This window comes from Suncus etruscus, chromosome 13 (assembly GCF_024139225.1).
Source record: "Suncus etruscus isolate mSunEtr1 chromosome 13, mSunEtr1.pri.cur, whole genome shotgun sequence".
In the NCBI taxonomy this organism is placed as follows: Eukaryota; Metazoa; Chordata; class Mammalia; order Eulipotyphla; family Soricidae; genus Suncus; species Suncus etruscus.
Genome location: NC_064860.1, coordinates 80,319,242 through 80,460,325, shown reverse-complemented (window position 1 = coordinate 80,460,325; position 141,084 = coordinate 80,319,242). Strand labels below are relative to the sequence as shown.

Genomic DNA, 141,084 nt, shown 5'->3' with positions numbered 1-141,084 from the left:
ATTTTGTTTATCTTAAATTATTAAATGTTGACTAGAACTCATAGGGAAAAGTTTTATTTGCCTTGTGCTAAGATGAGACATTTTCATACTGTATTATATGTGAAGTATCTCAGACTGGATTTGGATTTCAACCTGATTTTATATTTTGTTTTGTTTTTGTTTTGGGAGCACACCTAGTGGTGTTCAGGGACTATTTCTAGTTCTGTGTTAGGAATAACTCCAAGCAGTGTGCAGGGGACCATATATAATACTTGGGGATTTTTGCCTATGTTGGCTATGTGAACAGCTCTACCACTATAGTATTTCTAAGGGCCTTAAACTTTATTTCTTTTACAAATCCAACTGTAACTCATTAACTTTTCCCAACTTCTTGCTGTCCTTTGATTTTATATGTTCTCCCATACCTTTCTTATTCTATTTTGGACATAACAGACAGAAAAGACACCAAGTTTTCAAATAAGTATTTGTTAAATGCCTCATAGAGCTCATTTCCGTAAAGTCAGAAAAATATCAGCCCTTGATTCAAAGCCATCCTTCAATTACTTCACAATTACTCACTGGGAAGAAAGAGTTTCATTCTACTTAAAGTTTTTGATGGCTTCAAAGAAGAGAGTTTGTTAGCCTTTTTTTTTTCTTTTTTCTTTTTTTATCAATCACAAATCTTTTTTAAAAATTGTCTTTCCTGCTTTGATGTTTCAGTCTGATTCAGTAAATGAAAATACTTGACATGTGGCTTTTAAGCAAAAAACACAATAGTTTTCTACCTTCATTGTAGTCATAACTCTCTTTGAAAATCTTTTAGTTTTCTTAATCTTATTCGCAGACAGTCATCTTCTCTGCATTCCACTCGGGGGAGTGGAAGTTGACAGAAACAATCTTTCTCTAATGTTGTGATTATGAAGGAAGACAGAACTCTCCTTTCAAAGCTGTTTGCTTAAAGTAGCCATAATTACACTGTAGTTCTGTGATGTTGATAACAAAATCAAATATCTTCCTCTTCTTGCATCAGAAAAATCTCTTACTATGCGTAATGTGCATGTTTATAATATCTAAAATATTAACTGTGGCATACATGCATTTAGGGACCAAATGGAAATATATAATTTGGATTACCTTATAGTCTTAAACTAGACTTTGATAAGGACAAAATAGAAAAAAATGAGGACATTGAACACAGGGAATGGGTTAGAATAATTTCAAAACTGGGTTTGCATAGACCCTTGTCATAGAAAGATCCAGTGTCTGAATGATTTCAGCAATGTCAAAAATTACTAGTTTATTATTACATTATTATTATTATTTTTTATTAGGAAGGACTAGACGACCTATAGTTGTTTTTTCATTGAATATCATTTTCACTTAATAGTACCTCTCAGTGTTTTTAATATTTCTTCATATTTCACTTTCTTTTTTTATTTATTTATTTTTTTAACACCACCCATCACCAGTGCAACATTCCCATCACCAATGTCCCAAGTCTCCCTCCTCCCCACCCGACCCCCACCTGTACTCTAAACAGGTTCTCAATTTCCCTCATACATTCTCATTATTAGGACAGTTCAAAATGTAGTTATTTATCCAACTAAACTCATCACTCTTTGTGATGAGCTTCCTGAGGTGAGCTGGAACTTCCAGCTCTTTTCTCTTTTGTGTCTGAAAGTTATTATTGCAAGAATGTCTTTCATTTTTCTTAAAACCCATAAATGTGTGAGACCATTCTGCGTTTTTCTCTCTCTCTCTGACTTATTTCACTCAGCATAATAGATTCCGTGTACATCCATGTATAGGAAAATTTCATGACTTCATCTCTCCTGACAGCTGCATAATATTCCATTGTGTATATGTACCACAGTTTCTTTAGCCATTCGTCTGTTGAAGGGCATCTTGGTTGTTTCCAGAGTCTTGCTATGGTAAATAGAGCTGCAATGAATATAGGTGTAAGGAAGGGATTTTTGTATTGTATTTTTGTGTTCCTAGGGTATATTCCTAGGAGTGGTATAGCTGGATCGTATGGGAGCTCGATTTCCAGTTTTTGGAGGAATCTCCATATCGCTTTCCATAAAGGTTGAACTAGATGGCATTCCCACCAGCAGTGGATAAGAGTTCCTTTCTCCCCACATCCCCGCCAACACTGTTTATTCTCATTCTTTGTGATGTGTGCCATTCTCTGTGGTGTGAGGTGGTATCTCATCGTTGTTTTGATTTGCATCTCCCTGATGATTAGTGATGTGGAGCACTTTTTCATGTGTCTTTTGGCCATCTGTATTTCTTCTTTGTCAAAGTGTCTGTTCATTTCTTCTCCCCATTTTTTGATGGAATTAGATGTTTTTTTCTTGTAAAGTTCTGTCAGTGCCTTGTATATTTTGGAGATTATCCCCTTATCTGATGGGTATTGGGTAAATAGTTTCTCCCACTCAGTGGGTGGCTCTTGTATCTTGGGCACTATTTCCTTTGAGGTGCAGAAGCTTCTCAGCTTAATATATTCCCATCTGTTAATTTCTGCTTTCACTTGCTTGGAGAGTGCAGTTTCTTCCTTGAAGATGCCTTTAGCCTCAATGTCCTGGAGTGTTTTACCTACGTATTGTTCTATATATCTTATGGTTTTGGGGCTGATATCGAGGTCTTTAATCCATTTGGATTTTACCTTCATACATGATGTTAGCTGGGGGTCTAAGTTCAATTTTTTGCAAGTGGCTACCCAGTAGTGCCAACACCACTTGTTGAAGAGGCTTTCTTTGTTCCATTTAGGATTTTTTGCTCCTTTATCAAAAATTAGGTGATTGTATGTCTGGGGAACATTCTCTGAGTATTCAAGCTTATTCCACTGATCTGAGGGCCTGTCCTTATTCCAATACCATGCTGTTTTGATAACTATTGCTTTGTAGTAAAGTTTAAAGTTGGGTTAAAGTTGACTAAAAATGTGAAGGACCTATACAAGGAAAACTATAAAACTCTGCTCCAAGAAATAAGAGAGGACACGCAGAAATGGAAGCACATACCCTGCTCATGGATTGGCAGGATTAACATCATTAAAATGGCAATACTCCCCAAAGCACTGTACAGATTTAATGTGATCCCCCTAAAGATACCCATGACATTCTTCAAAGAAGTGGACCAGGCACTTTTGAAATTTATTTGGAACAATAAACACCCTCGAATAGCTAAAGCAATCATTGGGAAAAAGAATATGGGAGGAATTACTTTCCCCAACTTATTATTATTATTTTAAGCCTCATGGGTTTTTTTGTTTTTTTTTGTTTTCCAAAAATATGGAATGCTTCACGAATTTGCGTATCATCCTTGCACAGGGGCCATGCTAATCTTCTCTGTATCGTTCCAATTTTAGTATATGTGCTGCCGAAGCAAGCACAAGCATCATGTTTTATAATAACTGTTGATAGTAGGATTTTATGCATAATACATTCCAGCATCACACTCTCCACCAGAATGTCTGCTCCCTTCCATCATTTATTCCAGTGTTCCTCCTCCCACAGTCATCTTCCTCACTGGCTCCATTGTGGTTGGCCTCCTGCTAAAGACTAGTTCTCAGTTCTGTTGTCTTTGAGCATTTGTCATTATCCTACTATGTTTCTTTATACCCAGATATTCAACAGGTCATTCTGTGTCTGTGTCTCTCCTTCTGACTAACTGTACTCAACATGACAGAATGTTATCAGTGTAGGTACCAAAGATGAGGAAGCTCTGGAGAACCGAGGGAGAAATGTGTTGGTGAGCTTACATTCTAAGGTATTAAGATACTTGCAATAGAATGAGAAAATCCCAAACATAGTTCTTCCCTTAAACATTGGAACTATTGCAGTTCTACTTAAAGAAACTATATTTTATATTTCCTATAAAGGCAGGAAATCAAACATCTTAGCATGCTCTATAAAGCCCCAGTTGTACCTATTATTTTAGCATCATTATCAATAGTTCCTTCTTAAAAATTATGTTTAATGATTTTTGTATCCTAGTATTGGATACAAATAACTATATATCATAGATTTTCTCTTCATGGTTTATATATGGGAGAGTCATCTAATAATAGGCCACCAATTTAAAGTATAAGTTTTTTCTTGAGGTATCACATTTTACAATAGTATTAGTATTTATTTTATTTTTTAGGCTTGCAATATTATTGCACTACTAAGGTTCTCTTTGAATTGAAAATCAGAGACAGAAGACCTGGACACCTGGAAGAAGAAAAAATGGCAACAATGAGAAAACATCCCTACTAATTGTTCAATAAAAACATTGAGGATGTGGGGGCCAGAGAGAGCATGAGGCCAATCCAGGACAGGCCTGAGTTCAATTCCTAGCATCCTATATGGTCTTCTGATCCTGCAGGAGCGATTTCTCAGTGCAGAGCCAGGAGTAGCCCCTGGGTGAGGCCCCAAACAGAAAACAAACAAACAAACAAGCAAGCTCCTTTGAAGATGTGAATGTTAGTTTGCCAGTTAATCTAAGGAGTCATGGGTACAGTTAAAGGCAGCCCAGGACAATAGATCTTCCACTCATCCTGTTGCCAAAGCTCTCAAAATGAAACTGGAGAAAAGGAAGAATACACAAGGAAACTTGGCAAGGAAACTCTTTTGGCAATAGGCAAAACAAAAGTCAAGCCACAGAGGGGCTCTGGCCACCTTGGATAGCCATGATGATTGTGTTCCATCCAACGAGAGTGACATTCCAGAGACGGTGCTGTGAAAGATCTCTCTCTCTCTGTCTCTCTGTCTCTCTGTCTGTCTCTCTGTCTCTGTCTCTCTCTCTCTTTATAGTTGAGCAGTTCTTAGATCACACTGGAAGCCTTATCCCAGCTTCTGTATTCACAGGTAGAAATAGTTTTACACATTACATTTTTTTTCTGAAATATCTAGGTCATAGAATCATTTGAATTATCTGTTCAGGATGGATGAGAGAAGTATGTATAAACAATTCCACATTTATTCTTTGGCAACCTTGAAAAATATTAATCTCTCCATCCTACCACAAAGAAACAAAATATCATATACTGTACTAGAGAAAAAGTGATGAGCAAGAATTTTCAGTATTTTACTGCATTATCAGACAATTCACAAGCATATTTTATGTGTTCATAGCCTCCTTTACTTTCTTGTATATTCCTTTTTGTTTGTTTGTTTTTGGGTCACACTACTGGCTCTTTGCTCAGAAGTCTTTTCAGGCAGTCTCGAAGGATCATATGAGATTCCGGGATTCAGAACGAGGTCCTTCTTGTGTTGGCCACATGCAAGGCAAATGCCTTACCACTGTACCATCACACTGGCCCACTTTCTTGTATATCTTTTGCAATTAAGATCATCATACCTTTTAAGTGTGAACGATTAATTATGGAGATAACATTTATTAGAGACTTTGATGTTGCTAAAATAAGCACGTTTAAAATCCCCAGGAAAATCGATTTGTGCTAACCTATTTCAAATTCATTTACAGAAAACAGGTACAAACAAAAAATTCATCTCAGCTAATATACCCAAAGTCTTCAAGGCCCTCATTTTGTTGCTAGATCTAAATGAAGAAATAAATTTTTTTTCTCTGGCAAAGGGTCAAAGGAGCGTAATTAAAACGTAAGTGAAGAATCTCAATGTCCAAAATAATATTTTGATAGTTTTCTAGAACAAGAAAGTTCAATAACATTAATAAGGTTATAAGTTTATAACCCATCTGATCATACTTTAGAGTTCTGGCTTCATGTTCTTGTCTATGACATGCTCTTCTTTCAGCCTGCTAAAATTCTGTCCATTCTTCAAGGTACCCTATTTCAAGTTTCCCAGAAACTCCCCCGAAATGTAATATGTTCTTCCTTTTCATTTGTACCTTATTGACTTATGCACTAAAATCCATTTGCATTGTCTTTGTGTGTTCCCGAGTCATGTCTTATTCATATGTATATCAAACCTTATTTAATCAGATTAGAAAACAGATACTAGTAAACTACCTACAATTTTGCACACTACATTCATGAGAGGCACTAGTATAGCAATTTATAACAGTCATTTCAATACAAAATTTTCTTAGATTGTGTTCAGTTTATGCTCTACATCTTTTTCAATATGATTGTGGTGTCTCCCTCTGTCTATGCACACATATCAGTTGGGATTGCATTTGGATGAAAATAACAAAAATCTGAACATATAGATTTAACCGTACATGGCTATTTTATCCTCTTTTCCCTGTAACATAGATCTTAGAACAGAAGCTTGTGGCAACTCTGGAAGTCAAGATCATTATGTAATCTATCCAAAAAGAAATTTTTTTCTGAATTTACAGATTCACAATTCTTTCATCAAAGTATTATTCTTGCACTAAACCTAGTAAGATTTTTTTTTTTTTTGGTTTTTGATTTTTGGGTCACACTCAATAGTGCTGAGGGGTTACTCCTGGCTCTACACTCAGAAATCGCTCCTGGCAGGCACAGGGGACCATATGGGATGCCAGGATTTGAATCAACATCCTTCTGCATGCAAGGCAAACATGCTATCTCTCCAGCCTCTAGTAAGATTTTTTTACTAGCAAAACACATTAAAACTAATATATATATATATATATATAAGGATTAAAGAGTATAGTGAGTAGAAAGTTTGCTTTGCATGCAGCTCACCCAGGTTTGATTCCCTATAACTTATATAGTTCCTAAAGCCCTACCAGGAGTGATTACTGAGCAGAACCAGGAATGATCTTTGAGCATCACTGGGTATGATAAAAAATTTTAATAGATATCTAAAACTCTGTTTTTCTATATCAATAAATAATGTTGTCTTTCCATATTATTTCATATGCATTCCCATATATTTAATATATATACATAACATATTCCCATATGTGAACATCATATGTACAAAATAATTTTATGTCTTCCATATATATGTACACATATATGGGAATTGTACTTATATAGTCAAAATAGACCTGGTAGGCTTTGTTTGTTTTTTTTATATGAAGATGTTATTTACTTGTTTTCTTCTATGGAACCCTTTGTCAAACATTTCCCAAAGCGTCTTGGTGAAGTTCAGGAAATGTAACATACAGGACAGAAAAGACACAGGAGATAAAATTATGGGAAGTGGAGAGAGCACCTTCACCAGATAAAGAGGAAAAAGACTAACTTCAGGCAAAAGAGATCCAGAGGCTCATAGAGTACAAAGTCTAGAATAGTGTAGAAGAGTTGTTGCTTCGGAAAATAGTTCCTGACATAACCACTGATGACGGTTTCAAATAGTCCCATATCTATCACCAAGTCAGCTATTCCTATTGTGACAGCTTCAGTCCTAAAGAACATGGCTGCTTTGATGATGTCCCTAGAAAGGCCACTGAGGTCTATCTTCTATTGTCTGGTCATTTCATCACATCAGCAGATAGAAATCTACTTGACAGCTGGAAGATACTGGGTGTTGCCTGGGTCACTATATGCCAGGGCTCACTGGAGATAAATTTGGTGTAGGCACACATGTTCAGGGGATAAGGGACTATGGCAAAATCATTTTACAATAGCAACAAAACATCCTGGAAACGATTTTCTTAAGCTCATGCTAAATGAATCTAATTTAGAGCTGAATTTGTAATATCAGTAACTCCTCATTGTTTATTCCTTGCAGCTCATTCACTCTACTAAGAAATAAAGAATTTCATGCATTTGAATGTAGCAAACCTTACTGAAAGGATACAGGAGGAATAGCAATGGGCAAAGTAGACATATGCCTGACTTGAACAGAAAAAGAGACACTTTCAGAGTTAGGTAGTGAGAAAGTATTCTGAGATCTGCTGGTAGATGAGAAAACGTCAATCAAGAATATACTTATTTTGTGACTAAATTCTTGTATGTTTTATTAGAAAGTTTTTATATATTTTATTTAAACACCTCGATTACATTCATGATTGTGTTTGGGTTTCAGTCATGGAAAGAACACCACCCATCACCAGTGCAACATTCCCATCACCAATGCCCCAAATCTCTCTCCTCCCCACTTAACCCTCACCTGTACTCTAGACAGGCTTTCTATTTCCCTCGTACATTCTTCTTATGAGGATAGTTCAAAACGTAGTAATTTCTCTAACTAAACTCATCCCTGTTTGTGGTGAGCTTCATGAGGTGAGCTGAAACTTCCAGCTCTTTTCTCTTTTGTGTCTGAAAGTTATTATTGCAAGAATGTCTTTCATTTTTCTTAAAACCCATAAATGAGTGAGACCATTCTCCATTTTTCTCTCTCTCTGACTTATTATTTTTTCAAAGTTCAGAAAATTTAATCTCAGAAATCATAGGCCACCAGAATACAGAGACCTGCATTTCTATACTCCACATAATTGGATTTTCTTTATGTATAAGTTTAATATGCTTTTATCATGAACATATTAAAAATGAACCTCCCAGATACATTCCAAACTTGTTGAATTCATAGTAAAAGCAAAAATATACATTATCAACTTTGCAATGGCTCTTTTTATATATTTTTTTTATTTAAGTAACATGATCATAGTTGGGTTACAGTCATAACCAGAACACCCCCCTTCACCAGTGTAACATTACACCCTACCCCCTTCCCATCCCCTGACTGTATTCTAGACAGGCATTCTACTACAGTTATTTGTTCTCTCTCTGACTTATTTCACACAGCATAATAGATTCCATGTACATCCATGTATAGGAAAATTTCATGACTTCATCTCTCCTGACAGCTGCATAATATTCCATTGTGTATATGTACCACAGTTTCTTTAGCCATTCGTCTGTTGAAGGGCATCTTGGTTGTTTCCAGAGTCTTGCTATGGTAAATAGTGCTGCAATGAATATAGGTGTAAGGAAGGGGTTTTTGTATTGTATTTTTGTGTTCCTAGGGTATATTCCTAGGAGTGGTATAGCTGGATCGTATGGGAGCTCGATTTCCAGTTTTTGGAGGAATCTCCATATCGCTTTCCATAAAGGTTGAACTAGATGGCATTCCCACCAGCAGTGGATAAGAGTTCCTTTCTCTCCACATCCCCGCCAACACTGTTTGTTCTCATTCTTTGTGATGTGTGCCAATCTCTGTGGTGTGAGGTGGTACCTCTTATGCTGTCAAACTGGACAATTTTGTCAGCTTTTAGATTAGCTTGACAGCATGTTCATTCTTCATGTTCTTCCCCACCTAGTTAGTAGCTGTAAAAATAAGAACAGTGCTTGAGTAGCCACTGACCAAGACTGAAATTCTGTGAACCACAGCAGGCCCAGAACAAACGTTAAGCATCCTAGATAGTATTGCATTTCAGAACAGAATGCTCAAGAATCTCAATAAAGCTTCATGCTATATTTTTTTTGAGAAGCACATTGCACCTTGGTCTTTGGTATTATCAAGGTAGGATGATTAAAGGACACTAGAAATTTATGGATCAATACGTATGCATTCACTCATTCAATCCCCATAATTCCATTTTCAGCTTTGTTTCTCAAGTTCTAGGTTTTCTGCACAAGATAAGCTTTTGCCTTTGTTGGTGCATTCCTTTTAAATTATCAAAACAAAATTTTAGCATCAACTTCAGGGTATGAGAAGAAAATGAAATGCTTATACTAAATTTACCATTTATAACTTAAAGCAAACTTTCAAATTCTTTAAGTCTTTAAGTACTATATTAGGATGAGGCTGAAGTAAGATTACAGTGGGTAGGGTGTTTGCCTTGTACACGATCAACCAGGATTTGATCTCTGGCATCTCATATGGCTTCCCGAGCCTGCCAGGAGTAATTTCTGAGCACAGAGCTAGGAATAACCCATGAGCACCACAGGGTGTGGCCCCAAAACTAAAACAAACAAAAAAGACTATATTAGGCAAAAATGAAGAATGCTAGTACAGTATCTGCATATCAAATGTATGCCTGAATAATTTCAGGATTGGAATTATATTGTATAAAAATAGTTTATATTAAATAGTAATTTAATACTGTTAAAATTCACATAACAATATTCAAGATATAAGGTTTTTAGAAATTTCTGGAAATTTTAAGAGAAAAATGTGGACAATTAGTGTTATAATTCTCTCAATGTAGCCATTTGCATCAAATAACAATCTTGTGACCAAAATTTTAATTTAATTTTTCCCATTATATACTGCTGATAGCAGTTTTAGAAAGAGTTTAGGTTACTTACTAAGATAAGCAAAATCCCCAGAATATTATTGAGGCAATATGGTCAGATAGAAAAATAATAACACACTAAACTTGTGTGCTCATCTGTGAATAATTAGAATCACTTTGAATATTTGATTGAATTGCCATCAAGAATCAACATTTAATAGTACTATTATCATGTGTTATTAAAACATATGTCCAAATATCCAGCAAAGATACATACTCACTAAACTTGAATCCCTTTCCCTCCTTCTTCTGCCTGGATGCTGAATATGGGAAATGGCCTCGTATACAAGTACATGATTTCAGTTTTTTTTTTTTTTTTTGGTTTTTGGGCCACACCCGTTTGATGCTCAGGGGTTATTCCTGGCTATGTGCTCAGAAATCGCCCCTGGCTTGGGGGGACCATATGGGACGCTGGGGGATCGAACCTCGGTCCATTCCTTGGCTAGCGCTTGTAAGGCAGACACCTTACCTCTAGCGCCACCTTCCCGGCCCCCTGTGATTTCAGTTTTTTTATAGAATAGTACCTCATGCTGGTCATAATAGTCTTCTTAGAAATCCTTGTGATAAAAAAATTGTGTGCAACAAATTTCTACCATGAGAAAGCCATACCTAATGTGACAGGCAAACTGCTTGCTCAAGACAGAGGGGCACATTAAGCAAGCATACATTTGACCTGTTGCTAGGGTTTAGACACCATCTACAAACTGGCTTATTGCCCATTGCTCTTTGTGGCTGTGAATCAACATTGAGACACAGAGGGCACAAGGTCAACTACATTCCATTAATGGATCAAAGTGTTTCATTTAGATTCTTGCAGCAAAAAAAAAAAGAAGAAAGAGAGAAAGAACAGGGAAGATATATTGCTTAGGATGAAAACAAACTGGGCAGAAACAGACCCATATGGATTTTTAGATATAAAATCTTTACATTTTGCTCAAAAAGCTAAAGACATCAATGAACTCACAGCCTCTTGTCACAATTAAACATTCTAACTCAAAGATTCTTATTAGTATTTTCCCCACCACTTCACAAAGAGGTACACAGATTTCCATGAAGGGCTTTCACTTGTAAAACCATATAACACAATCATGCATATATTATGCATCATCTCAGTAAAGTAGTTCATTTAGTCCAAAGCTGGTAAAATTGTGAAATTATGTCTTGTGATTTTATACATCTGTTTTTCATATCAATTTAGAAATAAAATGGGGAAACATTAACATTCACTGGGAATGATGTAGTATTCAGAGCTTTTCTTGGGGATGGGGGAGGAAGGTGGTGTTTACACCTGGTAATGATCAAGGCTTACTCTACACTCAGGGGCCATTCCTGGAAGTCGTCAGGGACCATATGAGGTGCTTAGATTGAACATGAGTTGACCATTAGCAAGGCAAGCACCTTGTCCGCTGTACTATCTTTCCAGCCCTCTGAGTTGTGCATTTTTTGAGGACAATTTACATTTTCAATATATTTTTAGTTAACAATTCATATCACCTCCTAAGTACAGCAAATTTTTGGAGCGCCATGATTTACAATACAAACTTGATAAAGATTTAGTACACAATATTCTAATACAACAGTCTCTACCAGAGCCCCTAGATCTTAGTTACATACTGTAACCCTGATTTTAGGTTCTGTTGTATTCCTTTTATTGCTATACCAGATTCCTTTATACCCCACAAATAAGATAGATCATTTTGTATCTGTTTCTCTCTTGCTGACTTCACTCAGCATGATACCCTCCAGTTCCATACCCACAGAGGCAAATTTCTTTCTTTCTCAGAACTGAGTAAAATTCCTCTGTGTGTGCATACCACAGTTTCTTTATCCAGTTGTCTGTTCTAGGACATATTGGCAATTGCAGATAGTACTAAAATGAACAAAGGGGTACAAAAATCTTTTTGAAACAGCTTTTTTGGGTCTTTGGGATAGATGCAAAGATGTGGAATTGTAGTACCTCAAGTTCAAGTCCATGAAGGCAAAATTTTAGGAAAGATACTTAGAAGTTATTTTACTTTCATGAATTTTAGCTATCTCTTGAAGTGGTGGAGGCTATATCACAATAGAATGGAACACAATTGTGGATGAACTCATAACTCTGAAAGTAAAAATAGGATAAGACAGTCTTTATAGGTAAAGAATTAAAATTCTGTACATACAAAACTTAAGCAAAAAGTTAGAAAATAACTTTAGCAAAAAGACATGATTACAGATGGCACTTAAATATAAAATTTTAACATCTTTCAAACATAGCTTCTTTTTTTCAGTTTGTTTTCCATTAGGGTACAGATGGTATGAAAAATTTCATTCTGGTCATGTATAACTATAGTTTTTCTAAATGAGTAACTGCCATAAACATGTATGAGTGATTGAGTTAGTTATTTGTAGATAATTTTGATTTATTTATATACACTGTCATAATTATAATGAAAATAAAGTCTGGTTGATTCAATATGGCTCACTTGTGGAGATATTTTGCAGGTATTTTTTTTTTTTAAAGTTGAGGTGCTGTGATTTCTAATCCTATGTCACTGTCCTTCTTGCTCACTTTTACTCAACTTAATATATTTTTTTGTTTGTTTTTTTTGGGCCACACCCGTTTGACGCTCAGGGGTTACTCCTGGCTATGTGCTCAGAAATCACCCCTGGCTTGGGAGGACCATATGGGACACCGGGGGATCGAACCGCGGTCCATCCGCTTGCAAGGCAGACACCTAACCTGTAGCGCCACCTTCCCGGCTCCCATATTTTGCAGGTATTTTAATTAATTTCATGCATAGCCCTATCCAGATTGAGGGAATATATTTATGTTTATAATAAATAATCAAATAATTTCTTAATTGTTGTTATGTGCCAATGTGAACATAACAATGACAAGAGACGGCAGTGAATTATGAATTACTATTAATTAACTTGGTAAAAAATTTTACTTTTTTATGTATATATATATAGGAATATATACAAACAAACACATAAGAATTTAACTATATGTTGAAAAGAACCAGCATGTATGAGAATTTGGAAAAATAGCAAACTTTGTTTTTAAAGCCAAGTAGTTTTTTCATTGAATGAAACTTGCTAAAAAGATGTGAGAGGAGAGAAAGTAGGGAAATACATGCTCAAGAGAGAACATGAACTTCTCTAGAATGCTTTAGAATGAATATAAACAAACAACAAAAACAGAGACAAGCAAGCCAGGTATGTGTTCAAGAAGATGGACTTGAAGAGCAAACCAAGAGTCAAACTTTAAATGTTTTATTTAATATGTTGACACCGGTGCACACCACCTGGTACTTGACTACTCACCCTTGACTATGGTTTAATGAACACAAATTGCAGTGCCATCTCAATATCTAAATTTAAATCTTTAAGACCCAACCATCCCCTGTTCTATACAGGGAAACAATAGCCCAGAGAAGTTTGGATCTTTTCTGGATTTTAAATTGAAATTTTTATTTGTTTTTGAGTAAACTTTTTATTTGTATTTGAGTGTGCTCAGGAATCAATCCTAGCAGTGCTCAGTGAACCAAATGCAGTGCTGGGAACTGAATCCAGGTCAATTGTGTGCAATAAAAGTGTACTATTTTACTATCTCTTCAGTTCTACTGCACTTTTAAGCAAACATCAGATATAAGAATCTAGTCTAAGGTTGTTTAGATACTCTCACGAAACAATGCAACTTCTTAGAAGCTGAATAGCATTCCAGCTCTATCTAATTCTTGACCATGTTGCCAGAAAAGGCCTCTTTTGAAAAAAATGCAAGCAGATAACAGAGCCAGGAAGAGATGTCATACCTAAATCACATTATCTTAGGTACTCTAACACGTTCACTGTTTGTTCGTTTTTTAATCATCTGTGTACAATTTTCCAATTTCTAGTCATGATGTTGATGGGGAAGTGTTAGACTCACACACTTTTACTAAAAATATTTAATAATCTCCATCAGACATAAATATTGAACTTAACCCCTCTTGTTCTGTCCCACAAGAGGTAAGTGAATTACTAAACATGGTTTTTCATAGAAAAAGTTGCTCTTTGGTGGAAGAGAAACAAATAGAACGTGAAAGATAGTTGTAACAAAGGAGGAAAATAGAAAATAATCAAAGCCAGTCAAGTTGCTGAAATATGACAATGTTAATGTTAATATTTAATAATATTCACCCGTATAAACAGATTATCTTATTAGGTTTCTGATGATAGGTCTTGTGTTTATTATAACAATGCCTACAAAATAGATTATATATATTGATAAAATATGAAAAATAAACCTGAAAGATAGATTTGACTAGGTGACTATCTGAAGAAACAAGATAAAAACAAGATCAAAAAAATCACCATTGAAAGAATGTCTCAGTAGAATTCAGATATTTAGCTACAAACTTGGCTGTAAACATTTATTCCAACAGTCAACAGGACAAATGGAAGTTTCTTGTGAAACCAGTAACCAGATCTTAAGGCTCTGATCTTTGAAGTTTGAAATATTTCTCCTAGAACTTCTACATTCTTCTCTCTTCCACCCACCTTGAAAGATCACTAAAGAAAATACTTGCTTGTTATTTTTCTTTTATCCTGCCAGAAATAGATTAACTAATAAAGCCCACCAAAGATTCATTATATACCGTAAGTTCAAAGTTTTCAATATAAATACCATATTAAAAGAGTCTCTTTTATTCTAAGAAAGTTTAACAGACATTTATAGCAGCAATGTTGCCAATGAGTTTTTATTATATCATACCATAAAAACTCATATATTTTCTTATAAATGACAGTAAAGGTACTGGCTCTGTTGGTCCCTCCAACCTCACGCCCCCCTCCCCCAGTTCTTTAGCATTAGTAAAGCAGAGAAATTTATTTGGAAACAATAGTGGATCCTTGCACTCTTTTTCTTTTTCTCTTTATTTTACCAATCAATTGCATTTTATCTACTCCTTAAACCTACCAATTAAGAGGAGGATTAAAAAAAAGGGATTAAAATAAAGTAAAAGAAAACTAGAAAAGAAGTGGTCAGGGAATTAAACTTCAAATTGAGAATATATATATTTAGTATAAATAGTTAGGATGCAAAGATAAAATCATTAAAAAGACAACATATTTTAATTTCATGTAGTTCATGTATAACCATTCCATCTGCTCTTTTCCCTACTCTCTAGTCTTCCTGTGGAGACTTCATACAAAGCACTAAATCATTGATAAATCAATGAGTGACCATGACATGCTAGCTCAGGTGCCAATGAATTTATGTGCAATCTGATTTCTCTGTTGTTCATGTTCTGGAGGCAACATATAAAATCCTTATGGTTTTGGTTTACTTTTGTTTTTGTATATTGGGCCATACTTAGCAAACAGTGTTCAGGCTTACTCCTGACTCTGCTTGGGCATCACTCCTGGTGTAGTTCAATATTCAATATTCAGCTGGAAATTAAAGTAGACTGACTACATGCAAAGCAAATACCTTAACTTCTGATTTGTTCTTCAAGCCATTTCCAGAAGTGTTGGAAATTCGTGGCTTGGTGCTAGGGGTCATTCACTATGCTGCTTGGGGAATCACGTCAGCCATCCGTCCCAGAACTCCAGTACATAAAGTAAGTGTCCCTTCTCTTTGAGTCCTCTCTCCAGCCCAGAAAGTTCACATATTTTTGAGACTCTGTAGGAATGTCCTGAGACCTAGGTTTCTGTTTGGTGGTACTTTAGCTTTTGGGGTATCTGGCTAGTAGGTTCCTCTATACCTGTTCTTTTTGAGTCCTGATTAGAATTCTGTCTTACCTGGACAACCATTTGGGTCATGTAGGTCAAATAGTTTGGGACAACCATTTTATTCAAAATGGTTTTGTTCCCACTGATTCAGTAGATATCAGCTCCTCAACTCATCAAGTCCTGAAGGGAAGAAAGATGGCAAAATGCAGAATGTAAGGAGTAAGAAAAATAATATACACAAGACTCCATTATAATCCAACATTGTCTTAGAAAGGAGACTGTTCAGATTTCTTTGTTGTGAGTTTCAGGAAGAGAATTTGGTCACCTCAGAATAATCTTCAACACAGTAGAGTGACAATAGTCAGAAGAAAATTAGAAGAAAGCGTTGGCAGAAATAACATGATTTTTCACCTGCATTTGTGCTATATGTTCAACATTAAGGCTTCCCTGGGTATTCTCTGGCCAAAATACCAACACTGTCATTATCAAAACAAAAGTCAAGAAGCTAAAGCTCAAGAATGCAGAAATTGTCAACTGGTGTCAGTCATTTAGAATTTTCAATATCCCCTCTTTAAAAACAACTTTAATTTTCCCCTGTCTCCTCTACATTACTTCTTTTATTTCTGATCTCATTCAGAATCTTTTACTTCTATGTTCTTTAAATAACCTTGAAAAATCAGTAAAGCTAAAGTGAGAAAAATATAAGTGCTTCCATCATCTGTATAAGTATGTACAGTCTAGATCTTTTTCTGATGTATTAACAATAGCTGGGCTGGAGCAGTAGCACAGCAGTAGGGCATTTTGCCTTGCATGCCTCCAACCCGTGACAGACCCAGGTTTGAATTCCAGCATCCTATATGTTACCTTGATCTTGCTAGGAGTAACTCTTGAGCACTACCAGGCGTGGCCTTCCCAAAAAACTAAAAACAAACAAACAAAAAAAGAAGTGACAGATACTTTAGTTCTTGCTTTGACTGTTCCATAAAGGCATCAATAAATGTACTAATTCACAGGTGAATTTTTTGCCTCTTATTCAGCTTTAGGCAGTCATATAATGTGAGGAATGTTTAAAATACCTTCTCTGTCACCATATCTGTGAACTCAAGGTTCATTAACCTATGAAGAGCTTTGTCTAACAAATGAGATGGGTCTTCTCAGAGAAACTACTACTAAAAGTCTTGGACATGTCTGGTCATGTTTACATGTGTGGGTCTGCTTGTCTGCTTCCTCACTTAAGAAAGTCAGTTTCTTATTTCATTCCCTTGCTGCATGGAAAACATTGTTTTCTCTAAACCTGAGCATCTTCCTTGAGTCCTCCTTACTCTCCATATTTAACCAATGATAAGTCATAAATTTCTCTCTACTCTTTTCTTTCTAAACCCTTGCTAATACTTAACACAAATATACAAATCACTGTATTGTAAATCACTGAATTCTGCCTTGCTTTTCTTACTGTTTTTGTTTGTTTGTTTGTTTGTTTGGTTGGTTGGTTGGTTTTGGGTCATTTGGAATTGCTTGGGCCTTATTTCTGGTTTAGCATTCAGGGCTCACGCCTGGCAGGTCTCAGGTTTCACTTTGCTGGACCATATGGGTACTGGAGATTGAAAGTACTTCAGTCAGGTGTAAGGTTAGGTAAGAGCCCTACCTTCTATATTGGTCTTCAGTCCTGCCTTTTTACTAAGGGCTCTTCCCTCACTCTTCTATTTGCTTGAATTCTCAAAAATAAAAATATGATGATACTGAGGTCATTCTTAGAATTCTTTGAACCCAGTTATTTTCCAATGTTAAAAAGTAAAATACAATTCCTTAATCTTACTTTACTTTACTTTCCATAATCTTACCTTTTGTTTTGCTTTGGGGTTAGCCAAGTACTTCTGAGCCCACCTGCTATACTACCACTCCAGACCCATAGTCTGACTTTTTCAGACTAGTTTTCAGCTCCTTTCATTCATTTGGCAAATATTAATCCTACTTAGTTTCATAATATCATTTACTATGGAGCCTGTGATCCAACCTATTTTACTTATTCTACAGTCATCTTCCTACCTTGACCATCTTATTAAAGACTCAACTGGCATTTATAGCTGACCCTAAGGATTCCTTGAACTCCCTTCATAATACTATAGTCTCAGTTTAAAGAACATGTACTCAGAACAATAGATTTATTGACTGTTACCTCCCACACTGAGATGTAGGTTCCTCTGATTACACTTTATATACTATCAGCCTACCTTAGGCCTAAAGTATAATGGCATGTAATAAGTGCTTATTGATCAAAGTTAGTAGAGGATATGTCAGAGAGTTAAGAAAAATAACCTTCAAAGTTCTTTCCAACTCTGATTTTCATTCGAGCATTTCAATACCTGCCCTGATTTTGAAAATCACATGCATATGTCTTTCACCCCAAACTTCAAGGCAGTCTCAACATAAGTTTTAGATCAAAACAGCCAACACTTTAGTACTAATTTCATATATTGGCTGAGTAGACATTTCAAATTCAGACTATGGCAAAAGAGCTCACTGGGCCACACACCTGCTGCATCATTTCAACTTTCAAATATTTGTTACTACGCCTTCCTCCTGCTTAGGATCTGTGTGAGAACATCCAGGATGGCACCATTCTCCTCTCTAACACTGGCCTCCATGTAGTCCTGTGGATTTTCCTTCCCCACAGTGCAATTATTTTACCTCACGCCATCTTCTTCAATGCTTACTCTCATAATTACTTAACTGTTCCACCACTAGATGCAAGACAATTTCTGTCTTATGCATGCAAAATTCAAACCCAACTCTTTGCTTAGGATTTGTGGAAGAAAGCAGGTGCTCAACTGCTTTTAATAGAATGTCTGAATGAATGACTACATTTAAATCGCCTTTTTATTTTTGGAGCCCCTCCCTTTACATAGTAAATAGACTAAAAGGCAAGAATTTTGAAAAATGAACACTGAAGTAGTTAACTCAGAGTTGTTGCAATAACTGGCTGGAGGGTTAATTAAAAATGTGTTTTTATATTTATTTCTTTTCTAATTTTCTTTCTTTTCTTTTCTTTTCTTTTTCTATTTCTTTTTCTTTTTCTTTCTTTCTTAATTTTTTTTTTAAGATTTAAGAAGTCTCTTAAGATTCAGCTATCCTAGTTAAAACCAACCAGGATCCAGGTTTCCCTCCTTATGGAGTGGCCTGATATGCAGCGTGGAGGGAGGAGGAGCAAGGAGCTGCGGGGCCTGAGGTTTGGGAGAAGCTGAAAAGGGGGGAAGTTCCGGAAGTCATCGACCAGGGCTCCGCTCCCAACAATAACAGGCGCTTACGCCGGGAGGGGGGGGGGGGCCCAAACTTGGAGGCGGAGCCTGGACTTGGGAAAAGGTGGGTGCGAATCAGCCCGAGATCACAGATGATTGGAGGAGAGAAAGGAGGCGGAGGAGGAGCTCTGAGAACGAGCCTCGGCGCTCACGGGCTGACTAGAGACGGAACGTTGTGATTGGCTCGTGTGGACACGAGAGCCGATCTCTGATTGGTCAGGAAGCTATGAGAGGCGTGGCCAGAACTCGCCAGAGGCTGGCGGGCTAGTCTGCTCAGGTCTCAGCGTGTTAGTGTCTAGCTGCGAACGCCGGGAGCTCGAGCGACGCGGAGCCCAGAGGTGTTTGTCACAGCCTAGGTCGGAGGAGGAGCTCACGGGCTGGCTGGAGTCGGAACAGAGCGTCCTGATTGGCTAGAGTGGACGAGAACCGAGCTCTGATTGGCTGCGGAGGACAGGGGGCGTGGCCCGAACGCGCGCGGGGGAGCCGGCGGGGCTGACTGGCCTGCTTGCCTCGGCGAGCCAGCCAGAGCCCAGAGGCGAGCGACGCGGGAGCCCTGTCTAAGGTGTTTCTCCAGCGCTCGGCCGCCGCCGCCGCCGCGATCCGCTGCTCCAGCCTCGCTCCTCTCCCCTCCCTCCGCTCTCCGGCTCTCCCACCTGGGGTCTCGGGGCGGGGAGCGGAGGGAAGGGACGGCGGAGGAGGAGGAAGAAGAGGCTCCCGCACTATGCAGGCGGCCTGGCGGCCCCCGAGATGGCGAGCCGGCCGGCCGTGAGGCACCGTCTCCGCGTCTGGGCCGCGGCCTCCTCCTCCTCCTCCTCCTCTTTCCCCATGCCTCAGTTGCTCCTGCTGTTGCTCATCCTGCTCCTGCTGCTCGAGGACGCCGGAGCACAGCAAGGTGAGCCTGGCTAGGAGCGCTGCAGCAACGCACCAGAGAGTCTCTCCCGGGCTGGTGGATGGAGATGGAATGGGGGGGGGCCCTGAAGGGGCTCCCCCAGGAGACGGATGGGTTTGCAGGAAGCACTTGGCTCTGTCTCTTTGGGCCTGGTGCCAAAAGAAGCTCGCAGACTCGTTGCAGGGAGACGCAGGGCGCTTCTCTGAGTGGCCAGGTTTTGTTGGTTTGGTTTGGGTTTGGGGGGGTCACACCTGGAGGCACTCGGGGGTTACTCCTGGCTCTGTACTCAGAAATCGCTCCTGGCAGGCTCTCAGGGGGCCATCTGGGATGCTGGGAATCGAACCCAAGTCTGTCTCAGGTGAGCTGCCTGCAAGGCAAAAAAGAAAAAAAATAGCACTACCCCTGTGCTATTTGAGGTCCCCAGGTGGGCTCATTTTTTTTTTGGTTTGTGGCACCTCAACTTGGTGCCTGTGGCTTCTTAGGCGATGCCATTCATTTTCTTTTTCTTTCTGAAATTTGAGAAGTGAGGCTCTGCTGCAATGAAGCCACCCCCCCCCCCTTTTTTTTTCCGTAGGGTGTGAGCCTTTTTCTTGTTTGCTCAAACCCCAAGAGGTGCTGCAGAAGTTTTGGGGCAGATGCGATTCATTCCTAAAGTTTTAAGTGCACGCATGGCCATAGTAGAAAAGTAAGGAAATGAATTTGCAGCTAAGAACCCCCCCTAAAGTCTGCAAGTGTTCCTTAGCATCTTTCGGGAAAGTGCTCAGGTTAAGGAGAGAAGAGAATGAATTGCGTTCTGGCCGAGTCTTGGTTAGAACCTGTCCTTGACGATCCCAGCCTGTTGTTTTAGGTTAATAGTTTAGAGAGATCCTGGGTAGTCTATTATGGATTCCTAAATGGGAATATTTTTTGTTAAACGGGTTAAGCCTCTTTAAAAAGTCTCAAAACTTGACTGTGTTCCCCCCCACCCCCCCCTTGTCCACCCCTATTCCAGATGCTAGCACGATGATAAGAGATGGCAGCACTGCTCTACCCCTTTTTTACTTTTAGGCAAGAGGCAATTTTGAATCAGATTGGCATTAGTTATTGAACACATCATTTGATTGCAGTGAGAAGGCAATGGATTATTTTTTAAATTGATCTTTCATGTTTAAGTCCAGCTTAGTTGTTGCTCTCCTATGATTTTTAGTACAGAATTTGTTTTGTTTAATTTAAAATTAGTTATTTTTAAGTAAGAACATTAGAAAAATAGATAGATGTAAACAGTGACAATATAAACTGTACCTGAGGATACTGTATCATACTAAACAGTGTTTCAGTTTTTTCCTAACTCAAGATCTCTGGTAGGCATTTTACAGGGGGCCTCCCTGTGGCAGTTGCTACTTGGTTCATAAAAGCACAACTCAAATCATAGTATAGAATTTGGAGCCAAGGTTGCAGCCTGCCATTATGAAAATGCTGAAATATTGATAGGTACAAGCAGAAATATAAGGAAAAATGCATTCAGTAAATTGGCCTTTAAATCAAAGTACATTTCTGCACAGTAATTTACACCATAGATGCTTGCTATTCAGGTTTTTAATTAGTATTTTAAGTGAATTCTTTAACTTTAGCATTTGGAAAGTTAAAATTTTAAATCCTTTCCCCTTTCAAGTTTTAGAGCCTATCCTGGTATTTATTTCCTTTCTAGTAGAGAAAAATCAGGTTTATCTAGTAAAGGGTAATACTGATTGGACTTTATGGCAGGCACAGAAATGGCTGCCATACATAAATGACACATACATAAATATGTGTATTAATTGAATCCTCATCACAACATTGGTGGTACCTCATTTCAAAGATAAGCAAACAACTATATTAACACAAAAAAACATTACCAAGCAAGTATTGCAGGTGTTTTGTTTTGATTGGGGGCCATATCTGACCATCATTGGGACTATTCCTTGATGCAGTGTCAACTATTCTCTGGGGACTTGGAGGGGCTTAAATCAAAACCAGGCCTCTGATGGGCCTTCTGCATGCAAAGAATACCCTCAGTCAGTCAAGCTGTCTCTTGGTCCTGGAAAACTGTTTAGCCTTTTTCTAGATCTGAAAGGGTGGTATATGTTCTTTTTAAAAAAAAATCTTGGAGCAATAAAGAATCAGATCTATATCTTCCCCTTAAAATGAAACTGTTGTCTGCTTGTTCTAGAATTGCTTGAGCCTGGTTTAATTTAACATGCACTGTTAGGTTCATTTATAGAACGCTCTTTTTTCCATTTTTACTAGAGCGATTGAACAATTATGATATTTTACACACCGTCATAGTAAGTAAAACATCAGTATAGTTTACTGCCAAACAGGAATGATGCTGGAAATGAAAAACCTTGCTTTCCAGTTCGAAGTTGATTGGGTGACATTGATTCAGTTATTTAGTTTCTGTATGCCTCAGTTTCTACAGTGATAGACTGCATATCTCACAACTCAGAAATTAAATAAGTGAAATGATAGTAGGTAAGGGTTTTGTCATTGAAAAGGTATTATAGAGCCTATATTTAGCATTTGTAAAGTTAGGTTAAACATCTGAATGAAAATTCAGGAATTGTATGCGAGTTGAATTCTCTAATTTTTTAAAGTTATATTTCAAAGGAATTGTATTCTGAAAACCTGATGCAATCAGTTTTACTAGTTTGATCTGATTCATTCTCTTCAGTTTTTCTTTCCCTCATGTAGCTTGAAAAAAAGTCTGATTTCAGAATGAACTTTAAATCATCTATACAATTTTTAATAATGTCTACATTTTATAATATAAAAATACAAACTGAAGTTACTTTATAAGAAGTATAAAAAATTCTATAATCAGTACTTTAACAGTAATCACCTGATAGTTTAGGTAATATAGTCAGAATAAAAATAAGCCCTGAAATATGTTTTAATTTTATTATTTTTCTTCAGCCAGCCTAGGTAGAGCAGCATTTAAATACATTGAGGTAGACTGCTTTAGGCTGGTGGATCTTTATTTTAGTCTTTGAGAGAATTATTTCCAAAGAGCAGTAGATGTTATCCTCGTTCTAGTTAATACCATGCATAGCTATTCCTCCACAGATTTTCAGCTGTCAGTGAATTTCCTTTAAATGTGGCTCAGAGGGGCCAGAGAGATAGCATAAGGGCCATTGCCTTCCACGCAGCTGACCCGGGATGGACTCAGGTTAGATTCCAGCATCCCATATGGTCCCCAAGCTGGCCAGTAGCAATTTCTGAGCACAGTCTGGAGTAACTCCTGAGCACTGCCGGGTGTGGCTCCCCAAAATCAAAATATATATATATATATATATATTTATTTCAAGTGTAGACACTCAGTTAATTTAGAATTTTTTATTGTCTTGTTCTAGTTTGATAAGACATTGGGACTCTCCTACAGTTTGTTCAGAAGTAAAAATAAAAATATCCGATAATATTTCTGATTAATTTTACACAGTGGAGATGTACATGTTTCCATTTATGATTATTAGATGATTAGAATTAAAACCCACGTTGTAAACGTTTGTAAATAAGACCTTAATCATAAAATTAGAATAATGATTTATGATAGATTTCCCAATGCATTAAGAAAAGAGAAAATATTTCCCTTTGGAGGTAGTAATTCTGTTTGATAATTTGAATCTTGTTGTAAAACACAGATACTTAAAAACAAAGTTAAAATAGTTTGTTATAAATGAAAGTAAAACTACTCAAATTGAAGTGACAAATCGTTTCTTTTCGAAAATTATCTAGTGAAAATATAGAACAGAAGAATGCTGAATTCATAGAATTTTATATTAGTGGTAGATTTTAAACTTAGAAATGAACAAAACAATAAAAACTGGGAATGATTTTGGGATTTGAAAGCTCAGGTGGAAATGCTGGGCATGAATAGAAACTCTGCTTCTTAGTTGGAGATGCATGGAGTAATGCCATGAAATTAAGAAGATTAGGCAAAGCTTCATAGAGATAATGTTATCTGTGCAGTATCTTTATTAAAAAGTAAGACATGAAAAAGCCTAATAATTTTTCTTGTTTAACTCATGTATCTTTATTTACTTTATACCAACCTTAGAGTGTTAACATCATTTATTTTTAAAATACTGTACAGATAACAGGTACTCAGTACCAAAAACTTAAATAATATATAAAAGTGACTGATGTTTATGTCCTGTGCTGTTCTATATTTTAATGCCTATAAAATATTACACAGTTGTAATTTTAATAGAGGTTTTATGTTCTGTAGAAATAAATCATGTTAAAAATAATTTTAGGCTAATTTAATATACTACAAAGTGCAGCAAAACAACCCAAGGTAAAAAAGTTCATTATAAGATGTTTCTTATTTATTAAATGATGATTATATTGTTCAGATCAGTTCCATTTTTTTAAGTCCAGTTGTTAAATTCTTCATCTGGAAAGGATCTTTGGGGAAGAATTTCTGTCAAAATGTTGGCTTACAAATATATATCATTGCCTATTTTTCAGATCATTATGTGTGTTAAATCAATAAGGACAAAATATATAGATGCTCAGATAAATTAGTATTTAATGAAATTAATGTCCAGCAAGTGTTCTTATAAATAGGGTGAATGAGTTTGTAGTGGAAAATGAATTGCTTGATATCAAAGAGATCAAGGCTTCTTAAACTTTTACACTATGACCCTTTTTCACTCAAGAAATTCTTATACAACCCTTGGCATATCATTATATAAAGTAGGTCCACTAAGTAAACATTTGCTGATAGTAAATCACAAAAGAACCTATTTAAAATGATTACTGCTTTCAGTTATGTGACCCACAATCATATTGCAGCCTACAGTTTAAGAAAAGAGAAGATGCTATTTTTTTTTCTCAGTCTCATTAAGAGCATTTAGTGAGGGTCAAAGATGTGCTCTGGGGCGCGAGGGAGGGGAAAGGGGGAAGAGGGAGAGGGAGAGAAAGTGGGAGAAGGAGGGAGGGAGGAGGGAGAGTGAGATAGAGAGAGAGACAGAGAGAGGAAGGGGAGGAGGGAGGGAGGGAGGGAGGGAGAGGAGTGTGTGTCAGTCCTGGGATATTTGGAGATGATGAAAAACATTCACTATCTTCAAAGAATCTTCATAGAACCTGCAGTCTAATAGAGGATATAATTACCTTCAAGTCATAGCATATATAATACAACTTGAAGATAATTGTTATCAATTGTTAAGATCATTGTTATAGTACATAGTATATAATATACTATAAAGTGAAAGTAATCTGTAATGCAGTGTATAAAAGAACTAAGTGCTAAGCTTCATATGTTAGTCTTGTTTTGGTTTTGGGGCCATACCCAGTGGTCTCAGGGATCACTCCTGGAGGTATTCAGGGATTATATTGGGTGCCTTGCAACTTGCAAAGCAAGTCGCTACTTCTCTCTGTTTTTGGAGTTGTTACTGGAGGGACTGCTCCTCCTGCAACTGGGAAAATAGGAACTACCTCACTGATAGGATGGCTGACATTTGAGAGAGGAGGTGATCAGTGTCAGAAAGTGAGTCTGGAAAGCTGGAAATATGCAAGCCTGCCCAGGTACAATACGGAACAAGCCTCCGAGCCTGTTTCTGGCTCACAGCAGCTCTATACTCTGTACCTGTGACTAGTAATTGGGTAGCTATTTGTTTCTGCATTACAGATGTTTGCTGGTGTGGAGGTCTAGGAACTGAGCACTAATCTCTCAGAGCTAGGATAGTTGCTGCTCTTTAACCAGCAGTCCCTTTACCACTGCAAAAGAAGATGCTGTACAGTGCCTAAGGCTCTTGCCTTGGAAGAGGCCAGCTCTGGTTCAATTCTCAGGTTTGAATTCCAGGAACCCATATGTTCTCTGGAGTTTTGTCAGGAGTAATATGTAAATGTAGATTAGGGAGTAACCCTGAACAAGGAACAAAACATTTCCTTCATATTATATGTGTAATTTTCTCATAGACTGGTGCTTTTCTTCCTCAGTGACTGAAGCTCATGTCAGAACTCTTCATACTTTATAGTTTTATAGTTCAGATGGGAGGCAATAAGCAACTTTTTATTTTTCTACAATGACATTTTTTGGTTTTTGGGCCACTGCTGGCAGTGCTCAGAAATTGCTCCTAGCAGGCTTGGGACCATATGGGATGTCCAGAATATAACCCAGGTCTGTCCTGGATTTGCTGGTTGCAAGGCAAACGACCTGTCGCTGTGCTATCGTTCCAGTTCCTACAATATCATTTTACATTACATTTCCTTGCTCCCTTGTACTGATTTCTTTTCACAGACAGCTTTTCTGTGCTATTTATTTAATCTTTCTGATAGCCATCAAATCATTCTTCATATTACTTCTTGGGTATTTTACAAACAGTTCCCATTGGGTGTCCTCTTCGATAAACCCCTTTACTTCAGTAAAAAGAGAGGAAGAAATTAGAAAAAAAGGCATGAAAGAATGAACAAAGAAAGCAAGAAAGCAAAAGAAAGGAAGTTGAGAAACACTGGTCTTGATATATGCAGATGAATTATCAACTAAGTCTCAACTGGGGATTATTGTTCATCATTTGATTGTCTCACATTTGCTCTATTCTTCCTGCACTGCAGAATTTTTCTCTTGACTCACTTTTACTTATTCTTGAAGCATCTTTTCCTTGTCTTTGATACTGATCATCAGAGTGTAAATTGTTCTGCATTAGTATAAACTACCTTTAAGTAGTTTTAAGTGCTGTTTTAAGTACTAGATAGTATAAATTATTAGTTTAAATACTAGTTAGTACAATCTACGTAGTACTTAAATTATCTGGTGCTTTTATTGAATCTATAAACATGCTCAGCTACCACTGATTTTCAGGCAACTTTCTTTTCAATGGTTTATTTTTCAGGTTCCTTAGTTTTAACAAAAGTAGATTGTAAATTATATCTATGCTGTACAATTTTGTAGTGTCTAGTATAAGCTACTTGTTAAAGGAAAATTTTCTTTTTAGCCTTTGCAATCAAACTCTTCTTTTTATTTTATTTTTTTATTTTAATTTTAATTTTTGGGCCACACCCAGTGACTTACTCCTGGCTATGCACTCAGAAATCGCTCCTGTCTTGAGGGAACCATATGGGATGCTGGGGAATCAAAATGTGGTTCGTCCTGGGCCAGCCGTGTGGAAGGCAAACGCCCTACCGCTGTGTCATCACTCCAGCCCCTGCAATCAAGCTCTTCTATAGTAACTAAATGTGAAGTTTGGCTTGATTTTCATATATTATAAAAAGTATGAAAATTTTGTCTCTTTTTTTAAACATTGCTGGACTTTGGAAGTAAGGATACTTTACAGTCAGATATACCTGAAATTAAACTCTAGCCAGGTCAACTTTTGAGATTTGCATACTAAAAATTCAAAATATTTGACTCTGATTTTTTGTATGTGACAAGTGGTTAGTAAATTTTTGCTGAATAAATTCATCTATATGTGAATGAAAATTTTGTTTCTTTACTCTGCAGTTAAAATCTCCATTTTTATATATTTACTTTATACTGAGACATGCTCCTGCATCCTTCTGCTCCTCAACCTGATCATGGTAGTGAATGGTCACAGCATAGCACAATTGTTCTCTTGATATTTTTTTTCTTGGCCTTCAACCCATCTAGAACTCAAAATTAGTTTTAACCTTTCTTTTGTTCTCTATTTTATTTCTCCTTACATTGTGATATATTGCTTTCCACTCATATCACTTTAGATTCATGGTTTCTTTCTCTTTTGGTTGGATATCCTGGTTTTTGTTTACTCAGAATCCTAGAAGCAGAATTGATGGGTTTGCATGTAGGACAGATATTCTCTTCTATTATTAGAAGAAAAGGGGCTCAGGACTCTTGTGGTTTTACCAAATGGCCATTTAATTTGTGTAAATTAGAAAGGAAATTTTTGTGAGGATTCTGAGATACCTGTGGAATCTTCTTAATATTTTGACTAACTCCAAGCCACAAGGAAGGCAGAAATATATACATGGATTCCAGGTACTAAGAACTCAACGTAATTCTTCAGTACTGGAAATTATTTTAGGAATTAGCCCTAAATACAAGAGCCAGAAGTTGGAGGGAAGGATGAGCTGGCCTTACACTGGCCCAGTATGAGCCAGTACCCATTTTTGGACCTGTCATAACCAAGGAGCATGAGGCAATAAAAATACTTGGTAAACTATAAAGCAGTTCTCAGAAAAATAAGGAAAGGGATGCTGGAGAGATAGAGGCATCATCTTCAAGGAGACAAATTTCACAATATTTTATTCAAGTCCATGATATTTTCCATAAATTCCTATTGAATGACTACACATAATCTTGAAATTTGTGTAGTAGTTTTTCTCTATTCAGATAACAACACATAGATTTGCAATTTGGTATGATAAGCTGATATACATAATTAAGCATATTAAATAAAGACATTTTGATCACAGAGCAGGAAAGCAGGGTATTTGAAAATTTCCATAAAGGGGGCCCGGAGAGAGAGCATGGAAGCATGGAGGTAAGGCGTTTGCCTTGCGTGCAGAAGGATGGAGGTTCGAATCCCAGCATCCCATATGGTCCCCCGAACTTGCCAGGAGCGATTTCTGAGTGCAGAGCCAGAGTAAACCCTGAGCGCTGCTGAGTGTGACCCAACCCCCTCCACCCCCAATTTCCATAAAGGAGGTAACACTGAATAGATGTTTGCTAAATGGATATGAACATTATTTTGAGTTGAGTGGCAGGGAATGGCATGAAGGACAGATAATGTGTGAAATGGGGGTTGGGTCACCCAGAGTTCCAGTGCTGGACATTGTGGGAAAAATCAGGAGATGAGATGGGAATAAGCATCAGGGTCCAGATCGCAGTGGATTTTGTTTCCTTGCCGGGAAGTTTGATTTCTTTGTATCAGTGGAAAAACAGTGGAAGGAATTTTAAATCAGAGAACTACATGACCCATTTGGTATTAAGAAACATTAGTGAGGGTAGGGCTTTTGCCTTGCATGTAGTCAACCCGGATTCAATCCTTGGAATCTCATGATGCCCTCGAGCATGCTAGGAGTGATTTCTGATTTCAAAGCCAAGAGTAACCCCTAAGTGAGCTCCGCTGGTTGTGTCCCCAAAACTAAAAAAGAATAAAAATGAGAAACATTGGTGGAAGTGCAGAGGGGTATGACAGGATGCAGAGAAACTTGGTAGGGCTTTTGCAATGGTTTGCACTTGTTCAGACTTGATTTAGCTATATAGGAAATAGAAAATTTAATGACATGTTAAATCTGAGAACAGTGTCAGTTAAATTATTTTGTTGTTGTTCCTGGAATGCTTCCCTTCCTCCCTCTGCTTCCTTATCTTCAGGCTTTGTTTATTAAATCTTCGCAGCTACCCTTCTTCAGATCTGTTCACTCGGGGTTGAAAATATGGTGTGTGGGGTGATTTTATACACAAGGGTTTCTGACTAATTGCTAATGATTTATCTGTCTCTCTGTCTCTCTCTCTCTCTGTCTCTCTCTGTGTCTCTTTCTCACTCTGACATGGCACACACCCACAGAATCTTTTATTTCTTGTGGTATTCTTCATCCTTGAAATTACTTGAAACATTTATCTGACTATATAGTAAGCTTTATAATGGTTTGTCTTCTTTATCTTAATGCCTAATATAGTGCTTGACTGGTTGAAGCTGAGAAAAATGGGAGGGGGGAGGGAGAGAAGAAGAAAGGAGGAAGGGAGAGAGAAAGGCAGGGAGGAAGGGATAAGGAAAGGAGAGAGAGAGAAGGGAGGGAAAGAAGGAGATGGGGGAGGGAGGGAATGATGGAGGGAGGGAGAAGATATGTGACTGGAGAGATGGTACAATGGGTAAGGCACTTGCTTTTCACGCAGCTTGATTCTTGACTCCACTTCTGATCCGAACCTCAGAACCACCAGGAATGATTCCTGAGCACAGATCCTGGAGTAAACTATGAGCACAACTAGATGTGGTCCAAACCATCTCTAAAGAAAAGGGAAGGGGAGGGGAGGAGGGAGGAAAGGATAGAAGGGGGAGGAGACAAGAGTGAACAATGAGTAACAATGAGTTTGATCTGCTGTGGAATATCTGTGCTTATTAGTGATGTTTGAAGGCTAGAAGAAAAGTTAGAAATATGGTGCTTTTTCTGTTATGGTGGCAATGAAATAGAAGAAGAATTTGTACAGACTGGCAGAGTGGGAAAGACTGAAAAAATAGCAGCAAAATCTGTAAGATGATAGAATGAATCAAGATACTAGATAAGCTGCAATTAGACAATTAAAAGAAGACCTACAGGGCCAGAGAGATACTACAGTGGTTAAATGGCTTGATTTATAGATGTCTGTTGTGGGTTAATCCCAGTACCTCATATGGTCCCCAGAGTCTGCCAGGAGTAATTCCTGAGTCCATAAACCAAAACCAAACAAACAAGATCAAGGATGTGGAAGGACTTTTAATAAGGAAGATGCCTTACAAAAGTCACATAAGGATGAAAAAAAAATGTCCACTTTCTTTCATTAACTAAAGCAGCACAGAAACTGCTTTAATAATTAGTTTCATTGGAGTACTAGGAAAAATTACAAACTTAAAAACTTAAATTCTGGAGGCTAGAATTCTAAAATGACTGATAGTGTCATATTCTGTGTGAAAACTCCAAATGGGAATTCCTTGCCTCGTGGTTTCTGACAATACAAGATTCTACTTTCTTTTGTATTGTTTAGTTATAACCTCTTGTTCTGTGATACTGTACTTTGTCTGCCTCTGTGTCAAGATCTCTTCCTAGGATCACCAGTTATTCAATTAGTGTCTGTCCTAATCCAGTTTAACCTTTCTTAATAAGCTCTTCAGAGCTTGTTTCCAAAGAAGCTTGCATCATTCACAGATACAGGAAATTAAAAATCAGACACACCTTTTGGGGTCTGGGCATCTCAATCCAAACTAGCCTAGTTGTTAATTACAGTAGGTTTGAACTAGTATGGGCTGGAGTGGGTAAGATGCTTGATTTTGAAAGCAGCTGACCTGAGTTCAGTCCCCTTCCCAGATGGTCCTCTGAGTCCTCCAGGAGTCATTTCTGAGTCAGAGACAGGAGTAACCCCTGAGCACAGCTGGGTGTAGCCCCTACAAATGAAATAACAAATAACAAAAAAAAAAAAAAAAAGAGAGAAGATGCATAGTGCCCAAGCATACTGAATGGTAAAAATTCTTTTCTGTTGTTAATAGTGTTTTTAGGATTTGTTACAGTGCAGAACCTAGTTTTCACTGAAGATATACTAAATAGAACTTTAAAGTTTTTTGTTTGTTCATTTGTTTATTTTTGTCTTAGGGCCACACTATGATCCTCAAGGCATTATTCATGCCTGTATTCAGGAATTACTCCTAGTTGGCTAGGGGACCCTATGGGGTGCTGGGGATTGAACCTTTGTCGGCCAAATGAAAGGCAAATAAGTACCCTACCTGTTGTACTATCACTTTGGACTTGAAATGGAACTTTGTTTGTTTGGCTTTTTGAGTATTACTACTGGCTCTATGCTCAGAAAATATTTCTGGCAGGCTCTGAAATGCAGAGGATCAAACCCAGGTCAGCCGTATGCAAGGCAAATGCCCTATCCACTGTGCTATTGCTCTGGCCCCTGGAACATTTTTTAAATAGGGAAAAAATCAGGAGACTGGAGATATAGAACAGTAGATAAGGTGCTGGCCTTGTATGCAGCTCACCCATATTCTTCCCAGACACCCTGTATGGTCCCCTGAATCTGCCAGGAGTGATCCCGAGCACAGAACCAAGAGTAAGCCCTGAGCACAGCCTGGTGTGGCCCCCAAACAAACAAAAGACAGAACCATAACTCTTGGATTTAGTAAATGAGCACATCAAAGATTATATGCAATTCATTGATTAATGAAGAAACAGTAAGACATTCAAGCCTATTTATAAAGAATTTGGAAAGCTGTGTGTAAATAGGCAATGATAAGAATGCTAGATTGGGTGACTTCAGCTGGCTAATAATCAAGAGTGCCACTTGAAATATTTCAACCACACAGGAATTACTTGCATCCCTGCCAGAGAACAGTCTGTAAGTGAAGGTGGAACAAAAGCTGGGAAGGTTAATCAGTGATAAATAGCAAGTCCAAGGAAGTATTTTATCCTTTCATCCTTGGCTTCTTTTAGGTCTCTATGGCATTTAAAGGATATGCTGTTTAGTGCATTTTTAAAATAATTTCCAAATTTTAGGTAATGTTTTACATATTTTTTGAATTCCTTGGGGTTAGAAATAGAAATCTTGAAAACCTTTTATTTAGCTTTTGGGGGTTCAGATATTGACAACATTTAAATAAAATCACCAAATAGAATACTGAGTAATTATGTAATTTTGAGACTAAAATCTCTTTTGGTAATATAGTAATTGGTACTAATTATTGATGTCATTATAATGACACTCATGACACTTATTTCCTCACCACCACCCCCAGTTTTGTGATTTTTCTCCCCATTTTTTGTCATGCTTAAACATCTAGTAAAGAATTCATTTAATCCATGGCTGAGGGATTGTTAGTCTGGGAGATCTGTGTGAAAGTATCAGGAAAAAATGCAGCCAGGACAAGATTAGTAGATGGAGAGAAAAGTGAGACATTCACAGAAAGTATGTCGTGGGTGTAAGAAGACTGGAAGGTCAGGAAACTGGGCAGAAGAGTGAGGCACTGAAGTTAGTGAGATTGCAGAGGTGGGAGTAGTCTCCAGTATTGGCAAAGATGAAGTCCGGATGTGCTCCCTAGAGTGAGTCATTGAAATGGAGTCGAGGTCATTGGAGGGAAGATTAGTGAGAATTACTTTCTCAGGGATTTATTTATAAGACACTGCACTTGAAGCTTGGTAACAGTTATACATTTTCTAAAGAAATGGGCCATTGCCCTATTAGTTTGGCTGGGTGATAGCCTGATGATTAGGTCTAAATATGGAGGACAAATACACTTGCCCTATGATGACTGTCAATCATTGAGCACATTATTATGAGTTAGGTTCTAATACTTAAGATTTTACCACATTTATTACTGCAGTTGGTTTGAATTGCTAATATACCTACTTTATAAAACAGTTCAAGCAGTAATAAATAACTTTCTCAGAATGGGGTCATTTATTTAGGTTTTGGGGCCACACATAGCAAGTGCTTTAGGTTTATTTCTGACTCTACAGTCAGGGATCACTCCTGACTGTGCTTAGGGGACCATATAGTATGCCAGGGATTGATGCCTGGGTTGATTGCATGTAAGGACAGCACCTGTACTATCACTCTGGTCTACAGTTAGGTATTTGCATTTATTCTGTGACTCTAGAACTCATTTGCATAACCACAGTATTCTATAAAGAGTGTTCTTGGTGAAGGTTGAAGAAAATTTCTTATATATCACATATTTTTGTTATTTATAAATCATGCAAATATGATTTTGGGAATAATTTCATTTCCTTAAAAGTGTCACAATAGTCCTTTTAAGGCTCTCATTGCATTACCATGGTAGGCTGAATTTTTTAATGAATGAATGAATTAAAGAATGATTCAATGAAGGGCCAGGGTTGTAGCTGAGATGGTAGAGGACATACTTGGTATCACTGTGGAACCCTATAGTTCTTCCTGGCACTGCATGCATACTTCTTGCCTCAGCAACATTTGAAGTTCCCTTAATGGCCCCTGAACACCACTAGGAATAATCTTGGCAACCAGACATGCCAGGAGTGGCCTCCACATAGCAGAAACAAAAGGAAAATAATTAAGTGAGCTTAGAGAAGTACCCTGAGTTATCTATTTGGAATTTGTAGCAATGCAATTTAGAAACAGGGTAGGAGGCTAGAAGTTAGTATAGCAATTAGACTTGAGCCCAGTTTACTCTGCCTATCACCATTAGGTTTGGCCCTGGAGGCCCTTAGAACCATTGGGGTGGCCCAGGTAATACCCAGCATCACAGACCGTGAGCAGCATAGTGTCTGGGCCTTATTGGCCAAGAATTGCCCAAAGCCTTTTGGGCACTACTTAGGCATTCCTCCTCCCAAAAGGATTAAAACAGGGGTCTCAAACTCGCGGCCTGTGGGCCATTTGTGGCCTTCAAATATCACAGTATTTGCGATTATTTGCGATTATTCGCTTACTGAATAATCGCAATAAAGATAGCATTAGTAAGAAAAAATCGCATTAAACATTCGCATACCCCGAGCAGTTCCGTTCGGGGTATGCAAATGTTTAATGCGATTTTTTTCTTACTAATGTGATTTTTTATTGCGAATATTCGGTAAGCGAAATCCCTTATGTGGCCCTGCCTCACCCCGATTTTGCCTCTTGCGGCCCCCAGGTAAGTTGAGTTTGAGACCCCTGGATTAAAACATTCTTATTGTAATAGGACTGAAAATTGACTTCTTAAAATTTACAGTGCTAGATAATTCATTCTGATGAGTCTTTGAGTGTTGCATGGAAAAGAATAAGCCTTTAGATACAGATTACTTTGTTTTATCACATATTCCTACATATTTTTATAAAACTAAGAAGAAAGGAATAAAGAAAGACTGGGGGCTAGGGGCCAGGATGTCTCAGATACATTGGCAAAACAAATAAGGACAGAACTAAATATCCATGCCAAAATCAATGGTAATAGAATCAAGAGACCTAAACTTTAATAATCTAAACTCAAAGAGGCCTGTTATACTGGCAGGCCAGGGGCAAAGGGTGGTGACATAGGATGCACTCTGGGTTTATTGGTGGAGGGAAGTTGACACTGGCGGTTGGGAAGGGCACTGACTGACTCACTGTCCATCTGAAATTCAACGTTGAAGGACTCTGTAGATAACAATTGTTTCATGAAGTAAAATTTAAAAAAAGAATAAACCTTTCTAGTTAATAATGGTTATACTGAAATTTTAGTTGTTATACCACATTGACCTAATTTTGTAAACGTTTTGCATATGTGCTTGCTCTACTTAAAATGTGTTAGATCTTAAGAAGAAAATTTAGACAGCATAATGTTCATATTAATAAAATTCATTAAATGTCATTTACTAAGGAATTAAAATATATGGATCACACACATTAGGCATCATGTACATTGTGCATCTTGTAATTAATAAAACTACTTGATTTGATAGAGCAGCCTTGATAAGCCATGCTCTTTACGAATTCATTGTTACTGAAATATGTTTATGTTATTTCTGTTTTCTCTAGGGATGGGTAGTTAAAAAGATCAGTTATTTTCCTGGAATAGTATCGAAGTTTGTATCTGGCTTCATACATCTGACCTTATACTCTTCAATGGAAGTGAACACATGTTCTATGAGTAATCCCCTCTGCAGCCAAATGAAGGAGCATTGAGATCAAATTCCAGTACTTTTTTTCTGCTGAAATAAAAGTCAAATTTAAAAATTACATTAACAGACATTCACCCTTTATGTTTAGCTATAATCTGGCAGCAAACAGGAGAGGAAGAAGAAATACTGACATTGTCAGCAGTAGTGATGGAATTGGGGCAAAGAAATTGGTGTTAGTGGAGGTGCTGATGAGAGTGTGTGGATTGATCTTATAATTTCACTTTTTTTTATTTTGTTTTGTTTTTGGGTCACACCCAGCAGCGCTCAGGGGTTACTCCTGGCTTTATGCTCAGAAATCGCCCCTGGCAGGCACGGGGGACCATGTGGGATGCCAGGATTCAAACCACCACCCTTCTTCTGCATGGAAGGCAGACGCCTTACCTCCAGGCTTTCTCTCCGGCCCCTAACTTCACATTTTGAAACTTAATTTTCCATTAATGTCATGTTCTCTGTCAATCCTGTTGTGTGAAAATGATTAATAGTGGTGATATAACCTGATCACAGTTCTTTTTTTTTTTTCTGGTGTGCAAAACCAGCAGAATATTTGGGCTCTGTTAAGTGTCAACCTGATGGTACCCTCCCTTCCCACTTTATATTAAGCGCTCTTGACCCAGAAGGAAAAAAATGTAGTTGAAGGCAATTTGTTGACTGATAAAAGGATCTTTTCCACCCTTTAGAATGAAGGAAAAACAAAGCATTCCATTTTCATATGTTAAATATTGATAAGTTGGAACATAAAACTCTTTAACTGCTGATGTTTGGAGGCAAAGTATTCCCACGTTGTACACTTAGTGAATAGAACAGTATAGCCCTTTGGGCCAAATGAAACCTGTCCAAGAACTAACTACCATGTTTTCTGTTGGCCAGATATCTAGCCTTAAGTCAGTTCTTCTCATCCCCAGAATCCCATATTACCATGAGCCCCACCTGGAGTGATCTTTGCACAAAAAGCCAGAAGTAAGCCCTGAGCACAGACAGGTCTGGCCTGAAAACAAAATATAACAAGAATATACATGAAAGAATATAAGTTCTTAATCTAAAATGTATTTAATTTTAGATAATACATAAAAATATTGGAAAATTGCTGTCTAGTGAGTATAAACTCAGCCTTCTCTTTCAAACTTGAATATTCTAAATATTTACTTCATACTTGTAGGTATTTGACCAGGCTATCTAGACAGGTTAAATTTGTCAGATAGCCTTTTAAAATAAAAATACATATAAAGTTGTGTATTGCTATAGATGTGAAAACTTTCATTTTTTTTTCTGGTATTTTGTTGGCAAGAGGAGGAAGCTCTGAAATCCGTCACATATTTTACAACATTCTTGGCACGTTGCTTGTGGACTGCTTATGCCCTCCCCTACATAAGATACAAAAAAGAAAAAAAAGCTCCATTTTAATTGTTTTCTCCAGCAGCATGCTTGCAAAAATCCTATTTTTATCACTTACTCTTTTTGTTAACTCTTGTTGAAGTCATGCTTTGTGGAGGAAAGGAAGCTATTGCTTGTATACTTTCAGAATTAAAGAAATACAAGCATCAAGACATTTAATTACACTTACCACTCTGCAGTGCTCTGAAAATTTCAAAATCACAACCTTAAGTTAAATAATTGACTGTGGTAAATATGTTAAATAAAATTTTTTTGTTTTGTTTTTGGGCTACACCCAGTGGTGCTCAAGGGTTACTCCTGGCAGGCTCAGGGGACCAAATGGGATACCTGGGAATCTAACTTGTCTGGGTTGGCCTTGTGCAAGGCAAAGCCCTACTGCTGTGCTATTACTCTCACCCCACAATCTCTTATTTGTGAATTAAGCAGCTAGTAGGAAATGTGTGGATTTGGGGAGAGGACACACCTATAAGTACTCAGGGCTTAGTACTGGCGCAGTACTCGGATAACTCCTGGTGGTTTTGGGATATCATAATGGGTGAAGGGATTGAACCCAGGCTCCGGTGTGACCTGCTGTATGATCTCTCTGACCTCTGAGATTCATGGTTTTATAGAGTCTATCAGTAGTCTAACCACTTGAAAACCTGTCTTAGTTTCTGTTTATCTGAAGAAAGAACTTACATTTTCTTTCATTTATTTTGTGATTACTTTTTAAAGATTAAAGTACTTTTAGAAAGCACATTGTAATCTTTTCACTAGTAAGACATTTGAGACAAATCTCATAGTTTGAAACTGCTTTAATATTTTTTTATCTATGGAAAAATGTTAATATTGTTTGAAAATCATTTCTATTGCAATTCATTTATTTTTACAGTGTAGATTTTTATATCCTTGTGTTTTAATTAAGATGACCATCAAAGATATTCAAGGTATTTTGTGGTAAGTTTCAGGAAAATTATAGTTATTTTTCCCTTATAAGGTTTCTGTTTGCAAGAGTGAGGTAGTTCTCAAAAATTCATATTCATTTTAAGTAATGTATGTGTTATATTTTAAGCTGTAACAAGAAGTAGTGCATGCATGGTTGTAGTGTTTGTGTGCTTAGTTGTGCTGGTTGCCAGGATTGTTCACCTGGCTGTTGTGTTTGCATGTGTACTTGCACACACTTCAGTTGTAATGTGCACTCCAGAACACACAAAGTTTGTGCTGAGAATCCCAGATGGCAATGCTGATGGAATCATGATTAGTGTATGTGGAGAAACTGCTGGACATTAAACTTGTGACTCCATATTTACAGGACAGGTGCCTTTGCTACTGGGCTATTCTAGGTTTCTACACTTGGTTTGGGTGTGTGGAAGAGAATTAAAGGGCAATGTTGATTACAAGCTGAGCTTTGTACTAGAGCAGTGTTTTCTGAAGTGATTTTAGGTCTCTTGGTGGGTGCTGGCTTCATCCAGGGGGCAGTAGTGGACTGGATTCTTCTTTGTGCTACAAGAAGGTAGGTTTCCAGGGAGTTATAGAGTACCCCACCACCTTCCTTGGGAAAGAGGGCTGCAGGCCAAATACATTAGGAAACCTTGGTAATTCCTTGTTTAGGAAACTAAAGTCCTAGCATCAACCTTTGAATTTCTTTTCTTGGAAGCACCTGCAATAGAATCCATAGTATTGGCCTTTAAAATTAGAGTAGAAAAACTAGTATGTGTTTGAGAATACCTTTTTTTCTTAAATCAGCAGCGAATGAAGTATTGTCATTAGAGATGATACAGTGGACCTTCATTGCTTTTGAGATTAGTTTATTTCTTCTTAGGTTTATGTAGTACAGATTACTTTTTCATTCCGTTAACATTTATTTTTCATACAGATTTACTAGATACCGTGTTGGCATTCTCCTTTGTAGGCATTTTAAAGACTTTAATCTGCCCTAGCAAATTATGTCAATACTCTATTATTCTTAAAAATAACTTCAGAACAGCAGAAAATGCTGTTATAGCCATCTGTATCATATTCAAGTTAAAATAAAATTCAATAGTGTCCTTTTTTTTCTTTTTTTGGTTTTTGGGTCACACCTGGCAGCACTCGGGTTACTCCTGGCTCTGTGCTCAGAAATCGCTCCTGGCAGACTCACGTCACTGTATGGAATGCTGGTGATAGAATCTGGGTCTGTCCTGGGTGGGCAGCATGCCAGGCATATGCCCTACAGCTGTGCTATCACTAGTCCCTCAATAGTGTCTTAATACTGTTTTTTGTTATAAAAACTTGATGTGATTGTTATAATTTTTGTTTGTTTGTTTTTGCGCCACACCCGGCTTTGCTCACGGGTTACTCCTGGCTGTCTGCTCAGAAATAGCTCCTAGCAGGCACGGGGGACCATATGGGACACTGGGATTCGAACCAACCACCTTTGGTCCTGGATCGGCTGCTTGCAAGGCAAACACCGCTGTGCTATCTCTCCGGGCCCGTGATTGTTATAATTTATGACATTTATAGTAGGCTATTATAAAAATTTCTGAAGAAAATATATGTTCATTTCAAAAGAATATATTATCTTCATTCCAGAAAGAGCCCTTGAATTCCATCATCATGGAGTTCTAAATAAATGGTACAGTTGGAACTGCAGCTAAAGTTTCTTAACATTCTCGGCCTCTTCCAGATGCTCTGCTCAGTAAATAACAAATTATATGATAAAGTGAAGGTTTCAAATATTTAATTTTTGTTTTTTGATTTGTTTTTGGGCCACACCTCACAATGCTCAGGACTTATTCCTTGCCACTGCACTCAGGAATCACTTGTAGGGACCATCTGTGGTACCCAGGATTGAACATAAAGGTCAGTTACATGCAGGACACGTGCCCTATTTGCAGTACTATCTCTGACCTCTTAAATATTGATTATTTTTAAATAAACAATAAGTTATCTGGGTTTTTATACTTATTGTTAAAGAAATTTCTAGAACAAGTAATGCTTTCAAGAAAGGAAAGTTATATTCCTAATCTTAGATGAATTGCCAATATTATTTTTTATCATTTTTTTAAGGAAAAATATTTATGAGAGAAACTACTAAAACGAGTTTCAGTATAATTTAAAATTCAGTGCTATTAAACATTTAATAGCTTCAGGAAATGTTTTTCCTAATAAGCTATATTTTCAGTTAACATGAAATTGCAAAATGCAAGAGGAAGACTGCCTGTAAACCATTTTTACTAGTTGAAATATTGTGATTTATTTGGGGGCCACACCTGACAGTGCTCAAGGGATAATCCACTGTAATCAGTTTCTCTGTGTGGTGCTCAGGGGACTTTGTGGGATGCTGGGATCGAACCCAGCTTGGTTTCATGTAAGGCAAAATCCCTACCTGCTATATAATCTCTCCAGCCCCTGTAACTTTTTTTTTTTTTTTTTTTTTGGTTTTTGGGCCACACCCGTTTGACGCTCAGGGGTTACTCCTTGCTATGCGCTCAGAAATCATCCCTGGCTTGGAGGGACCATATGGGACGCCGGGGGATCGAACCGCGGTCCATCCTATGCTAGCGCTTGCAAGGCAGACACCTTACCTCTAGCGCCACCTTCCCGGCCCCTCCCTGTAACTTTTAATATAGTGTCATCAGATAAAATATATCCCACATACATTTATATATAGCTTTCTCATAGTTTCTTCCTCAAGATTCTTAAAAATGCTTAGAATTTTTTAAGCATAAAGAACAGTAAAGGAATCTGTGCTGCCATGTCAATGAGATGAGTTTGGAAAGCACTGAAGAATGGAGGTTGATTGCCAGGGAACTTTCAGTTCACTCTCTGACCTCTGGAAGATTACAGAATGAGTGCATTTGCCCCTGTCCAATAATTAATTTTATACCTAAAAGATAAAGCCTCTATAAAAGTCTTATATGGGCAACTTCAGAACTTTTAGGTTGGGGAGGCTAGAAAACTTTCATGTACTGTCATGCTGGACCCCCTCACATCCACATACCCTTTCCCAAAGACCAGCAGTTCCTTTGTTCAGGACCTTGTACTATATAATCACTTATCTGGGTGTTGATTTATATCTGGCAGTACTCTGTAATAAATTAGTGTAAATGGATTTTCTGGATGCTTTGAGTTGCTCCTGAAATTAATCAAACCTGCAAATGGGGTCATGGACAATCTCATGTATATGATTGGTCAAAAGTACAGGTAATGTAAGTAAGCATCATTGATAGCCTGCTCCTGACTGAAATGGAAGGCGGTCTTCAGAGAATGCATCCTTTTCATGTGGGGTGTATTTGCAGTTGAGATTGTGTCTCACAGTCTCACAGTACATGTTGGTCTCATTCTAATGTCACACAGACTGTGCAGATTATAGGTATTTAGGGAAGAGTGTTTAGTAGTATGTAATACTAAACACCAGTAGTACATAATAGTAATACACACACACACACACACAGTTTCTGTGAGAAGATTATCATTCATCCTAGATTTTAGAGAAGATTTGTGATTGCTCATTTATGCTCCAATGTATTTAGATGTAGAAAAGTTTTTCAATATTATAAAGGTATCATTATCTAACCTGTGTTTCTCTAGATTGCTGTCAATAAATAACTGTATTAAGAACCATGCCATCTGTTTTGTCTTGTGTCAGAAAACATTGGTGACAAAATGCCTGATGTCAGTTTTTTAAATCATGACTTAAAAATTCTGATATGTGATATAAGGTATAGATAAAAGAATAATTTTTATTTGTTAACTTTTTTAAAGGTGATGGATGTGGACATACTGTACTAGGCCCTGAAAGTGGAACTCTCTCGTCCATCAACTACCCACAGACCTATCCCAACAGCACCGTTTGTGAATGGGAAATCCGTGTAAAGATGGGAGAAAGAGTGCACATCAAATTTGGTGACTTTGACATTGAAGATTTGGATTCTTGTCACTTTAATTATTTGAGAATTTATAATGGAATTGGAGTTAGCAGAACTGAAATAGGTAGGATATTTACTTGTAAATGTTCATTTAAATACAGAGTTTCCCTGTATTTTACATTTTTGATACATAACATTGAATAACTGCTATATAGAATATGTGGGAAATTATTGAAAACATGAAATAATTTTCTTCTTTTTCTCCATATCTTTTGAAAAAATACGTAGTGATGTTAATACAATGAGCACTATGTAGTTAATGATGATAATTGTAGCTAAGACGATTTGAATTCTTTTTCTATGGAAACTTTGAAATGAAAATAATTCTCAGCATATAGTGTTGCTATATGCCAGACAATGTTCATATTACTCCCATCAATTGATTCATTTATTCTTCTCAAATCCTTGAAAGACTGTATTACTCTTATTTTCTGAGGCACACAAAACTTTTTAAAAAAATTGAAACCAGAAAGGTAGTACAGCGGTTAAGTTGCTTGTCTCACACACAGCCAACCTAGTTCCAACCACAGAATCAGGAGTAAACACTGAGCACTACCAGATGTGATCAATACAACAAAACAAAAAAGCAACTGTTCCAAGTCATATAGGTAAAGATGCAACAACTTTGTTTTTTTTGTTTGTTGTTTGCTTTGGGGCCACATCTGTGATGCTTAAGGATTACTTCTAGCTATGCGCTCAGAAATGGGGCCTGGCATACTCCAGGGACCATCTGGGATGCTGGGGATTGAACCCAGGTCTGTCCCAGGTCAGCCTTGTGCAAGGCAAATGCCTTACTGTTGTGCTATCTCTCTGACCCCAGATGTAACTTTGAATTAAAGTTTGATAAAGTACAGTTAGCTAAGTTTATAGCAAAAATAGGCTATATATAGTCCCTTAAAGATATTTCCTTAAGATTTTACATGTGGTTCTGGCAGTTTATTAACTGTTGAAATTTGGTATCCTTCAATGAATCTTTCTAATAACTACTTATCTTGATGTAATTTTACTTATATTTTTAAAAAGCAAGATAAATAACAGAACAAATATTTCTACATATCTTATAATCCTATTTCCCAAATATTTTCCCATATTTTGCATATCTCCCATATGTACATACACATGCAAATGATTTACCTTTAACTATTGAAAGTTAAATTTTAGACGGGAGTTTCTTCATTCCTTTATAATAAAATGTTTGTTTCCTAACATAGAGTTTTTCTATTTTTTAAATAAATTTTGGTTACAAAAATTGTTCATATTTGAGTTTCAGTTATAGAATACACAACTCTTCACCAGTGTACTTTTACCACCACCAATGTTTCCTTCTCATCCCCATCTGTCTCTGGGGCAGGCATTTTGACTGTCTGTCTGTTTGTCTGTCTGTTTCTTTCCCTCTCCCTTCCTCCCTCCCTCTTGGAGTCATTTGCAGTGCTCAAGCCCTTTACACTGTATCCCTCCTTGTGGGGGTTGGACAGAGAATCAGTTAGCTTTGCTCTGACTAATCTTTACTGTGTAAGCAAATCTCCTTCAGTGTGGGAAGAGGAGTGTTTATGAGAACACTCTCTATTGCCAGGGTCCCAGCTTGTGTGGAACATCCCTGGTTCTCTGCTTTGAGCTGCTTCTTGATCCAGGTCACGTGCCTCTAGACCACTCCGCTTTCCCTTCCCCAGGGTGCCTGGCTCATTTGGCATGCCTCTCTCCCAGTGCATTGCACCATTTCCACTTGTTTCTCTTTGTGCATCCTGTGGGGAACATATTAAAATTACTATTTGCTTTCAGCTGTTATGAACCATCTGTCTTTATGAATTTTTTAGTTGTTTTTGTCTTCAAAGTTTCTTGTTACTATTTTAAATAGTAAACACATCTTCCATCATAGAATTCTGTAAGGTCACATGCCTTGATGTTTGTTCTGGAATTGATTTGGGGTTATTTTAGACCCTGAAGAATACCTTTCTTATGGTATGTTATATGTTTGGACAAATAAGGTGCTTTTGTTATAAGACCCTATGTGTATTTTTATGGGGGGGTCTATGTTTTTCTTAAACTTATTTTTATATGTGGGATGAAAATTCCATAAGGTAATCCAAAATCTCCTCCACATTTTTTCTTTACATGCTTGAAGTTGGGTTTCAGTCATAAAAATTACATTGCCTTCAATGCAACATTCCCGATTTATACTTTTTTTTTAATGGGTCACATCTGGCAGTTCTCAGAGATTACTCCTGGCTCTGTGCTCAGAAATCACTCCTGGCAGGCATGCGGGGGGGTGGGGGGGTATATTGGATGCTGGGATTCGAACTACTGTCTGTCCTGGATTGGCTGCTTGTAAGGCAATAGCCGCTGTGCTATCTCTTGATCCCCTGATTGATATTGTTTTTTTTTCCTCCAGAATAATGTGATTTATTTTTGTGTTATCTTGGGGGTGGGCCTGTGGCTACCAGTCCCTGCAATAATTGAGCCAGCAGGGTATCCTGACAGTTTGTTTCTTCAAGAATGTGCTACTTCATCTTCATGTTGCTAGGATCCTCCAGTAGAGCTCTAGTGCTGAGGATCAAACTCAGAGCATCTCATACACCATTGAGCTGTCTCCCTAGTTCGTAATATGATTTTAAATGGCTAAACATACTTGCTTTCAGTTTATACTAATTTAATAGTACCTGTACCCAGTTTCTTACATTTGTGTGACTCTGACTTAACATTGTACATATTATTGACTTTATGAGAATCTGCTTTTCTTTAATTTCTAGGCAAATACTGTGGTCTGGGACTGCAAATGAACCATTCAATTGAATCGAAAAGCAACGAAATCACAGTGCTGTTCATGAGTGGAATCCATGTTTCTGGAAGAGGATTTTTGGCCTCATACTCAGTTATAGATAAGCAAGGTAATTTTCCACTTTATTCAATGACTCCCATAGACATTTTACAATTTCTAGAAAGAAAATTGAAGTGTTACTTTGTGTACCTGACAGAAGTTAATAGCACAAATATAAATTTGTAAAATAAAATGAAATAAGCCACAGAACTGCAAAATTAGAAGTGTATTTTTACATAAAGTTTCTATACTTCCTTATCCTTGATAGAAGAAAAACTGATGTTTTACATTTCAAAGAGTGTAATGCAATGCTTTAAAGAATGTCAGTTTTGGGTCCGGAGAAATAGCTCAGCGGCGTTTGCCTTGCAAGCAACCGATCCAGGACCAAAGGTGGTTGGTTCGAATCCTGGTGTCCCATATGGTCCCCCATGCCTGCCAGGAGCTGTTTCTGAGCAGACAGCCAGGAGTATCCTCTGAGCACCACCGGGTGTGGCCCAAAAACAACAACAACAGAAAAGAATGTCAGTTTTTAAAATGTACTATATTAGCTAAAAATTTCTTTATCTCGTATGCCATTAATAGTACTATTAAAGATCATATTACCATTCTTCGCACACTCTCATACAAAAGGTTTTCAAATTACCTCATGTACCCTGAAGAATACTGAACTGCACATATAAAGGAGAGACATTTTCTAGATTGTTGAGAATAGAATCTAAAGGGGGAAAGTTTGGGGGCCCAAGAAATAGTGTAGGAGTTATGATTCTTGCATTGCATGAGGCTGACCCTGGTTAAATTTAAGGACCATCAATGGTCCCCTGAGCATTGCCAGGTGGACAGAATTTACCTGAATGTCTAAAACAAAAATGTGAAAAATTGAATCAGATCTCTCTGTTGATTTGTCTGCTGTCCCATATATACCCCTTTGTTCAGGGAACTCTGGTGAGACTTAAGAATTGTACCTTGTGGGAGGCCAGAGTGATAGTACAGTGGATAGGGGTTTGCCTTGCATGAGCTCAACCCAAGCTTGATCTCCACATACCCTATGGTTTCCCTGAGCACTGCCAGGAGTGATTCTTGGATCCAGAGTCAGTAGTAACCCCTAAACACAGCCTCCCCCCCAAATTGTAGCTTGTACAAAAATTTGTCAAAACAGTAATTTAAATTAGAAAATACATGTTTCTGCTACTCCATCAGTGATTTGAAAATAAGCTAATAAGCTGATCTCTTAACTTCTAAATGGTTTTTGTTTGGGGACCATACCCAGTAGTGCGCAGGGTTTACTCCTAGCTCTGTGCTCAGGGATCATTTCTGTTGGGGTTCAGCGGGCCGTATGGTATGCAAGGGATTGAACCTAGGTCAGATCTGTGCAAGGTGAGTGCCCTACTCCCTGTACTATTGCTCCAGCTCTTTAACTTACAAACTTTAAAAAAAATCATTTTATTATGAATGTCTTTGTTGTAACACTTTGAAAAGTAATAATAGTCCAGATAATCCTTGTTTTATAGCCCTTTCCTGAGTTTTTTTACTTGTTTATTATGTTCTTATCCCAATCCATAAACTTACTTGAAGTTGAGAAGAATCAGGGAATTCTAGAGAATTCTTGCTGAATGTTCTAATACTTTTTATCTAGCCTTTCAGTCACAATTTCTTTTTTTTTAAATTAATATCTTTATTTAAACACTTTGATTACAAACATGATTGTGGTTGGGTTTTCGTCATGTAAAGAATACTTCCCTTCACTAGTGCAACATTCCCATCACCAATGTCCCAAATCTCTTTCTTCTCCACCCCACCCCCACCTGTACTCTAGACAGGCTTTCTTCTTTCCTTATTCATTCACATTGTTATGATAGTTCTCAATGTAGTTATTTCTCTAACTGCACTCATCACTCTGTGGTGAGCTTCATGTCGTGAGCTGGACTCTCCAGCCCTCCTCTCTTTTGTCTCTGAAAATTTTTGCAAGAACATCTTTCATTTTTCTTTTAAACTTTTTTTTTTATTTAAACATCTTGATTACAAATATGATTGTGATTAGGTTTCAGTCATGTAAAGAATACCCCCCTTCACCAGTGCAACATTCCCACCACCAATGTCCCAAATCTCCCTCCATCCCACCCCAACCCCACCTGTACTCGAGACAGGCTTTCCAGTTCCCTCATTCATTCACATGATTATGGTAGTTCTCAATATAGTTATTTCTATAACTGCACTCACCATTCTTTGTGGTGAGCTTCATGGAGTGAGCTGGAAAGCCCTACTCTCATTGTCTCTGAGGATTGTTGCAAAAATGACTTTTATTTTTCTTAAAAATCCATAGATGACTGAGACTATTCTACGTTTATCTCTCTCCCTCTGATTTATTTCACTTAGCATAGTAGATTCCATGTACATCTATGTATAGGAAAATTTCATGACGGTCACAATTTCTTAAAATGATTTATTCACTTGAAGTCAGTTGTCTTTTGTGGAGAAGCTTCAGTTTGTTTCCACATGGGAAACTTCTCTGCCACATTGAATTCCATAAATATTTTTATGGACTGTCTCCAAGTGTCCCCAGCTCAACAACCTACTTGTAGATTAAGAGCACTTGAAAATAAAGACTGAGAAACATCTTAGGCAAGCAACTTAAACAGCTTTTTCATTTGTTAGACTGGCACAGTAATTTGTTAAAGTTATAGATATGTTGTTTGAGCAATGAATCTTGGTGAAAGGATCATATGGGGTGCCATCAAATGCAGGCCAGTCTTATTCTACAAGGCAAGCACCTTGTCTGCTCTACACTCTCACTCTCTCTCTCTCTCTTTCTCTCTCTCTCTCTCTCTCTCTCTGTCTCTCTGTCTCTCTCTCTCTCTCTCTCTCTCTCTCTCTCTCTCTCTCTCTCTCTCTCTCTCTCTCTCTCTCTCTCTCTCTCTCTCTCTAAGATCTCAAAGAAGTTACTTTTAATCTCAGAACAGAAAGACTAAATCAAGGTGCTAGGCAAATGAGGACAAACAGTTTAAGGAGGAGAACAATAAATGCAGACTAAACTATGCGAAGTTTGGGGTAACAAATGGGAGTAAAGGAAGGTATTATCAGTGGTAGAGTAAATGTACCATTGTGCAGGTGACATTATTTAGAACTTTGTAGAAAATTTGAGACTGAGTGAAAAGATTGTACAACCAGTAAGATACATCTTTGTATATGGCTGGCTGATCCTGTGACTCTAGCATTCCATATGGTTCCCTGAGTACCATCAGGTGCAGCCCTAAAACCAGAAAAAAGAAAACTGAGGGTATGAACATCTAAGGGTAGGTAGGATCTGTTAGACTGAATTAAGACATGTTTAGATTAGTAGTTTTGGTTATGAAGTATTTTGTTTAAGAATATTTTTGGCAACATCTGGCAATGCTCAGGCCTTGCTCTGACTCTTCATTCAAAAATCACTCCTGAGGGTGCTTAGGGACTATCTGTGGTGCCTGATACTAACCCCATTCAGCTTTGTGCTAAGGCAAGCAACTTGCACTCCCTCAGCAGTAGTTTCCAGTTATTTTCTATTACCTGTTGATCTAATTTACGTCTATAAAGTTAATTTTTGAAAATCTTATCCACAAATAAAGGTAAACTTTTCCCATTTTTTTCTGTAGGGTGACAAGCAAAAATCCTTTGTCTCATACTGAAAGTAAGAAGTGGCTTTCTCCTCTCTTGCCATGCCTTCCCATTTTGAGATTTGTTACCTCTTAGCAGTAAATGTGGTACTATCTCTCCTGGCAAATCATGCTGTTTGAATACTACCGTTTCTAGCTTGCTCCTTGTTGGATGTCCTCTGTGACACTATTACCAACTCTCTGGCTTAAGGAACCCACGTAAAGCTATGTGTTCCGGGAGATCTGTAGAATGAGTGGTTGTTCTAGGGATTCTCCTTGAGGCTGAAAGTTTTGGAGACACCACTGCACCAGAGATGGGGAGGGAAAGCACAAAGGACAGGCAACATTCCCCACTGCTCCCATTAGTATTCCTAATTTGTCTTGAAGTCTGTCTCTTCTTCACTGTGAGTCCTGGTTTTAATACCTATGAATACTCCCTTGCTCCAGGGCACTCCTGATTGGTGCTAAGTTTTTTGGTTTTTTTTTTTTTTTTGAGGGGGAGGGGGATCACACCCTGCAGTGCTTAGGGGTTACTCCTGGCTCTATGCTCAGAAATTACTCCTGGCAGGCTCAGGGGACCATATGGGATGCCGGGATTCTTTCTGCATGAAAGGCAAACGCCTTACCTCCTTGCTGTCTCTCCGGCCCCTGGTGCTAAGCTTTTTACTGGGGCCTCACTTAAACCCCAGGCTATGTTCCATTATCTTTCAGATCTCCCAATTCCTCTCTTAATCCTATATAAGTGCTATTGTAATAATAAACAAATCTGCCACTTCCCATTTTTTAATTTTATTTATATCTTCTAGATAGGGACTTGCTCCATCCTTTTTTTTTTTTTTTTTTTTTTTTGGTAGAATCTTGGGACACGAATTACTTTTTTTTACCTCATATTTCTGTGTTTCCTCACTTGAGAAAAATTATAAGAGGATAGAGACCAGGGTCCAAGTGGTCTCTGGTGCTTTGATGGAAATTTAATAAAAGTCAGAACTGGGGGCTGGAGTGACAGCTCAGAGATAGGGCGTTTGTCTTGCACCTGGCCAACCCGGGACTATTGGGGTTCATCCCCAGCATCCCATATATTCCCTGTACCTGCCAGAAGCAATTTCTGAGCGCAGAGCTGGAGTAACCACTGTGTGCTATAGGATGTGACCCCTTAAAACCAAACCAACCAAATAAACAAAAAGTCAGAACTAAATATCCAAGCCAAAATCAATGACAATAGAATCAAGAAACCCAAACTATAATGATCTAAAATTAAAATTGGCCAATTACACTGGTAGGCCAGGGAGTTAAGGGTGAAGACATGGGTTGCTTGCTGGGAATTTTGGTGGAAGGTGGTCAACACTGGTGGTGGATATGGCCCTAATTCACTGTCAGGTATGAAGGACTTGTAATTCACAATGATCTCAATAAAATGACTAAAGAAAAAAGATAATAAAAGGAATTTGGTCATCAACCTGAAACCTGTTCTTTCCCAGTAATGAGCTGGGGGGAAACTCCCTGGTCCCTGTATATACCAGGTGAAGGAAGCTGACCCTTGCCAGCCTTTCCACCAGACAGGGTCAGCATAGGTAACCACATCATTAACTATAAATGTGAGGATTTGTACATCATTGACTATAAATATGAGGATTTTGTTTTGGATCTGGTTTTATTTCATTGTTAATACATGGCTTCTTATATATTCTTGTCAGAAGTCTCTACAGATGGTTTCTAGTGAGCTGTCTTCATTTTGCATATGTTGGTTCTTATTATTTGGGAACATAGTCAAATACTGTTTTGCCTTTTTTTTTTTAAGAAACTGCTTGGTTGGGGAAAACTTTCATTAAAAACATTTTTTTTTAATTTTTATTTTGATCATATTGGCTTACATGTCTTTCACAGTAGTATTTTAGGTACATATTAACATTGAATCAGGGGAATACCCATCACCAAATTTGTCCTTCCCCCATCCCTGTTCCCTTCCTGCAACCATATCCCCCACCACCACCCCTTGGGCTGCTAGAGTAGGTGGTCCCCTCTTTGTCTAGCTTACTATTAGTGATCATATATCTGTTTGGTCCTGGTACCTTCCCTTGTTTCCGCCTCTATTTGAGAGGTGGAGCTCGATAATTCGAGTTATGTGGTTTTGTTTGAAGGAAAGAAAAGCAATAGAATGGAGTAAAAAATAAGAAAAAAAATAAAATAAATCAAATAAGCTGAAAATGGCGGGGTCCTTCTAGAGACTTTCAACCTCAGTTTAAGCGAGGACATGAAAAAGGTAATTGAAACACCGCATCAATACAGAAAGAAATATCAAATTAAATATCCAGTGAGCACTACAGCAATAAAGACAAGCACCACTCAGTAGTTTCAGTTCTGAAATCAAACCATGCCGAGTACAAAAAGAGAGAGAAAGATAAAATAAAATAAAATAAAATAAAATAAAATAAAATTGGAGACATCAACTTCAATATCTACACCAAAATAAAGACGTCAATGAAAATTGGTCAATCAATAAATTTATACATGGAAAAATGATTATTTTGTGCTTTTTTTTCTTTTTCTCCTTGCATAGGCACAGTAACTATTGGGGATATTATAGAGGGAATTCCCTTGGCCTAGGAGATACAGGGTTTCTCCACCCCTGAAGTATACTGTCATGGGATTAACTATAGACTCCTTGCATGACCATTTACTCTTCCCTCGGTGCTTTTTTGGTGTATAGAAGACTTCTGCTTCGTCATGGATGGTAAGATTGAACCTCTGTATCTAGAGATCTTGGTGTCTGTACAGCTCAAGGAATGGAGCTTATGATGAAGTCTTTCTTTGTGGTTCCAGTTCTGCTTCTTCAGTGTCGTTTTAATCCATCTTCTGTAGTTGGTGGTCTTGGTCATTACATTGCTCCTATGACAGAGCCTGGGATAGAATCTTTAGTTATGCTTCCAGAAGACCCGTTCAGTTGCTATTGTCTCAGTCAGACCTCTGGAATTGGAGATCTTGTTTGTTGAACAGATCGTAGACCAAAAGCTAGGATAGTGCTTTCTGTTGTTGTCGTCATTAAAAACATTTTAAAGCTTCTTACTCCCTTGTTTAATTGACATTTCTCTGCCTTTCAAGATTTAAAGGTCAATGTTTATTATCAGGATGTTCTCTCTTTAATTTTCTTGATTCTTTTCACTATTTGTTTTGAATTCCTATTTTCTTCAGGGAGCACTTTTGAGCCACCTTGGGATTTTAGAGCAGAGTCAGGTGAGCTGTATATTTTAAGAGTTTCAGCCTGGAAGGAAATTTAGTACTGCGTGCACTTACAGTCAAAGCTTTGTTTTAATCAAGAGTGTCCACAGTTAACCAGCTTTCTGGCATGTGGCCTGAAGATAATGGCTAGCTGGCAGCCTTCTTATGACTTGAATACTTGAATAATGTGGCGCCTTACATTTTTTATTCCTGAATTTTATTAATATTGGAAGTCCAGTATATAACCTCAGCATTTGGAAACATTTGAAGTTGTACAGGAAAGTATAAAATCATTTCTTACTGCTCCTAAATAAAGATTGCTTGGAATAACTAGATTATAGAAACCAGTTTGTTTGGCTTTGTTTATCAGTCATACACCTTGGTGGTAATGTGTTCTTTTAAATACCTAAAAGGCAGGTTTAATCGCTATTTATGTTTGTGGTATCAAGTATATTAATAATATTGAACCATATCGATTCACTCAAATTAGTTTTCTATTGGTTATAAGCAGTCATTATGCTCTAGTTGTTTCAAGACACATTCTTTAAACATACATTTCTTAGAATAGAATCATACTTTTTTATAATAATAATTAAATTTTAAGTAGACAGGTTGGAGCTTACTTCGACTGTATATCTCAGTAGGAATGTTAACGTTTTTAAAGTTCTGCCTTATTGGAGTACTCCTCCAGCATTAATGTTCTTAAGAATTATCTGTAAAGCAGATTTGGGGGCCCCACTTTCAGAGATTCTATAATTATAGTTTGGATGATGTTCAAGGATTTGAAATTCCAGTAAATTCCCAGAAAATGCTGATGCTACTGAGTTCTGAACCTTACAGGCATTTGAGTAGCAATTATTTAGAACCACTGAATTTATTCATAACTTCTCCTTTCTTTTGTCATTAATTTGTATGAGTTTGTTTGTAAAAGCAAGGAATTATAACAACTAAAAATATTTTGGTGTTTTGAGTACCAGACTTTCCAGAGCAATTTTCCTGAGTTGGTTCTTTGTATAAGGTATTGTGGGGGGCTGGAGAGATAGCACAGTGGTGTTTGCCTTGCAAGCAGCCGACCCAGGACCTAAGGAGGTTGGTTTGAATCCCGGCCTCCCATATGATCCCCCGTGCCTGCCAGGAGCTATTTCTGAGGAGATAGCCAGGAGTAACCCCTGAGTGCCGCCAGATGTGACCCAAAAACCAAAACAAACAAAAAAAGACAAAAGATATTGTGATAGTGAAAGTATTGGGAAGACACACCTTCCAAATAAAGAAAACTCAGAACAAAAAGAAAATGTGGTTAATGAAAGTTTGTAAAAAGTTGAAGCAGAGAAACAGTACTGGGGATTAGCACTTAACCTTTCATATGGCCAACATAGGTTCAATACCAAGTATTACAAATAATGTCTCAAAGATCACCATTAATGATTCTCAAGCACAGAGCCATATATACGTTGAATACCACCTGACATCGCCCCAAGTTCCCTGCCCCCAATTATTAATAGAGGAAGTATACAGATCCAGTTTAACAGTAAAATCTGACTTGCTCATATGAGACTTGGACATGATCCACACAACATGTCCAAATAATTTATATTAATAAACTAATAGGTTATTAGAATAGAGACAGAAGAGATAGCTCAGAGGGCTGTACATATCGTGTATGTATGAAGCCCTAAATTAAGCTCTGCCCTGCTTTCCTCCAAGCATCACCAAGGTTGGACGTGGTAGGTCCTCAAACTGTTGGACTTAGGCAATATCACAGAGCTATGCCTGAGGCCAGATTCATCAGCCCCACTTCTCTCAAGGTAAGATTCATTAGGAGTGGTCCTAGTGTCCTGCTTTCCCAATGCAAACAAAAGTTATTAGTGTGATCTTTGACATGCTATTGAAATTTAAAACAAAAAGAATTAAGATTTAAAGTAGTTGGATGTTTGAGCAAGGATAAATCTAAATATTGTTGAATCCAGTTTTTGTTTTTTTGTTTTTTTAGATCTGATTACTTGTTTGGATACTGCATCCAATTTTTTGGAACCTGAGTTCAGGTATGACTATATTTGTGATTTTTTTTTCCATGATAAAACTCTTCATTTTATTTATACATTTAAGTTTTTTTTATACATTTAAGTTTACTATTATTTTAAGACTCCAGTAAGTGAGAGCTTACTAAAGCCATTGAGTTACCGTGTTTACATTTTGCTTCTGTTGTATTTAGATCTTTACTATGAAAGTATCATTTTAATATACTTTAGAATTATTCATGTTCCAGAATCCAATAAAAGTAGAAATGCTATTTATTTTTTTCTCTAAAATTGGACAGCAGTTGGTTTATTATAGAATTTTGTTTTTCTTATCCAAGTAATATTTTGACTATTTCTCTGCTTTACGTAACTTTCTTTTGCCTAGGCCAGGATTAATTCTTAAATGATTTTCCATTTTTAACCTTAGCTGGCTTAATTTTTACAAATTATATATTTAAACACATATTATTTCCCTTAATATCCAGAGCTACAGCTTTTCACCAAAATAATTCTCCAAATTCTTTAGCCTGGTTTTGGAGATTTTATAAGATGCATTGCTCTAACTTCCTTCTAATTTGTTTCCATTAGGAAAAGAACCTTCTTTGTGTCGTTCAGAATGTTTCAGTATACATGTCATAGATGTTTTCTGTACTCAAAGAGGGTCTTGATCTGCAGAGCCCTGTCAGAGATTTAGCTGCCTGTGCCTTCCACTCTCCAGTAATTTTGTCCCCTCCCAGGTGCAAGCTGTCACCTGGACTACTGCACTGTTCCTTAATAGAATCCCAGTATCCAGTCTTGACTCCTTAGTCTTTCCCAGGAGACAAAATGCTTTTTGGAAAAATTTAAAAAAACAAAACAGAACAAAACAAAAAAATACAGTGAATGAGTTTAAGCTATCAAAATTTTTCGTGGACTTTATTTTTAATAAAAAATTATATTCCAGGTACCTTAACTTAACCCATGAAGCCTTTGCCTGTTCCTTGGCCCCTTGTCTACCTCTCCACCTCTCCAACTCTCTTTCAACTTTTCTTGTACTCAGTCCACTGCCCCTGTGCTGTTCATAGTCCTGCCTAGTTTCTGACACACAAGTCTATTCTGCCTCACATGCTGTTCTTTCTGATCTTCATCTGTTCTTTCTTATTTTTTGCCACTTGTGGCAGTGTTATTATTCAGTTTTCTTCATTGAGCTCACTTAGTAGACTCTGTCCTGTCCAAGGCAGTGCAGTCTTGCACAAATGCACCAATTCGATACTAATCTGACACTTTTTAGTTGTGTGGCCTGGGTACATAATCCCTCAGTTTTCTCCTTTGTTCATTGATGACTAAAAATAGTCTCTCCCGTATTAGGTTCTAATGCAGAATATGTAGCACTTCATTGCTGCCTGATTCGTCCTCTTTCACTTACCTTTTTAGTTATTTTGTAGAATGCCTTTTCTTCATAGGGGAATCATAGAGTAATGGTTTTTATTTCCATTTCTAGAATATAAACTCAGTGTGGACAGAAACTGTATTTGTAAATCCAGTACTTAGCATAGCCCAACACTCAATTAATAACTTAATAGACATTTAAGTAAATGTGTTGAATCGTGGTTGGGCTAGTGAGTATATAAATGGATGGCAAATATCATAAAATTATATTAAATTTGATAATAAAGCATTGATATATAAATTTCTCACAACCAGACTATCAAATATAATGAGTCATCTTAGAGTAGAAAAACATCTACCCATTCATAGTGAATAAAATAAAGTAGGGTTGGAATATGAAACTGTTTTTTGCAAATTCATAGGTGAAGACAATGTTGCATGTGTGAATGGAACGAAATTTGGAAGGACTTTTCATGGTAGTAATTCTCTTAGGGTAGACGTGTTCTATTCTGAGCTAAAAAAATGCATGTGATAATTTTTTTTCCTCAAAAGGTTTAGCTTTTTATATATACCTCTTTATTTTTATTTCACAGTAAGTACTGCCCATCTGGTTGCCTCCTTCCCTTTGCAGAGATATCTGGAACAATCCCTCATGGATATAGAGATGTAAGTGGGCTATAGACTTATGTTAAAGTTATAATTTATTTTTTAAACTAAAGAATAGGTAGGTTTGTACCTAATTCTATTTTTTTATTTTTGGCTGTCTAGGATTGTTTCTTTTTAATAAGCCATTATATTTTAAATTTTTCTTTCACTTAAGAAAATATGTCTAAAATCATAGTACTAATAACCTACTCCACACTTAATGAGAGAAACCACCTAGATAATTCTTAAGGTTTTGTTAGTAAATAACCAAATTAAAATTAAAAGCTTTCTTTGTTTTGTTTTGTGGGCCATACCCACAACACAAAGTAAGTCCTGAGCACTTACTTCTGGCCCTGCACTCATGGATCACTCGATAGAGTTCAGGTGTCAGTGATTGAAACCAGCTTAGCCATGTGCAAGCACCTGCTCATTATACTACCTCTTTATGACTCATCTCTTTTTTTTTTTTCTCTCTTTCTGAAGTCTTCTCCATTGTGTATGGCTGGTGTGCATGCTGGAGTAGTGTCAAACACTTTAGGTGGCCAGATCAGTGTTGTCATTAGTAAAGGAATTCCATACTACGAAAGTTCACTAGCCAACAATGTCACATCTGTCGTGTAAGTATTTGTGCTATTTATAATAAATATGTTAGACAAATGTTGCCTAGGGACTAACTACATATTGCTGGAGACCTTAGCAATACAACAGTTAGTGATATATATGAAATTATATTTTTGCAATAATTACACATCTTTGTATGGTACTCTACTTATATTGAAGAATATAAGCAAGGTTACTCCTTGGCTTGTTTTCAAAAGATTTGACAAAACTTTACATTATTTTATTTATTTATTTATTTATTTATTTATTTTTTGCTTTTTGGGTCACACCTGGTAGCACTCAGGGGGTTACTCCTAGCTCTGCGCTCAGATATAGCTCCTGGCAGGCACAGGGGACCATAAGGGATGCTGGGATTCGAACTGGGGTCCTTCCTGTGCTGGCTGCATGCAAGGCAAACACCCTACCACTGTGCTATTGCTCTGGGCCCCTTTTTTTTTGGGGGGGGGGGCTACACCCAGTGATGCTCAGGGATTACTCATGGCTATGCGCTTAAATCTATCCTGGCTTGGGGGACAATAAGGGATAACGGGGATCAAACCACAGTTTGTCCTAGCCTAGCGCGAGCAAGGCAAACGTCCTACAGCTTGTGCCACTGTTCCAGCCCCACTTTACATTATTTTTAAGATTAAAGTCATAGCTTCTCTTCCTTATAGCCTGTGTTGTGACCCAGAATGGATTAAGGTTAATTGAAATATTTTGAATATAAAGTTTTTATATAAGTCAAAGGTTGTATTATTAATCCACCTCTCTTCCCAAGAGAGATTTTATCTTTTGTTTTCAAAGTATAAGCTAGGCATCAAATAAGGAAAAGCTGAAACTTTACATACAAACACAATACTTGATATCTGTTTTTATAAACTTTGCTTCTTATATGTTTAGTCATGCAAAGAGCACAAGCCTAATTGAAACCAGTTTCTCTTCAGAGGTCTTAGGCCAGGTTTTAGCCAGAAGGCAAGAGTGTGTCCATATCCAGGACATTATAAAGCAAGAGTCAACAGATCAGCTAGCTGATGGTTTAAATTTTATGGGCCTCATATTATTTTTGTTTTATTTACAACTTCATATGAAAATATGTTCTTAGCTTAATGGGTCATATAAAACAGGCTATTAAGCTATCATTTGCCCATTGTTGGCATTGAGTCAGCTACCATTCCATCTTTTGGCTTCCTCTGATGGTTTTATTCAAGCCCTATTATTCCTTCCCCCTAGTGTCTACTTTTAGAAAGAAAATTTGTGTGTGAATTTTTTGTTGTATTTTAAAAACAAGGACAGGTTGCATTCTCTAATACTCGTTGGATTTTGTGCCAAAAGGATATCTCACCATGTTCCTTAGAGTCCTTTGACTTGCCAAGTGATGTGGTGGTCACCTATTTTATACTGTTGTTTACCCCCATCATACACATTCTGCTCAACACTTTGAATTCCAAAGACAGTGATGCATTGTAATACCAAAACTTGTTCTTAGACATGTTGGTTTCTAGTAACAAATTCAGTGTCTTTTTTAGTGTCTTTTTAATAACATTTCTTCTATTTAGCCCAGTGCTTCTCAATTATTTTCTGTCATGCCCCCTTAGGAAGAAGAAACATTTTTTGCCTGCGCCCCCCCCCCCCGCGTGACTGTAAATAGTATCTTTATTAAAAAAACTTTAGGGCCAGAGAGATAGCATGGAGGTAGGGCGTTTGCCTTGCATGCAGGACGGTGGTTCGAATCCCAGCATCCTATATGGTCCCCCGAGCCTTCCAGGAGCGATTTCTGAGCATAGAGCCGGGAGTAACCCCTGAGCACTGCCAGGTGTGATCCAAAAACCAAACAAACAGACAAAACCTTTAACCTGCAAAACAAAAATATATAAAATAATTTGAGCTGATTTTTTTTTTTTAATCAGAGGTGATGTCTGGATTAATGGCTACAATAAGCACGTTTTACAATGCATAGCTTAGTGGGGTTTGAAGCAGGACACAGCAACTCTCAGCTCCAGAGACATAGAGACATAAACATGGGGCTTAGATTGTTATGACAGTGTTTGCCGAGGTCAAATGCCGCTCCCCCCTTTATGGAGCCTCACGGCCCCCCTGGGGGGTGCACCCCACTATTTGAGAAGCACTGATTTAGCCTAAGAGATCCACATTCTCTGAGAATTACACCTTTCATTTTGCTTTAACCAAATATAGTTGCCAAGAAAAATTTTAGGAGCCAATTATATCATGAAAAAGAAATAAAATAAGCAGGATTAAAAGTTATGTGGACACAGTATTGTATAATTAATAAACTTGATAACTTTAGAGAAAGTTGTTTATGTTAACTAAGGGAATAGTGCTACTTAGAAATAAAACTTAATTTTGGTAAGAGCAGTATACATATTTTTATAGTAAAATTAAAACAGAAGAAAGACAAATATTCATGTATGTAACTGTCACCAAAAAACCTCTCTTTCAGGGGACACTTATCTACAAGTCTTTTTACATTTAAGACAAGTGGTAAGCATATTATGGTCTTCATAAATTATTATAATTGTATATAGCTAATAACCTTTGACATACCCTGTGTCAATTACTGATTTTGTTTACTTGTTTAGTTGTCATAACAACACCATGAGGTAATTAAGTACTTATATAATAAACAAAAAGAACCAGAGGTTTTTCTATTAATAGTAAGGGTTCTTTAGAAAAGGCAATACTTGAAATCATCATAGAATTAATGTTTTGAGAAAATTTTATAAAGTTACTGTGAAATACAGAGTTAAAAAGTTGTTGATAGTTGAATTTTGATCATACAATGTTCTAACATTCTCCCTTCACCATTTTTGATTTTCTGCCACCAGTTTCCTTAGAGGGGACCCTCTTGTCTCTACCCTCAGCCTACTTCTATGTCAGACACCTCTCTCTTTTTCTCTCTTTCTTTCCCTCGTCTCTCTTTCTCTCCCTCTATCTCCCTTTCTATCTCCCTTCCTTCTTCCCCCTCTCCATCTCTTTTCTCCCTCTTTCCCTTTAGCACCCTGGTTTGTGATACTATTACTAATGGGATATCATACATATCACTTGACTTCCTTTCAATTCCCAGTTCTTATCCAAAGTGATCATTTCAAATATTGTCATAATGTTCCTTTTCTCTTCTAACTGCAGTTTTCATTCTTCCTATCATTTCCATTGTGTTTAGGTATTATTTTCATACTTTGTTTTTTCATATCCTAAAGATGAATATCATCATTTTTTTCTGTCCCTCTTTCTCTGGTTCATTTCACTCAGCACGATATTTTCCATGTCTATCCATAAAGAATTCATTTTTTCCATGGAAAATAGCTATGAATATAGCCTATGATTTATCAGACACTGTCCTGATTCTAATGAAACAAAGTGGGCAGGTTAAACAAAATTAAGATTTCCTGGAATTTATTTCTAATAAAGAAAATCTGATACTATATGATGAATAAGTAAATTATTTATAACATTGTTTCTAGAATTTTAACAGATTTTTATTTCTAAAAAAAAATAAGAAAATGTTCTTGGGGCCAGTGAGGTGGCGCTAGAGGTAAGGTGTCTGCCTTGCAAGCACTAGCCAAGGAAGGACCACGGTTCGATCCCTATATGGTCCTATATGGTCCCCCCAAGCCAGGGGCAATTTCTGAGCGCTTAGCCAGGAGTAACCCCTGAGCAATAAATGGGTGTGGCCCAAAACAAAACAAAACAAAAAAAAGAAAATTTTCTTAAAGGGAGGCAACTCAGAATTGACTGGTTGGGATCAGAGCCTAGGAAAAAAAAACAACCTGCCTATTTTTTAAATTTTGGCCTGTTTTTGAAAGAACAGTCTAGTATTAGTCTTTAGAATATGTAAATTAAAGGTACAGTAGAAAATTTACAGTAAACAAGCTTACATGAATTTTGAGTTTTTATCTGGAAATCAAATGATTTTTCTTTCTCTGTTTTAGGTTGTTATGGAACACTGGGGATGGAATCAGGTGTGATTGCCGATCCTCAGATAACGGCATCGTCTGTGCTGGAGTGGACTGACCACATGGGACAGGAAAACATCTGGAAACCAGAGAAGGCCAGGCTGAGAAAACCTGGACCTCCTTGGGCAGCTTTTGCCACTGATGAATATCAGTGGTTACAGATAGATCTAAATAAGGAGAAGAAGATAACAGGTTAATATAGAGTTTCTCAAAATTTATAAACTGATTTTATATGGAAACCTGGTAACATCAAAGACAGTCATAGTAAGTTAGGTCATTGGCACATTTGATTATATAACTTTGTGTTTACTTTATTGATTATTAACATTACCAAAGATGGTTTTATAAAACCATGGTCCAGAAATGGAATTGGTATTTGGTTCCTGTTAGCTTTTATTTTTCATTGTAATAAAATTGCTTAAGGTTGTGTTTCATAAAGTGATTTTGAAACATCTGAAATAATCATCTCTCTAGCCATTAAGAGAAATTTATGTTCACAAAGACCATATAAGTGCTTTAAATAATACTCCATATGAGCTGAGTAAGAGCAACTCAGCAAATGATCATCATAATTGCTTAGGCTTGGCTTAGATAATTTTGGCAGAAATTACTTTCCTTTGATGCTGAAAATAATACCAATGATTATCTTTAATCTATTCATTTCCAGAAAGTCAATTTTATTTGATAGTTAAAATATATTGTCCAGTGATATGAAAATAAACTGCCAAAATGGAATATTCTTTCTTAATATGTACCCATAATTTTCAATAGCACAAAACTAAGAATTTAATTGCTATCACGAAAATTTGTGGTAGAGTTTGGCAATGTGCCATACGAAAGTAATGTTAGGACAGGGCATTATAGATGATTTACTACTATTCAAATTTCAAGAATCAGACCATTTATAGTTCAATAATGCAAATAACTCTCCATTTTCCAGGTATTATAACCACTGGCTCCACTATGGTGGAGCATAATTACTATGTGTCAGCATACAGGATTCTATACAGTGATGATGGGCAAAAATGGACTGTGTACAGAGAGCCTGGTGTGGAGCAGGACAAGGTAAAAAGAAATATTACTACAGATGTCTTTAACATTTGTTTAAAATGAGTTTGCCAAGAGTTTCCTGAGCTGTCATTTGGTCTCCCTCTGCCCTCTTCTGGTTATTTTAGGTACTTTTACTTATTTGCTTTCTGCTTTAAGTAGGGAAGTGATTCTAGGTTCCTTTTCAGGATTCTAAGGGTAAGTACCTTCCACTGCCATTTTAATTCTTTTGGTTTGGTTGTTAAGAATTTTTTTTATAGTGGCTGTGATTGTTTTCTAATTACTTACCAATAAGGAGAATCTCATCTGTTCCCATATGTCTACTCTAGAAAAAGTACATTAAGTTTAGAATATTATATACTTCAGAGTTATTTTATGATCATGTTACCAGTTTAGAATGTATCTTACCCTCCCTTCTACATGAAAAATTAATTTATATGACTTCATAGGGGGAAAATGATGATGAGAGATAGTTTAATCGCATGATTGCTGGCTTTGCATGTAAGAGGCTCAATTTCAGCTCCTAGCACTGCATAGACCCCTGAACTTTGAGATGGGAGTAATCCCTGAGAAGTACTAGTTGTGCTCCCCAAAACAACTCCCAAAATGATTATGCTGGAAAGAACCAGAGTAAGATAATAATAGACAGAGGTGGCTTTCTGCTAGTTGTTTATTACTTTTACCCCAGATCTTGGCTCATAGTCTGCTGCAAGGATCTGTGAGTGGGGGAAGACCCCATTCTAAGGAAAATGTTTGTCTTTTTCATTGGCCATAGAAATTATGAGTCCTTTTTTTCGATGAAATTCTGTGAGTTTTGTTTTAGCTACACAGATATTTTTATGTGACTTGCTAATATTATCTTCAATTACTACTTTTGTCATCTCTCTGCCAAAAAACTCCAGGGATTCATTATCTTTCATATGGATCTAAACTCTTCTGCTGTAATTCAAGACCTTCTTTCTTCTTGATACACATGAACTTCATCTTTGGTGAGCCTCTCTCCATTGAAGCAAATTTCCATATTGTCTCCCTACCTGCCTTATTTCTGCTTATGCCCCCAAATTTGACTGCTCTTTGCTCTTAACACACCCGTAGTTATTTATATAACATTCATTATGCTTGTGAAATATAGTTAAATTTTTGAATTTATAAAAAATAGACCCATTAGTATGCAAATACATTTAATAAGTGAATTATATTACTGAAAATGGTCTTGTTTTTGTTTACTTTTAATAAAAATAAGATAATTTCATTGGGAAAAAAATTCTTGCTTGACAATCTTTTCTTTCACTACTTTTATGTGTAGTTCATCTAGTTTGCATTGTAGTCAGCATAATTCTGTTGCTCTTTGTTCCTCAATTTGTAATGCCTCTTTTTTTTTTCTTGGCTGCTTTTAAGGTTTCTTTTTAATTATTTGTTTTGAGCAATTTGAATTTGATGTTGCTGTCATGTGTCTTCTGCTTTGACTTTTTTGTGCTTCTAGGATCTGTGGGCTATAATTGATCATTTTGAAAATGGTAGACCATTTATCAAATCATTTATCTTGACCCTTGAAGATGTCTCACCGTTTAGTTATACTCTTGATTTTGTTTTGTTTCCTGTCTTATTTTTTGTTATATCTGGAATTTTTCTTGATTTGTCTTCAAATTCACTAATCTGTTTCAATCAGCAGTGTATAATCTGTTAATTCTGACATATTATTTTATCTTTAATGTTGCGTTTTTTTTTAACCTAACTTGGGCTTTTACATGTTCTGTTATAGCTTTCTTTAGCCTGTTTATGCATTTCTCTACTTCTAAAACATGTAGAGTATGTAACGTCTCTATTGATTTTATGATTAATGGAATTAAAATTCTGTCATGTTTTATGAGCCTTTTAATAATGGTTTATTTTATAGGTCATATTTCATATACCTAGTCACTTCTGTCCATTGTCCATATTGGACATTGTGAATTTTACTTTTTTTTTAATTCTTATGCTTTTAAATTTTATTCTGGGTGCAGTTAAGTTACTTAAAGTTATTTGGTCTTTTCAGGACTTGCTTTAGGTCTAAGTTTCCCATAACTATTGTTCTAAGTACATAACCCAATGCCCACTATATTATGGGGTTTCTTCATTTGTTTTTTGGCAATATGAACTGCTCTTGGCTCTGTATCATTCTGAGAATTGTGCTTTTGGCTCTTTTGCAGTACTTTTCCTGTCCACAGAAACTTTCTTTACATTAAACTTAATATTTAATGGAAAACCCTCTGTAGAACTTAGATATTTCTGCCTCTATAGTTCTATTTCCATCACCTTACCCTGCAAATTCTAATTGCTTTAGCTTCTTTGTCTCTGAACTCTTTCTCCTCAATTCATTGAGACAGTTAGGCTTTCTCCTGACAATATGGTGGTTGTAGGGTTTAACTCATTTGATTTGATTTCTTCCTTTCAGTAATTATTTCTCTATGTTGCCACTATCCAGTATCTGAATGTTATTGTTTCATATTTACTCAGTTTTTCAGATGGTTATAATACAGAAAGGTTAATTTAATTTTTGTCAAAGAAGTAAAAGTCCTTACATCAGGAATAATGTGAAATAATGATCTTATATCTCACTGTATGAACCCATCTGCTCCCTTGTTTACCACCAATTCACGAATAGTTTTCAAATACATGTTCATATTATTCTGTGCATACATACATGAAATAGCACATACATAGAGTTTTAGTTTGATTTTGTAAAGTGGAACTATATAGACAACTTGCTTTCATAATATATTGCTTTGTTATTATTTTATAAAGCAAATATTTTTTGTTGTAAGAAAGAGAAATTGGATGGAGATAATGCAAGTTTTTCCGGTAGGGGAAAAAGTCAATATATTGCTTTCAACAACGTGCCATTATTTGTGTGTGTGGTTATATCTAGGATTTTCTTTTTTATTAAATTACAGTTAAGGGTGATGGTATTTGATTTCCATTTATTTCATTTCACACATAATACTTTGCTAGGATTCTTTTTATCTTGCTTATTTGGGGCACACATACTCTTCAGTGTTTAGGGCTTATTCCATTTTTTTTTTGTTTTTGGGCCACACCCATTTGACACTCAGGGGTTACTCCTGGCTATGTGCTCAGACATTGCCCCTGGCTTGGGGGGACCATATGGGATGCCGGGGGGATTGAACCATGGTCCGTCCTATGCTAGCGCTTTCAAGGCAGACACCTTACCTAGCACCACCTTCCCAGCCCCTAGGGCTTATTCTTGGCTCTGCACTCAAGAGTGGCACTGTAGGTGGGCTGTGAGGACCATATTATAGGATTTCACAAATCAAACACGGGTTGGCCACGTGCAAGACAACTACCCTAGACACTGTACTTATGGTCCTAATATAGGGATTTTTTTTTATATATATAAAATCTTTGTTTAAGCACCATGATTCCAAACATAATTGTAGTTGTGTTTCAGTATGGATTCTTAATATATAGTTATAGATTAAATATAATGTTTTTACTTAGTTTTTGTAAAACATCCTTTACTACTTTTATATAAATATAAGATTTCTGTATTGAATCAACTATGCAAGCAAAGGGAGAGTTATTATGTCTGAAGTAATGTTTGGCTATTTTTCTATTCCACTGATAGACTGCAAAAATTGCCTTCATTTTATTTCAGAGTGCTATGTAAAGAAATAATAGAAGCTTGCTAGTTTGGAGATGACTGTAACTTAACAATAAAATTTTTACAAAATGAGAAGTTTAAATCTAACACCATTAAAATCTGTTGCTAGGTAAAAAGAAGCAGTCTCAGTATTTGGAATGACTTGATTGCGGAGTTAAATATTTATTTACTCTTACCTTAACTGATTAAAAATGGACCATTTTTAAAATTTTAGGCAGGTATTCATTTACTAATAGTCTGGTCTGAAAAAAAAAAAACAAAAGCAAAAGAAATTCTATTTTGTTTATAGAAATCTGGTGCTTAAAGTTAGAAGATTTGTTCAAATCATCGCTCTATTATTGACTGGCTATGTAATCTACTTAGTAAATTAGATTAGTAAATTCGTAAATTAGAGTTTTCTAGATTCTGTCTATAGTTACAAAGAGCATTTGACTGACTTAGATGAAAAAGTTTTCTAAGTAACTCAGTCTCATGAAATAGAGGAGAAAGTTGCTTTATGTTTTGTTTTAATGTAAGGATCACTTATATAGTGCATTTGTTGCTTGTTAGTGATGATGGATAAATTAGACTGATGTTATTGTTATTTTTATTAATATCTTTATTTAAACATCTTGATTACAAATATGATTGTGATTAGGTTTCAGTCATGTAAAGAATACCCCCCTTCACCAGTGCAACATTCCCACCACCAATGTCCCAAATCTCCCTCCATCCCACCCCACCCCCACCTGTACTTTAGAGAGACTTTCCAGTTCCCTCATTCATTCACATGGTTATGGTAGTTTTCAGTGTAGTTATTTCTATAACTGCAGTCACCAGCTTCCATTTGACCCAGCTATTCCACTCCTAGGGATATGCCCTAGGAACACAAGAATACAATACAAAAATCCCTTCCTTACACCTATATTTATTGCAGAACTATTCACAATAGCCAGACTCTGGAAACAACCAAGATGATGTTAGTGTTTTAGAGTCACTTTTCTGGCAAATAGAGCCAAGAAATGAAACGTAAAACTGTCTTTCCTAGTTTATCCAGTAGGTGGTGCTATCTATCCATAAAGTGTGCGGGCATATGTGTAATGTAAAGTTCTTCCTTGGTCTATTTATTGAGAAAAAATATGAAAAATATGCAAAAAGCATTTTTGCTAAGATTTTATCTATTAAATTATGCTTCACCTTGAAAATAAAACATATACTTAGTTGGTATTCACATAGAAATAGAATTACTCGTTTAATACAATATAGTGTTTTACTATCATTAAAAACCGTATCCCAGATTGCTATTACGAGCATTTTTAGTACATTTTAATCATAGTGAAATAATTTTTATATTGACTGCATTTTGTCAATTTTTAATAAAGGATGTATTTGCTTCTTAAATGTTTTTCAAATTTATGCTTATTTTGTTTTCTTAGAAATTAAATCATATTGTCCTGCTTTTCAGATCTCCTTTAAGCCCAGAGCAAAAAACAAAGTGTGTTTCAGTGAAGCAAGTTAGCCCTGACCTTTCTTAATGTAAAGTACCAATGTTTTCTTTTTAAGATATTTCAAGGAAACAAAGACTATCACCAGGATGTCCGTAATAACTTTTTGCCACCAATTGTTGCACGTTTTATTAGAGTGAATCCTACCCAATGGCAGCAGAAAATTGCCATGAAAATGGAACTGCTTGGATGTCAGTTTATTCCCAAAGGTAAAGCAACAGTATGCCTAAGACGTGTTACTTTAGTTACTTAAATACAATATTTTCTTAAAGGGATTTTTTTTTTAGAAATAGTTAGATATTAAAATTGTTTCCAAAATTAAAAATTAAAGAGATGACACTATTATTGATTAGCTAATGGTTACTCTTCAAATGTGTTCTTCTATCTTAGTAATCTTTATTTTTTAATAACATTTCTTTGAGGGGGTGTTGGATCACACACAGTGCCACTTGGGTTACTCTTGGCAGGCTTGGGGGACCATATGGGATGCCAGAATTCAAACCACCATCTATCCTGGATCGGCTTCGTGCAAGGCAAACACCCCAACCGTTGTGCTATCGCTCCAGCCCCAAGTTTTAGTAATCTTTAATCATATCTCATTGCCAGCTTGTTAGTTTTTAGTCAGATTTCATGTCATATGATACTTGAATCACAAATGCATTGATGTATATGTTTACTTATATATTATTATATTATATAACATATATTAATCTAAGTGCCTTTACTTTGAACCCAGTGGGAATAATATCCTCTGTTATTTACATTATTTTAGTCTTTTGCTTACTTTTGTACCTGATGTATAGTGGCCACTTGAAATAGAGATTAATTGAATAGGTACAATTTAAAATTGTGATAAGATTCTTCTACCTTTAGGCCTCAAGCTTCATCCTCTTGTTTATTATGCTAGAATTTCTATTAAAAGAAATTTTTATTTAGTTTGGTTTTTGGGTCCCAATCAGCAGTGTTCAGAGCTATTCCTGGCTCTGCACTTAGGATCACTCTTGGTAGTGTTCAGGAATTGAACCTGAGTAAGCTATGCACAATGCAAGTGCCTTGCCCACTAGAAGAGATTAATTCTAAATACTTTTTAGATTAATTTTAGATACTTTTTTTTTATTGGTTACCCTGACTACAAAATTGTTTGTGATTGGTTTCAGTCATACAGTGTCTAAGCACCTCTCCTTTCATGGGTGTCTGTTTCCCTCCACCACTGTTGAAATACTTGCACATATACTCACCAGAAACTACACATCTTTAGTTGTCTGGATCACCTATATTTTGATTGATTCCTTGCTAGGAGTTGCTATGTTCTCACATAATTTCTTCTGGGTGGCCACACTCCTGACTGTGGTGCACACATGCCTTTAGTTCTGGTGCTTACCAAGGCCCACTAGTAAGTACAGTGCTCTCACACTTGGATATGTATGGCAGAGCTCATACTGGGAGTACCAAATAACAGAGTTGCTAGGATCACACTTAAGTACGTCAGAGATCACACTTGGGACCTTGTGAATGCAAAGCAGGCATTTCCTGCCAATCAGCCATCCTTGTTATGCTCTGTATAGTTAATGCAAAGTATATTTACTCTACTTTACTTCAGAGATTTAAAGTTTCTGTATAAAAATTTGTATTTCTCTAGACAGTATTGAAGATATTTGAAATTGTTATTTTATTGTGATTTTTATAAGCACAATGTTTAAGCTCTCTAAATCATTTTTAAAGGTCGTCCTCCAAAACTTACTCAACCCACACCCCCTCGGAACAGCAATGACCTCAGAAACACAACAGCACCTCCCCAAATAGCCAAAGGTATGTCACTTTATTGTGAGACTTTGCTATTTTTCTGGATTTGTGGTGTAAATTTCCATAAACATACAGAAAAGCATTCTAACATAACTTGGAATCAAATTGGTGAAGATAAAAGAATAAGGAATTTAAAAAATATTTTTTCAAGGTCGTGCCCCCAAATTGACTCAACCACTACAACCTCGCAGTCGCAACGACTTTTCTGTACACACAGAACAAACAACTGCTGCTCCCGATATTAAAAATACTACCGTGACTCCAAATGTAACCAAAGGTATGCAAACTCAAATGAGCAAGTGTATTGTTTTTTTTCACCTAGGTTTTCTTTTTTATTTTAATATCTTTATTTAAACACCTTGATTAAAAATATGATTGTAGTTGGGTTTCAGACATGTAAAGAAAAACCCCCTTCACCAGTGAAACATTCCCACCACCAATGTCCCAAATCTTCCTCCTCCCCACCCACCCCCACCTGTACTCTAGACAGGCTTTCTACTTCCCTGATTCATTCATATTGTTATGATCACCTAGGTTTTCAAGAATGTTTCTTGCTTTTTAGACTATTTATATATCTATCTTTCTATATGTTTACATATGTCTTTATGTATTCCATCTTTAGGGGAGAAAAGTGACTACCTTGATTTCTAAGTTCTATGTAGATTTATTTTTAAATACTTGCCTTTATTTTAGATTGCCTTTATTCTATTACTTTTGTGACAAATTTTTTTTCTTTTCTGCACAGCTGAATAAATATGTATAGTTTTAGGCTTGAAGGATTTTTATAAGTAATTGAAACCATGGTAGGAATTTTTTTTTTTACTAGTTGTAAACTTGATTTACTAGATTAGGAACTTGGTGGCAAGAATAGACAATTTTAAAAGACATACACATTTGCTGAAAACCAAATTTTCATAAACTAATAACCTTAAGAGAAAGAGATCAAGGGTGGGAGGGAGAAGAGACAGAAGGGAAACAGCAGTGATCAGAGATCAGGACAGGGGACTTTGGCACATAAGAGGTGTAAGGGAGTAGTTTAGTGAAATATACAACCACAGATGTGCTTCATATTTTTCAAATTCTTGATCTTTATTCACTTGGTAATTCTTCTAATTTCTAAGAAAGTAGAAGCCATTAAAAGAAAATTCCCTTTTGTGGAACCAACAAACTCACCTGTACCTTCTGTTCGGGGGGGGGGGGGTGGGGGGGGTGGGTGGGGGGGGTGGGGGGGTGGGGGTGGGGGGGGGCGGAGTGGACACAGTTTCTTAGCATACCTTCCGTACTGTCAGCCCTATTCTCTGTGTTGGATCAATGGAGTAAATTAGTCACCTCAGGTCAGTCCTTTGCAGCATCCCTCATATTCTAGTTGTTGCTGCTTTATCACCTTCATCTCCAAGAGGGAATTCAGATATGGAATAAGAAATGTCTCAAATTACCTTAGAGCATTTTTTGATATCTGTGCTTTGGTTTCCTTTTCAGAGGAGTGAAATAAGGGAAGATTAAATGATATTATGGGTTTTAGCATAAAGTTATTTTCTGGTCTGTTCAAACACACCTTTACACTAAGTTGTTACCTTGCTATAACTATAGTTATTTTGTGGTTAGACAATAATGTCCTCTTAGGAAAATGCCATTATTTGCTAATTCATTTTCATTATTGGACATTTTGATTATTTCCAGTTTTTCACTCTCATCTAGAAAAAGAGCAGCATCTTTGGAGGGTGGGTCTTAAATTTTTCTAAAATTATTTGTATAGGTATTGCCATATAATACATTTTGTACATATTGCTCAAAATACCAGTTACAAAGATACTATCAATTTATATTCCAAAAATATATTTTTGTTAAGTTCTTCATAAATTATTCATTTTAAATATTTGCCAATTTGATAAGCAGAAGTAGCATTTTTAATTCTTGTTTTACTTTGATACCTCAGATTACTAATGAGACTAGCATGTTTTTTCATGTGTCTTGTTAATACACTACACTATTTTAAAAATATTTTTAAAAAATATTTATTTTTACTTACAAGTCCTGGGAACATTATATTAACCCTTCAGCTTTGAAAAAAAATACATTTTTCTAGCTTCTGATTTGTCTTAGGGATTTAAAAGTTACCATGAAAAATGATTAACTATAATCAAAAGTGGAACAAATTATATGATCTTCCATAAAGATCATCAGCTCATGCCTACCATCATCTCATTAGTGTTGTTAATAGTACTTTCTGGAGAAAGAAAATCTTTGAATGATGATGATAGTTGCATGATTTTGGCCTTGGCATTAAAGTGCTTTTCTTTTTCTTAATTTTAGATGTAGCCCTGGCAGCAGTTCTTGTTCCTGTGCTTGTCATGGTCCTCACCACTCTCATTCTTCTATTAGTATGTGCTTGGCATTGGAGAAACAGGTTAGTATACAAAACTCATTCACCTAAATAGTCCAAAGGGAATGTTTGTCACTGTGAATACAGTGCTGTATACACCATTAGTCTTTTTTTAAATTGAATTACCATATATTACAAAGTCATAAAGATACTTGTAATCACATGGAAAAATGCTGTACATCACTATCAGGGAGATGCAAATCAAAACAACAATGAGATACAATTGTTTACATACACAATAAGGTACCATCTCACAGAGACTGGCACACATAGCGAAGACTCAGAACAATCAGTGCTGGCGGGGATGTGGGGGAAAGGAACTTTCATTCACTGTTGGTGAGAATGCCATCTAGTCCAGCCTTTATGGAAAACAATATGGATAGTCCTCAAAAAACTGAAAATCGAGCTCCCATATGATCCATCAATACCACTCTTAGGGTTATACCTTAGGAACACAAAAACACAACACAAAAAAGCCTCTGCACACCTATATTCATTGCAGTTTAATTTACAATAGCCAGAATCTGGAAATAACCCAGATGCCTGAAAGCAGATGAATGTCTAAAGAAATGTGGTACATATATGCAATGGAATACTATGCAGCCATCAGGAGAGATGAGGTCATGAAATTTTCCTATACATGGATGTACCTAGAATCTATTATGCTGAATGAACTAAGTCAGAAGGGGAGAGATAGATACAGAATAGTCTCTCATCTATGGGTTTAAAGAAAAGTAAAAACATTATTATAATAATACACAGATATAATAGAGATGAGGCTGGAAGGTCCGGCCTATGATATGAAGCTTACCACAAAGAGTGGTGAGTTCAGATAAAGAAATGACTACACTGACAACTATTATGACAAATGGTATTGATTGGGAGAACTAGAATGCCTGTCTTGAATACAGACAAGGGGTATGGGAGGTAGGAGTTGGGGGGCATTGTGGTGGGAATGTTGCACTGGTGAAGGGGGTGTTCTTTTTTATAACTGAAACCCAACTACAAACATGTTTGTAATCATGGTTCTTAAATGAAGATATGAGAAAAAGTAAAAACAAAGATATCTGTGATCAAGCTTCAGGTGTACAGTATTTCACCATACATCCTTTTATTGGTGACTGCTATCTTCCACCAGTGTCCCCAGTATCTCTCCCACCCTCCCAGCCTGCCTTTCTGAAAGAATGATACATAATTCCTCTCAAAAATAACCCAACTACAATGATGTTTGTAATCATGGCGCTTAAATAAAGACTTCATAAAAAAAGAAAGAAAGAAAGAAAGAACTATTATAAACAACTCTGTAAACCACAGTGTCTAAAATAAATTTAATTTAAATAATAAAAAAATGTTTAAAAGGGTTGACTGACACAAACTGAAGATTTTCTGTATGGTTTGAGTTATTAAGTGTTGAGAAACACAGATACAATTCTCATGGTTACATGAGAATTACCTGGTATCTTCTTCTGGGAAATAGTAATCTTCAAATTCAGCTCTTTTTTTATTATTTTATTATTTTTTTTTTGACTTCCTTAAAAGAATTATTTAGCTAAAAAGCAGGTAAAAAAAATATTGTTTTCTGGGGCCAGAGAGATAGCATTGAGGTGGTATCTGTTTGCCTTGCATGCGGAAGGTTGGTGGTTTGAATCCCGGCATCCCCTATGGTCCCCTGAGCCTGCCAGGAGTAATTTCTGAGCGTAGAGTCAGGAGTAACCCCTGAGCACTGCTGGGTATGACCCAAAAACCAAAAAAAAAAAAGAAAAAGAAAAAGAAAAAGAAAATACAGTTGTCTGGGCCAGAGAGATAGCACAGTGGTAGGGTATTTTTGCCTTGCATGTAGCCAACCCAGGGCGGACCTGGGTTTAATTCCCTGTATCCTATATGGTCCCCTGAGTCTGCCAGGAGCAATTTCTGAGTGCAGAGTGTAAGCCCTGAATGTCACCAGGTGTGGTCCATATTTAAAGAAATAAAATAAAATACAATTTTCTTAGCAAAGACACAGGGATATGGAACATTGACAGAATATGGATCTCATGGGTGCTGGACATGGAAGAAGGACTCTGATCACAAGAGTATGCTTGGGTGAAAGTTAGGTTTTATTTTGTAAATGAGGAAATCATTGAAGAGTGTAGAACAGATATGATTATAGAAGAATAGTGTGAGTGTGGGACAGGGCTGAGGAATAGAGAGTTTAGAATAAGAATCAAGATAATTCAATGATTATAGTATAGAAAAGATGCCACAAGAAGTGGCTTCAATGGCATGTAAGACTGGCTGATTGCTTAGGAAAAAAGATCTGGTTTAATTGAAAGTTTCCTGCTTATGAAGTTATTACCAGTATAGATTTTTTTGAGCTGAGATAATAGGAGAGGTGGGACAGAAAATCTTACTTGCTAAGCCATCTAGGAAATATATGAACTCCTAGACTGTACTATTTTTTGGGTCATGTGTTAGAAAAATAGTAGTAAACCCCAAAATCATAGAAGAGGAGACTCTGCCATGGTCTGACTTCACCATATGAGCCTCAGGAGGAAGCTGGAAGAACACTTGGATCACAGATTTAAAGTATTGGGAAGGCAGTCTGAAAAAAACCCAACAAGTTGCAATCAGGATAGTACAGAAAGGAATGGGGTCAAAGGGTGGCAGGGAGTTATAAAAATTCAAGTAAAAAAGTTAACAGTGCTTTGAGTGATCAAAATGTACACTGGCGAAGGAATCACTGTTGGAACATTGTATGACTGAAACTCAATCATGAACAACTTTGTAATTGTAGCTTATAATCATTCAATTAAAAATGATTAGTTTAAAAAGAACAGCAGCAACAGCTAATTATTTTTTAATTTTATTTTAGTGACCATGATTTACAATACTATTAAGGTTTTATGCATAAAGCACTCCAACTCCACAGCCTCTACCACGTCACTATTATTTCTGGGTCCCTTCTTTAAGCCCCTCCTCCTCACTTCTCCCTATCTCCCCTCCAGTTTTCAGGATCTTTTGTCTTTGACCATTCATTTATTACTCTTTCACTATGTTTCAGTACATCCCACATGTAAGAGAGATCATTCTATATCCTCTCGTTGTTGACTTCACGCTGCATGATATCCTCCAGTTCTACTCATGTAACCCCATCAGCTAACTTTTCTAGAAAATCTGAACACATAGTAATCTGAACATTCTAAACTTGTATGTTTTAAATCATTTCATCTTCAGAGCTAGCCACAAAGTCAGTACTGTTGTAAATCCTGTTTTACCAAAGAAAGGAGACATAAATAACTTGCCCAAAGTTGCCTGCCAGCACATAACACCATGGTGTTTTGGCCCAGGCTACAGAGTGCATGCTCTCAGAGGACTGTCTCTGAATGTGTGGTCATTCAGGCATCCAAGTCTGAACCACAATCATTACATAGTAGGGCAAAGGGTGAGGATGGGGAGGAGAATGGTGAGAAAGAAGCAGTGCTGTTGAGTTGCAGTAGTATTTAAAGAGCCCCCTGGACAGCCAGACTCCCAGAGGTAGATGGAATACATGCCTTTAAGGATAAATGTCCCGGCAACAGAGCTAAAGATATTAGCTGTAGGTGCTGTCTGTTAGCTTCATAACAAAGGGAAAAGGGAGAGACGCTATTAAGAGATGCTATTTCTTGCTAGAAAAATAAAAGAATAAAAAGCTGCTTCACTTAATCTTTAACCCACACATTCTACTAAGTGCCTTACATAGAAATAATAACCTGGAACTTTGTTACTTGACATCATTTATAAAAGCTTTTATACCCTTGACTAATACAGCTTTAAAATTTTCCTAGCCATCTAACTTCCAGTAGAAAAGATTCATGATTTCCTTTGATTTCTAAGTCCATCGTCTAACTAGGAAGACTCTCAAGAAGAAAAGTGCTTAATTAATAAACCTGCATGTTACTGCAATTTCCTTTTCAGTCTAATTTTTGTTAAATAGCTCCAATAACATATTCATTTTTTAAATTTATTTATTGTCTAATTTAACAGTAGTATTATTGTTTATGATTTTGATGTACAGTTACTTTACCTCACTACCACAAAATCCCCAAACTTACACTAATGTCTTCTTGGTTACTTATAATCTCTTTATTTCCTTCCTCACATCCCTGACTTGATAATATTCGTCTTGTAATGCAAGGCTAAAGATTTATCATTATTTTGTACTGTCTATTCCTTTATTTTGTTTTTCTATGTACCACAGATGAGTGGACACTCATCTTATTCACAAATTGTCATTACAGTTTAAAATAAAATATTGTATTAGAAACTCAGCTGACTGAGGATTAGAGTAATACTCAGCAGACTGAGTATATGCTCTGCATACAGCAGACTGGCTTTTGATTCCCTGGAACCACATCATCCCCTGAACAAAGCCAGAAATAGCCACTACCACTGCTGGGTGTGGCCCCAAAACCTAAATAAATAAATAAATAAATACAAATAGCCCTTACTATTTGGGGGGGTATGGTTTATTTCAAGCATTGTTCAGGGCACTTTTGCAACATCTGGTTAATATGACTGGAGGTTCAGTGCCATGAACCTCAGTGCCCTGAGGATATGGAGCTACTCATGCCTTGTACTGTGGATCACCAAAGCAAGACTCTGTGGTGAGTGGAGGACTTTGGGCTGGAGGTTAGATTCCATTTTGCATGAACCTCTGACTGTTGTACTCTCTCTAATCCCACAACTAGCCTTTAAAATGAGCAACATGTAGGTAGCCTGGGTAATCCCCAGTACTATAGAGCCTAAGTAATGCATATTCATAGATGTTGGCATTCAATTCATGACCTTATTGGTTAAGAATTACTGTTAGGAATGGCCCCCAGCACCCAAGAGCAACATCAGAGCCCCCAAAATAAAAGTAGGAACCTTTAAAATTAGTAATAAAAATATAGCTTGGAACCAGAGTAATAGTCTAGTGGGTAGGGTGCTTGCTTTGCTAGCAAGTAAACCAGGTTTGATCCCTGATGAACCATATGGTCCACCGAGCCCCACCAGGAGAGACCTCTGAGTACAGACTCAGTTGTAAGTCCTAAGCACCTTTGGTGGTAACCCCTCAAAACTTAAAACATACTAGTTTTGTGCTGGAAAAAATCTTTCCCACTAGGTAAAGAATCAGCTCAGGATCTCTGAAAGCCACATCTGTCATCTTCAGCTGTCATATAACTATCTTGTCTTCAAGCTTAGACTAGGATTCTTGTTTTCTATTTGAGTTTGAGAATATTTTAATTAGACATTCATTGAAGGATCAGAAATTTTCTTTGCTAGTTTTTCTTTTGTAAATGTTGCTTTGGTATATATCTGTTATAAACAGCAGAGAGGACCATTCCTCCTTTGGGATAATAAATCAAAATTCTGAAGAGCAGGTTTGTGAAAAATATCCGTTCAATATCCACCTGACTCTTGCCTCATACCTAGAAAATCCATTCCCTGCCATTTGTCATTATTAGTGATGTTCTTTTTATATCCTGGGGGATTAAGTGACTTTTTTGAGGTAAAGAACCATAGAAAAAAGGCAGTAAATTAGGAAAAAGAACAATGCAAAAGAAAATTATGGTGTTTATAAACTTTATGAATTAATTTATATTTAAAATTTAAATTAAAAATTATATTTAGATGATTCATCACTAACCCTGATTTCTCTTTAAAAGCCCATGACAGTCTCTTTAATAACTCAAATCAGAGGTCCTGATTTGATCCCTAATTCTGCATGGTCCACTGAACACTATGGGGTAACCACTCCAAGCACTGCACTGGGAGTAGCCCAAAAGGCAAAAAACAAAAACAAAAGAGCATGTTGTGGCTGAGTTTAAAGTCAGTCTTTTTTAATCTGTAGTTTAAAGTCAGTCATTTTTTATCTGTAGGATGAATTTCTCTTTTTAATTCCTTTATCTTTCTACATAGAAAACAATTGTGTAGCAATATAGCGATTTCAAAAAAAGATTGTTTAAAATTTTGTTGAGAGTTTCTGAGCTTCAGCATATGACTTTGAAAGTCAAATGATGTTAATTTCACCAGGTAGTTCATAAAATAGAATTGTGTACTCCTAATTATTAACTTTACTATTTATCTTTTACTTTTAGAGCTCTCTTACTAGTAAGTTGATTCTATTTGTTATTAATTTTTTTTTCCTGTACTTTTCCAGAAAGAAAAAAACGGAAGGCACATATGATTTACCATACTGGGACCGAGCAGGTATTCATGACTTTGCATCTCTTTCTGTCCTCCTCTTCAAGTGACAATAGTGAAAAAGGAAAGTCCTTTTCAACACTGTTAGGAAATGGCATTCCTCTTTGTTCTATTTTTACTCTTCCACAAAATCCTTTCTAGTCAATTAGTAGTGAAATGGAGAGTCAGAATTTATGTAACACGCACATACTTTGTCTCTTTCACTCTGTCTCTTTTTCTGGAAAGCTTCTGAAGTTTGTTCCATCTACTAGTTAAGAAAACCTGCTTTCTTTAGTGTTTTTTGGAAATAGTGTAGATGCAGAGAATGTGTTCTTGGCAACATGGTGTATGTTTGTTATTCTGTGATGGGTCTTTACCAAGTGGAGTCTGGCAGTGTAGGAATCTTGGAAGTCTGCCAACTTCATCATGATGACCTACTGCCTTCTGAATTCTTATTCTATTCAAATTGCTGCCCACAAACTCCTGAAACCCTTACAGATCTCCACTTGCAATCTCACTACTGAGACAACTGATAGGAGCCAAAATAATTTCACTGCTCTGACCATGAGAAAAGAGCAGTGTGTGCTGCTAGTAAGCTCCTAGAAAGATCTTACGAAGTATTTTTGTGGAAAATTTATTAAAGACCAGACCTTCAATAGACTGCACTTTGCTTGTGTATGTCCTTTTTGTAGAAATTTCTACCATTTACTTGGTATTCGATCAAACTGGTAATACGCTTGAATAGCAAAAAATTAGAAAAAGAAGGACATTCTGGAGTTAGTACTAGCAGAAGGGAGGAAATAATATAGATTAGAGAAAAGATAAAATAAATAGGAAAACATAATGAAACCAGAGTTGGTCCCATCAAAAAATATAAAGAAAGAACAAATTAAGTCTTGAGCTAACTGGACCAGGGAAAAGAGAAAAAGGACTGAGATTACTAAAATTTAGTGGGAATATTACTACTAATACTACAAAAAAATAAAAAGAATTATGAGTTTATATTATTTATCCCCCCAAAGTTGTGACTTAGATGAAATGGATAAATGCCTAGAAACAAAACAATGACTAAATTACAAGAAAATAGGAATAGAATATTTACTAGTTATTTGCTATAGCTAGTAGAGTTTAAATCACTTATTAAAAATTTCCAGAAAGGGGTTGGAGAGATAGCATGGAGGTAAAGCGTTTGCCTTGCATGCAGAAGGTCAGTGGTTCGAATCCCGGCATTCCATATGGTTCCCTGAGCCTACCAGGAGCGACTTCTGAGCACAGAGCCAGGAGTAACCCCTGAGTGTGGCCAGGTGTGACCCAAAACAAACAAACAAACAAAAATTCCTAGAAAATAAAAGTCTAGGCCTAAAGAATTTACTCACAAAGAACCTACCAGAATTTTAAAGAAATTTTTCAAAAGTTCCACCAAAGGTGTTACTATAACTAATAAATGAATTTAACAAAATAATAAAATACAAGCATCAATACTTAAAAACCAGATGCACTTCTAACATGTGTGAAGTCTGAAAACAACTTATGAAACAATCTCATTTACAGCAGCATCAAAAAGAAGGTACTTAGGATTTAATCAGGTAGTGAAAGTTGGTATGATGGAAACTGTAAAATATTGCTAAAATTTATACAAGGAGACATAAATAAATGGAATGTATTCTAAGCTCATGGATCAGAATAGTTAATATTGCTAATATATCCAAACTTATCAAAGTGATCTGCAGAGTCAGTACAGCCTCCTTCAAAATCCTTATTTACAGAATTATAAAAAGCCTATCTTAATTTCAAGATACCTGAATAGTCATAACCAGCTTGAAGAAGTAAAATTAGAGCATAAATATTTCTGAATTTAAATTTTGATAAATTTTTTGTAATCAAAACTGGTGATATAAAATCTTCCCTGTATACTAATGAAATAGCCTAAAAGTAGGCCCTCACAAATATGGAGAAGTGTTATGGGTTCATAATTATGCCAAGACCAAGGTCAGTATTTTCAACAAATGGTGATCAGAAGGAAAGCTGGAGATCTACAATCAAATGTAGTTTTTTCCATCATTGCCAGATATAAAAAATTAACTCAAAATAGATCAAGACCAAAATGTAAGCTCCTAAAAGAACAAGACTCTTAGGAGAAAATACAGGATGAGATCACGATTCCGGGTTTGGTAAGAATGATCTTGGGATTTAACACCAAACGCACAGATAACCAAAAGGAAAAAAATTTCTTAAATTTTCTTAATTTGTGCACTAAAATGTTATTAGTGGGGTCCTGAGTTGTATGTGACTCAAAAGTGTAGATTTATTAATTACTCTCTTGTACCCACATCCCATGCTCATTTGCAGTCTCAGTGACTGCTATTTGGGATCCCCAGCAATCCACAACCATGTGTTCAACCTCCAATAAACACCAAAGCTAAGCTGAGCGACTGATGTATGTAATTCAGCCACTGCAACTAAGTATATTTAAGCACTACAGTCAAGCATGACAACCAAGAAAAGCTCCACAACCAAGTGTGTGAGCATTGCAGCCAAGTGTGTGTTACCCTGTCATCACAGAAATAGCCAATGAACAGCAAAAGGATGGAAGGATGGGAAAGGAAAGAATCCTGAAAATCACCATTGGGAAAGAGGTGGAAAAATCAAGAATCTCGTGCACTGTTGCTTGGAATATTGCTATTTGTACAGGATATGATGGAAAAAATATTGCAGCTCCTTAAAAAGTAGAATTCTCATATTGATCCTGTTACGGCACTCCTAGGTATATACAGAAATTAATAGGGTCCCAAATAGATGCTTATCTAGCCATATTCCGGAAATTGCAGTCGTTAAAACTTGTAAGCAACCAACATCTTGAATGAATCGGCACAATGCGGTATATAGCGATACTGAGACATCATATAGTTTTTATAGGGAGTAAATTAATCAACAGAATAATATTAGTGTATTAAAGATTCTAGTTGTAAGAGACATTTAAAATCAGACAGTGTGGATAGTGTTGCCAGGGGCTGGGACAAAAGGAAAATGATGAATTATTGTTTAATGACTATTGTTTTACAGAGATGGAATGGAGGTGATGATTATACAACTTTATAATTGCATTTACATTTAAAAGAATGGCATTTTTTTTTCCTTATAGGGCCACACCAGCAATGCTGCGTGGGGGGAGTTATTTCTGGTTCTGCATTCAGCAATTACTCTCATCAGCCTCAGAGGACCATATGAGGCACAAAGCGGGTTAAATACTTGCCTTGCACTCAGCCAATCCTGGTTCCATCCTGGTATCCCATATGGTCCCCCAGACACATCAAGAGTGATTCCTGAATGGAAAGCCAAGATTAAGCCTTGAGCAATGCCATGTGTAGCCCCAAAACAACAAAATTATAAGCCTGAACATTGAGGCTTAATTCTTGTTACAAAAGGGGCTGTTAAATGTAATGGGAATTATCCCATATTGTATGTAGATTTGTGCTTTCAGACAACGTAGGGTGTTGCTCAACTGTTTCTTTGCTTACAATCACAATGAAGGTTGGTGGAAAGGAATGAAGCAATTCCTCCCCGCCAAATCAGTGGAGCATGAGGAAACGCCAGTTCGCTACAGCAGTAGTGAAGTTAATAACTTGAGTCCCAGAGAAGTCACTTCAATGCTGCAAACGGACTCTGCAGGTAACTGAATGTGTGGCTGCTTTCAGACAAGCAGGGGGGAAAAAAATCTGTGTTTGCTCTAAAGCTCCTGGGGATTTAGTTACCTTTTATTTATTTTTTTAATGCAATAAGAAATGAGCTTTTCTCCAAAGTTAAAGCATTCGTTTTATACTTTGGTTTGGGGCCCCTGAGTTGGGCCAAGAATGTTCAAGGTTTACTTCTAGTTCTGCACTAAGGAATTACCTCTGGTGATGTTTGGGGGACCTGAGATTGAACCAGGTTCAGCTACGTGTAGGGAAAATGCCCATCTTACCTAATGTATGGTTATACCAGTCCCAAGACTTCCACTTTAAAGATAACCTTGACAGAACCACTTCAATGCATGAGATATTTTAGCACATAATTGAGGCATTTGTTTTTAAAAATCTCTGGGCACTTTGTCTACTTGGGTGGTGATTGGTTTTACTGAGATTGTGAGGATATTAAAAGGAGAACAGGAGGACTGAAGTGATAGCACAGTGGTAAGGTGTTTGCTTTGCATGCTGCCAACCCAGGACGGACCCAGGTTCGATTCCCGGCATTCCATATGGTCCCCCAAGCCTGCCAGGGGCGATTTCTGAGCATAGAGCCAGGAGTAACCCCTGAGCACTGCTGGGTGTGTCCAAAAAAACTAAAAAAAAAAAAAAATAAATAAAATTAAAAAAATAAGAGAACAGGCTAACCAGAGTGAGCCTTATAGTATTTATTCTACATAGATGGCCCTTATTTAAAATATTTTACTAATATTGGAAAATGGGTGGGTGGAAGGGAGTTTAGGATTACTTTCCAAAGATTAGTGTCATTTCAGTTATAGAAATTTGCTTTTTTTCCAATGAAATACTATTTATTAGAAATAACATAAACATAATGCCAAATTACATGTATGGCTTTCTGGCATGTTAATAGTGCCATGAAACAGAATAGCTTTAATTTTAATTTTTGACGTAGATACTCTAGGTGTAAACCTGCAGCTGCCTTACCTGCTATACTGTCACCCCAGTCCCCAAAATCCTTAATCCCCTTAAATCCTTAATTTAAGGGATAAACTTTCTGCTGTTTTGTGTTGCCCACAGAGTATGCACAGCCACTTGTGGGAGGCACCTTTCACCAGCGATCTACCTTTAAACCAGAAGAAGGCAAAGAAGCAGGTTATGCCGACCTGGATCCATACAACTCCCCAGCACGAGATGTCTATCATGCCTATGCTGAACCACTCCCAATCACTGGGCCCGAGTATGCAACCCCAATCGTCATGGATATGTCAGGACACCCCACAGCTTCAGTTGGTCTGCCCGCAACGTCCACTTTCAAAGCTACAGGGAACCAAGCTCCCCCTTTAGTGGGAACATACAATACTCTTCTTTCCAGGACTGATAGCTGCTCCTCCACCCAGGCCCAGTATGATACCCCAAAGGGTGGGAAGCAGGGTCTGAGTGCCCCAGATGAACTGGTGTACCAGGTGCCACAAAGCACACAGGAGGTATCAGGAGCAGGGAGGGATGATGGAAATGATGTCTTTAAAGAAATTCTTTGAAGGTGATGCTGCTTTTTAAAAAGCATCATGTGAAGCACATGCCTTGTTTTTTTGGGGGGGCAGGGATGGATAATAGTGGGTAGTAATATATAAATGTATTATATTTCTGTCACAGATATGGTTGGGAAGTTGTGTTGACCGAGGTACAGGAAACTACTAATCTTGCCATCTTCCTTTTAAAAGTGTTATTGTGGCAGTTACTGCTTGCCTGTTAAAATTTGAACATCCTGTTTGTTACTACTGTAAGACATTTTTTAATACAGAAAAAGCACCCTTCTATGCACTTCAAAAAAATTCAAAATCACTGAGAGTATTTATTACCAATGCTGCAGGTACATTAATGAACTCGAGAGATGGCTCTGTAAGCCTAACTGGCAATAATGCATGGTACTGTTCTCAAAATATCTAATGGCTTGAAATTCTGCTCTTTGTGAAAGGTGAGTACTGTCATGATTTTCTCCTCTTCTTAGATTGCCTTGTGTATTTTTAAAATAATAATAATGTATGCAATCATTGTTTTTATTGCATCACTTACACTTGTCTTAGGAAGCTCGATAGCTGGGAAACTGACATGTAATGAGCAGAATGATTTTTTTCACTTTTCAACATTTGAGAGCTTTAATACTTTATGGTACGTGACCTTGTCTTATCTCTGCTTGTTCCTATGGGAACCCTTGGCAAGCCCCATTCTTGTGCTTATAAAATGTTTGTTATGAGGTTGTTTTTTTTTTTAAAGTAGTTTATCACCTTTAAATGCTTGCTTTATCCATTTTATGAATTTAGATCCTGTCTTTAAGTGTTTTCTCTAGGAGGAAACAGGAAGTTTTAAAATTCAGTTATATAGAAGATTTTTCTCCCTCTCTACAACTTTATTTACAATAGGAACTTAGATTGATGAGAAGTTGAGTGCTTCAAAGTGAACACATGACCCACTTGTTTATCGCAGTTGAAAGCAGAATCATTCAAGTCATAAATGTGTCAAAAAAAATAGCCATGATAGGCCAGGTATTATAGGATGGCAGTTAGGTTCTCAGCAACAACTGGCTTCCAGGTATCACCAGGCTTGAGGGCTCTAGCACTGTACCACTGGTCTGATAGGCCAACTATCACTCCCAGACACTGAGCACCTCTGAGAAAGTCCCTCAAACAAATAAAGCCCCTCAAACAAGATGAATAAAGTAAGATAAAAAGTAATTGGAATCTGTCCTCTTTTATTTCACATGTGCTTTATTTCTTTGAATCTCAAGGCATTTTTAGTCAAATTTAAAAATTGTTTTTCATAGTAAACTTTATTTAAAAAATACAGATGTATTCAGCTCCATTTAATTATGCAATCTTTGTGATAAAAGTAGAAATAACCTATAGCACACCTAGAATAGATGCTATAGATACCTAGCAAGTCAATATTTTAGGTCTTACCTTTGATACCTCTGGAGAAACTTGCTAGCCACAATGCCCAGAACTAGTTTTACATAGGAAAAATGAGATTCATTTTCAGTTCATCTTCATAGCATAAGAACCATTTTAAAAGTTTTTTTTTTATTTTAAAAGTTTTTAAAAACTTTTAAGAATCATTTTTTTTTTTTAAGTCGTAAAAGTCAGGAGCCAGAGAGAGGTAGAATAGGGAGTGGTTAAGGTGCTTGCTTGCCTTACATTCTGCCAACACTGGTTGGAATTGCAGGTACCATATATGATCCCATAGATGGAGTCACTAGAGTACAGCAAGGAACAGCCCTGAGCACCTCCAGACCCTTCATCCCCAAACAAAAGGAAAGTTAAAACATCAAGATAACTCCAGATAATTGAAATAGATAAATGTGACACCATCATTTATAAAGTTCATTTGTAAATTTAATATAAAAATGTACTTTCCCGTCAGATAATAATTTATTTTGGCCTGCCATCAGAATTCACTAAATTAGTGTTCATTTTGCTTGCTTCCATGTGTCTGTCTTTAAAAACAGATTTTTTTTTTAGCCTTGCTACCTTTTCTGGTTGTTTGCTAATTTTATTTTCATTTAAAGCTTTTACTTTTGCAAACATTGAAGTGTACTCATTGAAAATTCAGTAATATTTTCTTGAAGATCTTTGAATCTAAAAGCACAGGTACTGAATTTTCATTCATCCTCTTTCAGATGAAAAGAGAATAAACATGTGCTTTATCTTTTTTTCATCCTAAGTGCACAGGAAATACATGTTTTCCTCAAATCGTGCCTATTTGAAGCTATACCAGAAATGTTTTCAGTACTTTTATTTTCCCAAAGAGATTGCTATTTTAATGTAATTCTGTGTGCAACTGATTGTTTTTCCCATGGAACAATTCTTTTGAGATGCAGATGTTTTCTTAAATAATGCATATTTTAAGACTTGATTCTCATTGCCACTGTGCTGTCTTTGACCTACCAATGATTTTTACAAAGTATCTAGTTTTCACTACTTTTATATATTTTGCTTTCCAAATGAGAGCTGAGCCTGAATACAAAGCGTTGTTAATAGTTTTGTACTTTCTTTTGTTTTCATAGTAGAATTGTTGATTTTTAAACTACATTTGATATATCTGAAATATATATATACACTTTCGAAGACAATCAAGTAACAACTGAGAATGTGAAAATAACCAGTATATTGGTTGTTGGTTTATGTTGTTGTTTTGTTCCCACAAAATTTCCTTGAACTTTTATTTTTTGCTTGAAATGTTGAAATGGTTTGTCACTGGTTTATTGGATTGATTTTTTCCCCCCTGTTAATACTATTATAAAATAGAAACAGCAGTAAGTAATACAGCAAGTGTGGTCATTACAGGATTCGTAAAATTACACTGATTTCACTGTTACTTGATCTTAGAAAACCAGCACAGTAAAAGATATTATGAATGCTGATTTATATTTTATTAAGAGCTATAAATCTAAATAGATCCTATTGTATGTTCAGGGTCTAACAGTTATTTAAGTTCATGTTTCACTATTTGCACTTTGCAATGAACAATGGGTTTATTCGCTGATGAAATGGTTGAAATGGTTCAAGCAGAGAATTTATACAGTAGTGGAAATTATGATGGATATACTTGGATGCGCGCGCAGACACACACACACACACACACACACACACACACACACACACACACACACCACCTTCAGGAGGGTGGGAGGAGAAATGGAGCTTATCTGAAAGTGACCATAATCTTATGGAAAATGGTAACACACACACACACACACACACACACACACACATGGAGCTTATCTGAAAGTGACCATAATCATATGGAAAATGGTAACACACACACACACACACACACACCACCTTCAGGAGGGTGGGAGGAGAAATGGAGCTTATCTGAAAGTGACCATAATCTTATGGAAAATGGTAACACTCTTGAATTTCTTTGCCTTGATTCAACCTTGTCACCTGAAAATCACTAGAGGTCTATGTCAAGATGATTCAATTGGAAAGGACTAAGAGATAATAAAAGCTTTGAAATAATCTATTAAAATATTCCTATCTGCTCTTATCTTTTTGACTCTGAACTGAAGTTGTCCTTTAACTGCAAAATCTAAGTTAGACTTGGGTGTTTATCTTTTATCGGACACCAACTCATATTTAATTCAATTTGTAACTAGTTGCTTCATCTCTCTTTCTTTCTCTTTCTCTCTCATTCTTTTTCTCTCAACCTCCCTCCCACTGGGAAAGTTGAAATCAAAACATATTGGAAATAAAATGGCTTGAGTGTCAGTGATATTCTCCCAGAATGTACTTTTCTTACCTCGGCATGTACTGTAGTTACTCAGTATTTGTATATGTTGCTAGACTTTAGATTGTAATAAACAGTGAAATTTCAATGTTTCCATGTGTTTTCAATAAATTGTATATATATATATATATATATATATATATTGTTCAAGATTGTTTTTTGGCATATATAAAGCCTCCTAGAATACTGTAGCCTTTTTCTCATCCTACACAAAAATGAAGAGCCCTTGATCTTAATATCAGATTTCATGGCCAGAATTAAAGTGTTCAAAATAACCATCATTTTTACTTCCACTTTTTCTGTGGCCAGTCTCATCTTTCTTGAAGACTGTATCTCTTCACAGTAAACTGAACTTTAATTACTGTTGGCTGTGTGGTGTAAAATAAAGTACATCCTGACCATATGTGGAGTCTATCCGAATACTTTGCCTTTTCCACTTCAAAATTATTAGAAGAAACAAGACTCAAAATATATATACATGTTATTAACTGTACATAGTCCAGTGTAAATCACCTCTTAGTTTTTAACATATTTTTACAGTTTTTGACCCTGATGTTTCATCATTTATACACTCTCATAGAGAGCCAGATTGTTTGTTGATATCTTCCAGTATTATTGTTCAAAAGATAATTTTCATAAGTCCTACCATTTGGACAGCTTGTAATTCCATCTTTATAATTTGTACTGTTCTCTCTTCCTTGTTTCCTACACCCCTCATGGAAGAGAAAGGCGCTCGCATTTGCAAGACTGACTTGTTTATATTACATACAATTCTTCTCTGGTGTGTCCAAGCCTGGTAAACATTTAGTTTGAAGATGAGATTGTTTTTCATGAAAGTACACTTTTACTCCGAAAAATAGCTTCACTCTTGATTCAAATAGTAAACTTTGCTAACTGAATAAATTAAATCAGGCAGCCAAAAAAGAAAGGAAAAGCATATTCAAGAATATTCTCCTTGAGCTTACCTAATTCAGTTTTGGATGAAATGAAATCTTTCACTTGTTTAAAAATAATGCAACCTTGGATTTTAGTAATAGCATTCTTTGGTTATTTATTCATCCAGAGTTACATTTTTACCTACTTCAACTTCAGATATCTCCTTCCAAATTATTCTTTATAATCATAGTTTTAGGTCATCATTTCAGGGAAGAAACTGCTCAATTCAGTCTAAATTTAGACTCCATTCATTCTTCTACTTAGGACTGACTTCAGGTTCATATCAGGTTTCTTGGGTAGAATAAAAAAGGGAAAAAAACTACAAAAATAATAATAATATAAAGTCAGCCTGTGATACTTCAATACTGAAGTAATTCCAGTTTGTCATACCAGGGTCCAACCGCATGCCAATTTCCCCCAGTTTACAGTAGCCAGATAGTCTCAGAATGTCTTGTTATATTTCGTTTGTTGTGGTAAACGTAAATCTTCTTAGTAGGAAGTCACATGCTTCACAAAGTCGAACATGAAATAAACTATAAAAAGACATTTAAAACACTCAGAAAAGTAGCTTATTTTAAAAAAAAATTCGTCAAAACTCTAGTACAATCTCCCTGATGTCCATCCTAACTAAATATGTCTTGGTTTATTATAAGTTAAATATATTCACAGAAATTAAGCTGGTGGATCAAATCACCAGATACCAATAGATAACACACATAATGTTGATGAATTTTTGGTAAAGTTCATCCAGTATGTGTAAAAATAAAAAATTGCAGTATAAAAATAAAACACTGTGCACAGTCATCTTCTGAGTCTTTAGGGTCAATCTTGAGTCAAGTTAATTACAAAGTTTTTTTGTATAATGTTCTTCAAAAAGAGTTGCTCTGCAGTCACATTATGATAGGCACTCTACAAAAGAAAAAATTACCATTAGTACTAATAATGTCATTCTTAACTACAGCAGTAAAGGAATAGGCTCAATCTAAAAGAGCTCTCAATTAAAGGCATAGCCTTTTGGCTTATTTGTTTTGGTGTCACATCCCAAACTCAGGGGTTATTCCTGTTTTTGCACTCAGAAATTACTCCTGGCTATGCTCAGGGGTCCATATGGGATGCCAGAAGTAGGTCTGCCAGGTGCAAGGCAATAAAACACCCTATTTTCTGTGCTCTACCTCCCAAAAAACAAGTGGCATGACCTTTTAATTTGTGTTCCCTTTCTAATAACTTTCTCATTCTTGTGCTAAGACTTTGTTGAAAGTCTACTTTTCCCTCAGAATAAATGGGGCTCACCTACTGGTGTGCTGAATTAATATATAAAGATAGACACTAAAATTGCAAATCAGGAGGGATTGGTGACTTTTACAAAGAAAAAAAAGTAGCACTTAGGATAACAGGACATGGTGCTAGAGGAATAAGTAGTACAGCAAGTAGGGTACTTGTCTTGCATGCAGCCAACTCTGGTAAAACATTCAGCATCCCGTATGGTACCCTGTGCACCACTAGGAGTAATCCTTTACCCGAAAAGAAAAAAAGTAAAAAGAATAACAAGACAGAAAATAACATAGTAACTAATGGGGATACCTAGATTACCCTGTCCCTAGACTATGGAACTTAAAAGAACTTAAAAGAAAGGGAGGAGGGAAGAATTCCAAATAGAAAGTAGCAGGGACAGAAGGCAGAGACCACAAACACATTGCCACGTAGGGGTGGTCTATCTATTTATCTAAACCACAGAATCAACACAACCAAAAGCATTTGAGTCAAATTACTGGCTAAAGAAATTGACACTGGGAATGGGATTGGTGTCAGAATGCTCCTTTAAAGCCTGACACTCAACGATGATGACTATAAATACGGCACATTACTAAAAATAAAAAAGCAGCACTAAGTATAATAAAAAAAAAAAAGTCAGCCTGTGGTATGTAACACAGTTCACTTTAGGGTATTTAAATAAATCCTGTTATTGGATAAATACCTTGATTTTCCATTTTATCTGGAAAATCATATTAAAACATGTTCCATTATTTAGTGTTTTTCAACTTTCTCCCAACCCTTGCTCCCTTCTTTTATTTATTTATTTATTTATTGATTGATTGATTGATTGTTTTTTGGGGTTACACCCAGCAGCGCTCAGGGGTTACTCCTGGCTCCATGCTCAGAAATCACTCCTGGCAGGCTCGGGAGACCATATAGGATGCCGGGATTCGAATCAATGACCTTCTGCATGAAAGGTAAACGCCTTACCTCCATGCTATCTCTCTGGCTCATCTCCCTTCTGACCTAGTGTCCTTGTAGGTTTCCTGTCTTGTGTCTTGGTCCCTCTTTATGAAAATTTTTACCTGTGGCTCCCTTGGAAAATTCTGGGTGCTCATAGGGGACCATATCAGTTGAGAAATGCTGCTATAGATGGTCCTTGAACAAGTGATAGAGAGGGACATCAGGACTCAAGCAAGTGGCCTGAAGTCTATTTGTCTATCTGTCCCAGGCACTGAACTCTTGAGCTATCCAATGTTTGTCTTATGTTGTAAGGAAAGGGGCCAAAGTAGAGTGTTATAATCTTATATACTTCCTTGGCTTGTACTGTGTGTGAAGGCTAAAGGGCTGACTTGGGCTACAGATAAACTTTATAAAAAATGATTTCTACTTCAGTATTAAAAATATAGATGCAAAAATATATATAAATAGCATGTTATTTCTGTCACAAGGTATGTCATGAGACCTAAGTTAAAATAATATACATAACTCAGTCATTTAAAAAAACTTAGGAAACAAACATGCTATAAAAGCTTGTACCCTTTGACCATGAAAACTCTTTCTTGGGTTCAAATATTAGATTTAGCTTTGAAATTGGGGGAAAAAGAAATGGTGAAAACTTGACCATGAGCTTTAAAGTATTCTTAAGTACATTTGCATTCTTTGAAGTTGACGATATAAGTAGTACAAATATGATACGGCATCTGTCAGGGTGTGATGATTATAAGGTTTTCACAAATATGAGAGCAATAGATTGGAAATTGGTACTGTATTAAAACTTTAGACTTGTTTGAATTTCAGCATTTGATCATTCTAGAGTCCCTATCAAGCCCTTAAAATCGAAACTTGTTCCCTCAGTAAAATGACAAGGTAAAAAGGGAGAGTTTGCCTTTGTTTCAGAGATCATACTGCAGTTTGGATCCATTCACACATATATAGATCATTACCTTATTCATCAGAGACATGCTATCATTCCCATAGTAGTGCAAAGGACTTCGAGGATCAGAAAGGTTGTATCTAAAACCAGCAAGGTGAACTTCATGACATATGTGAAAAGCCAGTGTGATGGCAATGATTCCTGTTGTTGGGTGTTTGGGTTTCTGGAGAGTGGAGAGGAATTAAAACAAAACCTTAAGCAATTTAATGAAACTCAGGAAAAGGGAGTTTCTCCCTCATGTTGATTTAGCCTCTTAGTGGACCCATCAGGACAGCTTACCTCACCAACAGAATAATGGCAAAAGGCTTCATATACATTAGCTTTATCATAGCTTTGTTTTAGAATTCTGCTTACAGAATGACTAATTGTGGAATTGTGGCATGACTCAGGAATAGTGAATATTTAACTAAGCATTTCATCTGGTTGTCAAAAACTTCATTTTCAATTTAAAACACCCTCAAAAGGAGGAAACCAAATGCCCTCTACATACATGGATAGAGTCTTAGTATATATTACCCAAAAATTATTATAATTGGTATTACAAAGGAAATATTTGGCAAAAGAAAAATATGTCGTAGTATTTTTAACTGACAATGATCTTTTTAATTAAAAGTTCCTTGTCTATCACATAGAAATCATGTATATTTTGGGGGCCGGGCGGTGGCGCTAGAGGTAAGGTGCCTGCCTTGCCTGCGCTAGCCATGAATGGACCGCGGTTCGATCCCCCGGCATCCCATATGGTCGTCCCCCAAGCCAGGAGCAACTTCTGAGCACATAGCCAGGAGTAACCCCTGAGCGTTACCGGGTGTGGCCCAAAAACAAAAAAAAAAACAAACAAACAAACAAAAAAAGAAATCATGTATATTTATATACATATATGTATATAGTTACGATTTTTGAGGAGGAAAGAACAGGAAAAATCATCCAGTCTCACCGACTTTGACATTTCTCCCCATTTCATGTCCTCTATTTGTTTTCTTCACAAAGTAGTGCACTTCATCCCATACCATCATTTTCATGTGTAGACTTTTAATTCCTTTCTATACATAACACCCCCCAGAACCTATGTTAGCAGAATCTAACCCTCAATTAAGCTCAAATCCAAGCAACAACTAATTCAAAAGAAATTTAGCAGGTACTATATATGTGCCTCAAGTGTGTGCTCAGTATATCCAATATTAATTCTGTTCCCCTAGTAAATCCTTATTTCTAAGAGCACAATTAGTCCTGGCCTTTTTCTGCCCCCCCCTTAAAACAAGCACTCAGACAACAGCTATATCATCTTCCTATAACTCCAAATCTATCTTTGTGTTTTCAGTGGTCATTCCTCTTAAGGGCTGTTTCTGTTGCTATAGTATCTTTTTTTAGTATACAATACCCATGTCATCTCTCAAATTTATTCCTATAATTATCCTCTTCATCAATATTTTCTGTTGAATCACTCCTTTCATCATACATATCATTTGTCTTTTAAAAACAGCTTTCCTTGATCTTTGGTCCCCTCAAGTATTGTTCTATTTTTATGTACCCCATTCTAGTAGAACTCCCTCTAGAGAGTTTGTCTCCTTTGTTCATTTTTTTATATTTCTTATATTCATTAATGAAATTCAAGATGATTTTCTTCTCTATACCATCATCACAAATACATATAACCTCTGTGTTTTTAAAAACAGGACTTATTTTTTTCCTTGGTGTCTGGACAGTTTCTGAGACATAAGACAACTCTACCTGGAGCAATGTTCTCATTTGGCTTCTAGGAAACCCTGTTTGGAACTTTAGTTTACTTACAAATAGTTCTATTTGCCATCTTTAAGTATGATCAGAATATACATCTGCTTTTAAAGATACTTGTTTGTAGAATAGATTTAAAAAAAAACAAAACAAGGAAATTGATCTGATCAAATCTTAATTAAGGAAGTAAACACTGAAATGTTAAAAAAAAAAAAAAAAGAAAACCCCACAAAATGTTCAGTGGGGACTGGAGAGATGACATAGTGAGTAGGCCATTTGCCTTGGGTTTGATTCCTAGAATCTCGTATGGTCCTCGATCCTGCCAGTAGTAATTTCTGATTGCAGAGTCAGTAGTAACCCTAAATGCTGCTGGGTATGGCCCCCAAACAAAACAAGTTAAGAATTTGTCCTTTTCTTGCAGAATTATTAAGAAATGGAATTCCATTGCCAGGACATTGCTCAGCAGAAATCACACATGTACAAAACATTTACATTATTCACAGATTGGGGAAGCTGCCACTGTATATGTCAGGACAATCATTTCTGGAGGATGTGCACAAGCACATAAAGTAATGAAATTTAAAGAATATAATTACATGAGATTTCAGTATTGCTGTAATTACCATTTTCTTCCTCTACTACTGCAGAAATATGCCTGGACTACTTTATTTCCCTTCTTTCCCTTCCCTCTGGTTTTCCTGTAATATTTTTATTGCAGAGTTCATCAGATACTTCTTTTTAGACTAAAAGATGTTGCACTTCTGGAGCCAGTTCTGCTACTTAAGCACTCAGTAGCCCATTAACCATCTCACTCTTCCATAAGACACACTTAACTGCCGAACATTTTGAGTGAAAGTGATTTGAGCATGCAGAAGGAAATCCAGGGGGACAGGCAGGGCAGGGAGTAGGGGAGAATGTAACAACCACAGATGAAAAATTCCACTAACTCAGATTTGGTCCTCAGAAGTTCTGGTTCTGTTTTGAGAACCCCTGAGACCTACCCAGGGGAGAACTTTTATTTGAGATCATGCAAGGAAATAAACATACCTGATCTTTGGGAAACACTTTTGGTAAATGAAGCATTTTATAAGCTGCCATTCTGATAATGAAAGGATCTAAAATTCTGATTTGATAGGGCTTATAGATGAGGTTTAAGGCTGGTTTCTTCCAAAAACCCTTAATGTTCTGAAATAAATAGAAAAATAGTTATGTATTTCTTTTTTTTTTTTTTCATGGAAGAAAAGGTAATTGGAAGTTCAGTTTGCCAACTTACTATTTTGTCACCTGTCAACAAGCTCCATAGCCACCTTAAATCAGATGGCTTAAAAGCAATAAGAATTACTGTAGTATTAGGATCATAATGATTGGGATCTGAAAAAACAGATTCTGGATAAAAAAGTCGGAAGGTTGTCCTTTTCCCAACGTCTTCTTCATGTCCTAAAATAGGACCGTCATTCATTCTGTGGGTAAAGCACACAAAATGCACAATAAGTACCATGTCCATCATAGTTATCACAGATTTCAAAGTTGAGTATCAGCCTCATATGGAAGGTACCAGGTAATCATTTGTTCATATAGAACTGTCAAAGACATTACTCCCTAACAGCAACTGCTTGGTCTAAGGCATACATGTTTTATTTTTTTGACCATTAATTTGAGCCCTTCATAAATTAGTAATACCCCTAGTAACAATGAAGATTAAATAGAACACATATGGAAACAAAGAACAATGGAGAACTAATGTTGAGAGTTTGGAAGCCAACCAGACAAATCCCCTTAGATTTGCAGTAAAGGGCCTTCTAGTCTAAAATCTATACTTACAAGGTTACAGTCATGTATCACAGGGATATGTTTAATGGTGTCATTTATGGCATATCGTTTAAGGCAATGCAAACACCCACCAAAACTTCAGACCAAAATAAAATAACTGTATAATTGCTATATTACAATCAAGCACAGCCAAATGAATATCTGTCACTAGAGTGAATTAAAGAACTACAAACGGTCTTCTGTGTATACTCTGCTGAGTTTAAACATGCACTATTTATATGCACATTGTGAAGACATGCTATTAAAAGAAAAGCTTTGTTTCCAAAACAGTGTCACTTTAGAGGAGAAACATTGTCTACCCTTTGACACAGTTCTATGTAATATAAAAAAAGTTCTACAAACGCTTGAAAAATTACTTTCATAATGTTGGCCTCCTGGCATTCACACAAGGGTTTTCTATGGCTCCGAGATGGTGAACCTATGGCACTCGTGCCAGCAGGCCTTGCAGCTGGCACGCAGGAAGATCCGCAATTAAGATATGCGGCGTGTGCCGCATAGTTTTTAGATACTAAAATCTTGTTATTAAGGTTTAATTGACGTGCTGGCACTTTTGAGGAAATTCTTTGGTTTTGTATGACAGTTTGGGCACTTGGGCTCAGAAAGGTTAGTCATCACTGCTAGTCATCCAATTTTAAGAATATAAGAAACTATAAGAAATTTGTGTGAGTCAAAATAGTTTTCCAGATAAATTTTCACAGCTTCCTCAAAAGGGATAACAGAAAATGAGGTGATCTTCCTAGGCAATAACCCAGCAAAATCCATAGGCACTAGAAGGTCTCCCTAATGTACTGCCCCAGAGTGCAAGCTATTCCTACTCTTCAAAAGACTATTTAAAACCAAAGTGCACCCAATGTCCCCAGCTGACAACCTCAACCCAACCTTTCAATGAGGAAGTGGAAAAGTCCTTTTTTCTGCCACTTAACATCTGTCGGAGGACAGGCAGCTATAGCCACAATTCTAGTTTGTATTTTTGTTTTCCCTTCATCATACTAGCTTTTCACTCAAATAATTTCCAACAGTTTATTAATTAATATGCTATAGGATCTCCTTTTTTTAAAAGGCATACAAGACAAAATTCTGTGATTCCATAACCATCTCCATGCCTCAACTTCACAATAAACTGTCATGAGTTGCCTATACTGGATTTTCCACTTAACCTCTCATCCTCTCAACTCTACTTACTCTTATTTACCCTCACTTATCAAGTTTACTTTTCTCAAGCAGTTGGATTCAACTTGCCAACCTAATGGTCTTGGTTTTGTCTTACAGGGCTTCTCACCAGCACTGGCCATAGTCAGTCCCTCCCTGTCTTAAATACAAAGTGATCTAGTCTTCCTACCTTACTGAAGATATGTATGTCTCTTCTCCTTTTTTATTCAGTTTACTTTTAAAGGGATATCAAAGTCACACCTTGATGTCTTGGGAGAGGGAAGAAGCATATATTGCTGAAGATCATACAGGCCTTACATATGTAAGTCATACGTATAACTCAAGCCACATACCTAGCCCAGACTTTAAGTGTTGAATATTCTGAGTCAGCTAGGGCATTCTCCATCATTCCCTGATTAAATTCATCTAGCTCATCATTTAAATACAGCTTAGAAGCCACTCATTATCATCAAGATTTTATTTTACCAGTCCACTTGACTTTCCAGTGTTAGGCTAATACATATCTAATACTAACATATTAATACAGAAAGTGATTCTCTGAAACCAGCTAGGACCCTAGTTTCCTTGAACTTAATAAATGATACCAGGGGCCAGCAAGACAACTTAAGTGTTTATGCACAGATTTGGCATATGCAAGGCTAAGTTCTAAACCCAGCACCACATTACCAACACCCCTTCCCCCTCTACACACATATACACTGCCTATATACCACTGATACAGTTCTGATAGACCTCAAGCACCAACCCCCCTCAAAAAAAAATTATACCCAACTAGGAGCTTCTAAGCACTACTGGAGAAGGCCCATTTTTGTGTTCTTTTTTATGTTTTTTTTGTTTTTGTTTTTTTGTGGTTTTTGGGTCACACCCAGCAGTGCTCAGGAGTTATTCCTGGCTCCAGGCTCAGAAATTGCTCCTGGCAGGCACAGGGGACCATGTGGGACGCCGGGATTCGAACCGATGACCTCCTGCATGAAAGGCAAATGCCTTACCTCCATGCTATCTCTCCGGCCCCTAATTTTTGTTTTTAATAGTTCTATTATCCAGCTAATCTTTCAAGTTCAAAATATATGAAAGTCATCAACAGATCCTAATGAATACCTCTAAATCATGTCTCAGTCTATCAATTTATCTTATTTGTCATAATATTTTTTCCAAGTCACAATACCTGAATAAAATGACTGCTTTCTTACTATCCATGGCTATGCCACAGCCAGACTATGTTAGAAACATAATCAGGTGCTGGAGAGCTAGTACAGGGTTAAGCACTTGCCTTCCACATGCCTTACAATGGTTCCATTCCCACCATTGCATATGGTTCTCTGAGAACTGCAAGAGTGATCCCTGAGCACAGAGCTATAGTATGCCCTAAGTACTACTGGATGTACATCCAGGTAAACATATATTTTAACATATTTAAATATATTTATAAATATATATGAGATCTCATTGTTCTCTTATTTAAAATTCTTCAGAAGTGTCTCGTATTTAAGATCCAAGTTTCCGATCATTTATAATTTTTTAACTTTTTTTTAACTGTTTTTTTTATGTTGTCTTTCAAAACCAGGATTTAATCTCCAGACTGTACAGTGAAAATTATTTCTGCTTGAATTGGTATGCTCTAATCTTCATCTGCCTAGAATTATATAACTTGAGTCCAGCTAAGTGTCTCCTTAGAGTGAAAGTGCTTTACTCATCCATTCCCAAGTAATGATTCAGCCTTTTAGCAGTTTTTTAATTGTATGGCATTTAAAATTACATCTTACTTAATTACTGTCTTTCCTTTTATAGAATGCAAGCTTCAGAGAAAGCAAGAACAAAAGCATTGCTTTTGTTTTTATCTTTCATATCTTTTAAAATTAAAAATACATGATTAACTTTTTATTACAGTTTAACGTGGTTAATTAACTTTTTGTATTAGTTTATTTTGGTATATACAGTTCCATCACTACCACCAAAGTATCCAAGACCCTCCATGAATCTCCATTTATTACATCCAGGCCATTGTCATTTCTTTCTTTCTCCCCACCACTTATCAGATAGTCTCAAGTCTGTGACCTGAGACCAAGGGTTTGTTTTCATTTGATATGATTTATTCCCTTATTTCTCTATATACTATAAATAAATGCAATCATCTAGTATCTATTATCTGCCCTCTGACTTAACTTTCCTTCAACTTGATACCCTTAGTTCCATCCAAGTTGCTCTGACTTACATAATTTCATTTTAAGAATATTTTTCTTATTTATTGTTATATCTATTGCAGCTAGCATATTCAAGAAACTAAACTAAGAGCTGCTAAATGAATTACCTGAAATCTATGCCTGCTCTAGCCAATTGTAGGAGGAAAGGAGAAGGTGTATAATGTCTTAAACATATAAAGCAAGTCCTTTTTCTTTTAAAACATAAAATGGGCAACCAAGTGAAGTAGAAAGACAAATACCAGATGCTTTTATTCAGATGTGGAATATAACAAACCAACGTCTGTAATGTACTTCATTTCAAAGTAATAAATGTCCATTTAAAAATATTTAAATGTTCTTGGGGCTGGGGCAGTGGCGCAAGCAGTAAGACATCTGCCTTGCCCACGCTAGCCTAGGACAGACCACAGTTCGATCCCCTGGCATCCCATATGGTCCCTTAAGCCAGGAACGATTTCTGAGCGCATAGCCAGAAGTAACCCCTGAGCATCACTGGGTGTGGCCCAAAAACAAAACAAAAAATTGAAATGTTCTTCACCTAACCAACCACCTGACTAAAGTTTAACATAAGGTTTCCTTGAGAAGGGAAAGGGAAATGGAGGGCAGGGTGAAGGTCTGCAGTGGAGGGTCTCTGATTTTTGAGTGGTGAATGTGATGTAATAGCATACATTTAGAGACGTGTGAACCAATACTCCTAAAATATAAACAAGTATCAGCCAACATTACCATAGTAAAAATGAGCTTTAAAAATAGAGTTCGTAAATATTATTTTGAAATAATCCTAGGTAAGCAAATAGGAAATATATATTTACCTTATTATTACATCATAGGAGTCAATTTTTTCTCCTAAAGACTTATTCTTCAAAATTCCTCCATTACCAATGACAATACACTTTTTACATGGTACACTGTTGAGTAAATAGACAAATAAAAGATTAAGCCATATGTTACCAAATTGAAAAACATCAATAATCTGTCTATATATTCAGGACCCAAATGAACTTGTTATATAAGTAAAAAAAAACAAAACAAAACAAAACAAAACAAAAAAACACAGAATCACTTGTAACACAGAGATCTGAGGATTAATTATAAAGATAAAAGATCCAAAAATGGAAAAGTATATCATCATTATCAGTCCAAACATGTTCTCTCATTTAATTCTCATAATAACCCATTACAGAAAGTTCTATATTCCCATTTTTAGAAATCAGGAGGTTTAGAAAACCTGTTGGTAATATCTTAAAAGTCATACTACAAAGAGACAGAACCAGGAATTCGACCAGAACATTTGGACGACAAAAACACCCATTGACAATGGATCTTGCATTTTACTACTAAGTGAATTTTACCTGAACTATTCTGTTTCCACCAGCTTCCTCTATTTCCCTTTGATTCTAGCTCTGAGTTACTGTTGATTCTTTGAGTATGAATTTAGACCAGCTGAAATTGGGTGGGAAAGTCCAGCTTTTCTTGACATTACATGTATTTCCTTTAATTTCTCAAATATGTGATGGCTCCTGGAGCTAGTCCAACATAAGTCAGAAGTTCACTCTGTGTTCCTGGCAAAAATGTTGAAAATGGGACAGGAAGGAAACTTTTTGTTCTAGTTTGTATCTGCTTAGGACCATATGGATTATGTACCATCGGCTATCAGCAACCATGGCCCTGGCCCATCTACCTACAGGAGTCAGGGAGAGGCTTTATGATACCTCGAATCAACCATTGCCTGAAATGAAAGGCCTAAACCCAAGCCCTTTAAAGAGTACAACATTCATGCTGACCTGGGATTCTCAGCCTTGATTCCTGACTATCTGACCCCCAGTAACCTAAAGCATGCCTAAGGAAGATCTAGAGAAACACCAGCATTTCCCCAGAGGTTCTTAATCTAGGGGGAAAATTTTTTGACCTACAAGCCTAATATTAGAAGTTGATGCCAAATGAAAGCTGGGCTGAGTCCCAAACACTACCAATTCCTTAATTGCTTTTTAACAATAAACTGACAGGCAAAACCTCAGTATTCACAGAACTTCACATTCAGGGAACTTCCCCTTACGAATTGAGAAGGATTATAGGTGGTCATGTCGCAACTTATTTGTGGGCACAAGAGCATCATAATACGAAAAGTCCCCACCTGTCATAATAGCCTCATCCCTGGTCCTTACTCAAGACTTCAAGGTGCTGGGCCTGCTTTTGTGCTCTACAAAGACTCCCACTCAACACAGAAAAGGGCAAGTTGAAACTAACAGATTCTTTTACAGGGACCTAAAGGTGCCACTGTTTTGGTTCCTATGTCCCCTCTCTCCATCCTCTTCACTCTGATGGTTCCAGGAGAGTGAAAAATTCTAATCCTTACTAACCCTTACTCAAGAGAGCTCCAATTCTAAAGTCACTTTATAGTTCAGTGGGAAGTTCACTTTCATTTTTCAATTCTGTCAGCCCTCTAGGGCCAGAGGAAAAATAGGAAAAATTTACCAATGACTCAGTTTGAAAAGAATTCTGTCAATGACTTAACTTTCCTTCCTGGTAGGAGATATTGAAAAGACACACATTTTATTGAGGATTACATTTGACATTAAATACTTTATAAGTGTCCCTATCATTACTATTTGGCTAGAATTCTCAGTATCCCCAGACATTTGGAAAGTATGTCCTGGTTCTGATACCTGGTGTGAATCTCACACCTCATATTTCATTCCTTTCTTCCCAAGCATATTTGTGATTTATCATCACTGACTTCATCCATCTGGCCTGGTTTATAACTTCCTCTATTTCTTTATGTATAAATGAGTAACTTCCTGTGTCTTTTGGGTGATTGGATAACTTCATCATTTTTCATTAACACAATCTTCATGCACATACTGCTATAATCAAAACTGAGTCCCTAGAAATAAGGCTGATTTCATTTATTCTTCATCTTCCCACCTAAAACCTGACTCACGTGCTATGCTTTTAGTCACTGTTAATGGAAAATCCGCAGAGCTGCTGAAATTGTAAAGGTAAGAGTTTATACATCCCCCAGGTGAAAGGCATGTTTCGCCTTTCATTAATTTTAGTATTGCCAAGTGTGTTACTAATCCAGAGAGGAAATCCCAAAACTACAGTGAAAGTAAAACTCAATTTTTCAGTATAATACCTATTTACCCACAGATCTGTGCTCTCTCTGTTTTGAATGCTTTTTGGCATTCCTATCACCTATCAGGAACATCTTATACATTAAAATATATCAGTTCATTTAAAGTGGGTACCACTCTCAAGGAGATGCCATTGGTTATATTTTTATTGCCACTGCCACTATGTCTTGCAAGCAGAGCCCATCACTATAAACAAGAGTGATCACAATCCTCTGCCAGTGACTGATCTTGAGGTGGCCATAGGTAAATCTGTTCCTGGCAATAATTGTGAGATCTATTAGAAATTTTAGGAAAGGGGCCGGATAGGTGGTGTGAAGTGGTAAGGCATCTGCCTTGCTGGCGCTAGTCTAGGATGGACCGCAGTTCTATCCCCCAGCGTCCCATATGGTCCCCCAAGCCAGTGATTTCTGAGCATATAGCCAGGAGTAACCCCTGAGTGTCAATGGGTATGCCCACCCCCCAAAAAAAAAGAAATTTTAGAAAAGACTCTTTATTCCCAGCAAAAGAACAGTTTGAATGAAGCACTTTCATCAACCACTTTCCTTCTGTTCTATATTGACACAGTCATAATAGATATAAGAAGAGTAGGCAGAAAAAAGCAGGGGTCTGATAACATTAACCATACTACTGAGCCATTAACTCAATCCCGTAATCAGAGCCTTTCCATGCTGACATGCAGGCTCTCAGAGCTGAAGTATAGGGTATGCTATTCAGATAGCTATAGGCATGGTTTTGAATTTCCTAGAGTGGTATAACCCTGGTATAACCCAATCAACTGCCATGGCCAACCAACCCTAGAAGATGAAACTACAAACCTACAGCCCCTACAACTATTCTAACTCTGAGGAAGGTTCATAAATGGAAAGCACATAACTGTAAACTGTGCAAAAGGACATAGCCCAGAAAAAATATTCAACTCTTTATTTTAACTTTTGTTCTGGGGGCATAATCTATGGTTCTCAATGGTTGCTTCCAGCAGTACTTGGGAGATCATATGATAACAGAGTTCCAATTCTGCATGGGAAGCATGTGCTCCAACCCTTGGGCTATCCTCCTGTGCCTTGACCAGTATTTGAAAATCACTCTTAAGATGATTTTCAATCATCCCCCAATGCCCTATGATAATACTCAATGGTCTGTTTGGAGACTTGATCGTTCTGGTTCTGCCGTTCTACACATCTGGGCTCTTGGGCTTAGTGACTCATCCTCTATACTTCTATATACCTCTTTGTGAAGCAAGGGAATTGCTAAGTTGTTGAGTGTTGTTTGCTCTTCTGTTTTGACTATTTCCTCTGGCACAGGTCCCAGCATTTCTCTATCTTTATACCATCAGCAGACCACAACACTTGCTGCAAACAGGTAGCAGCTGCCACATTAATACACACATATAATAACATCAGGAGGTAGAATCACAGCATCCCCTTGCCCTCAAGTTCACTTCCTGGCTGAAACTGCTACCATGTGCAAAAACCATGCAAAGCCAAGGCTAGTTTAGGTAGTGAGGCAGGCATTGAAATTCTTAGACCTTTTAGAGAGTAATGTAGATAAACACATTTCTATATCTTAAGATCTCAGTAGAAGTTCTTGAAGGCCATGCTCACATCCTAACTGCAGGCCCATCTGTTCCCTAATATCCTAACATCCTTGAGTTCTATGGATGAGTAATCAGGAAGTGTTCACATATCCCGTCCACTTACCAGGCATGAACAAACTTAAAACACAGGTGCTTCTAGTAACTAAAAATTTTGCATAGAGTTACCCTATAACTATCTATTCAGGGACTCCAGTATTCTTTTTAATATTCATGCTTGTAGAATGAAATGATAGTGGTAGGGACCCTGTTTGTGCATTTTAAGCAAGAGCTGAGGTTTGGGGGTTCCTAATTTCTGCTGCCCTGATATATAAATGTGTTGTTTGTCCCAATGAACAGGGAGCAGAGTATGAGTTGGATAAACATTTTGTTTATCTAATTCAGTCACTGTTGCCTACTTTTAGGCACTTGAACTTCTGTATTACATTTTATGAGCATTCAGCGTACATGCATTTTATGGTCATCTCAGATGAAAGCTTTTTATTTTGAAATAATTCTAGAATCTTAGGAACTTACAAATTTAGTGTGGCCAAGTCCTGTTTGCCCTTTACCCTACTTCCCCCAGTGATTGCAGTGATGTAACCATTAACCATTAACAGCTACAGAGGCTGACACTGTTATAATATGCATGTAGATTTAATTCCACTTCCCTCTTTTACATAAAGTCAAATTTAGAAACAACTTGCTCAAGGTCACAGTGTGGGTAGGACTGACCATTTTACTCTGTTTCTTCACAAATGCTGAGCTCCTTTTACTTATGCCCTTTTCTGATCACCTGCCGTAACTTCCCCCTACGAAAGCTCATTTTTTTCTTTTTTTTTTTTTTTAAGAAGTAGAAAAATATATTAGAAAGTAGAGGGAAAAAAAGGAAAAGAACCTCCTATGTGTGCCCATAGGACTAAGTTTGTTATTTTTCTTTTTCTTTTTTTTTTAAAGATTCTCAATTATTGTGGGCCCGGAGAGATAGCACAGCGTTGTTTGCCTTGCAAGCAGCCAATCCAGGACCTAAGGTGGTTGGTTCGAATCCTGGTGTCCCATATGGTCCCCCGTGCCTGCCAGGAGCTATTTCTGAGCAGACAGTCAGGCCCCTGAGCAACGCTGGGTGTGGCCCAAAAACCAAAAAAAAAAAAAGGATTTTCAATTATTGTTTATTTCTATTTGTTTCACTGTTTCTTTGTCTTACAAAAGCCTACAGAAGTAAGGAAAACTATCTGCAGGCTATTTATAAACTGTGTGAGGATTAAGTTCTATATATAAAAAAAATAAAACTTTCAGCTTACTAAACTAGGATGAATTCTCCTGAAACATGTCAGCTAAAATGGTCTGCAATACAATGATAAAAGGAGAACATGGGTTTCCACTAACAAGTACTTTTAACAATGCATTCACTGCCAAATGAGCTAGTTAAAAAAAATAGAAATGTTGGGGCCGAAGCAATAGCATAGCAGATAGGGTGTTTGCCTACCCCAACATCCCATATGGTTATCCAAGACTGCCAGAAGTAATTTCTGAGCTCAGAGCTAGGAGTAACCCCTGAGCACTACCAGGTATGACCCAAAACACTTGAAGAAAAAAAAAGGAAATTTTCAAGTGCCTTGGACAGACTCAAATCTACAAAAGTAAAAATATTGCCATAGTTTTCAGCAACATACTGATAAATCCTACAAGTTCCTAAAGTCATTTCAATAAACTATACCTTGATTTCTCATCAAATTTCTAGCTTAAGAAGAAACTGGTGAAGCTGGGCTTCTCGGCTGTTGTACAAAAGCAAACGACACAGAAAGCATTACTTCACTTTGAAAATCATCCAGAATGGATAAAAGTTCAGTAACAACCTTTTCCAATACAATGCTGCCTGCAGAGCTACAAGTCTGCTAACAGCAGTTTCAGGCAAGTTCAAGTATATAAGCCAAAAACTAAAGAGAAAAAAGTGGAGGAAACAGGCACCAATCCTTTTAGTTCTTCAGTTAAAATATCAAGAGTTTGTAGACTAAAAGTAGACAGTATATAAAACTGAAGTAAAGGACATCAAAATGTCAAGAATATAAAATGTTTGTACCACACTGAAAACAAAAGTTCTTGATGTCTAGTAACAGAAATTTTGCCTAGAGTCATTCTAAGTGGAACGTTGACCAGCACTCCTAGGCAGTTCTTTCATTTGTTATACCTACTTACTCTTCTGAATAATTATGACTGATGCAATAATCAAAATGATGCCTCTGACCCCTTCAGATATTCTAAATGCTTTTCCAAATAAAAGAACGGTCATAAAATCTCTAAATCTTGGTGTTAGACTGCATTACAGAACAAATATTTCAGTATTCTAGGCTCAGTGAGAACTCTATTAATCTTATACTTGGCAGAATATTCCATTCTCCCAATAATATTAATGGGTAGATATTATTGTACAATCAAAACCAAAACCAGAACAAGTTCTTAGAGTCTGTTTTATCATTAAACATTCCCAACCAGTTCTCTTCAATGCTGTTTCCATGTAGTTGGGACATTTCATAGAAAAATTAGTGTTTTCCTCATGAAGACCAGATATCCAAACCCTTATGTTGGTAGGATTAAATAGCATGTTTCAGTTGCTTTCACATGTCTCACATGGTTCACTCTCCTTGGTCATTTTTCTATGAGAATATGTTCAATTTTGGGTCCAACTTTAAGTTTCTGTAGAAGATTTCAATTCTGCCTACTCTCGGCCTTCCCTTTAAGGACTTGGAAATGGAAGATAGTGCGGTTCTTTTAGGCCATCTGCCAAACAGGGGACTCCAAGTCTTTTGGGGTAAGTTTGACTAGCAATTTTCAGGAACTCTTCTGCTGCATCAAGAGCAATCAGACGGTCCACCACAAAGAGGTATCTCTCTGAGAGTTCCCAACTTGTTGGGAAAATATTAGTCTCTTCTGCTAGTTTTAACAGTATCTCTCGAGCTTTCCTGGTGTTTTTAGAATCACTGATGGTGCTGAGTTTTGTCACTGACAACAAGGAGTCAGCTTCCTTTTGAAAACCTAAATCTTCTAAAATGTGCTTCCAACGATTTCTCACTTCCCTTCGAATCTGTCGCAGAGTGTAGATATCATAGTTGAGTTTTTGCCACTCCTCAGAGTCTTTGGCCTGTTGATTGTGAACAAAAATTAAGTTGTATAGTACTCGGTCATCATCTGCCTCCGTGTGCGACACATCATGAGGCATGCTCCACAAATTCTTCTCATCATCTCTTGCCAGAGTTGAACCAAATGAGGAATACAGATTGTTACTGATCAAGGGCTCCTTCTCGGGCATCCCAGGCTCCGGGTCCAGGCACTTGCACCGACAACAGCTACACACGGATCTCAGCCAGTCCCGCAGCCCCATGGGGAGCGAGGAGCCCCTGCGCATCACGCCGCGGCCGCGGTAACGGACGAAGCTGCGGACAGAACGCGTGGCAGGCAGTGCAGCCCGGGCTAGGCACTGCCTCGCGCTCCCCAGCGCCTGTGTTTTGTTGGGGGCGCGGGCTCTGCTCGGACTTTTTCTCTCTTTCTCTCTCTCCTTCTCGTTTGTTATTTTCAAGATAACCTTTTCTAACTTCTAGAGAGTTTCATAAATGGAAAAACATGGGGGGGAGGGGAAACTACAATTTTGCCCTGATAAATTAAAAAAAAAATTTGCCACATCAACCCCCCCTCCAATTTTTTTGCTTTTTTTTTTCTTTTAATTTTATTTATATTTATAGCATCTAGATAGGGGCTCCTGCCTGTTTTTTTGTTTTTTTTTTTTTTAACAGAACCATAGAACATGAATCATCGTGTTCTGTCTCATTTCTATGCCTTCCTACAAATTGAGAAAGAAAAAGTAATGGGACCCATGGGGCAAGTGATCTCAGGAGCACTGAATTGAAATAAAAAATGGTCAAACCTAAATACCCAAACCCAAAGTCAATGACAATAGAATCAAAGACCAAAGCTACAAAAAGCTATACACAAAAAGGACCTCTTCCACTAGCAGTCCAGTGTTCTAAGGGTGAAGGTAAAGGATGCATGCTGGGAACTATGGTGGAGGGAGGTCAACATTGGTGGTGGGAATGGCCCTAATTCATTGGCACTATGTATCTTGAATACAACTGTGAAAGACTTCTAATTCTCATTGGTCTCTATAAAAATTATTTAAAAAGTGGTTTGTCTTTTCCCATTAACTGTTTTTCATTAGCTAAAGGTAACATGGCAGCATACTATTATAAATATAATGTGTGATATTGTAGTAGTATTACTGAACTGTTCAGTTTATTATTTTTATAAATGTCTTAATTTTAAGTACTGTGATTTACAGTTCTGTTAATGATACATTTTTTTTGGGGGGGTTTTTGGGCCACACCCATTTGACGCTCAGGGGTTACTCCTGGCTATGTGCTCAGAAATCGCCCCTGGCTTGGGGGGACCATATGGGACGCCGGGGGATCGAACCGCGGTCCTTCCTTGGCTAGCGCTTGCAAGGCAGACACCTTACCTCCAGCGCCACCTACCCGGCCCCTAATGATACATTTTTATGTGTAGTTTTTGACACCCAGTGCTGAAACACTATGTTAAGATAGGTTTTTTTAAGTTTATATATTCATTAATTAATAGATTGGTTTTGGGGTCCCACCTGCTGATGTTCAGGGGTCACTCCTGACTCTGTGCTCAGAAATCGCTCCTGGCAAGCTCAAAGGACCATATGGAATGCTAGGAACCGAACCAGGTCTGTCCTGGGTCAGCCACATGCAAGGCAAATGCCTTACTGATGTGCTATCTCTCTGGCCCCATGTCAAGACATAGTTAAGACATATGCTAAACTGGTTCCTTTTGGACTTGATAGATATTACAGAGATTAAGGTACTTGCCTTGACTACAGCAAACCTTGGTTCCATCCCTAGCAATGCATAAAGTTGCCCAAGCCTGACCAGAAGTGGTCTCTGAGCACAGAACCAGAAATAAGCCCTCACTACTGGGTATGGCACATAAACAATAAATAAATAGATTCCTTTTATATTATGTGAGTTTTACATTATAACAAAACTTTGGTCAACTATTTTTTTACTTTTTCTCATACTGAAAATAACCTGGCTCAGAAGAAGAGAGAAGGTCACTTAGAACATTTAAAGTATCTATGATCTTCAGGATGAGAGTTAAGAAAAATATGTTTTTCTTCTTTATTAATGTCAGCCTAAAGAAGAGCCTATTAGAATTTAGTATTTTTTTTTAATTGAGTTCAGTTTGGGGGCCACACCCAGGACTGCTTAGAAGTTACTCCTGGCTCAGCACTCAGTGCTCACACCTGGTGGTGCTCAGTGGATTCTTCATGGGGATCCAATGAGTGTCAGCCAAGAGCAAGACAAGAACCTTAACCTCTGTACTATCTCTGTAGTCCATGACTATGTATTTTATTTTGTTTTGTTTTGGGGCCACACTCGGTGTCTCTCAGGGATTACTCCTGGCTCTGCACTCAGAAATCACTCCTGACAGGCTGGGGGGACCATATCGAATGCTGCAAATCAAACTGGGATCAGTACCGAGTTGGCCACGTACAAGGTAAATGCCCTGCCACTGTGCTATCATTCTGACCCCATGGCTACATATTTTTAAAAGAAAAAAAGCTAACATATATTCTCCATGATTTTTTACATGTACTCTATGTTCTTGTTCAATCTTACAAAAGAATTAAAAAATCCTAATAAAAGTTGTTTAAGGCTTAAGTTTCATGAAATAATTAGGATCTTTGTAGTCCTGAACATCATAAAGAGCCCATCAAGAAGAATACGTAATTCCTGAATCTCCTCCTCTGACCACTTCAAATGATGTACAGTTTCAGAATTCTACTTGTGACATAGTATTTCCTGTTGATTCTCTACTTGTTAAAATTGAGGGGGAGGTGCAGGATATCAGAAGAACATATTTCTTGGCTCTAACAACAGTTTTCTCATCCTTACAATGAGGGAATAGGACTAGCAAATGTCTATCCTGTCTGCCTTTGAACATCTTTATGCTTTCATTGCTTTGTTTTTTTAGTGTATACAACACAGTAAAAACAGGTTAGGTTCAGTTATTAGGAATATTTAAAGATTAGTTTACCAGCCTCACTATTAGCCTGACCTTGACCTGCAGGGTCACTGCTCAGAAAATTCAGAATATAAAGGAAGTGGCCAGAGTGGTAGCACAGCGTTAAGGAATTTGCCTTGTACACGACTGACCCAGGATGGATGTAGATTTGATTCCCGGCATCCCATATGGTCCCTCGTGCCTGCCAGGAGGGATTTCTGAGCTCAGAGACAGGAGTAACCCCTGAGCACCATGGAGCACCCCCCACCAAAGAAACCTCAACAGAATATAAAGGAAAATTGCATTCTCTGTTCATATATATATATGTATATCTCTGTTCATATATATATATATATATATATATCAAAGAGACAAATAAGGGGCAGGAGTGATAATATAATGGGGAGGGTGTTTGCCTTACATGTGGCCAACCTGGGTTTAATTCCAAGCATCCCATATTGGTCCTGTAACCTGCCAGGAGTAACTTCTGAGCGCAGAGCCAGGAGTAACCCCTAACCACTGCTAAAGTTCCCCCTCAAAAAAGACAAGTAGAATATGAAAATAAAATGAGAGGCCAGAGTGGTGGCGCAAGTGGTAAGGTGTCTGCCTTGTGTGTGCTAACCTAGGATGGACCACGATTTGATTACCCAGTGTCCCATATGGTTTCCCAAGCCATGGGCGATTCTGAGCGCATAGCCAGAAGTAACCCCTGAGTGACACTGGGTGTGGCCCAAAAATAAAAAAAAAGGAAGAAAGAAAATGAGCAATGCACATAATACTGTCATATGATGCCATCCTTTCAGAAAACAGATGATTGCTACCACAAAATTAGGTGTGTGTGTGTGTGTGTGTGTGTGTGTTGGGGGTGATGGAGAGGACAGGCCAGTTTTTATAAACTGAAAATTTTTCTTCAAAAAGTAGATTTTTCCAAACAACATGAAAGGGGTGTATGATTGTAATTACAATTTTTTTTTGTTTTTTGTTTTTTTTTTTTTTTTTTTTTTTGTTTTGGGGCCACACCCGTTTGATGCTCAGGGGTTACTCCTGGCTATGAGCTCAGAAATCGCCCCTGGCTTGGGGAGACCATATGGGACGCCGGGGGATCGAACCGCGGTCCGTCCTATGCTAGCGCTTGTAAGGCAGACACCTTACCTCTAGCGCCACCTTCCCGGCCCCTGTAATTACAATTTTTGAGGACAGATTTTATGTGTTTATGCTAATCACTTCCTTTAGTGATTAGCAAAAAAAAAAAAAAAAAAAACTAGAATGATTTAAATGTCATTCCTCTCTCATAGAGGGTTTTGGCCAAACACACATACCTGTTCTCTTTTCACTTTCTGACCCACATTTTTTAAGGCAAATAAACTTATAAAAAGACTGCCTCAATTACTTTATTAGCATTATTTTAAAATAGGAAATAGATATCTATAAAACTTGCTGTCTCGGGGTCGAGAGATAGCACAGCAGTAAGGCATTTGCCTTCCATGCAGCCAACCCAAGACGGACGGTGGTTTGAATCCCGGCATTCCATATGGTCCCCTGTGCCTGCCAGGAGCCATTTCTGAGTACAGAGCCAGGAGTAACCCCTGAGCACTGCCAGGTGTGGCCCAAACAACTACAACAACAAAATGCTATCTCCAAAGATCTACAGCATCAGGGCAAGAGAGATAATACAGTGAGTAGGGTATTTATCTAGCACATGGAAAATTAGGTCCAATCCCCGACATCCCATTTGGTCCCCTGAGCACCACCAGGAGTGATCTCTGAAAGTAGAACCAGGAGTAAGCCCTAAAAAATTATGGGCCGTGACCCCAAAGCAAAACTAAACAAAAAGATCTACATCAATGAATTCTTTAAGCAGGTAGTTAGCCTGGTAGAACCAAACTGGACTTTAGAATCCCAAAACTTAACAGACACAGGAGAAGAAAATAGTAATAATAAATAAATAAAAAAATACTAATGAAGATTGCTAGTTGCCCTTTAGTTATCCAACTTTCTTTGTCCCTTAAAATAAAGCTTAAAAAAAAAGTTCCATAGCTTGTGGAATAAAGGTTATTTTATTTACAAGCTTCCACCTTGATGGCACTGAACATGGATGTGGGAAGAGCTTAGCTTTCAATTTACCAACTGGCTCTCTCAAACCAGTAGACATAATAGACTGTTAGATATGACCTCTGGGAAATGTTCTTAAAGAATAGAAGGGCTAGAGAAATAGTGCAGTGGATAGGGAACTTGCCTTGCATACAGCCAAGTCAAGTTCAATCTCTGGTATCACAAATGGTCTTCAATGCCCCACCAGGAGAGGACCCTGAGAGCACAGAATCAGGAGTAAATTCTGATCACTGCCAGGTATGAATCAAACAGTTTCTACCCACCCCCTACACACACACACAAACACACACACACACACACACACACACACACACACACACACACACACACACAGAGCAGCTATAATCTAAAATGAAAAATAGGTTCAAAAGGACATCTCAAGATTTAGCCAGTCTTCTATAATGAACAAGAATATAAACAAAACATAAAACAAGCAAGTTTCTGCCAATAAGACTTCCTCCAGCACAAATGGCTCAGGGCAAACTCCCCCAGGATCCCTTCAAGCCCTCTCCAGGAGAGATTTCTCTAACCTTGATTTTTAAGTGTGCTTTTTGTTTTGTTTTGTTTTCGTTTGTTTGAGAAATGGGGGGGGGGGGGTGGTGTGTGTGTCCTAGGCCATTAGAAAGACACGTGGCTAAAAAAAAAAAAAAATATTCTGCTTTCTTGAAGTTTATCTGAAATGTATATCTCAGATCTGGATGGATTGTTAATTTTTTTTTTTGTGATGTGCTGTGGGTTCCAGTCAATTAAAGAATGAGTTACTTGAAATTTAAGTTAAATTATGTGAACCCCTCAAGAAAGTCAATATATTATTACCTTCTATTTTCGAAGTCTAGCTTTTTCAACTATTCTTTCAAAAATCTCCCGGAAATAGGTTTTAACACACCTAACCAGCAATTTAGCCAAGCTGACTAACAAGTGTGAACTTATAAACGTGGGTGGCAATCTATTCATTCTGGGGTGTTATCCCAGGGTATTTTCCAATCACTCACTATGTGAAGGGCCTCCTACTCTACATTAACTAAACTCCAGTCTCTTGATAACTTCACTCTAAAGTGCTCCTATGCTATTAGCATATTCTAGGCCTCCTCACCTCTACCCATCACCTTCCAGCACAGGTGATGTTATTTGTTGTGGTTAATAATGGTGTGAGGGTGCCCACCCACACCCACACCCACACAAGCAAGCTCAGTAACAAAGAGTACATATGACTAAGTCAACAAAAAGTGAGGAAAGAGCCAGGTTGAGACACAGAGATAACAAAAGAGGTTCTGAAAGCAATCAAATAAAACTATAGTTTAGCACTCAAAGATCAGTCCTGGTAAGCTCAGGGGACTTTATGAGGTCCTGGGGTTTGAACCCAGGTCAGCTGCATGAAAGGCAAGTAACTGATCCACTGTATATTCAATTCAACTCCTAGAGTCTAGTTTTGTGATGGAGTCCATATTAAAAAAAAAAAAAACAAAAACTAAGTTACATAAAAGTATCCTGATAGTAGCTCACATTTATAGGATGATCAAGTATCTTTTAAATATTTGCAGATATTTATGCAGCACAAATATTTATGAAAAAATCAATATCATTAAACATCTAGGCACTGCAGATAGAACTATCTGGCTTGGTTTACTTTCATGTTTTACTAGTCTTATATAAAAATGACATGCTTTCTAGCTTTAATTTATTCATCTAAAATGGATATTATTAAGCATGCTTTGCAGCTAATTTGTACAATTTAGTATGCACTGATGTTAGCATTCAGCGTAAGAGCTGCATAAAATAGTTTATTAATGATCACTATGTAAACTTTATAAGTGAATATATTTTTAAAATAGAACATATGTAATTGCTATTATATGAATTGGAATTCACTACATGACTACATCAATGGTATAATTTTATATTACTATAGGTAATACAAACTGAAAAGAACCAACAAATACTACATAAATCATAATCTGGAACCCTATGATAAAAAAGTAAGACTAGGAATAAAATCTAGCTTTCCTGTAAAATCTGTTTGCATTTTTATGGTTCTCTATGCTTATCCTGTTTCTATTCCCTCTAGCACTTATAGAGGCTGGAGCAATAGCACAGTGGATAAGGCACTTGCCTTGAATGTGGCAGACCTAGGTTCAATCTCTGGGATCCCAAATGGTCTGCCAGAAGTGATTCCTGAGTGCAGAGTCAGGGTAAAGTTGGGTATGCAAAATAAATAAATAAATAAATAAATCAAAAAATAAATCAAAAAATAAACAAACCTAATAAATAGCATCTCTATTTTCTCAGTTAAGAAGGAAAATTGTCCTACTCCTGGAGATTGCTACTTACCTCATTCATTAGCTAAGTTTTGAAGTATAGGTTCAAACAGTGGAGAAACAAAGCCTACTTCAATAAATAAAATAAGTTTTTTTGGTTCAAGTTTATTTTATTCCTGAAGGGTTAAATTCACACTATAATTTTCAAAATTACCAACAAAATTATCTTTGTCAACCTGTATAAGCAAGCATTAGTTGCCTTCAGATATGCAAAATAATAATAATAAAGGGCGGGCCCGGAGAGATAGCACAGCGGCGTTTGCCTTGCAAGCAGCTGATCCAGGACCAAAGGTGGTTGGTTCAAATCCTGGTGTCCCATATGGTCCCCCGTGCCTGCCAGGAGCTATTTCTGAGCAGACAGCCAGGAGTAACCCCTGAGCACCGCCGGATGTGGCCCAAAAAGCCAAAAAAAAAGGGCAATTTCAGAAATCCAGTGTTAATGTAAAACAGAAAACTACCTTCACAAGTTGAGACTACATTTAGGATCACCAAGGCTGTAAACTAATGAACAGGGAATTTGAATTCAGTTCATTAGTATCAGCCACTTAAGAAAAGATGAAAATGATCTGACATCGAACTAGCTTTGCTCACCAAGACAATCTTCAAACTTCTGAGACAATCATTTCTTCAGCTTCTAAATTTTGTAGTTTATTTGAAGAGTAATAGACACAACAGCTAGAGGTTCTAGTTATGAAAAAGAGATCTGGAATTTTCTACAGCATTTTATATCTTGTGGGCACTTACTTTGAACACCTTAAGTTAAATGGTCAAAGGAAAACATGGAAATAAACTCACTTGTCAGATTCATCAAAGAGATCACAACTCTGGAGTTTTGAAAGTGCAATTCGAAAATATTCCGCTAGAAAACAAATAAGATATTATGAATAACAGATATTGTCACTTCTTAAGACTATAGTAAGTAATCTCGTTCTTCCGATCCCCCAAATCCATTTCCAACTAATATGTTCATATTGTGTTTCTTCTGTGGTGAAATTAATGCTGCCACAGAAATGAGACAACTCTATTCAGTAGGCATATTAAAAATAATAGGTAAGGGTGCCGGAGAGATAGCATGGAGGTAAGGCATTTGCCTTTCATGCAGGAGGTCATCGGTTCGAATCCAGGCGACCCATATGGTCCCCTGTGCCTGCCAGGACTAATTTCTGAGCCTGGAGCCAGGAATAACCCCTGAGCACTGCCGGGTGTGACCCAAAAACCACAAAAAAATAATAATAATAATAATAATAATAATAGGTAAGCTAAGAATACTTTCCCAACAGCTTAGGTAAATGTTTAATCAGAAAACAATAATAAATATAAAAATAAAGATAATTTTGAATCTGCTGATAGTATAAAAATTATTATTTGACAATGATTAAGTTGTCAGATCTTTTATTATCTCTCTCTCTCTCTCACACACACACACACACACCAAGGTCACTTGAAGGAAAATCAATTCAGAAATCTCACAGCCGCTATCACTTGGGTTTTTAGTCCTTATCAAAGACATAAAAGTGTGGGGCTGGAGCGATGGCGCAGAACGGTAAGGCGTCTGCCTTGCCAGTGCTAACCTAGGATGGACCGCGGTTCGATCCCTCCATGTCCCATATGGTCCCCCAAGCCAGGAGCGATTTCTGAGTGCATAGCCAGGAGTAACCCCTGAGTGTCACAGGCTGTGCCCCCCCCCAAAACTAAACAAAAATCCCCCATAAAAACCATAGAATTAGGAGCCAGGGAGCTAGTACAGAAGATAAGGCTGTTGCATTACATATGGCAGAACTAGTTTGCATTTCCAGCACCCTAGATGGTCTGCTGAGTATCCCTAGGAGTGATCTATCCCTGAGCACAGAACATAGTAAGCCCTGAGCACAACTGGATATAGTGCAAAAATAAAATATAAATATTTTATGGAAAGAGAGAGAAAAGATAAAGCTACATAAAACAAATCAATTGTCATTGAACAGAGGGAGAATGAAATAATTCCCTATATGTTTAACAAAATAAAATGTTCACTTATTAAACTGAAAGACTGTCCAAACACTAGAACCTGAAATAATATAAATCTCAAAGGTGAAGAGATTAAATGAGAGAAAGGGGAAAATTAACACCAGGATTATCCTGCGATTTCTAATTGTAAAGCAATAGAATTCAAGTGGATCATATGGTGGCTAAACAAAATAAAATGTTGTTTCTCGACAACAAAAAAATCAACTTTTTAAAAATGCCTCTACTTTAGAGCCAGAGATAGCAGAGTGGGCAGAGCACTGGTCTTGCTTGTGACAGACTTAGATTCAATTTTCAGCACCTCATACAGTACCATGAACCTACCAGAATGATTCCTGAGTGCAGAGCCAGGAGTAAGCCCTGAGCACAGTTGAGCATGGCCCCCAAACAATTGTAAATAATATCTTAAGGCCTCTAGTCTCTATACTACCTGGAAACACTTAAGAGTTTATATTAGTGTACATTGTATGATTGAAATCAATCATGAAAAAATTTGTAACCATGGTACTAAAATAAAGTAATTGGAGGAAAAGGAGAAATTTAACTTAAAAAATAGTTTATATCTTGAGGTTTAATTCCCTTCATTCCATTTCAAAATCATACCACCTGCAATCAATAAAAAAAAAACCTGAGGTTTTAATTACCTTAAAATTATTTAACATATGGAGTTCACAAAATACTAATTATATATATAACAGGGAAGAGTAAGAATAATACAACTGACCTGATGTTCTTGTCCCATAGGGCAAATCAAACTTATCACTACCATACAAGGAAGCAATCTTTTTAAAGTCATATGCACACATAAAAGGGTGAAATTGATGGAATCTGGAAAAAAGAATAAACAATGATTTTATCACATGCTTACAATATTAACTGGCTTTTAAAAATAACAACTAAAAATACTTATAGCATATCATTCATATTGTTAATACATTATATGTTGTTGGTTCTTATGTATGTAAATAGTAATAGTAAATTATATATTATCCTAAATAGCATTGACTATTACATAGAATGGACTATGCAAATAATGGGTACTATGCAAACAGAAGAGCAATTCTTTGCATAAAATGGAATAAAAAATTATGCTATTGCTGTTGTCAAAATGGTGAGGGTTGAAAAGAACATTTTAAAAATCAGTAACAAGATCAGTGCAAAAACCAAGACCACCAACTATAGAAGACTGATTAAAACAACAGTGATGGAACAGAACTTCTAGAATCGTAAAGAAAGACTCCATCCTAGGCTGCATAGGGGAGCGTGATGAACGTGTATGGAGTCTGTAGTTATTCCCATGACAGTAGACTTTAAGGGCAGAGAAACCCTGTATTTCTTAGGTCAAGGGAATTTCCTTTCTAAAATCCTCAATATTTACTGTGCCTATGCGAAAAAAAGAAAAAAGGCTGCACAAAAATTTTTTGGTTTTGTTATTGTTTGTTTTTCCATTTTTTTGTTTGTTTTTGGGGTGTGTGTGTGTGTGTGTGTGTGTGTACTTTGCTTTGTTTTTATTTCAGGACTGTGGTTATTGTGTGATAGTTGTCTTTATTGCTGTGGTGTTTTTTGAATTTTTTGTTTGACTTTTTTTTGTATTGTTATGTTTTTCTCCCTTTTTCCCTTTCTTCTCTCAAATTGATATTTATAGCCTTTAGAAGAACTCCTCCCATTTTTTGCTTGTTTGATTTTTGCCCCATTTTATTTTTTTTTTCTTTTCCTCAAACAGAACCACAGAACTTGAACCATCTTGTTCTGCCTCACAAATGGAGGGGGAAATAATGGAGGGTACCAAGACAAAACAGTTATATGATCATTAAGTGGAAATAAAAAAATGATCAGATTTAAACACAAAATCCAAAGCCAATGACAACAGAATCGATCCCCAGGGGCCTGTGAGGTGGCGCTAGAGGTAAGGTGTCTGCCTTGCGAGCGCTAGCCAAGGAAGGACCGTGGTTCGATCCCCCAGCGTCCCATATGGTTCCCCCAAGCCAGGGACAATTTCTGAGCGCTTAGCCAGGAGTAACTCCTGAGCATCAAACGGGTATGCCCCCCCCAAAAAAAATCGATCCCCAATCTACAACAAGCTAGACACAGGGGATCACTTATACTAGCAGCCTGCGAGGTAATAGAGGGGGATATGGGATGCATGCTGGGAACAGGGGAGGAGGGAGGACACCATTGGTGGTAGGAATGCCCCTGATTCAATATCACTATGCACCTAAAATATTACTGTGAAAGGTATGTAATCCACTCAAAAAATATTATTAAAAATATAAAGATAAGCTCTGGTACAGCTGAGGATTTGTGTACCAGAAAATAAAATAAATATTGCAAAATCAAAAAAAAAAGAAAGAAAAATCAGTATCATGTGATAACAGACTGTACAAGAAGAAAACAAAGCAAGTAATAGGGAAAAATAACAACAATAATGACATTAGGCCACTCAAAATGAAAGAGTATCAAGCAAATTAAATTTTACAACACAGTTGTAAAAGGAAAATTATATTGAAATTTAGAGACAAGAACTAATTTTCCTAATACCATGAAATTAAAATGAACTCACAAAGAATAAAAAAAATGGCACTTGTTCTCATATAAAGGATTAAATACATTTCAATTTCAAATAGGAAAAATGTTTATATTTTAATTAAAGGTAAGAAAAAGATCTTAGAGCTCATAATATTTTTACCTAATAGATGAGTTGGCTGCATCATAGCAATCAAATTGAATTAATCTTTACCACATCTCCTCCAAGAGGCTCCACCTTTTAACTCTATCTTGTTCCTTTCTTACAAAATATTCAGACTTGAACACCAAACCAACAACTACAATAGAATTGATACCCAATTTACAACAAGTACAAGTGGAGAGCAGCTATGCTAGCATTATGGGGGATAAAGGAGGAAGATATGGGATGCATGCTGGGAACAGGAGGGGAGAAAAGACAACAGTAGGGGTGGGAATGCCCCTCATTCATTGTCACTATGTGCCTTAAATATTTCTATGAAATAATTGTAATTCACTTTAACCACAATAAAAATTAAAAAGAATTGAACATAAAGTATTACTGGGGCTTCATGAAAAGCTATAAATAAACAGCAATAGACTAAGAGTGAAAAAGTTTTGTTCTCACTTCAGGATCATTCATCATTGGCAACTCGCAAGAGCTAATAATCTGCTTCATGCTCAGACAAAGGAAACAAGCAAAAGATTAGCCCTTCCTGTTTGAGACATGATATGTGCTCCTGATTCAGCCCTGATAATTCTGGAAGCTTGAGGGTCCAAATAACCTTAAAAGGTCATTTTCAATGTTAAAGTGGATTCTCCCTGCTCAGGATCTGACCTGTGAAGAGTAAATGTCAAGTCTCCTCATTGAAGATTCAGACTCACACATCATCTCCCAATCCTGCTTGCGAAAGTGAACCACAGATGACTTGGCGAGACAATAGAGGACTCTGTTCCTATGAATATGTAGGGGTAATGGTGGGCACTCAAGATACAAGTCTATGGTGATTCACATCAGCAATTCAGGCTGGGTGACATTTTATTTCTAAATGAAAGAATTGTTCAGCACCGTGTTTCATACACACCTTGTTTCACTCATCCTTCTTAACTATACAGCACATTATACTCTAGAATATTATATGACACTACAATAAACTGTATCATATTACAGTTTCAACTGTCAAGTCTGGAGAGGCAGGAAGTCTATTAATTTAGACAATGGAACGAAAGCAATGAGAAATTAAGTAACTCTGCTCTCTGGAATATCTAATCCATATGAACAAAAAATGAAATCTACCCATGTTTAAAGAATTGTTTCCTTCTTCCAACACTGCAGATAACACCCACAAGTTTCCCAGTAAAGGTTCTGCTAGGTCCCAGAGGATAAGTTCATTAAACAGTAAACATATATGCCTGCATATATCTGCAATGCTATATACATTAATTCTTAATTCTAGAGGCTTAATTCTAGAGCAGCACTATTAATCAGCAGACCACATGAAATTAATTCTGTGAGTAATTGTGAACATACTTTTAAGTGTGTAGAACAGAAACATACATGTATATTAGCTTCTTTAGTAAAATATATCTCTTCCTGTAGGTTACAATCAAAAAGTTTTTCAAGACTCGTAGATTTTCAGAATTTCTTGCATCCATGGGTGGACTAGTAGCACCCTTGCATAGCTGTGATAAAATGCAGAAGGATTTTATGTCTCTGCAGGTTTCTAGGGAACTGGTTAATTTTAAAGAGTTCTGGAGTTACAAAAAATTAAGAACCAACAATTGAAAGGTACATCAGGCTCTTTCTCCACTCTAGAGAGTGATCCACATCTCACCTGTTCTCTTGGATTTTCCCTTTAAGAGAAACTCATGTTCTCACATATATAAATAAATGTATAACTTAAATGTATGTTTATATATTTAAGATACAATATTTAAGATATACACCCATGTACATAGGCATATCTTTCGCCACCTTTGCATTTATCTAAGTCAATTTCATTACATGATCTTAACTCACTAAAAGTGTATCATAAAATATGGATCACTTTTTATATTCTTCATGGATGAAATGCTGAAATGCTTCAATGTTTTCCTACAATTAAATATACCCAGACTAGGAACCAGAGAGAGAGGAAGAGAGTGCCTAGGGCAGGATTGTATGTTGTTGGCATATGTAAGCCCTGGCTTTTTTTTTTTTTTTGTCCATATCACATGTCTCCTGGGCACAACAGGGAGTGGCTAAAATAGAACAAATTAAAACAAAACAAAAAAATGCCCAAAATGCTCCAACCAGACCCTCATTTATTTTTATTTATTTAGAAACATTCTGACTATAATCTATTAAAGTTCAAGATTCCAGAAGAAAATATTTATGAATAGAAGAATTAAGTTCTCTATACTTCTCACAAACATAGCAAGTAATCTTTATTTGCATTCTGTGTAGATGAATCATTATTTTTAATTTTCTATCATTTATTAAATAATTACTGAAGTTGAGGGGCCGGAGCAGTGATGCAGCAGTAGGGCATTTGCCTTGCATGTGACTGACCCAGGACAGACCTTGGTTCAATCCCTGGTGTCCCATATGGCCCCCCAAGCCAGGAGTGATTTCTGAGCACATAGCCAGGAGTAACCCCTGAGCATAACTGGGTGTGGCCCAAAATAAAAATAAAAATCACTGAAACCCAGAAAAACAGTCTAACCAGAAATGTAACCTGGAGACAAAAGAGAAAACTAAGACTGAAAAATAATATGGGAACAACAAGGCAAAAATAATAAACATCTGAAGAACAGTTCACTTTTTATGATCAACACACAAAGAAACCTCTCTAATCTCACCTGTAAAGAAAGAACACTGGTCTGAGTGAGTTCTTCAATGCCTTTTCTTAAAATATATGCAGAGTTCTGACTAAGAGCACAAAAAGAGACAGGATATTTGAGCTCTTCCTTAAATATAGGATTCCACTTGACATTGAGTTGTATGGGAAGAAGTAAACAAGTGTGGAAACATTTTGCATATCACAATTTTGTTTTTTATTTTTACCTCAGGAGAGAGGCAAAAGCTGGCTTTGACAAACAAGACTGGGTCTGATGTCTCCTTTTCATTTCCACAGGTGGCACCCTATGAGACAAAAATAGTGTCAATCAGAAACCAGACCTGGGCAGTCTGCCCAAAAGAAAGCAAATGCCCTGGGAATTCACCAAGAGGCTTCTTAAACAAGGAATGTTGCTGCTGTCCTCCTCACAGCAACACCTCAATCCTCCCACTTTCACATGCAACTGAAGATTCAGGGACACAATACAGGTGCTGAAGCAATTGGTAGTGCAATAGGGCATTGCACTGGCCAACTCGGATTTGATCCTCAGCGTCCCAGGTGGTCTCCAGAGTACCATCAGGGGTGATCCCAGAATGCAGAGCCAGGAAGAGTAAGCACTGAGCATTGCCAGGTGTGGTTCTCCCCTCCACCAAAAATAAATATATAAAGCAAGGACACAATACAGGCAATCCTAGAAAAGGCCACGATGACCCAAAGTGCTGCAAAAAGGAACAAAAGCACCTTCCCAGAATGGTGAGAGTAACTGCCACTCAATGGAAACCACAGACTCCCATTTCTAAAAGTCTCCAAAGGCCTTAAAACCCAGCCCATCCCAAATGTTTATGCCCTCTATCACATCTGGGGATGTTTTTAGGCAGCCCCCATTAACCTTCATGGCCCCACAGAACCTGCCTTGTGATCTGGGATGACACGAATCACATCACTTGGTTTCACATCTATCTCTCCTCTATTCTTGGCACACGTTAGGCCCCTGTGACTCTCTTGAATGGAGCACTTGTCTCCACAATGTAAAAGGATATTATGACACAGACAGAGCACTACATAAATAAATAAGTACAGGGGAAGGTAGGTAGGACCCAAACTTGGCAAGTAAAAAGAGATATCATCTGACTATAAGAATCTATTAATCGGGCCCGGAGAGATAACACAGCGGTGTTTGCCTTGCAAGCAGCCGATCCAGGACCAAAGGTGGTTGGTTCGAATCCCGGTGTCCATATGGTCCCCCGTGCCTGCCAGGAGCTATTTCTGAGCAGACAGCCAGGAGTAACCCCTGAGCACCGCCGGGTGTGGCCCAAAAACCAAAAAAAAAAAAAAAAAAAGAATCTATTAATCACAAATTTTGTGATCACTACATCTATCATAAAAATAATTTTTCTGGGGCCAGGAAGGTGGCGCTAGAGGTAAGGTGTCTGCCTTGCAAGCGCTAGCATAGGATGGACAGCGGTTTGATCCCCAGGTGTCCCATATGGTCCCCCCAAGCCAGGGGCAATTTCTGAGCGCATAGCCAGGAGTAACCCCTGAGCATCAAACGGATGTGGCCCAAAAACCAAAAAAAAAAAAAAAATTTTTTTCTATAACTTGCATATTTTGGACTGAAGAAAATAGCTTCAACTTTCCAAGGACAAGTTCAATTTTTGGGGGTACCATTTGCTGAAATTACATGTAAAGAAACATTTTTTATTTAACATTTCAGTGTCTGAGAGATAGTATAGGGGAAAAACTACTTGACTTACATGCAGCTGGCTGAATATATGGTTCCCCAAACACCACCAAAAGTGACCCCTGAGCACATAGCCAGGAATAGCCACTGCCACTGTTAATGATTAATAAATGGCAAGAATCCATTGGTTTTTACATAGGGAAAATATAGGTCTAGAGTGATCTAGTACAGACCATAAAAACAAATTCTATCCAGGGGAAAAAATTAAGATAGTTTGTATTTAGAATATTAGAAATAAAATAAAATTATTATTTAGAAAACTTTGGTTTTCTGGTTGGTTTTATTTATTTTTTGAAAGACAATAATCTATCTTGAATGACTTTCAAGATGTAAGTGCACAGAAAACTCCCAAGAAATTCCCCAAGGTACTTTTTCTGACTTAATATTAGTTTAAAAGTAATACGAACAGTTCTCCAATCCCAATGATGGAGACTGCTGAATTTAGATCCTTTTCTTTGCCTTATCATTTCCTGTTACTAACGATATGATTTGTAAGGAAGTTGCAGTCTCAAAAGCTCCTTGGTTTCTGTTCTATTCATGTCTTCCAGTACTAAGTGTGGGACGTACACAGAAGTATCACAGAAGTATCAAAGAGGGAGTTGAGATAGCTGTGGCACAAAGCTTAAGCAGAATATATTTCAATTTTAAAATTTTCTTGCTCAACATTACTTTTGCTCATAGCTAAACTTATTGTGGAATAAATTAAAATACGGAGTTGGATTTACATATTTATTAAAACCTTCCTTTTAAGCTGTGAAAATACTGGTGATCTCAGTCCTTTCTATATTCTAGCACCTGCTTGCACCACTTAGAGACTGCCAGGATAATCTGATTGCCCTTGTTATAAAGACCAGAGCAAAAGTCAAACTGAAAATCTAAAATTCTTAGAATCTTAGAATCTTGATTTGCATTTCTTAACACCTAGAAAACTTTCTGTCAGAGATAACAATCTCAAATTCTTATCAGACAATTATATTATTTAGTTATGTAATAAATTAATGTTTTTGGAGCTTGGGCCATACCCGGCAATGTTCAGGGGTTACTCCTGACTCTTCATTCAGGAATCATTACTTGCAGGCTCAGCATATATATAATGCTGGGGTTCCAATCTGAGTCAGCCACATGTAAGGCAAGCACAGTTCCCACTTTCCTATTGCTCCAGACCCAGAAACTAATTTCCATATGTCCATCAAAAAAAAAAGATTTTATTTTAATAAAAAATTTCCCTTTACTGAGAATAGCCTGCATGCTTCAACTACCTCTAAGTTAGAATACATGCTTGGCAAAGTGGAGTAGTGCCTAGTCAAAATTTGCTTTGAAGCCTGAAAAATACTATAGTGGGTAGGATACTTGCCATGCATGTGGCCAACCTGGGTCTGATCACCAGCATCCCAGATGGTCTCCTGAGCACCACAAGGAGTAATTTTTGGCAGTCCCAAGAAATTGAGACAGACTGGCAGCATGGTCCTCTCTGTGAATCTCAGAAGAGCCATTTTCACTCTAGGTCTAGTATGCTCTGAGGGAAAGAGAAGCACCAGAACAAGGGGAAAGGTCTTCCAGCCACCCCACAAAGATCTATCCAGCCACAGAGTCATAGAAAATGGAGGTAGACAGAATGGCAGCAGGGTCCTTCGTAACTGAGAAGAGTCATTTTTACCCCAGGTCAGTGTGTTGCAAGAACATGACCACTCCACTTTGCTTCACAGTTGCATATTTTTTCTGGTCAGTGAGCCACACATAAAACAACACCACCATATTGCAAAGGTCATAATAGGAAAGCAACACCATGTTTAGTAAATGAAGATGATATTTCTGAAAACCCAACGAGTATTAGCCTCCTACAGAGCCTCTCTGATGATAATTTTAAAGAGGAAATGTTGAGGGTGTTTAAGGAACTTAAGGAAACCATGAACAGACAGCCAATAAGACTCAAGATGATTTGAAAGTAGAAATGAGAAAACTTCAAACAGAAATGACAGAACTGAAAGACTTCTTAAGCAAAATGAAAAACTCACTGGAAGGCTTCACCAGCAGAATGACAGTTTCTAAGGACAGAATCAGCAAGCTCAAAGATAAACTACAGAACAATAGGAGATGGAAAAAAATCCTCAAAATGAACCAACAGATGACAATAGAACTTTGGGATAAATTCAACAGAAATGACAAAAAATCAAAAGAGTCCCAAAGAGCCAGGAATGAGTAATTCCTAAGTACAGAGTCAGGAGTAACCCCTGAGCATTGTCCAGTGGCTCAGTGTAGAAAAAAAAATTAATTAATAAAAAACACAGAAATATTACTTATTGCTCTGTGGACTTCTTCCCCTTTTTTTGGGAGGGTGTCACACTCAGGTATATTCAGAGGTCACTCTGGTTCTGCTTTCATGAATTACTCCTGGTAGTGCTCAAGGAACAATAGTAGTGCTGGGGATCAAACTCTCAGTTGGCTACATCCTATTCTTATTTGAAATATAAAGTTACCTTCCTTTTCTCTATGCAGTGGTGATATTTAGTTAGCTAACATATGTATCTGTCATTGTTTGTTTGTTCTTTTGGTGATCATTTGCTTAACTTCCTTCCATGAAGGAAGTTAATATCATTTTCAAACCACCAATGATGACATTAAAATCAGAAGCAGAAATTTGTATTCTGTCTACTACTGAATTATTGGCCATAATTACTAACATTTTTTCCTAAGACAAGTTATCAAAATATTTATTTTTATGAAAGTTTGTACTTCCATTACTCAAGAATTAAAATTCATCTAAGTTTTGTTCTTAGCCAAAGGACTAACAATGGAGAAAAAACTTAAGATATTTATCATAGAAGTTTTCTCTAAAATTAAAATACCATGCATCACTCAAGTTTTTCATGTGACTTTTTAATTTTAATTTAATTTTATTTTTGTTTTTTTTTGGTCAAACCCGGTGGTACTCAGGGTTTACTCCAGGCTCTGCACTCAGAAATCGCTCCTGGCAGGCTTGAAGGGGCATATGGGATGCTGGGAACCAAACCATCATCTATTTTGGGTTGGACACATGCAAGGCAAACACTCTACTGCTGTGCTATCTTTCTGACCCTTCATGTAACCTTTTTATGTAGAACTGAGATCAAATAAACATATGTAAAATTGCAAGTATTTAGACACCACTTAGTCAAACTAAGAAAACCACATGTAGAGTCTAATTTTTCAGTTATTAATTATCTAGTCATTTTAGTTCTAAAAGTTTAGGATTATTAACTTCAAGTATTATTCCAATTATGAGGCCAGAATGATAACATAGTGAATAGGCCATTTGTTTTTTACACACAGCCAACTCAGCTTCGATCCTCGGTGTACCATATGGCCCCCAACACCTGCTAGGAGTAATTTTTGAGTGCAGAACCAGGAATAACCTTTGAGTTCAGCCAGGTGTGGCCCAACAACAACAACAAAAAAATTTTAACTAATGCAAGAGCATGAAATATTCTGTAAATACTTGTGAAGAATATTCAGTGAAGAACTAGTCTGTGAAGAACTAGCTTGGGGATTATTTTTAAGCAGCAAAAATAACACTTACCAATAGTTATTTGCTCCCCATAAAATACAATGCAGCACATAATAGAGGAAGACAGCACTCAGGAATATGGCTAAAAGGTACCCTCTCATGGCTGGCTCACCTGAAATATATGAAATAAAATCAAAGGTAAGATCTCTATACAAACCAATTTACATAATTAATGGCTCAAAAGCCATCAGTGAATAGACAAAGAGAATAGCAGAAGGACAAAATGATATGCATGTTATTTTGGAAATAACTCTAAGTATGCAGAAAGAAAATATTTTGCCTGTTTTTCCTACTCCTCCTTCATTTTTATTATTATTTGATAAAAAGAGGCAGGCTAGTGGGTCACATCAGGCAATGCTCAAGGGCTGTTGCTGCTATTCTCAGCAAACCAGGATTGGAGGCTTGCAAGGGAAGGACTTTACCCCCTGTACTATCTCTCCAATTTATTCTTGTTTTTTTTTTTCTTTAATCAACCCATGGTTCATTTTCAGATTAATAAACATACCCATATTTTCAATGCTAGTGGCTTCTGTACTATCACACAAGTTAAGGAAAAAATGGCAGAGCACAATTTTGACATCTTTATTTTAAAAAACCCAGAAACATTAAAGAATATCTATTTTTGTCTCAATATAAAGTGAATATACACTTTAGGTGTAGATAAATATTTATTCAGTATGCAAAATGACCTTTAAATGCTGTATGTTCTAATTTGTATAAGTCCTTTTCTTAATTGAAAAAAACTGGAAGAAGGCTGGAAAAAATATCTAAAAGAGCTGAACTCATGCTAACCATGCTGGAGTCATAGTCTTCTCCCCAAACAGAAAAACTATTAAACATATTTTCAAATTTCTCAAATTTTTTACTTTATAGACACAACAATTTTATTTTGTCAGTATCACATGTACAGTCAGCTAATTACTTGTCCGTTTTTTTCGTAAACAGTGGGCTGGCTCATTCATTGAAAATTTGTGTATAAAACCTAGACAAGGGGCCAGAGAGATAGCATGGAGGTAGGGCATTTGCCTTGCATGCAGAAGGACGGTGGTTCGAATCTCGGCATCCCATATATCCCCCCGCCCCCCAGTGCCTGCCAGGAGCGATTTCTGAGCAAAGAGCCAGGAGTAACTCCTGAGCGCTGCTGGGTGTGACCCAAAAACCAAAAATCTAGACAAAATTTTCCTCTCAGAATATAAATGCAAAAAAAAAAATCAACTTTATAGACTATTTTAAACTATTATTAATTTATTTTGTACTTTGCTTTAAAGGCAGAACAGAATTAAGAGCTCACTTACTATAAATAAATGCAAAGGAAGAATTTAATATTTATGGGTTCATATGAGATCTCCCATCAAAACATATCACTTAAAATGAGCAATTTAGTTCTTCTGTGCTCAGTACCAACTGGGGCACTATGGAGTCAGATGTGCAAACCTGGGCGCATGTTTCCAAATAATGGAATGCTGCTTCCAACAATAAAGTATGTTCAAGTGTTAATATTAAAGTGAAGCCACCTTTGGCTTTCATAGACAGAATACAGCAAACGTAATTTAGGTTTTTCTTGACAGTGAGGTGTTCGTGCTAACAAGTCCCATAATTGTGCGGGACACTATTAATGCTGAGACCATCTGGAGCTAATGATGTGAAGCTGTTTGCCAAGCCGTTCTAAACGATGATAATTTCCCAGGGAAATTGCTTCTCAGCACTCATAACTACCACTCCCTCCCCACATGTCACTATTCTAAATGAGTTAGAAATGAAGGCTGTGTTAGGAGAAAGCAAGGAAGTTGTCTAAATAAACGAACTTTAGTTTACACATGTCATTTAATTTGGCACATTAAGTTCCCACTTTCAATAAATTCTGGGAATTGCATCTTAGAGAGGACATTAAACAAAATTTGTTTTCATCACAGGCTCACTGGTATAAATTAGAATTAGGCTCTCGGGGCCGGGCGGTGGCGCTGAAGGTAAGGTGCCTGCCTTGCCTGCGCTAGCCTTGGACGGACCGCGGTTCGATCCCCCGGTGTCCCATATGGTCCCCCAAGCCAGGAGCAACTTCTGAGCGCATAGCCAGGAGTAACCCCTGAGCGTTATCGGATGTGGCCCAAAAAACCCCAAAAAAAAAGAATTAGGCTCTCACGGGGCCGGAGCAGTAGTGCAAGGGATAGGTAGTTTGCCTTGCTACGAGCTAATCCTAAGAAGGACCGTGGTTCGATCCCCTGGCTTCCCATATGGTGCCCCAAGCCAGGAGTGATATCTGAGCACATAGCCAGGAATAACTCCTGAGCTTCATCGAGTGTGGCCCAAAAAAACAACAACAGAAAGTAGAATTAGGTTCTCAGATCGCAACTTTTGGAATAAAAATATTGGAAATATAAAACATGCTGGGGCAAAGGAACAGTACAGGGGTTAAAGCCTTGCATATGGCTGACTCATTTGATCCCAGATACCTCATAAAGTTCACAAGCACAAGCAGGAGTAAGCTGTGAGCACAGAGAATAATTAGTCTGAGTACCATGGAGTGTGGCCCCAAATCCAGAGTAATAATAAAAAAAAAATTTAATAAAATACCTTAAAGCTCAATAAGTGTAAACAATAACAGATGACTCAATTAGCAACAAACAGTAAATTCTCAATAGCTTTTTGGTAATATCATTGGGAGATATAAAAATTTCCTTTTATTAAACTATTTTTGATCATTTTATTTATCATTTTTCTGTAATAAGTAATAAAAATAAATTATTTTATGCTGCTAAGGGAGACTGCTTGGGGGCTATGTGGGAAACTTGGGACAATGGTGGAGGGAAGGTCACACTTGGGATTGGCGCTAGACCACTGAATGCCTAAAACAACTGTACTATGAAAAACTTTGTAGACCACAATGTTTTAAATTAATAGATAAATAGTGAATAAGTGAATAAATAAATAAATAAATAAATAAGACTCCAGACACTTCTGACCTTAAACAGTAATTTTTATTCACTTATTTTTCAGTTTCTTTTAGTTCAGGGTCATGCTTGACTGGGGCCTATCATAGTTCCTTAGGTCACAAGGCTGAATCATGGTCTGGAAAACTTTTATCTATCATCCAGCACATTCACACCCTCAGCTGAATTTCAATTGTAATAACTTAGACACACCTATTAACTTAACCTGTACATAACTGGGATGAACGAGGAAAGAAAGTACCCAGATATAAAGAAAATGTACAAGCCCCATACAGATAATGGTCCTATCTAAGAACCAATGCTTTTCCCCACATCAATGTTACAATGAAGGAAATGGCATAACTTGAAGATTTGTGGTATACGTGATCACTCTAAAGAGCTACCACTGGTTGGATATCAGAAAACATGGTTCACAATTGAACTTCACATAACTCCTGGCTGGGATAGTCGTGGGTAAATTAGTTTTTTTCTTCTAAACTTCCTCATCTGTTTATAAGTTTAAGTTTATAATTCCTCACCTGTTTACAAGTCAAAACACTCAACCTACCTCTGTGGGATATGAGTGGATTAATTAAAATAATGGAATCTTACATAATTATGATATTAAGTTTAATGTCAAATAAAATGTTTTTCTGAGCTCAAGGCCAGGAGTCATCCTGGCTGAGTAATCCCTCAGTGCCTCTGGATGTGGTTCCTCAAAAAAAAAAAAAAATGTATTTACTGTTCATTTTCTAAATCTGGAATGAGCTATAATCTTTCTCTACATAGCAAAACGTGTGGGTTTTGAGAAAACTAGTGTGATATTGGCCAGTCCTAAGTGGACCCTGTGCTATGTTCTTGTGGCCTGGCTGAAAGATGCCACCTATTTCCTAAGGCAGAGAAAACAGAGCACACAAAGATTCTATAACTCACTTTTCACTGTGTTCTCTTTTCCTCACCTATTTACCATGTTGGTTACTTGGTTTTATTGTGGTATATCTTAAAAATCACTTTAAATTTTTCTTGGTAAAGAAATTACTTAGTTAACATAATGTATCTGTCACTGTTAGTTTGTTCTTTTGGTGATCATTCTTCTAGGTAAAAAAACAGGCCATAAAAATGATACTCAATAAAAAATAATTGGCTTTGTGTTTCTTGAGAATAGCTGATAAAATCCAACTAATGGAGACAATTCATGTTTGGGATTATCAGAGGAAAAATGTAAGAGAAGGAAGTACTTGGGATGTTCATTGCATCAGTGAAGAAACAGTAAAGGATCCAAAACAGGCATAGTACTAGCACAGAGCCTGGCCCTTACAAAGCTGACTCAAAAGATATTAGCTTTCCCTTTTCTCTTAGACTGGGTGAACAAGAAAGGCAAGGGATAGGGTCCAACTGGCTGTTCGAAGACAATCTATCAGTTAAGTGATAAAACACTTCAATCAGAGGCCATGAGCCTTCATGTGGACAAGATACACTCAGTGTGACAGACAGTTGATGAGGTCTTGACTCAATACTTTGTACCAGCATCAGCAAAATGCCATTAAAAAAATCCATTTTTACCTAAACATGAATTTAGGATAAATATAAAAATTCCAAAGAACCCAGTAGAGTTATTTATATACCCTGATATTTCTCTGAAAACATATAATTAAGCCTTTTTAATTGCACTTCCTGATAGATCTAGGCATCAGGGGTTTGGACAATTCTGAAAATTCTAGAATCCATAAATCATACTAGTACCGAAACCGTTTTAGAAATTACTGATACTATGGACACTAGGTTTCAGACTGTCCTAGAAAGCATTTCACTATAGGCCCAAATGTCAACAGATAATATGTTTAACTAAATACTTAAGACTGCTCCCAGAATAATAGTTATGCAAAGACCTTGTAAGCTGCCTGTTACCAGTGTCAATAACCTTTGTAATTGGCATGTTTACATAAAGACAACATATACATGTCTACAGAAAGAGCGCAATATTTACAACTCAATTACTAATCTGTCCCCCAAAACCACATGATTTGTGAAATTTATGTATTATTTTACAATGCATGAAAATGAGTGAGATAAGTTGCTTTTTATTCAGTAATATGCGGTTTAGCTGAAAACAATTGTGTGTGAAAGAGCACACTTTCTACCTACAAAAAACAAAATGAATCTACTCTTAAAGAGCCTTTTCCATATACAGCCTAAGGAAATTTTAGAAAACTTAGCCTACATTCTCTTGTATTTCATGGGAAATTCTAAGGATCCAAATTCTAATAACAAAGTAGACCAGGGCAGCCAGGATATCCTTGTGATAAACATATAGAGTTCCTTTTCTTGCTTACAGGAAAAAGCTTCCATAAATAAATGAATTATCTAATTCAAATTCTATAAATGGAATTACAATTTTTCTTTGAAAAAAAATCCCAAAGAAAATTTTAGCTAGAATGTAACCTAGGATACCTACTCTTAAAAAACAGAAAACAAACATGCATACAAAAATGAAGCCTTTCAATACAGCTTCAATGAACAAAACAAGCACATTTAAGACCTTGCACTGAACATGGCAGATTTGAGCATTTTGATGGTGGCAGTTCTTAAGACCTGGTCCCTAAACCTTGATGACAGTTTTGCCATAAAGCAATTTATTCATCTAAAGTGTCAGTAAAAGCAGTAAAAGAGAACAGAATTCACTGACTGAAAACAAATGTTTATTTTGTCTCAAATTATGTCATGTCACCGGATATATAAATAATCCAACTATGCCAGAATAAATTCACTAATGCCAATATGACTCAGTTTCAGCATTCATTCTTTCTTCTTTTATAATTACTTTTTAAAAATGCTTTACCATCTTCTTGATGGTTTTATTTGTTTGTTTTGCATCCACACCCAGCAGTGCTGAGGGGCTGTCCTCAGGGACCACTCCTGAAAGGCTTAGGGGATAATATGTGCTGTTGGGAATCAATCCTGCATTAGCCACATGCAAGGAAAGTGCCTTCCACATTGTACTATCTCTTCGGTTCTTTTATATTTACTTTAATATCCATAAGAGCAAAAGGACAGTGGGGGAGTTAAGGAGCTTGCCTTGCATATGGCCAACCCATTGATTCCCATAGCCACAGAGGGTTCCCTGAGCTCTGCCAGGGATCCCCCTTGAGCACAAAGCCAGAAGAAAATATGAACATTGCTGGGACTGTCCCTACGCCACTCCAATCTATGAAACATGTACTTACATGTCTATTACTTCACTAAAGGCTAGAAATAAGTTTGGTAAATGGGTGTGTAGGTCTTATCTTCCTGATAAAGAAAGGAACTGAAACCTCTGAAAGAATTTAAAACAGAAACAGACTTAACAAATGTGATCACCTTTCTCTCAACCTTCTATTCCAGTATTATTTTGTCTCTTAAAACAAAAGGCAAGAGGGAACCCCAAATAATAAACTCAAAATTATAATTTTCTAACTGCATCGATGGCCACTAGAGCTTCAGAAGGGTAAAACTGATTATTAGCAAAGAGGAGACGATGCTAGGGAGAGGAGGGAGACTGGGGCAGTTGAAGCCTTTTCCCCCCAAGACTAGGGACTTGATTTATGAGCTCCTACTTCATTTGAAACTCTAGTTTCAGGAATTTGCACCAAAGAACAGAGCAAGCATCTAGCAATGTGTATAAAAGCAAAACATATCATATGACACTTAAAACCAGAAAAGTTTTCTTTTCATACTTTTATACTTCAGTATAAATGTTCCCTTACACTTAAAGGACCTGCCTTTCCAAAAGCAAGCTGGAGGGGGAAGCATGATCAGCAACAATTTTTCAGAAATGGTTCTGTTCATCAAAGACAAAAAAAAAACCATATTGATCACTCGATCAGTATCACACACTAAGAAAAACACACTCTTAGAATTCACTTTTCTAGATCCTGACATCATGCCTATAGGTGCCCCCATTTTCTCTAGACCCAGCTCTCAGTGCTTCCTAATGCACATCTTAGGTTCAAGTACAAGCCTATTTCTAGGGCTGATACTGAGCCAAAGGAAAGGATCCCAAAGCGACTCCTTGATCTCAACAGTTCAGTCTGGTACCCACTAATTCCACACTACTCCTAGACTAACCATTGGCCTGGATTCTTGCTGCTGATTCTCTGAATGACTGATTCCCTCACTCTAGTTTTCAACATCTGTTTTTTTTCCCCTCTCTCTAACTTCCCCTCCTCCCCAGCAATTCTGCAGCCAATTCCATTTCTTTAGTCTCAAGGAACATTAATCATGTCATCATCTACTCTATTCCCTCATGCTCTCTGCTTCCTCAGTGACAGATGTCTGTGTTCCTCTGTGGCTCAGTCTTTATAAACATTCAGCATGCTGCTACTCAATAGTAACACCCAATCATTTACAAATTAATGCAGATTATAAATGAATCCTCCTGTTCCCTCCTTTGGCTTTTCACAGTAGAACAGCTGTGAAAGGATTTTAGCCTGACTTTGCCCTCTGCCAAGTCTGTTCACAAGCTGAACTCCACCATCTTACCAGGTTGCCCAGCTGGGAAGTCTGTCTTAACCTCAGATAGGCCTTGTCTATTCAGGTCTCCAACCATTTCTGAGACTGACTAAACTTGGTCAACAGACTTTGCATCCTGTCTTCCTTCCTTTTTGTCTTTCACTTTGACTGCTGTAATCACATGATCATGTAAGCCCTAGAATGTGTAATAGCTGCAGCTCACATCATGCACTACTGTTCAAACACTTGAGATCATTGCCAATGGACTCCAAGTCAGATTTCTTAACCAAAGTACTCCAAAGGAAACCATACACAAAAATTACTGAAATGGATGACCATGGCACAAGATGAGGGAAGCATACCATTCCAGCCAAGGAAGAATGGAAGGTAAAGGAAGAAAACAATATCCAGAGTAAGAGATGTTTATATAAGGTTGAGGAACACTGCTACATACCTCCCAGACCTGTTTTGCCAACTCCACAGAGCCCACACAGGACAGCATAATGACAGATGGAAAGAGTTCTGCCCTTGTTAACTCATTTACTCTATCTCTTTGTAATATGGCCCTCTGATTTATTGGGATCATACAAATGTGTTGCTGAGCCTGAGCCTCACTTCCATAACAAGGACTTCCATATTCCATATGAATGTCTATAACAGCATAGTTCAGGGATGGAGAGATAACACAGCGATAGGGCATTTGCCTTGCATGTAACAGATCCAGAACAGACAGTGATTCGAATGCTGGCATCCCATATGGTACCCTGAGCCTGCCAGGAGTGATTTTTGAGTGCAGAGCCAGGACTAACTCCTGAGCACCACTGGGTGTGACCCAAAAACCAACATACATATGAATATATATATGCTATATATATATATATAGCATATATATATACTATGCTATATAGATCATAGTTCATTATGGATCAGCCCAACACTGCACTGAACATTTGTCATACATAAGAAAGCAGTAGCATCATCCACATGCTGGATGCTTCTGCCTAAAACAATGACCAGAATTCAGACCCAGAGAAAGTATACGGGATGAGAAACTTTTCTTTTAGAAATTTTCTAAAAATTACTATATTTTAACTATAAAACCATGAATATAATATCATTTTAAAGAATAAGTGTTCTTTTAATATACATTATTTGCATATATGTATTTACTAAAATACACATAATATTGGGGATGGACAAGTATTACAGTGGGTAAGGTGCTTGCATTGGATATAGCTGACCTGGGCCTGATACATGGCACTCCACCCTATATGACAACCTCAGAGCCCACAAGGAGTAATCTTTGAGTGCAGAGTCAGTAGTAAGGTCTGAGCACTACTGAGTGTTCCCAAAAACAAAAAATAAAAATGAACAAAATACATGCACTGAAAGCAAACAAACAAAGAAAAAAGAAAATACACAAATAAGACACCACAGCATGAGACTAGGGATAGAAATGGAGAGAGACAACTAGTAGAGCAGAAATGAAGGAAGGTTGGAAGAAGAAAAAGGGTTGAGAAACACTGTACAAGTTCATCAACTTGTTGCACAAGATAAGCTAGTACCAAAAAGATAGAAGAAATATGCAAGGTGTTCAGGGTAAGGACAGAGTTTCCATGTTGTCTCCAGGTTCTCTATTCTTCCCTGAAACTCCATCCATGAGTTTACCAACTCTCTGAAGTCCCCTCCTCTTGGTTTGGGATGGAGACTTCATTACATAGGCATATTGTTTAACTGGTCAATGGTAATTGAAGCCATCTCCATTCCTCTGTCTTCACTGGATGTGAGGTGTGAGGGTGGGGCTGGAAATTCCAAATGTCTAACCACAAGGCTGGTTCCCCTCCGAAAAATCAATGCCAACTATAGTTGCTTCCCAAAAGTTACCTTTTAAATATATTGTGAAACACTTTTAGCACTCACCACACTTAGGAAATTCCAGAGTTTTGGGTGCTATGAGCCAGGAATTGTTAATTAAAATCAAACATATACAATGAAAAATACTTTAAGCCATTTGAATGACTAAATATATGTATTGACTTATAAGTCACAATCTGCTCTGCTTATATTAAAGAGCCTAACAAAATTCATGACATCAAGCTAATATGAGACTAAAAACATAATGTTTTCAATACTAGGCCAATAATTTTTTAATTAATTAATTAATTTTTGTTTTTGGGCCACACCTGGCAGTGTTCAGGAGTTACTCCTGGCTCTGAGCTCAGAAATCACTCCTAGCAGGCAGGGGGAGGACCATATGCAATGCTAGGAACCAAACCTGTGTCTGTCTAGGGCCAGTCATGTGCAAGGCAAATACCCTGCTGTTGTGCTATCACTCCAGCCCCACAATAATTATTTCTTGATATTTATTTTAGTATTTCAAAGAATCTGTTGAAGAGACTGTGTGAAAAATAAAAGTGTATTGGCACTACAGACAATGACCTGGATTGGACAAACTAGTCTGCCTGGAGCTTAGAGTTGGTCTTATGCCAGGAAACTTCAGGGGTAGGGTCTCCTTGTATTTAGGCCAAGGCTTTTCCTTTCCATGTCCCTCATATTTTGGTGGGCCTGTGCAAACAATAATTGCCACTCTAACACCGTTTTTACTGTGCTCCTTTGACTCTAATCCTTAAGAAAAACAACCCACTTAAAGTTTTGAGGTTAAATTAAACTAATATGCATTGTGCATGGAAATGTAAAAAAGTACTTTGCCTTCAATGTTTAAGGAGTTACATAAGTTTTATGTCTTTAGATTGCTTTGTGTGCTGCCAAGAAATATTATGTACTACAATCTGGGGACTTGAGGGACAAAGTAATTGTACATGGGTTCTGTTTTATTCTTCTTAATGTTCTTTGGCTGGAAGTTCAAAGTTAAGATATCAGCAATGGGACTACTGAGAATTCTATTTATGGGTGATTGTCCTTCCACTGTAACTTGTCCTCTTTCTTTGCATCTTTGTTCTCATAATTAAAAATAAAAATTAATAAAAAAAAAGAATCTGTTGAAGCCTTTACTCATCTGCATCTGAAAATATAACAAAAAGCATTCATTCATGAATAAGTCTCATTTTATAGACCCTCTCTCTAGCCCTAGAAACATCACCTTTCCAAACTTTCCATTGTAAAGCTCCTCTTAGATAATTAAAAATAAACAAAAAAAATCAAGAAACCCAGATTTATAATGAGCATATTAAATTATGTCTGAAAGTCAAGGAATTAATTGTAATGAGTTAAAAAATTAAGAAAGTAAAGCAATCATTGGGAAAAAGAATATGGGAGGAATTACTTTCCCCAACTTTAAACTGTACTACAAAGCAATAGTTATCAAAACAGCATGGTATTGGAATAAGGACAGGTCCTCAGATCAGCGGAATAGGCTTGAATATTCAGAAAATGTTCCCCAGACATACAACCACCTAATTTTTGATAAAGGAGAAGGAAATCCTAAATGGAGCAGGGAAAGCCTCTTCAACAAGTGGTGTTGGCACAATTGGATAGCCACTTGCAAAAAATTGAACTTAGACCCCCAGCTAACATCATGTACGAAGGTAAAATCCAAATGGATTAAAGACCTCAATATCAGCCCCAAAACCATAAGATATAAAGAACAGCACATAGGCAATACACTCCAGGACATTACAGGCATCTTCAAGGAGGAAACTGCACTCTCCAAGCAAGTGAAAGCAGAGATTAACAGATGGGAATATATTAAGCTGAGAAGCTTCTGCACCTCAAAGGAAATAGTGCCCAGGATACAAGAGTCACCCACTGAGTGGGAGAAACTATTCACCCAATACCCATCAGATAAGGGGCTAATCACCAAAATATACAAGGCAATGACAGAACTTTACAAGAAAAAAACATCTAACCCCATCAAAAAATGGGGAGAAGAAATGAACAGACACTTTGACAAAGAAGAAATACACATGGCCAAAAGACACATGAAAAAATGTTCCACATCACTAATCATCAGGGAGATGCAAACCAAAACAACGATGAGATACCACCTCACACCCCAGAGAATGGCACACATTACAAAGAATGAGAATAAACAGTGTTGGCGGGATGTGGAGAGAAAGGAACTCTTATCCACTGCTGGTGGGAATGCCGTCTAGTTCAACCTTTATGGAAAGCGATATGGAGATTCCTCCAAAAACTGGAAATCGAGCTCCCATATGATCCAGCTATACCACTCCTAGGAATATACCCTAGGAACACAAAAATACAATACAAAAACCCCTTCCTTACACACCTATATTCATTGCAGCACAATTTACCATAGCAAGACTCTGGAAACAACCAAGATGCCCTTCAACAGACGAATGGCTAAAGAAACTGTGGTACATATACACAATGGAATATTATGCAGCTGTCAGGAGAGATGAAGTCATGAAATTTTCCTATACATGGATGTACATGGAATCTATTATGCTGAGTGAAATAAGTCAGAGAGAGAGAGAAAAACGCAGAATGGTCTCACTCATCTATGGGTTTTAAGAAAAATGAAAGACACCCTTGTAATAATAATTTTCAGACACAAAAGAGAAAAGATCTGGAAGTTCCAGTTCACCTCAGGAAGCTCACCACAAAGAGTGATGAGTTTAGTTAGGGAAATAACTACATTTTGAACTGTCCTAATAACGAGAATGTATGAGGAAAATGGAGAGCCTGCCTAGAGTACAGGCGGGGGACGGGCGGGGAGAAGGGAGACTTGAGACATTGGTGATGGGAATGTTGCACTGGTGATGGGTGGTGTTCTTTACATGACTGAAACCCAAACACAATCATGTATGTAATTAAGGTGTTTAAATAAATAAAAAAAATTAAGAAAGTTTAAAACACTACCATTATTCTGAGTGGACTACTAAATTTTCTCATATTCAAATTACATACATTATAATATTAAAGTTTCAGATATTGTGTTCTAGGCTCAGGAACAAACACAGGATCATCAGCAATGTCTAATAAAATAAGGATTAAGGGTTAAATTATTGGGGATAAACTTATAATGCAGCATGTACTATGCTTTGCATTTTGCCAACTTGAGCTCAATCTACAGCATCCCATATGGTCTTCAAACATCACCGGGAGTGATCCCTGAGTTCAATGCCATAGTAACTCCTGAGCACTGTTGTGTGGCCCCAATAATAACAATAACAAACAAAAAAAGAGTTGAATTATTTGTCCAACATAGCCAATAAGGTAGAAAATAATAATACTGTGTAACAGATTGCACTAAAAGATAAAATTTTCTTAACACATGTCATAGAATCCTTCTAAATGCTTGAAAATGGACCAGAGGAATAATGCAACACTAAAGGTTTCACCTTGTATGTGACAGAGCCAAGTTCAATCCCTGGCACCACATATGGCCCACAAGCACTGCCAGGAGTGATCACTAGCCAGGAGTGATCAGGAGAGTGAGTCAGGAGTAAACCCTGTGTACCATGGGGTGTGACCCCAAAACCTAAATAAATAAATACTTTACATGAGTGCCTTGAGATTTTTTTTATTTATTTGGGAAGGGGGTAGGGTTTTTCATAATTAGCAAGGTTCAGGACTTATTCTTCGTTCTACGATCAAGGTTATCTGTGTGCAAGGTAAACTCCTCAATCTTGTACTATCTCTCTAGCTCCTAAATGGAAATGGCTTTCATCCTCAAAACAATCTTTTAAGAAAAGTGCTATGGGAAAGGAGAGAGCTCAATGGATTAATAAATTATATGCATACAGTAGGCTCAGGTTTGATCCTTTGGCATGACATAATCTCCTAAGCATGCTGAGAGTAACTGCCCAAGCACTGAGTAACCATTGAACAAGGATGAGTATAATTCCCCCAAGAACTATTTATTTATTAAATAATAATAATAATAATAATAAATAAAATATTATTGTGGCCATCCTTCATACAGGAACGGCTAAAACAGAAAGTTTTAGTTCTCTATTAATGATAACCCAAATAATAAGTGAAAGAACTGGAATTTGAAGATTCAAATTCACTCAGCAGAATCTACATTCTTCACTATTCTATTATAATGACTTCAAATATTTCCACCTTTTTGATACTAGAAATTGTAAAGATTAACAGGAAAAGCAGTCTGACAAATTACAAAGATGACTAGTGCTCAAATTTCTTTAAAGTAAGATGTTTCAAACAATAAGGAATTTGAAGATCTAAAACACTGCCTCCAGCGTACATTTTGCTGCCCAAAATTCCACAAACCTAGTGGTTAGGGTCTTCCTGGAGGAAGGACTTTGAATTCATGATCATTCTCAGTTTGAACAATAAAAAGCCCAAAAGTCCCAAGCATAAAATTCTAAAACTAGTATCAATGTCTAGTGTTGAAAACTCATCACTAATGCATAATGTTTTCAGTGAACAAAAGCTTTCATTAAAAGATTTTTAAACGGGGCTGGAGAGATAGCATGGAGGTAAGGCGTTTGCCTTTCATGCAGGAGGTCATCGGTTCGAATCCCGGCATCCCATATGGTCCCCTGTGCCTGCCAGGAGCAATTTCTGAGCCTGGAGCCAGGAATGACCCCTGAGCACTGCCGGGTGTGACCCAAAAACCACAAAAAAAAAAAAATTTTTTTAAACAAAAATTTTGTAACAAATTTGCTAATAAGATATTTGTTTTTAATAGGCATCAATAAATCAGAAAGATTACCCTTGCACTTATGGGTAAACATGGGCTTAATTCCACCTAATGGAATTTGTGATTCAGGGTACTCTCAAAATATATTTATAAAATGTCCAAAAATTTTTACATGGTGCTCCAAAAGTAATTACTAGAATAAGCCTAAAAATTATAGTAAGGTAATCTAATAAAATTATAGTGATTGTAGCATTTAAAGATCAGGGAGTGGCCAAAGAGACAGACCATTTGGGTAAGACTTGCCTAACACTGAGTGACCTTAATTCCTGGGCACTCCAAGACTAAGTAGAAGTGATTCATGTGTATAGAATAAAGAATAATTCCAGGGGTCAGAGCAGTAGCACAAGCAATAAGGCTTCTTTCTGCCTTGTGACGCTAGCCTAGGATTGACTGTGGTTCAATTCCCCAGAATCCCATATGGTCCTCCAAGCCAGGGGCGATTTCTGAGTACATAGCCAGGAATAACCACTGAGTGTCACAGGGTATGGCCCAAAAAACAAAAAACAAAAAGTAGAAAGAAGAAGAAGAGGAAAAATTCCAGGGCATTGACAAATCTATGCAAAAAAAAAAAAAAAAAAAAAGTGTTTCTATTAAAAAGAAAACAACCACAGAGGGAACTAGTTTCATCCAAGTGGCAGAACAAGGCCAAGAGAGAGCACATATCTTCCCCAAATTTGCATAAATTAACAGTAAAACTTTCATGTAAATTTTCTAGTTTTTAACTTTAGCATTTTCATCTTCTTTCACTTCCATGCCTCTTTAGTACAATTCTAAAAAAGTTTTATTCAGAATGAGACTAAAATTAATATTTAAAATTTCCATAGGACTGAGGAAATGGCTCAGAGAGGTTGACTTCATGCTTTACATGTACAAACCCTGGATTCTATCCATGATCCTAGAAGCACTATCAGGAGCAACCCCTACATATGAAAAATAGTTTCTGAGCACTGTTGGTTTGACCCCAAAACAAAACAGAAATAAGGAAACAAAAAACACTGTCAACAGCTCAACTTTCAGATAAAAGTACTAAAAATCCACTGCCCATGTTAAACTATTAACAGAAAAAGTAATAGGCCATTATATACAAAGAAGAAGAGTACATTTTATAGTCACCTGCTAAAAAGGGAATATATTCTATGGAAATATTTTAGGACTAGAGGAATAGCACTATGTCTTAGAGTATCTGCCTTGTAAGCATTTGTCCTGAGTTCAAAATACTAGTGTTCCGCATATGCCAAGTATAATCCTTGACCACTCTGCTTTTTGAGCCAGGCAGCCCAGCCAACTCTGATTCCAGGCACTAAAAGTGATTTCTGACTACACCACAATAAGTTATGCATGATAACCACCAAATCTGAATGTGGTCCCAAGCAAACACTAAAGATATGTAAGTGCCATGGACAAGAACTAGTATCCAGGATGAGTACATAGGATGAGACATAGAAATTGGTATCCAGTCAGGGGTCCTCAAACTTTTTAAACAGGGGGCCAGTTCACTGTCCATCGGACCATTGGAGGGTCTGACTATAGTAAAAACAAAACTTATGAACGAATTCTTATGCACACTGCATATATCTTATTTTGCAATGAAGAAACAAAACAGATACAAATAAAATATGTGGCCTGCGGGCCATAGTTTGAGGACAGGATGAGACATAGAAACCAATCAAAAGGAGTGCAAACCTTTGCTAGATTTGGTGGCCAAATGTAGAAACTTCAGAACCTAATGTGCAACCCTCATTGAGCATCGTAGCTAAAATATGCAGGCAACCCTCTGTCATCATAACAATGAAGCGAAGGAACACAGGGAGGGACTCAGATGTCTGAAGCAATGGTATTGTTGACTTGACTTACCTGCACTTTGAAGAATGTTTCTCAAACGTCCTCTGTTCCTGAAGCTGAATGAATGGGAAAGTTGCTGGAAGGAGGATTAATAGGCTGCCTGCTGAACTGTCAGAGCCTCTTCATTAGAAATTAGCCAAGACTGTGGTGTTTCTTGCAAATGCTGGAAGAAAAAATTGGGAATGCTTCAGCTAGTCCAGAATAATTTAAAGACATTTCAAAATTATTGTGGCAAAAACCGTTTTAGTTATTGCAGATACACCCCAAAGTGCTTACAGAATAATGTGATACCAAAACCAAACCAAACAACAAATTGTAACAGCCAAGCTTCCAGCATATATTTTAGGACTGGTTAGCCACGAGACCAGCTCAGTCTCCTAGAAAAAAAATAGCATCTCCAGCTCATTTAATTCACAGCAAGCTGGTAAATAAAGAGCCAACTGTTTTATTTTTTTCAACTTCTCTCTACACATACAGACAACTTCATTGTTAAATGAAAGGTGATGGAGGGAGCTGTTTTTTCTGAAAACCTTCCAAAGAAGAAGGGAAAGTAGGAGAGAAGTGCATGCAGAGGAGCTCAAGAAGATTTATTAAAGTATGTCAAGAAATTGAGGCACAAGAAAGGATAGAGGAATAGAGGAATTAGTGATAATAGCTAGTTTAAGAATCAGCTGTGAGTCAATTTCCCCTAAAAATATAAAAAAAAAAATTCCAAACTACCCTGCCTTTTTTTTTTTTACCAAGACTAACTGTAGGTAAAAGCAAGCAAAAATTGTATGCTTTGTGTGTGTGTGTTAACAAGATGATAGTTATTTAAAACAATTTTTAAAAAATAATATCAAAAAATGTGGTAAATATTTTCTCAAAATTTAACTTTTTAACTCTAATGCCATGCAAAAATAATTATTTTTGATTATTTATGTAAAATCTTTTTTT

General features: G+C 37.1%; 3 protein-coding genes and 1 non-coding gene across 4 annotated transcripts; 1 reads left to right on the top strand and 3 right to left on the bottom strand.

Annotated features, from left to right (window-relative positions):
* Positions 1–3,263: 3,263 nt before the first annotated feature.
* On the bottom strand, positions 3,264–3,370 carry LOC126026591 (U6 spliceosomal RNA). The gene has a single exon (XR_007501814.1). It is a non-coding gene; the product is annotated as a U6 spliceosomal RNA (small nuclear RNA).
* A 16,145-nt stretch (positions 3,371–19,515) lies between these two features.
* DCBLD2 (discoidin, CUB and LCCL domain containing 2) lies at positions 19,516–82,764 on the top strand. Its single transcript, XM_049785646.1, has 16 exons — positions 19,516–20,001; positions 41,416–41,643; positions 44,327–44,464; positions 53,227–53,278; positions 55,216–55,288; positions 55,751–55,884; positions 58,326–58,366; positions 59,815–60,030; positions 60,779–60,903; positions 66,089–66,239; positions 67,753–67,839; positions 67,985–68,110; positions 70,147–70,240; positions 76,377–76,426; positions 79,931–80,068; positions 81,160–82,764. Exons 1-16 carry the CDS (start codon positions 19,857–19,859, stop codon positions 81,618–81,620), a joined length of 2,259 nt encoding a protein of 752 aa, XP_049641603.1. The 5' UTR covers positions 19,516–19,856; the 3' UTR covers positions 81,621–82,764.
* A 3,615-nt stretch (positions 82,765–86,379) lies between these two features.
* On the bottom strand, positions 86,380–140,177 carry ST3GAL6 (ST3 beta-galactoside alpha-2,3-sialyltransferase 6). The gene is made up of 10 exons (XM_049785657.1): positions 140,161–140,177; positions 124,252–124,351; positions 119,182–119,259; positions 114,358–114,461; positions 112,425–112,488; positions 97,236–97,331; positions 92,499–92,685; positions 92,273–92,410; positions 89,505–89,657; positions 86,380–87,213 (listed from the first exon to the last, which is right to left on the bottom strand). Exons 2-10 carry the CDS (start codon positions 124,338–124,340, stop codon positions 87,127–87,129), a joined length of 996 nt encoding a protein of 331 aa, XP_049641614.1. The 5' UTR covers positions 124,341–124,351; positions 140,161–140,177; the 3' UTR covers positions 86,380–87,126.
* LOC126025951 (melanoregulin-like) lies at positions 103,632–104,506 on the bottom strand. The gene has a single exon (XM_049785669.1). It carries the CDS (start codon positions 104,504–104,506, stop codon positions 103,862–103,864), a length of 645 nt encoding a protein of 214 aa, XP_049641626.1. The 3' UTR covers positions 103,632–103,861.
* Positions 140,178–141,084: the final 907 nt, after the last annotated feature.

Excerpts from the sequence above, each read along its gene's own strand:
- DCBLD2 (XM_049785646.1), top strand. The coding sequence starts at position 19,857 with ATGGCGAGCCGGCCGGCCGTGAGGCACCGTCTCCGCGTCTGGGCCGCG. Across the intron at positions 20,002-41,415 it reads GGACGCCGGAGCACAGCAAG|GTGATGGATGTGGACATACT; the intron begins GTGAGCCTGGCT and ends ACTTTTTTAAAG. Across the intron at positions 66,240-67,752 it reads ATGTCAGTTTATTCCCAAAG|GTCGTCCTCCAAAACTTACT; the intron begins GTAAAGCAACAG and ends TCATTTTTAAAG.
- LOC126025951 (XM_049785669.1), bottom strand. The coding sequence starts at position 104,506 with ATGGGGCTGCGGGACTGGCTGAGATCCGTGTGTAGCTGTTGTCGGTGC.
- ST3GAL6 (XM_049785657.1), bottom strand. The coding sequence starts at position 124,340 with ATGAGAGGGTACCTTTTAGCCATATTCCTGAGTGCTGTCTTCCTCTAT. Across the intron at positions 92,411-92,498 it reads TGTTGACAGGTGACAAAATA|AACATTAAGGGTTTTTGGAA; the intron begins GTAAGTTGGCAA and ends TATTTATTTCAG. Across the intron at positions 89,658-92,272 it reads AAGTGTTTCCCAAAGATCAG|AAACCCAAACACCCAACAAC; the intron begins GTATGTTTATTT and ends TCCACTCTCCAG.